Source organism: Dendropsophus ebraccatus, chromosome 8 (genome assembly GCF_027789765.1).
Source record: "Dendropsophus ebraccatus isolate aDenEbr1 chromosome 8, aDenEbr1.pat, whole genome shotgun sequence".
NCBI classification, from domain to species: domain Eukaryota; kingdom Metazoa; phylum Chordata; class Amphibia; order Anura; family Hylidae; genus Dendropsophus; species Dendropsophus ebraccatus.
Genome location: NC_091461.1, coordinates 58,715,589 through 58,835,786, shown reverse-complemented (window position 1 = coordinate 58,835,786; position 120,198 = coordinate 58,715,589). Strand labels below are relative to the sequence as shown.

At 43.1% G+C, this 120,198-nt stretch overlaps 6 protein-coding genes across 12 annotated transcripts; 3 read left to right on the top strand and 3 right to left on the bottom strand.

Annotated features, from left to right (window-relative positions):
- The first annotated feature begins 11,158 nt into the window (after positions 1-11,158).
- NUDT13 (nudix hydrolase 13) lies at positions 11,159-43,481 on the top strand. 3 transcript variants are annotated; one of them, XM_069980516.1, is made up of 9 exons: positions 11,159-11,247; positions 20,855-20,945; positions 27,617-27,756; positions 32,562-32,669; positions 32,836-32,942; positions 35,739-35,864; positions 35,951-36,062; positions 39,438-39,586; positions 39,861-43,480. In XM_069980516.1, the coding sequence occupies exons 2-9, from the start codon at positions 20,875-20,877 to the stop codon at positions 40,056-40,058; spliced, it is 1,011 nt and encodes a 336-aa protein (XP_069836617.1). In that variant the 5' UTR covers positions 11,159-11,247; positions 20,855-20,874; the 3' UTR covers positions 40,059-43,480. The 3 variants fall into 3 exon arrangements, with proteins under 3 accessions (XP_069836617.1, XP_069836619.1, XP_069836618.1); XM_069980517.1 differs by lacking the exon at positions 11,159-11,247 and adding an exon at positions 12,524-12,776; XM_069980518.1 differs by lacking the exon at positions 32,562-32,669 and having other exon boundaries at positions 39,861-43,481.
- Positions 43,482-46,799: 3,318 nt separating this feature from the next.
- ECD (ecdysoneless cell cycle regulator) lies at positions 46,800-66,339 on the bottom strand. 2 transcript variants are annotated; one of them, XM_069980512.1, is made up of 14 exons: positions 66,112-66,339; positions 64,348-64,566; positions 63,824-63,941; positions 62,483-62,570; positions 62,180-62,355; positions 61,867-62,059; positions 61,616-61,744; positions 60,007-60,132; positions 57,664-57,749; positions 55,262-55,368; positions 53,943-54,117; positions 50,961-51,028; positions 48,027-48,241; positions 46,800-47,911 (listed from the first exon to the last, which is right to left on the bottom strand). In XM_069980512.1, exons 2-14 carry the CDS (start codon positions 64,550-64,552, stop codon positions 47,675-47,677), a joined length of 1,923 nt encoding a protein of 640 aa, XP_069836613.1. In that variant the 5' UTR covers positions 64,553-64,566; positions 66,112-66,339; the 3' UTR covers positions 46,800-47,674. The 2 variants fall into 2 exon arrangements, with proteins under 2 accessions (XP_069836613.1, XP_069836612.1); XM_069980511.1 differs by having other exon boundaries at positions 46,800-47,914; positions 66,112-66,337.
- On the top strand, positions 66,218-87,268 carry FAM149B1 (family with sequence similarity 149 member B1). Of its 4 annotated transcripts, none has more exons than XM_069980513.1 (15): positions 66,218-66,323; positions 66,967-67,052; positions 67,298-67,408; positions 68,451-68,574; positions 69,764-69,906; positions 70,537-70,653; positions 70,954-71,118; positions 72,363-72,550; positions 73,673-73,806; positions 75,019-75,131; positions 80,323-80,541; positions 81,163-81,283; positions 84,560-84,641; positions 85,846-85,965; positions 86,518-87,268. In XM_069980513.1, the coding sequence occupies exons 2-15, from the start codon at positions 67,006-67,008 to the stop codon at positions 86,589-86,591; spliced, it is 1,758 nt and encodes a 585-aa protein (XP_069836614.1). In that variant the 5' UTR covers positions 66,218-66,323; positions 66,967-67,005; the 3' UTR covers positions 86,592-87,268. The 4 variants fall into 4 exon arrangements, 3 of the variants coding, with proteins under 3 accessions (XP_069836614.1, XP_069836616.1, XP_069836615.1); XM_069980514.1 differs by lacking the exon at positions 66,218-66,323 and adding an exon at positions 66,340-66,464; XR_011364256.1 differs by lacking the exons at positions 85,846-85,965; positions 86,518-87,268 and adding an exon at positions 81,752-81,823.
- Positions 87,269-90,373: 3,105 nt separating this feature from the next.
- DNAJC9 (DnaJ heat shock protein family (Hsp40) member C9) lies at positions 90,374-96,457 on the bottom strand. The gene is made up of 5 exons (XM_069980510.1): positions 96,177-96,457; positions 94,460-94,600; positions 92,305-92,559; positions 91,549-91,635; positions 90,374-91,456 (listed from the first exon to the last, which is right to left on the bottom strand). The coding sequence occupies exons 1-5, from the start codon at positions 96,357-96,359 to the stop codon at positions 91,334-91,336; spliced, it is 789 nt and encodes a 262-aa protein (XP_069836611.1). The 5' UTR covers positions 96,360-96,457; the 3' UTR covers positions 90,374-91,333.
- Positions 96,458-96,480: 23 nt separating this feature from the next.
- Positions 96,481-99,385, top strand: AP5Z1 (adaptor related protein complex 5 subunit zeta 1). Its single transcript, XM_069980509.1, has one exon. It carries the CDS (start codon positions 96,568-96,570, stop codon positions 98,968-98,970), a length of 2,403 nt encoding a protein of 800 aa, XP_069836610.1. The 5' UTR covers positions 96,481-96,567; the 3' UTR covers positions 98,971-99,385.
- Positions 99,386-109,098: 9,713 nt separating this feature from the next.
- On the bottom strand, positions 109,099-112,522 carry LOC138798612 (beta-microseminoprotein-like). The gene is made up of 4 exons (XM_069979146.1): positions 112,434-112,522; positions 111,601-111,709; positions 110,424-110,529; positions 109,099-109,436 (listed from the first exon to the last, which is right to left on the bottom strand). Exons 1-4 carry the CDS (start codon positions 112,452-112,454, stop codon positions 109,310-109,312), a joined length of 363 nt encoding a protein of 120 aa, XP_069835247.1. The 5' UTR covers positions 112,455-112,522; the 3' UTR covers positions 109,099-109,309.
- Positions 112,523-120,198: the final 7,676 nt, after the last annotated feature.

The following is a 120,198-nucleotide window of genomic DNA, read 5'->3' as shown; positions in this document are numbered from 1 at the left end:
TTTCATCAGTGTTAGTAAGCTGTAGTGCAGGGTGGGTTGCTGGGGCTTGTAGTGTACACCCAACCCATCACCAATTGCCTGACCCCCTACACTGGACCTCCTATGGATAGCCCTGGCACACCAGTATTCCTCAGCTGTGGCAAACTACAACTCCCATCATCAGCCTTCACCTGCATGGGCATGATGAGAGGTGGAGTTCTGCCACAGCTGGACAGCCACAAGTTGGGGAACATCTTTATTTCTTAGAGAAGCTGATGACCTCAGAGGTGGTGCTCTCAGGCCCAAACATGCCATGTCTGGGGGATCTACAGGTTTTGTCTTCTCAGTGTGCAGCTTCCTCAGGGCACAGCTTGGGAGACAACAGACCACTCCTTCATCTGCAGCCGGTGAGAATAAAGGCCCTGTTACATGGTGAGCAGAACTATAATCGGCATGGGTAATAGGCCCAGCAGTCAGGCAACAAACAAGAGAAGGCTTGTTCTTCAACTGATCGCTTGGTTCACACGGGTTGGAGTGTCACTGCAGTAATGAAGGACAGGAAATAAATTATTTATCACTTAAAATAAATGATTACAGCAATTAAACCATGAAAATGATTGTGCAAACACAGCCTTAAAGGGTTGTTCACCAAACTGGTGCCAGAAAGTGTCAGAGATTTGTTATTTACTTTTATTAAGAAATCTCAAGTCTTCCAGTATTTATGAGCTGCTGTGTGTCCTGCAGAAAGCAGTGTATTCTCTCCAGTCTGACATAATACTCTCTGCTGCCACCTCTGTCCATGTCAGGAACTGTCCAGCAAAGTAGCAAATACCCATTACCCATACTCTTGCTCTCCAGACTGCAGAGAATACACCCCTTCCTGCGGGACATACAGCAGCTGATAAGTACTGGAAGACTTGAGATTTTTAATAGAAGTAAATTAAAAATCTCTGGCACCAGTTGATTGGAAATAATAAAAGTTTTGGTAAACAACACCTTTAACCTGCAAAAAAATCCATTTAGCGTGTAATAATTGACAAAAGATAGAGGTACAGGGCTGCCCTAGTAATCTAGTGATCATTCATGCAGCCCTGTTTACCTGCCCTGTAACAGATTGGTGCTTGTATTGGGCAGGGGTCAGGCTGTGTAATACAGCTCTAAAGGGCTTCACCGATCACACAAAGTCCAGCTCCAGACCAGCTGCCTCCTCCAAACCCGAATTATGCCCAGGTGAGAGATAGACGCAGCAGCATCAGCACCACTGTGCACAGGGCCAAAGGGGCAAACTACAGAACGGGCAGGAAAAACCAGAATAGCTGCAGGATGTTTGAACTGTGGGAGATTTACCATGTGAAGGGGAGGGCATGTTATTTTTCATTTATTATTACTACTTTTTATTTCTTTTTTCTTTAAAAAAAAATTGCACCTAGGTCAATTAACCTTCACACTAACCCTTTACAGCTGTAAATGGAGGAATGGTATGGAACCCACAAAGGAAAACTATAATGGAAAGATTTGTACCTCTTCTGTGTTTTGGTCTAATTTCTGATACTGGCTTATATATTCTTATGCAAAATACTAACCCAAATACTGCCGCATGGAAGTTCTGGCCCAGTTACTGCAGCTCAGCTCCCAGCTCCACAGCTAAGCTGCAGTAACCTGGTGCCACCACTACACAATGAGTGGAGCCACCTGCGTCCACCACACTCATATATATATATATATATATATATATATATATATATATATGTCTGGCTCATTGCTCTGCTAAACAACTGAACAGCAAGGGTGCCAGGTAGTCAAAAATAGGCCATCAATGAAAAATCTTCAGAAACACCCTTAGGGTACAAACACACAGGTTACTAATACACGGAACGATAATCGGCCGAATTGGCCCGATTCTGCCGATTATCACTCCGTGTAATAAATGCAACGACCAGCCGATGACAACGATCATCGGCTGATTGTTGATATAGGTTAGACCCTATTTTCGTCGGGCGCCGACCGCGCACCGCTGCGTGTAATAGCGGTGCGTGGCCGGCGACTAACGATATACATTACCCATCCACGTTCCTGGGCTGCTCCTGCCGTCCGCTTCTCCCGGGGTCCCATGCGCGCTCTAGCTTCACAGAGGCCTGTCAGCTGATAGGCCGCTCAGCCAATCACAGGCCGCGCGGCAGGAGCAGCCCTGGAACGTGGATGGGTAGTGTATGCCAGTTTAGCAAGGGCTGCAAGAACATCGGTAACGATGTCCTTGCAGCTCTTGTTAAGCGATTATCGGGCTGTGTAATAGGGCCAGTAAACGAGCAACGATCTAGCAGATCGCTGCTCGTTTACAGGTATTATCGGGCCCTGCTCGGCCCGTGTAATACCACCCACACAGCGTATACGCAGCAGATTGCAGCAGATTTGATGGTGCAGATTTGATGCTGTGTCCAGTTATTTAGATCTAATCTGCTGCGCATCTGCTGCGTATTTGCTGCATATCGCAGCAGTAAATACGCAGCGTATACGCCGTGTGTGTTTGTACCCTAAGGGTCCATTTACACAGAAAGAGATCATAAAGGAAAGCCTGACATTTTTCCTCTTTTCAAATCCATTCCTGGCTTTGGCTTCAAATCTTTGGCAGATAATCTGTCAGATAATCTTTCTGTGTAAATGGACTCTAAGGGCCCTTGTACACTAAGTAAAAGAGCCTGAATTTACGAGTGAAGTCTGTTCTTCAATGGGACTTTCCTGTTCTCATGAGCGAAGAGGCACAAGAGAAATCCCACTGAAGAAATAGGACAGGCAGAATTACAGGTGGAATCCACTAATAAATTCAGCTCTTTTACGCAGTGTGCAAGGGCCCTAAGGGCCCTTTTACACAGAAAGATTATCTAACAGATTATCTGCCAAAGATTTGAAGCCAAAACCAGGAATGGATTTGAAAAGAGGAGAAATCTCAGGCTTTCCTTTATTACCCGATCTCTGTTTATAGTCCATTCCTGGCTTTGGCTTCAAATCTTTGGCAGATAATCTGTCAGATAATCTTTCCGTGTAAAAGGGCCCTAAGGCTATGTTCACACCCTGTATTTTTACTCAGTATTTTGCAACCACAACCTGGAGTGAATTGAAAACACAAAAAGGCTATGTTCCCATACTGTTGAAATTAAGTGCATGGCCGCCATTTAATGGCAAAATACTTTTGTTTTAAAATAACTGCAATTATTATTATAATAAATGTTGCCTATAAATGCCATATAAATGCAAATAGCAGCCTCTATTTCATAACAATGGTCATTGTTGAGCAAACCAAGTGGCGTTCTTTTTTAAATAGTTGTTATGAAATACGGACGTTGTTTTTACATATTGTGAACATAGCCTCAAGGTCCATTCACATGTACAGGATCTGCAGCAGATTTGATGGCACAGATATCAATGTAACTAAATGACTGAAAACAGCATCAAATCTGCTGTGAATCCTGTACTGTGAATTGACCCTTTGAGTGGCGCTGCTGTTACTAGCAACCAGATTAAGGGGCCATTCACGTATTCTATGCATAGTCCATATATACAGATGATGCTCTACAGAACAGAATTTGGAGTTCCAAAATGCTTTAAATATTTATGCAGAAATCCAAGTAAAGACTCCTTAAGGAATTTGATTATAATTCACTTCAGCAGTTGCTAGGAGGCATAAATTGTAATAAATTTGGTGGTGGTGGTGGTGGTGGGGGACTTCCCCCTCTGCACTCAGCTCCCCCCATTTGGCTAATGCTGGGCAAAAAGTCACAACTTTTTTTGGAAGTCAGACACAGAGGGTAATGAGGGTATATGCATAGGTTATACTCTACTGCAGAGGACACCCACAGATTTGGCTAGATGCTGTGTGTTTACTTAAAGGGTTAGTCTCATCTCAACTAACATAGTTAATTGTTTTGCAAATACAATCATTTAGCAAACTTGTCTCCTTCTCCTGATACGCTGCTCTTTCCCTCCTATTGTTTACAGCTTGTTGTCTAGGTTACAGACCACCACTCTGCTCTAAAAGCAGTGGTCTGGCTGATATATACAGTGATGCCTTGGATTACGAGCATAATTCGTTCCGGGACCGTGCTTGTAACCCAAATGCACTCCTAAACCAAAGAAAATTTTTCCCATAAGAAATCATAGAAATGCAGACAATTTGTTCCACACCCCAAAAATAATGATTTTTTATTCTGAATAACATGTAAAACAGATGAAACAAACATTTAGAAACAGCAGAATATGTGATATTATAAGTTAGGGTCCTATTCCACAGGCCGAGGAGGGCCCGATCAACGATGTAAACGAGCGGCGATCTGCTAGATCGCCGCTAGTTTACTGGGCCTATTCCACGGCCCGATGATCGTTGAGTGAGGGCTGCAAGGATATCATTACCGATGTCCTTGCAGCCCTTGCAGTATCATACATTACCTGTCCAGGCTTCTCCGCGCTCTCTTCATCCCAGGGTCCCGCGCGCTCTATCTTCTATTTTCTGGCGGTCCCGGCCTGTGATTGGCTGAGCGCTCCGTCAACTGACCGGCCATTCAGAAGATAGAGAGCGCGGGACCCTGGGATGAAGACAGCACGGAGAAGCCTGGACAGGTAATGTATGATGATGCTGCTGCTGTCAAATCGTCGGTCGCCCACCGCGCACCGCTATTCAACCGCAGCGATGCGCAGTGGGGGAACGATGATTTTAGGTCTGGCCTAAATGAACGATCAGCCGATGACACGATCATCGGCTGATCGTTCTCTCTATTTCACCGAACGATAATCGGCCGAATCGGGCCAAATGGGGCCGATCCGGCCGATTATCGTTACTGTGGAATAGGGCCCTTACTGTACAGTACAGCAATCAGCATGTGCAGTATAATGTATAGTAAGTGCATAAACCTGAAAAAGCAGCAGCAGTTTGTAGATAAAGGATTAAACTGTAGATTCCCATAATGCAGTAGTGTTAGGCTATAATAGAGAAGCAGGGCTGCTGTCAGAAGTCTGTGTGGTCACATGGCCACAATGGAGAAGGTGGTGTGTTCAGCATGGACCAATCAGGAAGTGAGAATCACAGAGCTGTGCAAGAGGACAGTGACAGAAACTTTTCTGTAAGTGCAGGCACAATATAGCAGGAATGGAGAGGATAGGAAACACAAGGGCTGACAGAGACTGCAGGGAGGAATGAGCAGGCCATATGCGGGCAAGGTATAGCAGTACTCTCTGTCCGGGGAGAGGGGGTTACAGCTATGAAGAGATTACCTCCACAGTCCTGTCCCCTAATGCAAGCCCCAGCCGGAAGTGGATCTGCCATGATTTTGAAGGTAAGGGAGACTTTCTGGTCAGAGTACAGTGCTGTAGACCCCGATATGCAGACCATGGCCCTCCCTAACTTTTCCTCCCACCCAGTACAGGGAGCTCTTAAACCAAAGCAATGCTCTTAAACCAAGTTACAATTATAAAAAATATGTGAGCTCTTCTTGCAAAATGCTCTCAATCCAAGTTACTCTTAAACCAAGGTACCACTGTATATAAATATGTACACTATGGGGGAGATTCATCAAACTGTTATAAAGTAGAATTGGCCCAGTTGCCCCTAGCAACCAATTAGATTCCACCTTTCATTTTCCAAGGAATCTGTGAGGAATGAAAAGTGGAAGCTAATTGGTTGCTAGGGGCAACTAAAACAATTATACTTTACAACAGTTTGATAACTCTACCCCTATATATCTGTATATACCCCAGTCAGACCACTGCTTTTAGAGCAGAGTGGTTGTCTGTATATAATTTACACTATACCTTTTAAACGATACCTTCTGTTGCCCTATCCGTTGTGATGTTTTTCTTTTATTTAGCAAAATAAAATATTTAAATGGGTAGCTTGATGTACTGGGGGTGCTCCTCCGTGCATAGGTCTGTGGCCTGTTCATTAGAGATGAGCAAAGCTAATGCTGCGTTTACACGTAAGGATTATCGTGCGAATTTGCGCGATAATGATCGAATTCGAATGATAATCGTACGTGTAAACACAGCGAACGATCAAACGACGAACGAGAAATCGTTCGTTTTGATCTCTCAACATGTCATCAAATCGTCGTTCGCAAAAAATTTTGCGCCGCCGCCACTCCGATCGCCCCCGCCGGCCTGCGGGCATACGTTACCTGCTCCGCACAGCAGGTCTTCGACATCCCCGGCTCCGCTCTTTAGTGCACTGATTGGCTGAAGAGGGGAGCCGGGAATTTCAACCGCTCCTCTTCAGCACTGATTGGCTGAAGAGGTGGCGTTTGAAATTCCCGGCTCCCCTCTTCAGCCAATCAATGCAAGACAGCACTGATTGGCTGAAGAGGAGCCGTTTGAAATTCCCGGCTTCCCTCTTCAGCCAATTAGTGCACTGAAGAGTGGAGCTGGGGATGTCTGAAGACCTGCTACGCGGAGCAGGTAACGTATGCCGGCGGGGGCGATCGGAGCGGCGGCGGCGGGGGGTGTGGCGATCGGAGCGGCGGGGGGCGATCGGAGCGGCGGCGGGGGGGGGGGGGGGGGGCGGGCGACCGGAGCAGCGGTGGGGGTGGCGATCGACTCGGCGCAGGGGGCTGCGGATGACCGGGGGGCCGGGCTGCGAGCGGGGGGCCGGGCTGCGGGTGGGCCGGGCTGCGGGCGCTCGATCGCAAAACGATTTTTACGTACGATATATTGTACCGTCTAAACGCTGATCGTTATAAAAATAAAATCGTTACTCCGACATCGTTAATCGTACGATCGGGCCAATTATCGTCTCTTGTAAACGCACCATAAGCGTGTGGCATTTGATAACCAGTGGCTGAAGAAGTTGGATGCAGCCCTAGAGGGTCCTTAAAAACATGTCGCTCCTCCCCGGGTGCTGAAAAGATGGATCCAATAATGGGAACCTTCTCCCAGTTACCCAGGACTGGGTCTATCTTTTCCCATCACCTCGGGGGGGATCGGCACGGAGCGGAGCAGATTCAGAGCCTGCAGCCTGATAAGCAGAACGCAGATAGGAACGAAGCGATTCGCTTTGTTCCTACTGTAAATGTGCTCCTCTATAGTAGTAATGCCTCCTCTCCCTAGCCATGCACCGCACGCACACTGTTACTACACAAGCACGTGCAGTGTTGGACTGTAGTGCCTTGGGCCCACCAGGGGAAATCATTCTTGGGGCACACTCTTAAGCCACCATACTTATCTATGGTAACATTAATAAGGGTCTATTTACATGGCGTATAGGGCAGTGTAGGGCTGTAAACGATTGCTAATCAGCAGGGCAGGAATATACAGAGATGTGTAGCCAACAGCAATGATTTTTACAGCCACACAAAAGATCAAATCAGCCAACTATCAAGCATTTGGTTGCTTGTCAGCTGATCTGTGGCACTTTTAAATGGGCTGAGCATCGGTTGAATAGGCTTCCCAGGAGAGCTTGCTACCGAAAATTGGCCTGTGTAATCGAGCTATAAGACGGTTTTCTTTGAATGATAACACTGTACACTTAGATACAAAAGTCATACAGCTACCAATAACCCCAGTATATAAAGAGTAAATATCCCCACACATATTACCGCTATACTGTTACTGACCAAATCCTTTATACAATGACCAATATTACCAGTATACAAGGGGGAAATATTACCACCACACCACAACCATCACCACCATATTGTAACTGAACAAAAGTATACTAAATCCAAAAAACACAATACCAGATTACAAGCAACTAATAGTACCACCACATACTAACACAGCCGCTGCTACTGAATAAAATCCACTGTACAAAGATCAATATCACCTCATACAGTCATATAGAGGCTGACCCAGCTCTACACAGGTTCTGTACACCACATACATTACAGTGCAGTTATATCAAGTGACTCACAGGGGACGTCTTCTCTGATCAGAGTTGTTTCCTTTTCATTTTCTTCTTCATCTGCCCTGGGCCATTATGAAAACTTCTCCAAGCCAGGAATCTACAGAATCTACAGAATCTACAGAATCTACCAGACAAATATATTAGACTCCTCACTACTAAAGATCCTCATCTCTTTACAAACTGCACATCTATATTGTCCCCATTAAGCCCTCTTTATTTTATATATATATATATATATATATATATATATATATATATATAAAACCCGTGAAGGTCCTAGCAGAACTTTAGTAGTAAATGTGTTGTTTTGTTGACGTTTCACAAATGTTGTTGAACTATTTACATACAGAATTGATGCTTATAAGTGGGGAAACTGGCATTTTTTTTCTCTATCACCAGCCCTTATATAGCCCCCCTGTGCGCTCCCCCAGTAGTATATAGCCGTCTCCGTTTTGTGCCCCATTTGTATAGAGACCCCCTGTGTGCTCCCCCCGTTTGTATAGGGACCCCCTGTGTGCTCCCCCTATTTGTATAGAGAACCCGTGTGCTGCCCCCATTTGTATAGAAACCCCCGGTGTGCTCCACACGTTTATAAAGACCCTTGCGGTGTCCTTCCAAGTAGTATATAGCCCCCCTGTGCCCCCCCCCCCATATAGCATATAACATAAAAAAAAACACTTAGACTCACCTGGGTCCGCTGTCTCCTCTTCTCTTCACTCTTATGGCCACACTACAGTGGTCACAAGAGGCCGCTCTCCTCTTGTCCTGGCATCGGCGCAGTAACGTCACTCGAGCGCCGACACCAGAGACAGAGAGCTGCCTCTTGTGACCGCTGCGGCCACAAGAGTGACTGACAGGGAGGGAGCCAATGGCTCAATCTCTGTCAGTGCTGTTGCTGCACAATAACTATGAGCGCTTGTTACAAGCACTCATAGTTACTGTGTAAAGGGGAGCAGCGCAGCTCAGTATACAGGTATACTGAGCTGCAGCCGGGGTCCGGACAGCTGTCCTCCGCGGTCTGCCAGTTGAGGACCCCTGCCTTATAGTATATGCCCCCCTCTGTGTAGACACCTTATGCTGTAGATGGTCTCTTGTTCAGTCCTCCATATAGATGGACCCATGTGCATTTCCTATAGTAGAGAGCACCCCCCCCCCCCCCTGTGTAATCCCTTTATAGTATATGACAACCTCTGTGCATCCCCTATACCAGGGATAGGGAACCTTGGCTATCCAGCTGTTGCAAAACAACACCTCCCATCGTGCCCGAACAGCCAAAGCTAAAGCTGTAGTTTTGCAACAGCTGGAGAGCAAAGGTTTCCTATCCCTGCCCTATAGTATATGGCCTCCTCTGTGTAGTCCACTATATTAGATGCCCCCTCTATGCATGCCCTATTGTATATGCCCCCCCTGTGTAGTTCCCCTTATAGATGGCCCCTTTGTTGTTTCCCTTATAGATGCCCCCTAGTCCCCTTCATAGATGGCCCCTCTGTGTAGTTCCCCTTTTAGTTGGCCCCCATTGTTGTCCCCCTCTGCGTAGTGCCCCTTATAGATGGCTCCTCCTCTGTGTATACCCTCTGTATAGTGCCCCTATAGATGCCCCCCTTATAAATGGCTCCCCTGTGTTGCCCCCCTTATAAATGGCCCCCTTGTGTTATCCATCCCCATATAGATACCCCCCTATGTTGTCCTTCCACTTATAAATGGCTCCCTTGTGTTATCCATCCCCCCATATAGATAGCCCCCTTATGTTGCCCATCCCCCATATAGACACCCCCTATGTTGCCCATCCCCACCCCCCATATAGATAGCCCCCTTATGTTGTCCATCCCTCTTATAAATGGCCCCTTTGTTATCCATCCCCCATATAGATAGCCCCCTTATGTTGCACATCCCCCATATAGATAGCCCCCTTACGTTGTCCATCCCCCATATAGATAGCCCCCAGTGTTGTCATTCCCCCATATAGATAGCCCCCAGTGTTGTCCATCCCCCATATAGGTAGACCCTTATGTTGTCAATCCCCCATATAGCCCCCAGTGCTGTCCACCCCCCATATAGCCCCCTTATGCTGTCCATCCCCCATATAGCCCCCTTATGTTGTCCATCCACCTTATAACCCCCTTATGTAGTCTATCCCCCATATATATAGCCCCAGTGTTGTCCATCCCCCATATAGGTAGCCCCCTTATGTTGTCCATCCCCCATATAGCCCCCAGTGCTGTCCATCCCCCGTATAGCCCCCAGTGCTGTCCATCCCCCATATAGCCCCCTTATGTTGTCCATCCCCCTTATGTAGTCCATCCCCCATATATATAGCCCCCAGTGCTGTCCATCCCCCATAAAGCCCCCTTATGTTGTCCCCCTCTGATAAAAAAACAAAACACAACATGCCTAACAACACGCTCCCCCGTGGCGGGTCTCTTCTCTCTTCCCTGACAGATTTTCAGCAAAACGCTGCTTGTGGTCACAAGAGTGATTGATAGGGCGGGAAGCCTATGGCTTCTTGCGCTGTCAATCAGAACACTACTACATTTAACTGGAATTGATTGTTGCGAAAGCTTCTAGTTAAAAAGCCCGGCGACCGAGTGGGCCCCCGGGAGCACAAGGCCCTAGCTGGGCTTGCTGAGTGGAGACCACATTGCTGCAGTCTCCAGCCCTGTGTCCCCTAACTTGGGGACGGGGCCCACTCCAGCTCGGGGCCCACTGAGGCTTTCCCCGGTGGGCCAGTCCGAGCCTGAGCACGAGATCTTGGGTCGGGGAAGGGAGATGTCACTACATTCTGCTTACATGTATTACATATTGGATATTATGGATCACACTACATAAAATGGAGGTCAGGACAAGTGCCTGATAACCCCCTTATACACTCAGGCTCAGCGGGAAGCATCTACAATGGGGACTGTGCTGGACAGCATGTAACCCTATGGAGCCTTAGCAAATCCCACAGGTGGACTTCACAGACTGCGTCCTGCCTTGTGGCAGCTGTGTCTGACAGCAGCCTCCATATAACAGCCAGTGTCTGCTGACGGTGTGGGGAGACTGCAGTAATATAAAGGGGGTGAGCGGCATTATAATAAAGCTCTACTACAGACATACACGGCTGTCAGTATACACAGCTGCAGTGCTGGGTGTCAGGGCGCCGCTGGTTTCTAGTCACTTATTACACAGGAACTATATTTCCCATAATTCCCCTTCGATAAAACTGCTGACGCTGTACTCTGGCCGGGAGGGAGCGAGTACCGAATAGGTTTGTGGGAAATGTAGTTTACATCAATAACTTCCCGCTTTGTTTCATGTTCATGGTGAGCGCACCGTGACTACATCTCCCATAGTTCCCGCCTGTCCGAGCGTCGCTTGGTGCTGAACATTGATCTTCAAAAGTGAAAGTAAGTGACGGGTCCCGGAGCTTCGGAATCGTCCGTGATTCCTCTTGTTCTGATGTAATAGTTCTATCGAGGTTTTGTGTTACTCCAGCTTCATTCTTATTAAGCCCAGCAGTACTGTAGATATACAGACAGCAGGCTGAGAGGGAGCTGTAATGTTGCTCTATATGTCATTTTAGAGGCTGAAAGTTGTTCATACTCTCCAAATTTATTTTAATGCTGCATAAAAGGTGAAATTACTGCAGCAACTAGCACCCTATACTTCCCCCATACAGTTATGGTGTATGCCTGTCAGACAAGGTTCTGGACGTATTCCACACAGCACTGCGGAGGGACCTATTCACTTCATTGGTGGGATTGTGTTTGGTTTGTCTTCTTAATGTATACGCTAGTCTTGTGGGACCGAGAAGCGCAGTCTGCTATGAAATTACTGTGTACGGATGGAAAATGGGCCAAACATAGTCACTAGATGGTTACATGAGACCATTAAGCACAATGGGCCCTCCCTTATAGTCTCCAATAAGCATCATTGGGTGCTGTTGTCCGACAGAAGGCTGTTCTGCTGTGCCAGTTGATTGTTGAAGTCTGTTACAGAAAAGATGGGTGGTTTACAGGCCCAGTGTACCATAAGACCTGTAAAGGCAAGGCTGTTAGATGGCCATTTATTCTTAGGGCCCTATTCCATGGGACGATTATCGCTCGCATAATCGTTAACGATAAACGATCTCAAACGACCGCTATTGTGAATGACCTGAAATCGTTCACCCATTTACATGGAATGATGATCGTTACTTATGATCGTTCTTGCGGTCGTCTTGTCGTTGCTATTGCGTTCGTCGCTACTGCGAGCAACTGAACAACGTCTTATTCCATGCGAAAGATTTGCGAACGAGCAACGATAATAGGTTCAGGTCCAGGATAATTAATCGTTCGTCGTTTAATTGTTAACTGCTATTCAACCGAACGATTATCGCTTCGCTCCGAACAATTTAACGATTATCCAAATGATAATCGTCCTGTGGAATAGGGCCCTTATTCTGAACCAAGTGTACAGCAGCTACAGCATGGACTAATGTAGGGATTAGTGTCATATCTTGACTGGATTATTTACAGACAGCAAGGGGGAGATTTATCAAACATGGTGTGAAGTGACTCAGTTGCCCCTAGCAACCAATCAGATTCCTCCTTTCATTTTCCAAAGAGTCTGTGAGTAATGAAAAGTGGAATCTGATTGGTTGCTAGGGGCAACTGAGCCAGTTTCACTTTACACCATGTTTGTGAAATCTCCCCCCAAATGTCCACAGATATAACAATATTTAAAGGGTTGGGTACTGACCTGGATATATCTTATAAAGTTTCTGCATAAGAAGTGTTATCACATTGTGATATCCATTCTGTTATATCAGCTGGAGAATGAATAAGAGTAACAGGGATAGGCAGGACTGTATGGGAGACAGGGGATGGGCCTGCTCCTGGGGAACCGAATGATCCAGCCAATAACTGCTGTACTGGGTTTCAGCCCATGACCAAAGGTGAGCAAATCTATGGAAACCGTGGCTAAATCCAGGTCTAAGAGATTGGCTCTTGATTTGTTTAGTCTGACCAAATTGGTTTCCCCTTTTAAAAGTGTTTGGGTTGCTCAGGAAAATGGAAACAGCCTTACAAGACCAGAGACTGTCATACTGCACAACCAGAGAACTTTAAAAGCAGATGTGATTTGGCCAGACTAAAATAGTGGGCAACCAGTGCATTGGATTTTGGTTTGTCTGAAGTTACTGTATATTTACCATAGCTATGTACTGTACAGAGCCCTGCAGGGCCAGTGCTGCTCTGTCTTTCTGCCTGCCTTGATCTTCATATATTAAGGGTATGTTCACACTGAGTAAATAGGCGAAATTTCATGGCAGAACTCTCTGCTGCGGAATTCTGCCTGCCTCAGTGTGTCATAGCATCTCTATGGGAGAGCGCGCGCTCCTCCACTCTCCGCTCAAAGAAGTGACATGTCACTTCTTTGAGTGGAGAGCCGCGGCAGCAGAGGAGTGCGCGCTCTCCCATAGAGATGCTATGACACACTGAGGCAGGCAGAATTCCGTCTATTTTACTTGAAACTTAAAGAGAACCAATCACCTAAAATTAACTGTCCCTATAATAAAAGATTCTCTCTCCCTAAATCTATTCCTGAAGATACAGACTGCCTGTGCAGTCTATATCTTATGCTTTTACCTAATCCTGTAAAGCGGAGCAGTAAGGATGGGGGCGGCCATCTTGATGACATCACAGTGGTGCGTTTCAGCGCTGGAACGCAAGGGACGTAATCAAGATGGCGCCCGGCTTTACTGCACCGCTACAGAGGACTGGGTAAAGTATAAGATACAGACTGCAAAGGCAGTCTGTATCTTCATGTAGTTTATTTCTGAAGATACAGACTGCCTGTGCAGTCTGTATCTTATACTTTACCCACTCCTCTGTAGCGGTGCAGCTAAGCCGGACGCCATCTTGATTACGTCCCTTGTGTTCCAGCGCTGGAACGCACCAGTGACGTCATCAAGATGGCCGCCCCCGCCCTTACTGCTCCGCTATACAGGATTAGGTAAACGCATAAGATGCAGACTGCATAGGCAGTCTGTACCTTTAGGGACATACTAATAGGCCTAGTTAGAATAGACATACACAGTGATCTCGCGCTGTATAGTGCGGGATCACTGTGTATTTACAGAGCGGCGGCAAAGGCTCATGGGAGCCCTTCCCGCCGCTCGGCATGCCGGGAGCTTCCTGTCTCGCGCCGGCTCTTTTGAAAAGAGCCGGCGCGAGACAGGAAAAGAGAATGTGTATATTGTAAAATCACGGGCATAAAAGTAAATAATTCCAATTACAAATATTAATAAAATATTAATTTACACCTAATTAGCAAAAAAAAAAATGTTAAATTTCGGCCATGATTGGTTCTCTTTAAAACTGTGACTTGAAACATTAGAAACAAAAAGCATATAGTGTTTTATATTTGACAATTCATTCCCATCTAACATGAGTCTTACCAGGAAAAAAAAAACATACGTTGCCCAATGGTGTTCATTGTTTTTTTTTTTTTGTTTGTTTTTTTTTTGTAACAAAAACTTTGTGTGACCAATTTTAGTGTTTATACAAATTAGCAGTATGCACAGGGATAGCCTTGTCATACTGTTATTCAGTTTATGTAGTTCAGTGGGCTGAAGCTGTATGTTAATGGTGGTCTCTTGTGACATTGCTATGTGACTATATATAAATAACAGTGAGCGCCTGTTGTTTGTGCAGGTGGTCAGCGGCTGTAAAAGTGCAGATCCTGTTTGTGGATCCCGTCAGGAAGACCCACATCTGTGTTATGTTCTGGCCACACAATGTTTGCCCATACATTAGACATTGTTAAACAGAAGGATTCAAATACATGCCAAAAGGAGAGCCCTGTGAAACTGCTATGCCTTCCAATACACTACTGTATGGAACACGTTATCTATATATGCATATACTTACTTATTCTTACAGTATCAGCTATAGAGCCTTCAGGGGATAAGGTAAAGTCCTGATCTCATCCTCCAGTGCTAAAAATGAAGGCTGTGCTGTCATCTGCCACCATGATCATAGCTTGTGAACGATGATCTAAGGCTGGGTTCATACTGCGTTTTTGAAATCTGTTTTATGCAAGAAATAGATGAAATAACGAATGAAAAGAGGATGCATTTGTGTGCCTATGTTTTGATAAATTTTTCCATTGACTACCATTAAAAAAAAAAAAATCTGAAACAGATCAAAACACATCCATTTTTTTTTAACATATGCAAAAACATGGTTGACATATTTAACGTACGCAAATATGCAATAATCCGTCACATAAATCTGTCTGTGTGAATGCACCAAAAGGCCTGAATCTGATAGTTATCAGCTACTATGGGTGCCTTTACACAGAGTGATTTATCTGACAGATTATTTAAGCCAGAGCCAGCGTTGGATCTGAAAAAAGGAGAAATCTCAGTCTTTCCTTTATGTACTGTTCTCTGTTTATAGTCTGTTCCTGGCTTTGGCTTCAAAAATCTGTCACATAAATCTGCCTGTGTAAACGTACCCTTATGGTACTTTTACACGGAGCGATAATTCGCCCGATCGCACGATTAACGATTTTGAATGAACAATGTTTTTTTTAGAACGATCAGCGTTTAGACAGAACGATACATCGTACGGAAAAATCGTTTTGCGATCGCTTAAGCCTATCTCACACATAGGTGAAATCGTTGAAAGACTGTTTACACTGAACGATCTGCGAATTTTTTTCAAACGATCAACGATGATTTGAGAACATGTTGAAAGATCAAAATGAACGATTTCTCGCTCGTCGCTTGATCGTTAGCTGCGTTTACACGTACGATTATCGTTCGAATTAGATCGTTATCGTGCAAATTTGAACGATAAATCGTTCCGTGTAAAAGTACCATTAGGCAATCATGCAAAACTTCTCAGTCCCTCTCTATGAGTGCAGAAGTTGTATGGATCACTATCACGTACACAAGCAGCAGTCTTCTAAATATTTGCTTCAGAGGTTCACATTGTTCCCTGGCTAGATGTACGGCCAAAGTCTTAACATAAATTGTAATCAGATATACAACTTTCCTTTTCACAGATGTCAAAAAAACTTGTATGGGTCATCTCCTAGTACTTCTTGAGGACTTTATATTTGGGCAGGTTACCAATCCATAATTGAATTAAATGTGTCCAATATAGAAAGTATATTATGGGGATTTTATTGAGGAAGAAGAATGGGATGGTTGGGGTAGTTTTTCCTGTGACATAGTGCTGAAAGGATTGCTTGTTCCACTATGAGAACTAGATTGTATTTTTGTATGTGGAAAAACCCGCCGTTGTGCCTAGATTGGTAAAAAGGATTATGCTGGTGTTAGCTTGTTAGAGACGGATTGTCCCGGTATTAGGCATTTCCAGATGAGAACATCTGCTTTCCATTTGCAAAATGAAAAATGTAGACCATTCCTACATGGCTGGCAAGCAGACCATTGAAAATCGCAGATGAACAATTCATATTAGTGAGTTTCAAGTGTGGATAAAGACAAGTAGAATCACGAGAGATACAGTGGGATTGGGGAAGCTATGCCTTTACTGTCTATTCTGAAAAGTTACATCATATACTGTGGCGTGACAGCAGCCAATGGGGTTACATAGGCATAACATAGTCTTTTTGTGACAATTTTTTGTCTATTTAATTGCGGAATATGGAGCAAGGAGCATGCTTTTGTGCACCACAAATAGAGGGTAATGCTATGAAGCACATCAAATGCAAATAGAAGGTACTGCTGTGAAGCACACACTATGGGGGAGATTTATCAAACTGGTGTAAAGAAGAATTGTCTTAGTTGCCCCTGGCAACCAATGAGATTCCACCTTTCATTTTTCAAAGAATCTGTGAGGAATGAAAAGTGGAATCTGATTGGTTGCTAGGGGCAACTAAGACAATTCTACTTTACACCAGTTGTATAAATCTCCCCCATAGATTTTGTTTTGTCTGTTCAACCCCATGGTCTCACTGCAGACATGCTGCTGTATAGATTGGAATACCAGATGTACATCAGTGATGGAGTTCTAAAATGTAATGTGGACCTTAGTTATTACTCAGTAGCCACTTGTTAGTTATTTTTGTTATTTAATTAGCTGCCAGAATTCATTTCTAAATTGGGAAAACCCTTTTAAATCAAAGTGCCTCAGCACCATTACAGAGGTGTTACCATTTTAAATTGTTATAATCTATGTCAAACTCAAATACACAGTGGGCCTAAATAAAAAAAATTGGACAAAGTCGCGGGCCAACCTTGATCATTATTGAAGCGCGAATTCCACAGTGCTGGCACTGTCAGAGCAGCGCGCTTTGTTCCTGGCACTGTCAGTGGTGTGCGTCTCCCAGCCCCGTGCACTATGATAAATGACATGACATGATAAATTGCTATGACAAGATTAAACCCCAACCCATATGATAGCCAATTGCCCAAAAATTGCCCCACATATTAGCCAGCCCTTTTAATAGTGCCCAAATAGTAGCCAGCCCCCCCAAGTGTTCCGTATAGTAGCCAGCCCTCCACAATAGTATCATATAGTAGCCAGCCCTCCCAATAGTCTCATATAGTAGCCAGTCCTCCCCCGTAGTCTCTTATATAGTAGCCAGCCCTCCCTCATAGTCTCATATAGTAGCCAGCCCTCCCTAAATAGTCTCATATAGTAGCCAGTCCTCCCCCGTAGTCTCTTATATAGTAGCCAGCCCTCTCCCATAGTCTCATATAGTAGCCAGCCCTCCCTCATAGTCTCATATAGTAGCCAGCCCTCCCCAATACTATGTTATATAGAAGCCAGCCCTCCCCATAGTCTCTTATATAGTAGCCAGCCCTCCCCCATAGTCCTTTATATAGTAGCCAGCCGTCCCCAATAGTCTCATGTAGTGGCCAGTCCTCCCCCATAGTCTCTCATATAGTAGCCAGCCTTCTCCTATAGTCTCTTATATAGTAGTCATAGTGGACCAGATGTAATTAAAACTGAATTGCCTGGCGGGGCAAAAATAGTGGCACCACGGGCCAGTTTGACATGACTGTTATAATCTATCATTAGGATATTCCATAGCGTTATGATTGTTGACTTCTATTATGAGACTAGAGAACATGCAGTACGTTTCATTTTCTTTCCCTACACAGTACCGCTCGAGACTACCAGCTGTGTAGAGAAATGCGGAATAGCCATATACAATGGGGTTATGTTTTAGCTTCCTGAACAGCAGGTGGCCAGGAGTGCCAATGTGCCGCTACATTTTATGGAGAAGCAGCAACATTGAAGCTGGTTTCACTTGGTTATATTGTGGATACAATTTGATGTCTGTATTATGACTGTAAGCTGCAGCCTCAGCATGGTAAGCAAAAATGTCTCCAGCTCCAGCTTTATTCAAACCATTAAAAATGATACATCGATGTGTCCAAATAGCATAGCTCCCTAATCATGGCATATGTCATGTCTAGTCACCGAAACTCGACTCGACTTGGTCTATCGTGCTTCAGTGAATGGTGCTGTGGACTTTATCTATTGATGAGCTTCAACAACACACCAATAGTCCGTACTCAGTATCCAGCTATGTATCCACACAGTTAGGACGCCACTACGTCCCTCAAAGGATCCAACGTATACACAATGGGGGAGATTTATCAAACATGGTGTAAAGTGAAACTGGCTCAGTTGCCCCTAGCAACCAATCAGATTCCACCTTTCATTCCTCACAGACACTTTGGAAAATGAAAGGTGGAATCTGATGGATGCTGGAAGTTGCTAGGGGCAACTGAGCCAGTATCACTTTACACCATGTTTGATAAATCTCCCCCTATGTGTGTGGTAAACCGTGGTTACTCACCACTTGCACTGTATTTATTATTTGTATCTTCTTATACTTCAGTTCCTCTAATACTCACTATAGTGAACTTGAATACAAAAGTTTCTTTATTCTTTGTAGCACCGGCACTATAAACCGCTCACAGCTGATGTACAATCCACACTCTCAGGATGCCCAGACATGCCACAGCTCCCGCGTACGTTTCGGAGGATAGATCCTCCTTCATCATGTGCCTATTGGTGAGCTGACATACCTCTTTACATGTTAAGCCTCACCATGGGTCTGATGACCTAAACGGACACCTTTTGACACCCAAAATACTGTGTATGAATCAAGCCACAGGGGCTCATATTGAGTATGTTTTGTAAACAACCACAGGAAGCGGAAAACAGCTGAAGCCAGCAAGTTACACAATTTTCAAAACTTACATTGACTGTAATAGAAGTCCTCAAGCCGAAGATAGGCGTGGATTCTAGAGCTGAGACTTACATCTAGGGGACATTTAAGGCACATCCTTTGTCATTTTAAAGACATTTTCATACAGTAATCAATGGTTAAAAAAAGAGAAAATAGAGAAAATCCATGACTGTTGCTATTTACTTAAGAGTGGGTATCCTGTTAAGATCACTTCAAGAGCACAATAAGTAATCCTTAAAAATGTGAAAAGGAACCCACAGGCAACAGCAAATGACCTACTGAAGACTATAAGCCTTCAGTAGAGAAAAGGCGGCGCTTTTGCAATTTAAAGGGGTTATCCAGCGCTACCTAAACATGGCAATTTTCCCCCTACTGTTGTCTCCAGTTTGGGTGGGGTTTTGAAACTCGGTTCCATTAAAGTAAATGGAGCTTAATTGCAAACTGCACCTGAACTGAAGACAACAGTAGGGGGGAAAGTGGCCATGTTTTTGTAGCGCTGGATAACCCCTTTAAAATAACATCCATTTTTGCCTCGATTTAACTGACTGCAAAGGCAATGCATTGAAGTAAAGTGAAAGACAGACGTCCAATGCACACAGTGTATTGAATAACAGACGTTATCACCACGGATGTCAAAATAATGATCATGACAATTATTTTTGGACATCTTTTGCAAACAGCGGACGTTTTTTCTATCAGTTGTTCACACACAGTTTTTCTTTTGTCACCATTTTCCTCCATTTTTACTATTAAATTCAATGGACTTTTCAATTAAAGACACACCCAAAGGCCAATTAGTTACCCAAACTAGAATAATGTCCCATCAGCCGTCATTGCACTAAGGGAAGGCCAGACAGCTAAATGACATCCCTTACTTTAGACTCAAAATGACGTCCGTCATTTTAAACGGAGCTGAGAAAACGTTGTGTGAACATAGCCAAACACTGAACAAGAATGAGGTGTTCATGGACGGACAACATAAAGAAAACTGTTGCTGTCCAAATAAAATGGACTCAATGGAGTGGACTCCTTAGCATGGAAACATCTCACTCCATTCAAAAGTTAGACTAAATCTTTTCCCATAAAGATATATATCTGCTCATTTCTTTCTTCTCTCTAACGTGATGTTAATAGATTAGGTAGGATTTTCATGGTAATGAGTTCCCTTTAAAAAGTCCAAAGTCCTGATCGTAATGGGGTTTGTTTTTTTATTTAGAATTGATTTATTTATAGTTTTCTTTTTTTATATTTATATATATATTTATTTTATATTTAAAGTGGGTTAAAAAAGAAAACAGAAAAACTGTACTTACCTGCCTGATCCTCCACTTCTGACATTCCTATGTTTACCCTGTCCCTGCTGTTCACCACTTCTTGGTCCCATCACAACATAAGGACATGTCTCAGAAAAACTGGTCACCAGTGCAGCCAGTGAATAGCCAACCTGGAATTTTGCTCTACAGGTTTTACACATCTTACTATGACTACAGAATGCTGCTTATTTAGTATTACATGCACCACTGCCATGTCACAGCAACGTAAGGCAGATTTGCTCTGCAGTTGTCAGAGAACGTTGCATGACAACAAATAGGTGCAATCATGGTATCCACTAGCAAATATTAGAAATAGATACCATATAACTAAAAAACAAATATAACGCTTCCATATATACAAATTTGGGAATTAGGTGATTTATTTGACCATAATAAATAGAAATAATATGTATATATCAGCTTAAAAAATACTCTTGGATCTTAATTCTATTGTAATCTCAATTTTTCTTTTGTTGTTTAGGTGTCTTCGTGCTGTAGAAGATGCTTAGTGCTGTTGTTAGGCATTCAGCCCGCTCTGTAAGGCTATGCTCTTCCTATGTTAAACAGGCACGGTACGTCAGCTTGGATTGTGATTACACCTATTTTGTTATGATTTCCTCTTTTCGAAGGCTTGGCTTTCCAGTTTATACGTAACTATAGCTTATGTAAAATAAAAAGTTCTGTAACTAAGACACTATTTAATTTTTTTTTTACCCTTTTCAAGACCTCTGTTTGTAAATGGAAATGTTGTGCTAACATGTAGGCCCCCTTTACAAAATTTTTGCCATTTTACGATCAGAAAACACTGATCAGGAAGCAGAAGCTATCAGTGTTTCCTGACCATAAAAACAAAGTTGAAAAAAAACAACACAAACTTACATGCTACAAGGTTGCAGTGGTGCTCCTGGCCGACTTCTCCCTCTGCAGCCCAGTGATCGGCAGCAGTGTGTTTGAAATGTCACCAGAAGAAGCGGGAGAATCCATCATCAGCTGAAGTAAACAGAGGCACAGGATGGAACCTAATGCTGGACTCGAGAAGGTGAATATAATGTTTTTTTTTCTTATTATTCTACAGCCCTTGCAGGCTATTGTTTTTTTTTTTTTTTTTTTTTGGAAATCAGAGAACCCCTGTAAATGGTCACCAATAAGATCACTTAGGTATCACATTTTATACTATTCATAGCAGTCTATTGAAAGGGGAGGAGGGAGGAGTTGCTGAGTAAGGTGGAGAATCTGCTTAAAGCGCAAGTAATTATTTCAAGTGTTTTACAACTTACGCTGCTTAGTACTGTTTAAGGTCGGGTTCACACTATGTAAGACCCCGACCGTTCTGTGACCCGGTCGTGTCACAGAACGGCTGGTACTGGCCGGATGATCTTCAATTCTGTTGAAGTTGGATGCAAGCGCATCAGTGTGTGCCCGCATGCCGGAGCCGCACTCTCTATTGTGTGCACTGTCACGGTTGTACAGCCGCTATTCAATGAACTGACTTGTCAGTTTTCGCTGCAGCCTCTAGGGGTCCTGGCCGAAGTGTATACTATGGGGGACATTTATCAAACTAATTGCGCCTGTTTTTAGTCTAATATATCTAGTTCGCGCTCAAAATAAATCTAATATGAATTTATGAAGCTTGTTTAGACAAGACTATCCAAATCAGATGCAACCTTTTGAATTAGATTTTATGTTGTTAATTAGATCGAAAGTGCGCCAGAATTCTTTTTTAGCTAAATTTATTAACTGCGCAATTTTTAAAAAAGTCGCATATATTGGCGCATCGCTACGTCTGCTCCGAACCAGGTGAATTTATTAGACTAATTAATAGACCATTATTTTTAAGACACATTTACTATGCCATTATACAATTTACATAAATTTGACTAAGTACATTAGATTGGAAATTATGCCAAAACATCTTTGACAAAATCGTGTTTTTAGATTTCTTAGTAAATATCCCCATAAGTGTGTATATGCTGCGTCCGGGATCCCATTGACTGCAGTACAATTTAAGTTTTGTATTAATCACAGCCGTGTTGCAAGCACGGAAACAACAGCCGTGAATAATATAAAACTAACGTTGTGTGAACATAGCCTAATAATGTCTTTAATGCTGCTGATGCCTCAGTCTGCTGTAGGGATATAGGGGAGCAGGAGCTGCTCTTTTGTGTGTGTAGTGTATATCATAGGAGACATTATAGCAGTTAGTCTCTACCTGCAGGTTCAAAGATACCTGAAAAATTGACATTGAACCTGCAAAAGGGTGAAAAATGGTGAAAAATGAGATTTATATAATGGCCAGAAATAGTCCTATTCCTTATGTACATTCACATCACAGTTATCTGAAGATGTTCCAGTAGTAACAAGTACACTTCAGTATTTAGATGTGAAATAAGCAGAATTGATTTTCAATAAGGTTATGTACACTGGATGACTATGCTTTATGTTTGTCAGGGCACATGTAGTTTTAGGTCTTCTTTAATCTGACCCCTTAAGCAAACACACAGTCACCATTTAATAGTCTCAGGAATTTCAGCAGAGATTTTTCTCCAGTCAAGACAGCGTGATGCCATGTAACAGAGTAGAAATCTTAGAAATCTGGGCATAGGCAGCTATTTTTGACAATTCTTTTCCTTTCTTGGGTATTTTAGGACATAATTACAGAGTGTAAGGGAGTGGCAGAAAATTATAATATGTAAATGACAACCTCACTTCCGTTACTATGGTCAGCCGAGCTTTGGCCTGGAAAATACTTTTCCAAGTCACAGACTAAAACTGACATATTATATATCAAATAATAGTATGATTTGCTAGGCTTTTTGCAGAGCATGTAGGTGGATGTGAAATGGAGTGGTATGTTTATCAGTACCTCTATGTGAACATACACTTATCAGAAAGCCCACAGTGACTACCAGTAGCAGGATATTATTGAGAAAAACTACTTAAAGCCTCGGTGCAGTATTGCAGCATGTGCAGGATTTGAGCATAGTTTATCATGTAGGGCGTAACCTTGCTAGATGCTTTCAAGTGGAAAGAACAGTGGAAAATAAATTCAGGAGGCGTTTGGTTGAGTGCATGGCTTTTGGCAGGAGATGTAGGAGACTTATTTTTATGCCTGATGTAATAGGTTTATAGTATGTGAAGATGAATATTTCAGAATGTGCAAAGGAGCAAGCACCAGGGATCACCCCAGAGTTTTACGCTGGGAGACAGCAGATACTAGAAGAATAGCAGGTGTTTTTGACAGCTGAATAAATAGCTTATGAAACACCAGTATTAGAGAACTCTTAGACAGGCTGAGGGGTACATGATACTGAGCACTGATCTTGTTGATCATTTAAAGAACTTTCACACAGCTTGATTCAAACAGACCGAGCTATTTCATAATTGTTGGCTGCACGTCCCCCATTTACACGGGGCAACATATAATAATGATTTTAATGCCAGAACAAGTGATCTGATCAGCAGAAGAACACACATTTTTATGTTTGTTGGCTTATGACTGGCCAGTTATGTAGAATGAGATTACCTACAAATGATCAGTCCAGCAAATTCTCCCCCTACGTGTGAAGAGTCTGGCTATCATCCCTTTTGCTGATTTTACAGCTTAGATTGCCATTCCATTGCCATGCCAACTTTTATATTACCCCTCCACCAGCCACTCGCTGGGCAGTCTATAGGCATGTTATACAACATGCACAGCAATGCCACTTAGACATAGATAATATTCAGTCAAATAATCTTAAAGGGGTTATCCAGCGCTACAAAAACATGGCCACTTTTCCCCCCTCTCTTGTCTCCAGTTCAGGTGTGGTTTGCAAATAAGCTCCATTTACTTCAATGGAACTGAGTTTGAAACCTCACCCAAACTGGAGACAAGAGAGGGGGAAAAATGGTCATGTTTTTGTAGCTCTGGATAAACTGCATGCGCAAACCCCCCGGGCTGCATGCGCAAACACCCCGGGCCAGCGCCGATCCTCCCAGAGGTCCCTCAAGATGTAGGTATAACGTCTTATACTTACGTGCTAAGGGACCTCCGGGAGGATCGACGCTGGCCCAGGGGGTTTTCGCATGCGGCCCTGGGGGGTTGCGCATGCCGTTTTTTTCAGCGCTACAAAAACATGCCAACTTTTCCCCCTCTCTTGTCTCCAGATTGGGTGGGGTTTTAAACTCAGTTCCATTGAAGTAAATGGAGCTTAATTGCAAACCACACCTGAACTGGAGACAAGAGAGGGGGAAAAGTGGCCATGTTTTTGTAGCGCTGGATAACCCCTTTAAATAAAGAAACAGGGAAAAGCTCTATAGAAAAATGTCAGAGGGACCTTTACAAGAAGAACGGGAAGCAGCATGCCATACTTACTAGGATAATACTAAGAAGGAAGTTGAAGTAAAATGCTTCAGTTAGAATATATTGGCTACGATTTACAAGTGCATCATTGTAGTGAAAGTAAAGCTAAGACAATTTATTGACATGTTGTGGCCCATAAGGGTATGTTCACACTGAGTAAATGTGGCAGAATTCGGCGGCGGATCTCTCCACTGCGGAAACCTGCCTGCTTCAGTGTCCCATAGTTTGTCTATGGGAGGGCTTGCGCGCCTTCGCTTCAGCCGCTCTGCTTGCAAAGAATTGATATCCGTTGCTGAATTCTGCCACATTTACTCAGTGTGAACATACCCTAACTGTTTGCCAGTATTATTACAATATCCATTATTTGTGTTAACTTTCTCTTTAGTTAAAATGATGACATTACTAACTGACCAGCGAGTAACTCCGAATTATATCCCAAAGCGTTACTGAATATGTTGCACAATGGACAAGATACTGTTTTGGAGTAAAATGCACCAAACGGGTTGCAGATACATCAATAAAGAAGGCTGTAGTACATGCAATAAAGTCAAGTGTTCCCATCTGAAGTGTCTTATTAAAGGATTTCCAAACATAATCTGCTATACATTTATAAAATTGTCTTGTTTTTGTTGCCATGCCATCTCCTGAATATTGTGACAGATGTTTGTAACAATTTACAGCGCAGATTTGACCATTTTGTAATTGGTTTTACTAAAACGAGTTATGACTTTTCTTTTAAAAAAATAATCCTTTAAAGATTTACCTTAGCTGAACCTGTAAGAACAGTGTGGGAATAAATGTGTAATATAGTGGAGCTAAGACGCTAAGGCCTCATTCGCACATCAGTATATTTTTGTGGACCATATTTTGAGTCTGCAATTTTCTGTCAGCAGTCTGCACAAATTAGTCTGTACTGCATCAATAGCATCATCCGTATTTTTTGTGGATCCATAAAAGTGGAAAGTACTGGAATGGTCAAAATTATGACACTAGCTACAATTACATATCCGTATTTTTTGCAAAGGTAGTGTCCAAAATGTTTGCAAAAAATACAGATCCCATAGACTACTATTGTCGTGTCTGTGCCACAATTACGGTCTGCACTAGAACAGGTCATATTTTTACAGAAAATTTGCACATGTGTGAATAGGCACATAGAAACCATTTGGATATAAATTTGTCTGTAATTGCAGATGTGCAATTACATACAAATTTTACTGGCATGTGGCTGAGGCCTAAGGCTACTTTTACATAGGATGGAGAATGCCCCAGTCCTCCTGCATGCAGTTCCGCAGAAGCATGTAGATGTTAGTGTAAATTTGCCCCTGTGGTAGAAGGTGCTAAAATCTAAATGTGAAAAAAGTCTGTGTTTTTCAGATTCTCAATTGCAACAATGGTTTCCTATTGACATACATTATAAAGATATATCATGAAAAGTAAAGATCCACTTTGGCCTTTGTCTGGCCAAATAGTTGGAAAAATAGTTTGTAATGTTATGTAAAAACTGTTACATAATATATTTGCTATAGTTCACCTTGTTAACCGCACCGCATGCCTTACTTCAGATACCCAGCAGAAGTGTCATGTAATTAATTCCGAGTGTATCTTGGAAAACACACATGGAAATCTAGAATGCCGATCGGCTCGTTCGAGTTTTAAAACTGCAATAAAACTTGCTGTCAAAAGAGTTAAAATACACTCTGAAAATTGCTGTCCTACATTTCACTGTGTATTGTTTTTCTTGGAAAAATACACAGTATGGATCCAGCCTAAGGTGTGTTATTCTAGTCCTTATACCTATTATATTGTGAATGTAGAGTGTGGGTTTAAAGTTCCTGCAGTTTAGCAGGAAGACGTTGGGTGCCTGACTGTAGAGATAGCTGGGGTCCCCAAGACGATTGAAGCAATATATAACCATTTCTGTGTTTTGTAGTCTACCAAACACCTAATATGAGCTATGTAGTGTCAATGCTGGTAATAGAATAAAGGCAGCTCTGCTATACCTGGATCAGATCACTCTGTTAGTGACTAGTATCACTAGAGGAGATTGAATGTGCCCTAGAGGTCTTTAGTGGCCTCCTAAGATGTATTATGTAAAAAGAAAATGTATATACAAATATAAGTATAAAGAAATGCAGCCATATATGTTAAAAACAAGACATTAAAAAAGGGACATTAAACTCCACATGCACAAAGAATACAAAAATTGAATATATGTGAAAGCAAAGCACAGCAAGGAAGGTGTCTTACAGTGATGGAAGAGTTACAATGTTCAAAAACTAAATCAGCAGGGGATGTAATATAAAGCAAGTTTGCAATTTACATTTATTATTTTGTTTTGTTATTATTGCTATAAAACAAAGCTATACTTACCAGAAATCTTACTTACCAGAAATCCAGGTCCAAATTCAGCCAGTACAGATAGTCACAGCTCAATGTGTCCATCAGTCACATGGCTTCCTTGTCTTTGTGAGTGCAGATGACATGGGGAACAGTAGATTTTCTGTGTTTAGTCTTTTTGGGGAAAAAAGGAAGTCCTGTGGTTTACATGATTACTAAAAAAAAAAATTATGAATGGAAATTGCAAACTTATTGCCTTATATCTACTGCTGATTTACATTTTGAAAGTTATAACGACAGTGACACTTTAACAGATATAACTTACTAAACAGTTTCATGAAATGTCAGAAGATGTATAAAAGAGTAGTTGAGGCTTGGAACAACTTCCTATCAATTGGTAAGTCCAAGTGACTGTCAGCATACGTGGGATAAACATTTATACATCCATCCTTAGATTAACATAACAAGTAAAGTCTATGAGAGCAGACTAGCTGGAGCAGGACTTTTTTCTAGGTTTCTACGAGTGATACTTTACATTAATGTCATTATATCCCTTTACAGTTTTCTGTTTGAACTGAAAGAAAATGATGAAACTTGCCGCCAAGCTCTGAGATCCGGATCTTTCTACCTATTCCACAATTTTTCACCGCTTGTTCGAAAGTCTGGCAGCAGCTTCTATGCCCCAGCAGTCACCGGTCCAGGTAAAGGAGAATTGTGAAAACTCGAAATTGCAGACAATCATAACCCATGCATATTACAACTTTATACAAGCTTAAAGGGGTGCTCCAGGCAAATTACATAATTTAACACTACACTTACAAAGGAAAGTTATATAACATTGCCATTTACACTCATTAGGACAACTGTAATGTTACCCTTTTTTCAAAGAATCAAAGTCCCACAAGAAGTTCTGTAGTTCAGGAAGAAGGAAACACATCACGTCTCAGTGCTGTTCCACAGGTGCCATATTGAGACGTGATGTATTTCCTCTCTGTCACAGGGAAACCCGCCCCTCAACACATCCTCTGCCCGCCCCACTCCTCCTCTGCCCGCCCCACTCCTCCTCTGCCCGCCCAGTTTTACAATATATACTATATTATCTGTCGGACTCCCTCCTCTGCAAGATCTCAGTCATCCTGGAGATCGGCAGCTGCTTGCAGCATCAGATGTCACAGATCTAATAGGAGGCATTTGGCACCCTTTCAATGCCAGATGCCTGCTAGGAGATCACTGGTGTCTGATGCTACAGGATTCTCCTCCAGAATAACTGAGAAGCAGAGGAGACCTCGGACACCAGATTCAGCTATATCTCATAGTCCAGCAGCTGACAGCAAGCAGCAACATCTTTCTGGAGCTGAAAGGTTTGTTTCAATGCTCCCTGGAAGATCCTGGCCGAGTTCAAGCTCCTGAAAGATGTTGCTGCTTGCTGTCAGCTGCTGGACTATGAGTTATAGCTGAATCTGGTGTCCGAGGTCTCCTCTGCTTCATAAGCACAACCACCATCATCAAAAGTCAGCATGGCATGATGGTGGGGGTTGTATGTGTGTAAGCTGGAGTTGCACAGCCTTCAGAACTACTACCACCATCATTGTCTCTTGGACAAGATGCTGGTAGTAATTTTTCAAGCTGTGCAACTCCAGGTTGCACAACCACAACCCTCAGCATCATGCCATATTTAAAGTAGACAATGGTGGCTGCAGTTTTCATTCACTGGACACCCAAATAAGGGGGCTGGGTTGTCAGTATTTACCATTACTGCTTGTGTAGGGGACTAAGCTGTGCAGTGGGAGGGGAATAGATGGAGGGAGGCAGGGAATAGAGGAGCTAGGGATGGAGGGCGGGGTTGTTTGTGGATGGAAGGAGGAGGTGGGAGGTTTAGAGACGCAGGCCAGGGGAACAAGGCATTGTGGGGACTGTAGGAATATGCAGCACACAGACACTGGTCCAAACAGGAAGCTGGAGATGTAATCAGCAGCAACAGAGAACAGTGCAGGGGCAGCTAGAGCAGCCAGAGTGGGAAGAAATGTGACAGAGAGGAAGCCAGTAACCATCCCCCAGTGTGTGAGGAGTTTAGATTTTACAGGGGGTGCCTGGAGTACTCCTTTAACAAAGATAACACAAACATTTTTAGCTAAAGATCAAACTGAGTTCTTTAAAGAGGTACTCCGGAGACTGTTTAAATATAATAGAACTTCTTTTTTTTCTTGCTAATAGATAGCTTTAATAAAGTTGTATTACTTTGTAATATGACTTTATTTTAAAAATTGTTTAGTCTTTTATTTCTATGAGTTTTTTTCAGTGACTGGCAGCAGTAAGGGGGCTCATGTACTGTATATTCTCATATAGAGTACAAAGAGGTAAGAGGTAGAGAGAGCAGTGTTTGCTGTCACCGCTTCCTCTACTTCTAGCACATGGAGCAGGGATAGCAATCACCGCTCACTGTGCAGAGGCTGCCAGACCCTGGAATCGTGTCGGGCAGCCTCTTACCCCTGTGTATAATATATAAGACTATTCAGTACATGGGGGCAGCACCCTGCTCTTTTTTCTGTGTGGCACTCCTAGAACACAGCAGGAGATTGGGAACTGCAGTTCCCCACACAAATCCCGGTGGCAGCAGAGAGGCCTTGCTGCCCCTTATTGCTGCCAGGCACCGGAAATACATATAGAAATAAAAAAAGATACTTTTATTTTTAAATAACCTTATATGACGAAGTATATAACTTTATTAAAGCTATTTATATAAAAAACTTTTTGGGCGGAGTACCACTTAAACACAACTGATTCCCCGAACAAATGTACTGTAGTGGTTGTATTTGCCCTTTAAAGGGGATCATAGGGGATATTATTGCTGGCACTTCCATCAGTCAGCTGTGATTTCCCTGCAGTGCTACAAAGTAATAGATAGTTCTCAGTGAAATCAATGATCTGTTCATGTATTTGCTAAGTATAGCTGGGAGAAGCATGTGGCTGAGTGCTTCGCTTCCTGACTCACCACTGAATCAGCCCCCATAGACTTACAGTGGAGCCTGTCTGCTGCCACATGTCAGATTGAAATGCACAGTTGTGCACTCATCACAATTAAAATCTCTTCTCAAATTCAATCTCTTATATAAAGGATAAAGGTTCTTACCAATGTAAAAGAATTCTCAGAGACAAAATTCCTCATAGACAATAATGTCTAATAGCTGTCACACAGAATATTGTAATACGCTCACACTTAATGTTTTATCTACACGTGTACAATTCTAAAAAGAACAACAGCCATGTGTATATTTTCTGATTATTGTCAAGAGAAAGAATACAAAGAACACTATGTGGGTAAGGCAGTGCGCCACCTCCAGGATAGAAATACTTAGAATAAATTAAAGGGGAACTCCAGGTAGAGGTAAAAAAAAAGAAAGCATAACGCATTACTTACCTGTCTATCCTAGTTTTGAAACTACCAAAAATCCATTTGTTTGGGGGGGGGGGGGGGGGGGGGGAGGGGGTTTGCTCTGTTTTGTGTTTCTGTTCCTCCTGGTTTGGCATTTCCCAGAATGCAATGCTTTTCCTCAGCTGACCATCACAGCCCCCACCCATTACAATCAGTAAAATTAGTGCAGCAGCTGCTTCTGACCGGACAGAGATGGTGAATCAGTCAGGGGATTGGGTTATCCAGGCAAGCCTCCTGTGATATCACGCCCTTCCCCCTGTCTGCATCATCAGCAAACACACACAATGTGAGACAGAGGCATGGAAGATTTGTCTCCTAGAGAGGGATATCAGGAGCAGAAGACAATGTGAATTGGCACAGGGGCCATTTTTTTCAATTCCCGGATTTCTATCAGCTACCAATGTGGCAGAACCGTACAGATACAGGAATACATTTTATAGACGCATCTATATAATTTTTAATGTACTCTTAATAGAAAACAAGTTTTTCTTATCCAGAGTTCCCCTTTAACCAGTGACCATACATTTACAATCCATCCAATTGTGTATGCTTCCGAGAGAGGACTTCAAACTGAATATACCATCCAAGAAATGGCTGAAAATCTCTTTCCGGAGAAAATGTCTAAGCCTAAGGGCATTCTCTGCCAGCAATTCATGAGTTGTCAGTGAATTCTGTAGGCAGTAGTAGTAGTAGGCAGTGGTTCAGTAACTAAGTAATGCAACACTGGGTGACAACTACATCTGATTATATTGCCTATGATTATGTTACTTCGTACCTGCAATTTCCTGGGCAGCCATAATAAGGACCAGAAATGTGATAAGAAGCCATGCAATGGCACTAAGGATGAAAAAGAAGCCAGGCATGGGAGTGGTGATAAGATGGGGAGCCAGGCATGGGAGTGGTGATAAGATGGGGAGCCAGGCATGGGAGTGGTGATAAGATGGGAAGCCAGGCATAGGAGTGGTGATAAGATGGGGAGCCAGGCATGGGACTGGTGATAAGATGGGGAGCCAGGCATGGGACTGGTGATAAGATGGGGAGCCAGGCATGGGACTGGTGATAAGATGGGGAACCAGGCATGGGGCTTGGGATGTGATAGAGAGCCAGGCATGGGGCTTGGGATGTAATGGGGAGCCAGGCATGGGACTGGTGATAAGATGGGGAACCAGGCATGGGGCTTGGGATGTAATGGGGAGCCAGGCATGGGACTGGTGATAAGATGGGGAACCAGGCATGGGGCTTGGGATGTAATGGGGAGCCAGGCATGGGACTGGTGATAAGATGGGGAGCCAGGGATTACAGAGGATTTGCAACGCAACAGGAATGATACAGGAGCTATGATGGAGACCAGGAATGAGACAGGGAGTCGTGATGGTACCAGAAAAAAAATGGGGGGGGGGGGGGGCAAGCATTGAACGTGAAATGAGGTGGAAGCCATATATAGGACTAGGAATGAGACAGGAAGCTAGGATGCAGGCCAGGAATGAGATGAGAGCCATGACCGTGACCAGCAATGAGATGAGATAAAAGACCTACTTTTTTTGGCTCATTCATCTGTGTTCTGCACATTTCCTGAATCCTTTAGACATTTAGGCTGGGTTCACACTATGTATATTTCAGTCAGTATTGTGGTCCTCATATTGCAACCAAAACCAGAAGTGGATTAAAAACAAAGAAAGGCTCTGTTCACACAATGTTGAAATTGAGTGGATGGCCGCCATATAACAGTAAATAACGGCCATTATTCCAATATAACAGCCGTTGTTTTAAAATAACAGCAAATGTTTGCCATTAAATGGCGGCCATCCACTCAATTTCAACATTGTGTGAACAGATCCTTTCTGTGTTTTTAATCCACTCCTGGTTTTGGTTGCAATATGAGGACCATAATACTGACTGAAATATACGTAGTGTGAACCCAGCCATAACCTGTATTCCATATACATTTTTACTTTTAAATGAGCACCCCCATAAACAACTGTTTTTGCAGATTTGGGTGGTTGGATGAAAGAGGTGTCTCTATGATTTAGTATTTATACCATGTTTTAGTAATGTTATTCTGCTTGGTCCTAGATTTACTGCAAGTCCTTAGTAGTTATGGAAAAGACAAGATAAACTTGGAAGACTCGGTTCTGGTTAGTTGCACTGATTCCTCCATTGCCCAGTTTGCTGTGGATCTTGGTGAGTGACTTCTACCTATAAAAATTAAAGGGAATCTATCAGGTCTTTATTATGCTAAGAGCTGCAGTGGGGAAGTAGTGGGTGTGCATACTGAGGCTCAGCACTGCATCTATAATGCAAGCTTAGAAAGTAACATGATCATTTTAACCCATCATTTTTTTTCTAGGGTCTTTTGAAAAATCCGCCTTGGAAGAAGAATTTTCTGGGAAATTCACAGATCTGAGGAAAGCATTTGTGCAAATAAATGGAGAAGATGGATGTCTGTTATCTAAGGTATTACCATTGGGAAACCATTGACTTGTGTGGGTTATAATGATACATCACACATAAACATTATGTTACCTAGCCTATATTTATTAGAGGGAAAAGAAGAGTTGAATAGTTGCACTTAAGGCTGTATTTTGGTGTTTGCTATTTGACTCCCTTGTCTCAGTGTACATTCTCAACCATGTACACTCCTGATAGGGCTGGTCCTTTCTTTTGGACACACTTCTGTATGCACTGACCACTTCTAAAACAGATGAAAAATGTCCATAAAAATATTAGAGCTCTGAAACTATGGAACAGGTATAGACTTTTTGATGCTACTTTTGTTCTTTATTAGTGATGAGCAAGTACTAAAATGCTCGGGTGCTCATTGAAGTCAATGGAAAACTCGAGCATTTCTGCAGGGGACCCAAGTTCGGTAGAGGGAAGGTCGTGTGAAAACCTGTCAACCTCAGAAAATGCTGGAAACACAACGGAAATGGACAGGAAACAGCAGGGGCAGCATGTATGGATGCCTCTGAGGCTGCCTAATGGCACCATTATGCCAAATTCTGGACAACAGCTGTAGGATACAATCTGTTGGTGGCTGCACCTATATACACTCTGTGACCCCCCTTTACACTGAACAAGCAGTAGTGAACTTATATATGCCTTGTGTAAGAAATACAGAAATCAGAAAATATAGTAGAGGGCCCAATAAAATAGTACTGAGCACTTCTTAGGGGTCTGTATGCAACACCTAATGTCCCCTTTCTGCCAGCAGTCGATCACTACAGTGTGCTGCTGAAATCGTGGTAGCTGCACTGCAAGTTCCAGACAGCAGTCTGTAGTAATACAAATTAATAACGATTTGAAGCTCTTACAAAGGCTGTTTGGTTGTATTGCTAGTATTCCCTGCCTACTGGAACGCTAATTCCCTCCCTAACGCTCTCCCTGACCAGCAGCAGCTCTGTACCTAATCTCTTCCAGCATGCATGTGAGCCGAGCCTCGGCGGCCGAGATTTTTATATGGCAGGGTCATCTGATTTGGCCAACCAATCGCTGCTATCGACATGTATGGGTCCCACGGGATCGCAGGACGTACCAAAGAGTCTCCTGCATGTTTATTGGCTGAGAAAAAGAATTGGATGATGAGATTTTCTCGAGTATCGCAAGATGCTCATCCGAGTAACATTGAGTACCAAGCTCGGACAAGCATGTTCGCTCATCACTATTTTTTATATATGATAAAAGATTTATATTGTCTTAAATATGATCCTTTATTTGAAGTCCTCTTTAATACAGTGGTGCCTTAGAATACGAGCATAATTCGTTCCGGGGCCATGCTTGTAATCCAAATCCACTCTTAAACCAAAGCAAGTTTTCCCATAAGAAATTACTAAAATGCAGACAATTGGTTCCACACCCTCGCCCTCCCGCCTAGTGCAGGGAGCTCTTAAACCAAAACAATGCTCTTAAACCAAGTCACAATTTTGAAAAACTGTGAGCTCTTAAACCAAAACGCTCTTAAACCAAGTTACTCTTAAACCAAGGTACCACTGTACATATTATTTGTCATCCACATCGGTCGTGTGTATAATATCAAGTTAAAACCGCATGAGGCTATGTATAGTACATTCCCCTTTTATAGGGTAGTAGGTTAGCGGACACATCTCAGTTACATACCTGTATGATAAATAACTTTACAAGCCCCAACGAGGGGGACAGTTACATGCCCCCAGGAAAACTATGGTAGTGTCTTGAATGTGTCATTCTTTCCTTAGGTGGAGAGACTTGCTGGGACAGATCTAAAGAACTGCCTAGAGCAGATATCTTGGGAGAAGTTGCACATTGGGTGTATTTTTCTCTTGCCCAGACTTGTATGAGTACTCTGCTGCCTTCTCATACATAATGGCCATGATCAGGTCTGACAGGGATCCTCTACATTAGTGTAAAGAATACTGCCCCCGGCTGTACATTTTTAAAAAAGTGCAGTGCAAAATGTTTCTAAGTCTTTGCATCATCCACATCTGGTGGGAGTGAGTGAGTCAAATACAACCTAACAGCCTTGGATTACTTGTGAAACTTCTGTGCTCTGAAAGGGTCTCACAGTATAGATATATTCATTATACAAATTATTGTCTTATCATTGGCCAAATAATATAAAGCTGTGAGCTATCTGAATACCTTCATATAAACCTGTCAGTTTTTATGTTTTACACTGAGAACCGTAGATGTTTGCTTGTATATTTATAAAGGAATGTAAGCTTCTCATCATGTTATGTACATATGGGTCGGGATTTTAGTGGATTTCACGTTATATTGCCGCAACAAAACACAGCAAATCAATTTACAGATTGCTGAGAAACCTGTGTGTATGTGACAGCATGCTGCAGATTTTCAGAGCCACCACCAACTCAATGTGTTATGTGCCCACGATCGGGTTTAGGATTGACGTCTGTTGGGTATATAAGAATGGGGGAAAACATGAGTAAATGACAAGGAGCACCATAATATAGGATGGGTAGGTGTCTCTGCTTTCCCCACACAGTTAAACCAGTTTTATCCTGGTGACTCCAGATCAGTACAGGAGACCTCTGCTAAACTGCACAGAAAAGATCAAGAAGGGTAGATCCATATCAATTCTTTTTTTTTAGCAGATATACAAGAGAACAAACCCTTAGGCAAACAGTCACTAGATAATATGATACTAGATAATCATGCAAATTAGTATTAGCACAGCATCAGTATCTTCTACAGATCATGATATAAAGACATGTTTAATATATTTCCTAAGATTTACCTACTGTATGTCTATTATAGGCACAGTCCCTTTTACGTTGGCATGACTGTCACCAATACTGCAGCAAATCAGGAAAGCCAACATGGAAGAATGTGTCGGGAAGTAAGCGTGTGTGCCAGTCTAATGGGATCATCTACTACCCGCAGGTGTTTTAAAGGAACTATAATCAACTATAATAGTATAACTATAATTGTAAGTCTAATCATACATTTTATATGTTTTAATACACTAGACGTCACCAGTGGTTATCACACTTGTGTCTAGCGGAAATCGCTGCTTGCTCGCTCATCAGGAGAGCTTTCCAGCTGGGATGTATACCGCACTTGCAGGTTTCTGTGAAATTGGTAAGCATTTACTGTATATCCACAGTACACACAGCTACAGTATAGATAGGTATTCAGCTGATTGACCCAACACTTGCTGAAGTGTACTAAAGGCAAACATAAGATTGTTTGCACCACACAGTGTTCTGTTGCCTTGTTACATAAGCCTCTAAGTATCTATACATGGTATTTAACAACCATACATTATACTATAAGTTTTATTGTGCATGTTTTTAAAGGGAATGTTTTTTTTTTTGTCAAACGTATTCAAAACGTTAAGAGTATACCCATCATATGCACAAGATATTCTATAAGGGATCCCTAAATGCAGGTCTCACCTCTGGTACCTGGATCTATCTTGTGATGTCCCAAATGGGAATAATTCTTTAGGCCATGTTCACACTACGTTAGAGACTGGTCGTTCCGTGACCCGGCCGGGTCACGGAACAGCCGGTCTCTGGCCGGATCATCTCGGCCAGTACTATTGGCCGGGTGATCTTTCCGGCTGCAGAGCTCTGATGCGGGCGCATCAGTGTGCGCCCGCATCAGAGCTTCCCATAGCCCAGTGGCCGTAGCCGCTTGCTTCACTGTGTGAACTGAGAGGTCTTTCTGCGGCTGGAATTCAGTGAATTCCGCCCACAGAAAACTGACTGGTCAATTATTTCCGGCGCCGCACGGGATCCCGGCCGGAGCGTATACAATGTGTGTACGCTCCGGTTGGGATCCCGTTAAAAATAAAACTATGTCCCACCCCGCAAAACTACGGCCGTAGTTCTGCGGCGAGAACTACTGCCATAGTTTTACATAGTGTGAACATAGCCTTAATCCTGAAATCTTGCAGGTTTTTTTTTTTGGCCACTTAACTCTTAAAATTGATTACTTCCTGTTCTTTAGAGAAACCTTTTCCGCATTCTCCCCTTTATTATTACAGATAGATAGAATTAAAAAGAGAGGTGACACCTATAGATAACAGGGGATCTACCACCACAATTGCAAATGGTTACAGGGCCCCCTCCCTGCGCACATACCTCTGCCCAGGGAACAGAGCAAGGCTAGAAACTATTCTTATAAAATTCAATGAGTCAACTATTGTTTCCTATGGTCCATGTGGCCGTTGTGGAGCTCTAAATCCTGATGATATGGGTATAGAACTTCCGAAACAGAAGATCAAAGAAATGATCAGTTTTTCTATGCCCGATTATTAAAGCCAGAAGGTGGCTTTCACCAATCAGTCCTACTAAAGTGGGATTGCAAAAGATTTCTGATAGATATGAGAAATACGATTTGGTGGTATTTAGTGAGGCCTTAACAGTGGGTGGGAGCGTGTATTTATGAAAAAGTATTTGGATATGTTTGTGTTCTTAAATATTGCAATTGTAGGTTTTTATTTGAAAATAATTAAAAATAAAGATAAAGACGAAGCTATGAGACGACATCTGGCATACTGTGTCTAGTTCAGGAGACCTCACCTACAAAAAGAATTGATATACGCGTATACTCACCAGCAATGATCGGTGTCCCACGGCACGGCTTTGTTCTGGTGCTGCGGCACTGTTTTAATCCTGTGTGCGTTTAAGTAATCTCTCTTCTGTCTCCATTTCGATTGAAGGCCGGAAGTCACGCTCTCTAATGCATTCTCTATGGGACAGCGTGACTTCCGGCCTTCAATCAACATGGAGACAGTAGAGCGGTGACTTGAAAGTGCGCAGGATTTAAACGGCACCACAGCATCGGAACAAAGCCACACCATGGGACACTGATCATCGTTGGTGAGTAGCCAGAGCGCAACCGGGAGCAAATAAATTTTTTTCCAGAACGCTTCTTTAAAGCCAGAAAAAAGAGACTAAACACAAGAAAAAGGAGACATAATCTGAGGGTAGTTGAGTAGTAGATGACTGGAAAAAATAACTACATTACAACTACAGTAACTACATCTACAGATACTATAGCTCTCCAAAGATGAAATAAAAATATAAAGGCAAACTAGGTGCACCAGGTGGGCATTTTCTGCTGACAGGCCTAATAATTTACAAAAAAATTAATAAAAAAAAAAAAGTTTACAATTGGAAACATAAAACATATTGGAAAAAAAACAACATGTTCCTGTATCTGGCTCTAATTGGTAAGACATAATTTAATGTTTAAAGTAAAGGTTCACCTTTAGCCTTGTGACTATGTAAACCTTTACCTTCAGTTTACAAGAATCTATCATATGCAAACATTATTTGTTGTAGGGGTGAGGGTAGCCACCTAGTAAAAGCTAATGGGTATAGGCTGATGGGAGATGTGAGGGCTAAGAGTTAGATATGACAGAGGACAATGTTAAAGGAGCACTGTACACAGAGATTCAGTGTATTCACCTGTTTTATTGGGGTAATTTGAAGTTTCCATCTGACAACCTGAATATATTTATGTGTTTAAAATATACATGTATTTTCACTTAAAATCAGGTAACTTTCCAAGGTTTGTGCCAGACACAGTGATGGATCATCCAAATCTATTAGTCGGTCAAGGTTGACACAGCAGCTACCTTCTTGCATTAACAGCACCATAGAGATGTGCAGCCAATAAAAATGAATGTTAATGGCAGCATGAAAGATACAATTGTTTGTGCCTTATAAGGGGGCTGCAAGCAAGCACAGGTCCACAGGTCCTGTCTGATTTTCTGTAGAACCTGTGTCATCAAGGATACAGTAGTGGTAGGATACATATGGGTTCTTTAGCTGGTTCCATGGAAAGGGCAGTGTGTTTGCCTTTAATGCACTTGAGCTCTGAAGTCCAAATTGTGTTGATAAACCCAGTTCTGGTGTCTTTATACAGAGCTTTATAGATTTTGTATCTCTGGGTGAGGGTTGTAATAGTTTTTAATCACTATTACTTTTGAAATAAGTCAGAAGTGAAAGTACTAAGATACTTCTTGTCATAATAGAGTGCTGAGCCTGAGTTGCATGTGACAACATGTGGCTGGGGTTTTCTCAAAGCCATGTGGCAGGGCAACTACTTTCCAATCACATGTGCCAAATCTACTGATTCTTCAGAACTTTTATAAGATGGTTTACTAGTTTAAACCATCTTGCTTCTGGGAATGTACTTCTCATAAGTAGTGTTGACACTACTTTTGTGTGGGTTACATATTGAGTTAGTGTGAAGTAATGGGGATCTCTTTTGGAAAGGTATTTTTAAGGAAAAAAAAAATAAATATTTTTCTATAATATTTAATACTCAAGGGTCTATGCTCTGATGCTTTTAGGTACTATTTTGGACAAATAGGCAACACAGGTTTCTTACATTTGCTTGTAATATTGATTTATGCAGATTATATTCAAAGTGTAGTACTTATTTCATGAGGTCTACTTCTGGTAAATAGAATTTTCACTGTTTCTTGGCTTTGTTCAGGGGAGAAGCTGGAGGAGGCCATTCGGAGAGAAGTAGCTGAAGAAGTTGGTTTGGTGGTGGATACAATCAGCTATTCTGGGTCCCAGCATTGGCCGTTTCCTACCAGCTCTCTAATGCTGGCATGTCAGGCCACAGTTAAGGATGACAGGGTAAGAATTATCCGCCTTATTCTATATGAACATATGCCACTGAGTGGATTACTTGTTATATAACTAGAGCATTATTTTGCATCTATTTCCACTGCACTGTTATTAGTAAAGATCCGAGAACGTTAGTTTAGAAAATCTTTTTTTATTGTAAGTTTGCATAAAAATCCAACTCCAAAATATTTATTTTTTTACAAAGGCAGTGGCTTGTGCTAGATTGCTCTAGAACCTGTCAGATATGGAGGACTCAATGTGCGGACCAATTTCTATCTTACAGCTAGAGATCAACAGATCAGAGATAGAAGATGCCCGATGGTTCACCTTAGAAGAAGTGATTGAAGCACTACAAGTGAAGATATTGCCTCCTAAATTACCAGATGGTACATTCCCAGTCTGGGTGCCTCCAAAGATTGCAATAGCTCATCAGCTCATACAGGAATGGGTACAAGAACAGAAAGCTCTACATGGGAGTTAACATTCAGGACAATCAAACACCATTTAGAATTAACCAAAGTGTCAGATTTTCTGTGCAGGCATTTACTACCTCTCTTGCCATTATACCATTGTCAGTATATGCAGGAATTAGATACACTCACTGAACATTAACTAGACTGGGGAGTCCCTTATTCCAGGATTAAATAGGCTTAATGATTTTCATAATTTATTTGGTTATTGAAAGTATTTTAAGTAGGCACTGTTAAAATAAAACTTCTGACCGATCGATTACTAGACCGAGCCAGGAGAAGTGCATGCTAAGCTCATTCTCTCCTAGCTCTGTGCCACATGACTGAATCCCAGTCTATGGCAATAGTATAGTCCTGGTTTCCAGGTACAGAGGACAGGGAGAGAAGTGATCAGCCGCATGCTTTCCTCCTGCTTCTAGCAATTAGGGTGCACACACACTACAGAATCCGAGTGGAAGACCTGCTGTGGATTCCATCGCTCGTTCCCACTCGCGGTGGCACACATCTTTTCCTTTGCCATAAAAACATCATTCTATGGCCGGGCGGATTCCCCTGTCTGACAAAAGAATTGACATGTCAATTCTTTCGGCGGACGGCAGAATCCGCCTGTGCCTAGAATGGAGTCTATGACACAGGCTGAGATGTGCGCTGCTGCGAGCAGGAGCCAGCGACGGAATCCGAAGCGGGTTTTCCGTGCATATTCCGTAGGGGCATGCACCCTTAGTCTGAAACCTAGCCTTAGGGTCCTATTCCACGGGCCGAGCAGGGCCCGATCAACAATGTAAACGAGCGCTGATCTGTTAGATCGGCGCTTGTTTACTGGGCCTATTCCAAGGCCCCGATGATCGTTAGCGAGGGCTGCAGGGACATTGTTACCGTTGTCCTTGCAGCCCTTGTTTCATACATTACCTGTCCGGGCTGCAGGTCTTCTTCTTCCTCCCGGTCCTGTGCCACAGCAGCTTCGGAGTGGAGCTGTTTGAACTGACAGACCGCTGAGCCAATCACTGGCCGCGGCGGTTCCAGTCAGTAATTGGCACTATTCCAGCGTAGCGATGCGCTGGTGGCGAACAATGATTTTAGGTCTAAACCTAAATGAACGATCAGCCGATGACACGATCATCGGCTGATCGTTCTCTCTATTCCACGGAGCGATAATCGGCCGAATAGGACGATTATCGCTCCGTGGAATAGGCCCCTTAGTGTGTGGTGTCTGGCTTTCTACAGGATGTGAATAACACCTGTACACGTGCCACAAACATATTCTATACATTCTAATCTAGAGGCCAGTATAGAAAAAGAGCAATTTTTATTACTTCAGTTGAACTATTTTATTTTTTTTTTTTTGTAATATATCATTTTCCAGAAGACATTTTGGGGGGAATGAGTAATAAACTGTCTGATCTGACATTAGCAACCAATCACAGTTGAACTTTAATTTCTTAAAGGGATTGTCTGAGCAGAGCATTTTTTTATATATAATATTAAAGTGTACCTGTCATCATAAAAAACTTTTGACGTGTTATAGAGACATGTCAAAAGATTTCATCGGTCTGAATGTTCAGGCCAGTACTAATCGAGAGAACAAGCAGGGCGAGGACAATGCTGCCTCGCAGTCCCCTCCCCGGTCTGTGTCAATGAAAAGAGTTAGGCTTCATAGACTTAAGCCGCATTCACACGTTTTGTGTGCCTTACATAAGAAGCACGATTCATCATGTGACACAGAGGCGGGAGAGGACCAAGCTTAGCATGAACACTCAGACCCCGACAAATGTCATGTCAAAAGTTTTTGTATGATAAAAAGTACACTTTAAAATTGCTTTGCCTGGACAACCCTGTTAACAAGCTCTGATAAAATAAAAGCTGAGCTTCTTCATATTTCTTTAGACCAGGGCTTCTTAAACAGTTCACTACATACCTCTACAAACAAATACCACTGTACAGTAGAACATGCCTCTACAAACAAATACCACTGTACTGTACAACATACCTCTACAGCTGTGCCAAACAAATACCACTGTATAGTAAAACATATCTCCCAAAAAGTGTCAAACACAACAGTGCAACACAAAATACCTCATTTGTAGCACTAAACACCATAGTACAGCACAAATACCTCCCCAGCATAGCAATACACAACAGTGCAGCACAAAATACCTTTCCAGTGGTGCTAGACCCAACAATGTGGCATCAAATACTTCTCCAGTAGGACCTAACACTATAAAGCAGCACAGAAAACCCCTCCAGCAGCACTAAGTACCACAGTGCACCTGTGGAACACCTTTCCAGTATTGCCAGATACTTCATTGCAATGCAAAATACCTCTCCTGCAGCTGCAAGCAGCAATGACTGGTATGGTCCTCATTCCCACCTCTGCCCCATTGGCAGCAATATTGTCCTGATGCTCACACTTGTCCCACTGGCGGTAGTACTGTCCTCTTCTATCCCTCCCCAGTATTGTCCAATAATACCTCTTCAAATAATACCTACTTCCCCTTTTCTCCCATTGCCAGCAGCATTCTCCAAAGCACCCACTCCAGACTGGCAGGCACACAGGAGATTCTGGAGGTAGGAGGGAGAGTGTCAGGAACAGCACTGGTAATGCAGGTCTGACATTTGCAGTGCACTTTATGCTTTTGTGTCCCTACCTTGTCCTGATGTACAGTACAGGCAGGGACCCTATGGGCCCTATTCCACTGGACGATTATCGTTCAGATTATCGTTAAATCGTTCGAATCTAAACGATAATCGTTCGGTTGAAATGCAGTAACGATTAACGACCGAACGAGAAATCGTTGATCGCTTTATAAGACCTGGACCTATTTTTATCGTTGCTCGTTTGCAAAACGTTCGCAAATCGTTCGCATTGAATAAGACATCGTTCGGTCGTTCGCAATAGATACGAACGCAATAGCGAAGAAATACGGAAGAAGAAACGATCGCAATTACGATCATAAGTAACGATTATCGTTCCATGGAAATGAGTGAACGTTTTCAGGTCTTTCGCAATAGCGGTCGTTTGAGATCGTTAATCGTTAACGATTATGCTAACGATAATCGTCCGGTGGAATAGGGCCCTATGTCTCACCAATAGTGAGCCACAATGCCTATAGATTGGAAAGCGAGCAGTATTTCTTTACAAACACTTCTGGCACAAACGCTTAGCTCTGTGGACTAATAAAACAGACATTTTGTATACTGTATTTGTATTTTAGAGAAACCTGTACATGATGTAAACATTTACCATTTCTATTGTTGAAACTTGCATTTTAAACTGAAAGAGGTGCTAATTAGAGATGAGTGAATTTATAGTACTTAGCTAGACTCGGCCATTGGCTTGTCAGCCAGCTGCCTTTGAGTTCTGTGCTGCTCCTCTCCGGGTGCCTGAAAAAGCTGGATCAGGTCCTGGGATCCAGGCACACAGAGAGGAGCAGCACGGAGCTCAAAGTCAGCAGGCTGATACGTCGATGGCCGAGCCTAGCAAGGTGCTTTGTTAGTACTGCTAACTGCTACCCGATTAATGGTGGCTCAGAAACATTCTATTATTAAAGCTTCATGGTCTAAGATGGTGGAATTTTTTTTTTTTTTATAAAAGGATTAGGCATTTTATGTATTAATCTTATAATACAAGAATCTTATAATACTATACTATAATTCTGTGCTGCTATATTAACACTTAGGACTGACTGACTTGCAGTATGTTAAATAAAATACATTTTTTTAAAAATACATTGGGACAGTGCTGAAACACCTACAAATTGCAAGGTATGTCCCAATACTTCTGTTCAAATAGGGTATGTTCTCATAATACATATCTACTCTGGATTTTCTGCAGCTCATCTGCAACATATAAATCCTTTTTTTTTTTTTTTTTAGTGCAGGAGAGTGATTCGCACCATGTGAACAAACACTTGGGGTAGAATTTATCATTCCCTGCACAAGTGCGGAGTGACAAGATTGTACAAAAATTTTTTGCAAGCTCAGTTTTGCACCCAAAAATTTGTGAAATTTTGCCACTCTGCGCTGGTGCAGGGAATAATAAATTACTCACCTTGGTGTATAAATACCAGGTTAAATCCTCTTCATATTAGAAGAACATGACCCATAATAGAATCCGCAAAACAAAGTCTGTTTTACTGTTAAATTACTATTTCACAAATGTACAAATATTTTTGTCAGACCCTACTTTTTTCACTTGGTCAGTGCTTGTTTGATAAAAAAAAATTCTACACTACACCTGTACCTAGAAGAGGGCACCCTAGAAGGTGCTGATGTTTCCTGTAAACATTCTTCATTCCAATACATGATGGTCTGGAGTTTGAAACCTTCTTTAATTGTAGTAGATAAAGATGGACCCAGCGCTTGGTGTTTTTTTTTTTTTGTTTTTTTTCTTTAAAGCGTAACTGTCATTTCAAGGCCATTTTTCTGAAAACATTAAATAACAGAACAAGCGATTTTAAGAAACTCTGTAATAGGTTTTATGTACTAAAAGAGTTTCCTTCTGTACTGAAAAAGCAATCTCCCAGCCTCCCCCCTCACATCAAATGAAGCAGGATTTCTGTCTCCATTATGTGGCTATGGAGAGGGGAGGGGCTGTTAGGAGTGACTGAGCACGGAGCAGTCCTGCAAAGCACAACACCCTGCAATCTTCTCTCAGTAAGTTCATAGATAAGCACTGACCTTTCTGACCCCAGAATCCTGCGGTTTAGGTGCCCAGACAGTCTACAGACAGCTGACCTTCATGTCACCTCTTCCTGCTCCCTCACCTCCCTCGGCCCCTCCCCCCTTCATAGGCTTACAATGGAGAGAGCAGAACCCGTCTTCACTGGCTTCTCTGTAATGAAGACGTGTTTGCCTGATGATGCACAGATAAGAAGTCAGGGGGGGAGGCTGGGAAATTGCTTCTTGAGTACAGAAGGAGGCTTTTTTGGATGATGAAACCTATTACAGAGTTTCTTAAAATCGCTTATACTACTGATTTCTGCAATAAAAAAAAACATGACAGTTACGCTTTAAAGCTCTGGAACACTTTAAGGCCATGTTCACACATGGCATGAACATCGGCCATGTACTTTAAATTATGTGCACAGCCTATTTTGTGAGGTTGCTGTTCACTGAATAGCAGCCGAACAAAATAGACATGTCAGCTTTTTTTGCGGCCGCATAGAACACCGGCCATAGTGTATACAGTGTGTGTATACACTACGACCCTTGTTCTATAGAATCTAATGTAAAACCACACTATCAATAAACAGCGGCTGTTGTTTATTGTAAATATACATGTGAATGTGGCCTAAAAGTAACCTATCAGCAGGTAACCTGCTGATATCCCCCTACAGTGCACAGGGTGCTGAGGATGACAGTAAGTTTCTTACCTTCATCCATGGTGCTGTTTCTGTGCAGTTTGAAGTTAAATTGCTATGCTAATAGAGTAGTTTGGTGCACTAGGGGCATGTTAGTCCCACCCCCAGTGCACAAAACCACCATATTAACATAGCGATTTAAATTTAAACTGCACAGAAACGGCACCTAGGATGAAGATTTGTTTCCCTTTAACACTACATATTAGTAAGGATGGTGGGAATATCTAGAGCACCCCTCCCCCCAAGCCCCATAGTAGATACAAGTGCTGCCTGTGGTTTAAATACATCTTAGATTTTCTATCTTTTTATGGTATTAGGCTGGTTTACCAGAGGCTAGAGATGTCTATATAGTACTGTAAGTGATGTTGGGCCCCAGAGCCCTGGTACACTGCCATCCTGTATATTCCCTATAGTAACACCTCATGTTATTTTGCAGTTGTAATTGGGTTTGGCATCATACAGGCATATGTATGTAGGATAATACTATATTAGCTCATCAGTAGAAATTCAGCTGATGTTTTCAGTTCAAAGCCTAAACAGCATTGCTGGCAATTTACTGTATGTGAATGAGTCAGGAAGAGAACATTGCTCTGTCAGTAGAATATTTATTACTGGCAGGAATCCACCAACTCATTCACATCTATTAGCTCCGGATTATTTGATTGTGATTCAGTCAAGTAAAATCATTCGATCATTCTAACAAACCAATGATCAGAGGTAAAGGAATTGTTAAGGCAGCTCTTGAGGTAAGCTGAGGTTGGTCTTTATAAAGCTACATTCAGCTGTAATATGTAATACACTGATATACAAGAGATGTTTAGTAAATTAGATCCCAGCTGAACAAAACATGAACTTTTCCCAGGCTCACCTAATTTGTCTTGATAGGAACCAATCCGCTTCACACCATTAAAGGGTTATGGAGACAGTGTGAAAATAACACAAGTCTGAGATTGAACAATCCTTCTTGGATCCCTGTTATTGCCATCTAGATCTCTGTATTGAAATGGGAGCTCTGCTGCAATAACCCAACCCCACCCTTACAAACAACGTGTGAAGCTTATGGCTCCTGTACATGTTTTTTTCAGTGATGTGCTGTTCCAGTCATTTGATTGGTGGGCGTTCCAGTTGTTGGCACCTCGCTGGTCAACTTGGCCAACAACCATTTTAAATAAGGCTTAGATGAGAGGTAATTTAATATTAAAATATTTAAAATATAAATTTTTGTTGATTTACTCAATTTATTTTTACACTTAACTATGGCCACCTAATAATCCAGAATAGTTGATAATCCAGCAGCCATATTGTTGGATTAAAGCCATTCTAGATAAAGGTATTTTACTGTACAAGCACTTGTTAGAATTATTTCATATACACAAGCAAAACTTTCAAAAATATCTTCAATTGTTTATTAATTTTTTACAGTTTTTTTCTTCACCTTGAAAAAAACCCAAACATTTATATTAGAAAAAATAAACATTAAAGTAAAGTTTTCTACAAAGCATGACACACATATTTTACAACTATCACAGCATGCTGCATGAGGCTAACTAGTTTCATACCCTGCTGTAATAGCACATTATTATTTTTTTATCAGTCTGGTGTGTGCTCTTCACTGTTTAAATAATGGGAACATTAAAAAGAAGCATTAAATTGAGTATTGTTCACTCTCTTCCTCCCATCTTGACCAGGGCTAGACTGTTTCAGCAGTTGCTGCTCCTAAGGCTGGGTTCACACTGCGTTTTTGCAATCTGTTTTTTTCATCCGTTTTTTTTTTTTGCAAAAAAAACTAATGCATTTTGTGTGCATCCCTTTTGATCCCTTTTTTTTTTTTTTACAATGGAAGTCAATAGAAAAACAGATCAAAACACAAATGCATCAGTTTTTTTTTAAAAAACAGATGAAAAAAAAAAACCCGGATTGTATAAATGTGCTGTATCGTACAAATAAAAAGATGCAGATGCTTGTTTCCTTTTTTGCTCAGGTTACCAGTAAATACAGCTCTATATGGAAGAAAACACATTTCTTTCGCTCCTTAATTCTGCTGACTTTGTAGACACGGAGAATAAAGAAAACCTTTCTAACTCCATTGTATTTGAAGGGTCTATGCTGCAATACAGTGCATACAAGGACATGGCGTTGTCTGAGGAACATGTTTTTGTAATTTGTGGGGATATCAGGGGTTGGATTACAGTTTATGGTATACTCTAGGGATACGCCATCACTCTTTCAGAACAGGATACTTGGTGATCTGAGTCCTTAGGTGTATGTCAGTGTGGCACACTTCTGTCTGCTGTCTCCTGGTCAGTATTGTCAGGAAGGTGCACACCCATACTTTGTAATAAATTGGAAACCGGTCCAGCCAGACCAGACTGAGAGCTAAATGACTCGAGGATGTTTGTGACCAAATTTAAGTCCACATCCACTGGGGCCAAATCTGACTCATCGGCGTTCACCTCTTCTTCAGAGCTGCTCTCATTGGCTTTAGTCTTGGGACTGACTGCCCCCTGCTTGGGACGAAAGGAAAATTAGGACTAATTTGAATTAGTGTCCTCCATACATGAAAGCAATGATCATGGCTACACATGCTACCGGACATATTCAACCTTAATGATTCCTTACCATATTTCTCTTCTTGGTAAAGCTTTTGCCAATGTGTGTGTGTGCCAGTTCCCTGTCCATAACATCCATGTAAGAGTGTAGGCTTTGCAGGGCATCTGCATTCATTGGTGTTGCCTGATGATCATCTAAATCATCCAAGTCTTCATCGCTGTTCAGTAACTCAAAGTCTTCTTCAGAATCTAGGTCATCAGAGTCAAGCTCCTCTGGATTTGGACCTGCGGAAAAGGGGAATTGAATATAATGTGTAAAAGAGTTGTCATAAGATAGATGCTTTTTACGTAACCAGAAGATGGGTGACAAATGTCAGATTGCTAGGGGTCCCACTGCTGGGACATCTACAGTGTCCTCCATTTAAATGCAAGTTAGAGATAGTTGAATGCTGTATTCTGTACTGTAGATGATAAATCTCTTAACTTAGAACAACCTATTCAATAGAAGATTTTCGATTTACTAAAATGATTCACTGTAGTGTAACAGAGGATTTATGTATAAAAAAATAAAATAAAAAAAAATAAAATAAATTATATATATATATATATATACACACACACACAGTGGTGCCTTGGATTACGAGCATAATTCTTTCCGGGACCTTGCTTGTAATCCAAATCTGCTCTTAAACCAAAGCAAATTTTCCCATAAGAAATCATAGAAGTGCAGACAATTGGTTCCACACCCCAAAAATAATGATTTATTTTTCTGAATTACATGTAAAACAGATGAAACAAAGATTAAGAAACAGCAGGATATGTGATATCATAAACTACTGTACAGTAATGGAGAGGATGGGAAACACAAGAGCTGAGAGAGACTGCAGGGAGCATGAAGGAATGAGCAGGACAGATGTGGGCACATACATGTAGCGCTCTCTGTCCGGGGAGAGAGGGGTTACAGCTATGGAGAGATTACCCCCACAGTCCTGTCCCCTGATGTAAGCCCCAGCCTGAAGTGGATCTGCTATGATTTGGAAGGTGAGGGAGACTTCCTGGGTCAGAGTACAGAGCTGTAGACCACATTATGCAGGCCATGCCCCTCCTTCACTCGCGCTCCCACCCAGAACATGGAGCTCTTAAACCAAAGCAATGCTCTTAAACAAGTCACAATTTTGAAAAACTGTGAGCTCTTAAACCAAAACGCTCTTAAACCAAGTTACTCTTAAACCAAGGTACCACTGTATATATATATATATATATATATATATATATATATATATATACACATGTCACAAACTCCTCCAAGCATGGCCCTATCACAGACAGGATTGTTGTTCTAGGTATATGGAAGGATGGCTCAGAAAAGAAGGCTTGAGTCTTCTATCTGCAGTACAGGGCAGAGCAGAAACATAGGAGTAGGTGACATAAACTTGATGTTCTAAGAGAAACAGATCGCTAATATATCCCTCCAGATATCCCTCTATAAACTGACAGCACGGATATGCATATATTTCTGCCTCCAGTTTCACCTTACCAATCAAACAAGTGGTGTATTTTTACCTTCCACGCGGCACTGTGATCTGGCGTGTTGAAGAAAAACTATCTTTATTCCAGGCTGACAGTGTCAAACTGTAGTGTCTGTGACACTGTCAGCACCCGCCCCGCACAGCCTCTGCCCGCCCCGCTCTCTGGCCAATGCTGTAGTTTCTGGCCGCTGCTTGACTTTTGAAGACACAGCTGCAGTCAGAAAGTGCGGTGGGCGCTGACATTGTCACAGACACACTAGTGTGACACAGTCAGCCCAAAATAAACACATCGGATTACAGGGCAGTGCAGAAAACAAGTACAGTGGTGCCTTGGATTACGAGCATAATTCGTTTTGGGAACATGCTTGCAATCCAAATCACTTGTATAATCAAGGCAGATTTTCCCATATAGATTCATTCAAATGCAAACGATTTGTTCCACAACTCTACAACGAATTGCAGAGAAAGGGGGATAACGGCTACTGTGCACAGTCTGGGACCCTGACTGCAAGCAGCACCTGATTGCCAGCCTCCTGCACGGCTGAGTGCCATGGACGATCAAGGGTTAAAAGACCTTTAACCCCTGAGTTGTCCGTAGCAATCAGGTGTGCCGAAGGCTGGGAGTTGAGTGCCCTGCACCCTTCCCCGCACCTGCTCCTGCCTCGTCCATCTGCCTAGCAAACAGGCTGCTCCTGCCTCTTCCATGTGCCCAGCAACCAAGTCGATCCTGCCCCCATCATCTACCACCTAGCACCTGTGCTGCACAGCCTCTTCCACCGATCAAGAGCCACTCCTGCCTGTTCCATGCGCCCACCACCCGGGCTGCTCTGGCCTCCTCCATCTACCCTGCCGCTCCTGCCTGTTCCATGTGCCCAGCACTGGGCCGCTCCTGCCTGTTCCATGCGCCCACCACCAGGGCTGCTCCTGCCTTCCCCATATACCCACCGCTCCTGCCTGTTCCATGCGCCCAGCTCCTGTGCTATTCCTGCATCCTCCATCCATCCAGCACCCAGGGCTGCTCCTGCCTCTTCCATTGTCCTCCTTGTGTAGTGAACAATACCAGCAGTATTCTAATGGTAGCACAAGGGGGAGCTTGTGTTATGAAGCATTGCTTGTATACAGAGCTACATTTTTTTTTTAATAATGTGAGCTCATCTTTTAAATTTCATGTAAACAAGGTTACTCGTAATCTGAGATACCACTGTATATACTGCTTGTGCGATCAGCAAGGGGAAATTGGCAGCATGAATATATGCACATCTCTGCGGTCAGTTTCCTTTCAAACATATAAGGCTTCTACATGAAGGATACTTACCCCTCTGATATGTGCAGCTAACAATACATATATAAACTGATTCTTACTAAGTAGAGGATTTAGTAATTGAACATGGTTACCCTTAGAAATGTTTGTGCTTTATCTGGCCAATACTATACGTACAATAATCAATATAAGAAGCCAACAACATAAAACTTACCTAGGATTTTTTCCAAAGCACTTGTGAAAGAATCTACATCAAATGTGATTGGTGCTTCTGCAGAATTCCTGTATATAAAATAAGGTGAAAGCATATACTGATATTAGTAACTACCGATCATTAACTACCGATCAAAAAAACGTACCTCCAGCCTTAATAAATGTAATTAAAAGATTTCAGAACCAGTCTGTGTTATAGTCATCTTCCAGACTAAGAGGCTGTACTGACACAGTAAAGCAGAGTTCACAGGAAATTAACCCTTCCCATCTGTGGTAGACATTTGTTGTGTACCAGCATGTGGGCCACATGTAGTAGAGCCATTTTAGGTTTATTTAGTAGGGCTCAAAAGCGTACTCTTCGTCACTTTTGAGTGCAGCAAAATAAATGTGTATGTGCAGTAAATAGCTAAAATGACCAATTGACTACACTCTGGTCATTAAACTGAATGGACTCGCTGCGACCATGCCAAGGCACATCTATATACTTTTTTGATAAGATGCCAACATATACACTGATGGACCGGGCAAACGCAGTATGAACGCAGCCCAATGAAGCTAGAGCTTTAGGTCGAATATTACCTGTCTATAGCCTGTCTTAACATGGATAACATTAGAAAAGAGAAAATATTTAAAAGCAATTTTTTTTTTATTAGTGATTAGCCTGTACATTATTGGTTGAATATTAATGGTTTAAGATAGCTCTCTGGTCCTGTGTAGTAAGACTCTCCCTGTTATATATAGCTTTGATCTATGTATCTGCTAACATTTAACCAGGCACATCAAGATATCATTTTAAAAGAATATGCAGTGACAATTTTCCATTATGCTGCATGTTCAGGCCCCCATTTGCAGTGCAGACTCATGGATTTACATTAGGAAAGTGACTACTGGATCATCCACAAGCTGTAAAGTGACATTGGCTAGTCACACTGTGGTGCAGCGGAGACTGGAAGTAGCACTGTATTGGGCAAACAGAGTGCTCACTGAGCTCTGAGAGAAGGGCAGCTGTTTACTCTTACCAGCCTTATGCTGGGAGGGTAAAATTAGGCTGTCACTGTAATGCTCAGATTGCCTCATGAAAAGTTTCGTTTTGTGATTGTGTGTCTGACGACCTAAAGTGACCTCCTTTTTGCATTATGACTTCTCTATACAGGTGTTAAGGGGAAATGTAGCAGTTTTCATACCCTATTTCATATCATACGTTATGGTGCTCGTTCCAGTAAAAAGTGATTTTTTATCACCTACCTGGGCAGGGTTTCACAGCCGCAGCGTCACTTGGCCCCGCCCACACCGCCACATAGGCCTCACCCCCGGCCATTGGAACAGGTCAGTCTAAAGTTCTAGGCCCACCCCCACCACCCGGCCTATGTGCCGATGACGTCACGGGGGCGGGACCTACAGAGTGATGTAGGCAGTACTAAGTGGTGCTTTGTCCATGTAGCACAATCCACAGATGATAAAAGATGACTTTTTACTGGAACAATCCCCATGACATATGATATAAAATAAGGTACGCAAACTGCAAAATGTACCCTTTGCACCTGTGTAGAGAAGTCATAATGCAAAGAGGGGGTGACAGCGTCACTTTAAGTAATCATTGCATGCTCACAGAATGACTCCACCTATACTGTGATTGTCTAAGCACAAATTGGTAGAATATACCATCAGTGTCTGATCAGTGGGATTGAACTGCTGTGACGCCTGGCAAATGTTACAGCAGATTACAGCTGTAACTATTTAACCCTTTGAGGACCAGGTCCAAAATGACCCAGTGGACCGCGCAAATTTTGATCTTTGCGCTTTCGTTTTTCCCTCCTCCCCTTCTAAGAGCTCTAGCACTTTCAGTTTTCTATCTACAAGGCCATGTAATGGCTTATTTGTTACAGGAATAGTTGTACTTTGTAATGGCATCTTTGTAATCGCAGGCTCAGTGACCAGAGCGCCGATCGGACCGCACGGAGGCAGGTGAGAGACCTCCGGCAGTCCGTTTTAACGATCGGGACCCCCGCAGTCACACTGCAGGGGTCCCAATTGGTAAGTAACAGGGAACTCCCCCTGTCACTAACACTTAAACGTCACGGTGCAATCACGACGTTTAAGGAGTTAATGGCACACTGCAGGGCGATCGCTGCAGCGTGTCATAAACGGTGAGGTGCCGGCTGCTGATTGCAGCTGGCCCCCACCTGCTTTGAAGCGCGCTCCGCTCCGGAGCGCGCTTCATAGCTCAGGACGTACCGGTACGTCCAGGGTCGTCTGGGCACAGACTTCCAGGACGTACCGGTACCTCCTAGGTCGTCTAGGGGTTAAAAAAAAAACATTTTCTGTTAAAGTGTCGCTGTCGTTATAACTTTCAAAATCTGACTCAAACTAAGGGCCCGATTACAACAACAGATTATCTGAAAGATTTTTTTAAGCCAAAGCCAGGAATTTATTTGAAAAGAGGAGAAATCTCAGTCTTTCTCTTATTACTTGTTCTCTCTTTATAGTCCATTCCTGGCTTTGGCTCAAAAAAATCTGTCAGATCATCTGTTGGTGTAATAGGGCCCTAAGTTTGCAATTTACATTCATTATTTTTTTTTCTAGTTATCATGGAAAACACAGCACTTCCTGTTTTCTGGAAACAGTAAGTCCTGTGTATCCCAGGCCATCTGAGCCCATACAGAGAGAGTAGCCATGTGATTGACAGACATATTGAGCCGTGACTCTGTGTACTTGCCGGAATTCCTGTGTTTAGTTTGTTTTTTTCAACCAGCACAAGACTAAAAATCTGCCTTCAGGAGACTGGACCTGGATTTCTGGTAAGTTCAGCTTTGTTGTACAGCATGATAACAACAACAAAAATAATGAATGTATAGTGTAAACTTGCTTTATATCACATCTACTGTTGATTTAAATTTTGAAAGTTATAACGACAGGTACACTTTAAGTCAAGTATCTTGCAAGAAAGAATGACTTGTAAGGAATATCTAATGAAAATACTTGCCAAGGCACCTCTGCTCCTTCATGTGAAGACACTTTTGTGATAAATGCCTTCATGCTGTCAGTCACCTCAGACAAGTTGTATTGCTCCTTGTTCTCAGCAGTATGTTCCTTTGAACCAGCAGCATTCTGCAAGATCTGCTCCAACTTTTCTGGTGATAAGTCCAGCCAGCTGTCATCTTCAAGCAAACAAGCATGTTACAATGAAAGGCAGCCATTCTTATTATAATAATCCCAAGATTCTTCATTCCTACATGCTAATCATAATGAGGAAAGTTACCCAGTTCAAACATACTGTGTCCCATCACAATGCAAAGGTTACAAAAAATGAGCTGAACCATTAAGTAGTCTGAAGAAATGCAAATGTGGAAGGTCATTAAGAGGCTATTGTGCAATAAACTTAATAAGCTTTAGCTTCGGCTGTCCAGGCATGATGGGAATTGTAGTTTTGCATCAGCTGGAGGGATGAAGTTTCCCCATCCCTGCAATAAACAGCTTAAAAAACTACAAAATAAAGTCATCTACATCCACAGAATACAGGTCTGTCAATGGGAATACAGCATCCCAGCTGAGCTGGAAGATATAATAGATGTATATAAAGAATCTGCTTCTTACAGTTCCATAAAGGGATACTCTAGAGGCTAAACATTAATTTTCAATACACTGCAATATAACTTTATGGAAAATATATATATATATTTTTGCTTTTGCACACATTTCTGTTTAGTGGCAGCAGTGAAGGGTAACAGGGGCCCTGCAGTCCCAGATCACTTGATGTGTTCTAGCATTGCTGCACAGCTCTATGCAGAGCAACATCCAGTTTCCTCCTGCATACTGTATATTATATACAGTACCCTGGGGGAGGCTGCCCCTGACACGATTGTGGTGTCCAGCAGTCTCCCCAGGTACTATATGTATGTACACGGGGAGGGGGAGAATTTGTTCAGTCTCTGAAGTACCACTTTAATAGAAAAATTCAGGTGTATTAAAGTTGAAATTATAAAAAGTGTCAGTTGAATACACTAGAGTACAGATCTGTACTCCTAGTAGCCAAAACGGCAGAAAGAAAACGTAGTTCTATATGGTGAATAGGAACTATGAAAGAATACAGCAGGCTATTTATATATCAATGCTGTGTTTTTTATTCTTCTGCATTTACGACCGATTGGATTAACAGAAACCCCCCCAGAGCGGATATGAACATAACTTAAGCGAGCTTCAATTGTCACTTGACTTTGTGTGTTAGACATTATATTCTCTATTTTCCTCAAAGATTGTAAACCATGTTGTTGATCTTTAGCCTAAGCTGAAGTGAAGATTTACCTTCATCGGGAGAGAGAAGAGCTTCTTCTTTCTTCAGCTCATCCATGTTTACCGTCAGGGTGTTTAGTAACCTCAGGACTTCTTCATCAGGACTCAGGTTTGCTGAACTGGGTAAAAAAAAAAACATAACAATTGATAATTCCAGATGAAATCCTGGTTATCGCATGTCTTCCACAACACTTTCACTTAATACAGCCAAGTTTGGAGACCATGTAGTGTAAGGAATGCAAGGGAGCTTTGAAAAATCTCTATTTTCTACACAGATGTATCATAACCCGATCATCATCTGTTATTAGGTAGCAAGTGTTCACAGCCCCCGTAATGTCACCATAGTGCTGTACATGTAATGTGCACAAGTGCCATGTAGTGATGAACGATGCACCGAAATATCGATACTACTATCGATATTTTTCGGGCAGAAAAAAGGTTCGGTACCAGGATTTCCTGGTATCGATACTTTATGTTAAACTGCCTAATAACGCAGCTTAACATAAAGTATGGTGCAGAGAACACGGCCGGCGGCTACCTGAGCGCCAGCCATGTTCTCTGTGTGCCGCCCCCTGCCCCCTGGTGTCCCCTCCTCCGCCCGCGCGCTCTCCGCTCCCGGCGGCGCCAAATTTAAATAGCCGGCACATAGCGATCGCTAGTGCCGGCTATTTTACAGGGTAGATGCCGCTGTCACACCTGACAGCGGCATTAACACCTCCTGAGCCGCTCCATATGCAGCAGGAGTCTGCTGCATATGGAGCGGCCCCCACTGCTAATGACTGCGGCCCGCGACCTCGCGGGCAGCAGTCATTTAACTATTCCCCCCCCACTCAGGACCCACTGCTGCAGCCGGGTCCCCCGTACCCACCAGTTCCCGCTGCTGCAGCCGGGTCCCCCGCGCCGCACCCCCCCCAGGACCTGCCGATGCAATGCGGTCCCTCGCACCCTCCGGTGTCCACAATCCTCCCCCCCCCCCCTTCCCTCGGGGTTGTTGTGCACGAGGAGGTTTGCTGGGAGTTGTTGTGTCAGGAGGCTGCTAATGCACTACAACTCCCAGCAGCACACCTTCTTGTGCACTACAACTCTCAGCATACCTCCTTGGTCACAAATGTATGCTGGGGGTTGTAGTGCACAAGGGGGTATGCTGCTGGGAGTTGTGGTGCATTAGCAGCCTCCTGACACAACAACTCCCAGCATACCTCTATGTCCACTACAACTCCCAGCATACCTTCTTGTGGGGAGTTGCAGTGCACATGCAGGTATGCTGGGAGTTGTAGTACACAAAGAGGTATGCTGCTGGGAGTTGTTGTGTTAGGAGGCTGCTAATGCACTACAACTCCCAGCAGCATACCTCCTTGTGCACTACAACCCCAGCATACCTCATTGTGCACTACAACCCCCAGCATACCTCTTTGTGCACAATGAGGTATGCTGGGGGTTGTAGTGCACAAGAAGTTGTGCTGCTGGAAGTTGTGTCAGGAGGTTGCTGCCGCACAACTGCAACTCCCAGCATACCTCCTTGTGCACTACAACTCCCAGGATACCTTCTTGTGCACTACAACTCCCAGCACACCTTGTTGTGGGGAGTTGCACACAAGGAGGAATTCTGGGGATTTGTAGTGCACAAGGAGGTATGCTGAGGGTTGTAGTGCACAAGGAGGTATGCTGGGAGTTGTAGTGCACAAGTAGGTATGCTGGGAGTTGCAGTTGTGCAGCAGCAGCCTCCCGACAAAACATCCCAGCATACCTCTTTGTGTACTACAACTCCCAGCATACCTCCTTGTGTACTACAACTCCCAGCATACCTTCTTATGCACCACAACTCCCAGCATACCTTCTTATGCACCACAACTCCCAGCATACCCACTTGTGCACTACAAATCACCACAAGAAGGTATGCTGGGAGTTGTAGTGCATAAGAAGGTATACTGGGAGTTGTGCACAGGGAGGTATGCTGCGGGGTAGAGAGGAATTAAAAAGTGTTTAAAAAAAGTTTAAATTAAAAAAACAATAATCATAATAAAGGTTCTAATAATCCCTGTTCCCTTTTTTTCAAAAAAAATATATTATATTTGTATTTTTACATATTTTTTTTCCAAACTTTATTTAGTATCGAATTAGTATCGAGTATCGAAATAAGAAAGCTGGTATTGGTATTGAACTCAAAATTCTGGTATCGTGACATCCCTAGTGCCATGTTCCACAGAATGAGACATAGTGATCCACTGCCTGGGTATTCCTCTATGCTGGAGCAGATGCATGGGCCAGGGACTTCAGGAGCTGTCATAGATACTGTGCTCAGCTTACTAGTTGTATGCTCTATGCGCATCTTGCCCTGTCAACTCACTCTCCCCAGTCCCAAAGATCCTATCAGTTTTTTTTCAGAAAATTATTTGTTTCTGTAGACATCTTACCTATTCGGCCTAAATACCGATTGCTGGAAGTAAATCTCTGCTTTCTTCATTAGTTCACAATATTGTGCTGATCCCTCCATTTCACCCTAAAAGGGAAGCACAGCCATTGATAATGTATGTAACTCATTTAAAGAAAGGTTTAGATTGGTCGGGTTCCAGGTGCTAAGACCCCCACCAACTGTTAAATGAATGTGCCAAACCCATTAGCCCTATGCCTGTTTGTTTCCACTCAGCATTGCTCGGCTTTCTAGAAACTCTGTGTATGAGTCTACCAACTGGGTGGGGTTTCAGCAACCAGAACCCCACCCATCTAAATTTCTAACGAGTGGGAAGTAGTTATGAGAGGGCTCACGTGCCTCTGCTCCAGCCACTCTCTGCACAAAGAATTGACATGTCTGCACTTTGAGTGCAAAGCGGAGGCGCGTGAACCCTCTCATAGACAGACTATGTCACACTGAGGCAGGTGGGATTCCGTGGTGGAGAGCTTCGCTGTGGAATTCTGCCACATTTACTCAGTGTGAACATAACCTAAGATTTGTGAGGGCATCAGCAGATGCAATTCTTATTAACATTTTCCACTGTAAGGATTAACAATAGCTTTTGGGAAGGACCTGAAAGCATTCATCATACCACACAGAACGATAGTTGTTAGTCATGATCATTACTACCATTGTTTACTCCTTCGGATCCCAGCAAAAGAACGAATGATATGTACATTAGTGAATATTTAGAGAACAATTTACAATTATTTTATGGTCAGCTTTAAAGATGCCATTAACGACACAAGGGATTTTTCGACCGTTGCCTGCCTACATGCAAAACGAATTATCATTTAAATGAAATAAAGATTTTTCACACGATTATTGTTCTGTGTAATAGGGCCCTAAGTGTTAGAAGGGATGGTTATATTTAACAACCACACAAAGCAGATTGTCTGCCATCCCACGAGGTAAAAAAGCTTCTTCCACAACCCTTAACCTGATATATAACAGAGAATGCTATCTCCAGCTTAACAGTTTTGTTTGCAGAATTCACCTGTATTTTGCTTGTTTGAAACGCCCATTTCCCAATAGAAGAATATTAACCCTTTATTTGCTCTATATCATACCTGTCTGCTCTGCATGTTCATCTCCACAGTATTAGTAAAACGGGGAATATACATTATTGGTAAGAGACATACCTTAGGGACAGACCATGTGGCTACTATGGGGTTCCTCGAGAGAGGGGAGCCCAGCCCCACATGTTTCCATTTCTACTGTTAGTGTTAGGAATCTGTGCTGGACCCCTCTCCCCAAGGAACTGCATTATCAGTACATAAAGGGATGGCGGTAATGACCTGAGGGTGATGGAAAACGAAGACAATGAAAACCCAGACCTGTCTGTTATGTGGGGCACACACAGGAGGATTTCTACCTTTTCTATAGGGCACCCTTTCTATGTACACCACAGATTAAAGCCTAAGGACATGCTATCATTATGTATTCCTAGAAAACCCTGTTATTTCTTTTGTCTCGGTAGTCTACTGCCCTCTACTGATAATTCTGTAGAAGCTCACACTACATTGTATAGGGTACAAATAATTTTTAAACTATTTGTATAAGGAAAAAAATATGTACAGGTGCTCAGGCCCTCTGTATGTGACTATCCAGCTCCTGGCTGTTCTAAAAACTATTAGTGTACTAGTGGCACCTGGAATGTATTCTAGTATTACTAGAGCTTGGTACTAGGTTCAAAAACATTGCAGTTAACACTAGGATAAGAGTCATATCACTATGCATTGATCAGCTATAACATTAACATCTACTCCTCGTAAAGCAAATTGCATTTATTATCTTGTGCCTGTCAAGAGGTTGAATACATGAGGCAACAGGTGAACAGTCAAGTCTTGTAGTGGATGTAAGGAAAATAGGAACAAATAGCAAGAGTAAGGATCAGAAACACTCTGACCAGGGCCAAGTTGTGATGGGTAGTGTTGAGTTGGCTGTTTGGCTTAGGCACAGTTCTGCAAACCCAAACGCTCGGCATTTGACTCCTGATGCCTGAAGAAGTTGGTTGCTGCCCTAGGGCTGCTCGGGACTCAACTTTCAGGTACCAGTCAAGCAGGCAGGAGAGAGGAGACATTCCAGCTTGCTGCATATCAGGAGCTTGGAAAAGCCTCTTTGACTCTTTGTGCCAGAGAATAAAAGTATTTACATCCTGGAAGTATAGACAGATATATGAAAGGTAGGTACCATGTGACTCCTAGACCTAACAGTATCTAACATTGTCAGCAGTTTGGAACCTGAATTGCAGCTGACAGATTCCCTTTAATATAGAAGAATACTGTAATGTAGCTTGTCATACCTTAAAGAAATTATTCTTTTTCAAGTTGCTTAAAAATCCAGTCCAGAGTGGGCTCTGTGAGGGAAGCCTTGTGGTCAAGGCATCGGACCCAGGACACTTGTAAACCAAGATCTCGAAACCGTGCGCCTGATAGAAAACCAAGTAATGGGTGAAGATCAAAAACACTTAAAGATCTGCAAATTCCAAGACATCTGACCTTAATAAAGATAGAACAAAAAATGTTCTCTTGCAAATAATACTCTGCAGATACAGGAACCCCACTTATTACAGATGTACACAAAAGAAAAATGTAGTCCCTGTACAAGGTATGGAGCTGTAGACTGAACAATGAATCCAAGTGCTCCAGTCTGGCTAAAACTTAAATTATATTAGATCCAATTAAAATATTAAAGTGGGACAACAAGGTGCAGCTTGACCCCACCAGCTCTAGCCAACTGTACTCTTAATCATGGTCATAATTATTTGTACAGTTCAATACCAGAAACTAGGGATGAGCAACTTTACAGCACTAGCAAAGCGGTTTGCTAGGCTCGGCCTTCAACTTCCCAGGACTGGATCCAGCTTTTCCAGGCACCCGGAGCAGAGCGGCACTGAGTTCAAAGGCAGCCGGCTGACAAGCTGATGGCCAAACCTAGCAAAAAGATTCACTAATACTGTAAATTCGCTCATCCCAACAAGAACACATTGGCTTGGGGGGGGGGGTCATGCTGCACCTTGTTGTTTTACATGGATATTTTAAGCGAATCCAAAAATATTAAAGATTTGCCGAGACTGCACTGGAGCACTTGGATTCATTGTTCTGTACATGGAGGAGAGAGCACTGTGCATCAGGTAATGAGCTGCTCACAGAGCAGTTTGGATGGCCGAGCCAACTGTTCAGCTGAATTGGAACAAATTGACAATACAAATTTAGGAACATCGCTAACAGTAATAAAAGTTACTGTCTCTCTTAACTTTCTATTTCCTAACTGTTGGGGTCTGTGGCTCCATACCTTGTACACAGCTGACAGGAGTCTTACACCTGTGTCAGCTGGATATGATCAGTTTTCAGATTCTAGATATGAACAACAATTGTCTGCAAGCAAATAATGAGGGCCAGAAAGTGCATGTTCACATTGTAAATAGCTACACTGTTCTTAAGGTTGGAGCCTCGACTAACGGAGCAAAGTGATGTCTGGACCTCACCAGACTGACCAATAGGATACTGGGGCCTCACCCTCTGTGGTGGGACACCATGCAAAAATAAAAACTATTGCTCAGTCTACCCTCCATTTGTCTCCTAAACTCTGTATAACATTAAAAGAAGTAGAAAATGAGTCAATAATGTTTCTAAACCAGATATTGTTACAGCAAGGACAGGATTGGGCAGCTTATAATCACTTTTGTGGAAACTGCCTCCCCACAACTAGGTAACGCCTCACTGGTGAGGCCCCCTCAGAGTTTGAGTAGCAATGGTTTAGAGTAACAGCAGGGTTTACATACTGATGCCCCTTACAGCTATAACTAAGACGCAACACAATGCCCTGGTAAACAGCTACATGAATTAGATCGGTGTGAGGTACATCTAATTTTCTCTGCTCGCTATTAAAAGCAAATAAAGACTGTTTACCAGCTTCATTCCCAGCTCATGGGCTTTGTACTTGGGATGTGAGAGAGCAGGAAGCGTGTATCCGCTGCGTTTGTCAGGATGGAACCTCTGTTGGCTGAGCTGTGCGTACAGACACTTTGTAAAAGTCACCTGTAAATGAGAGATTGAGTTATCTATAAAAGGTACTTACAATTCTTCTGCAGTATATGTAAAGCATCATAGGTGATCACGTATGAACTGTGCATTATACAGAATAAATTAAGCCTTCTTACCGATGTGAACACACGCCTTTCAGGTTTGAAATGATAAAATGTGCGACATGATTTGAGATCAATAGGGTCTCGGAGGTAAAATGCTTGGACTGCTGCTGATACCAACTGCGGACGCTCCTTCAATATAGTGGCGATCTCAGCAGGGAGGAAACAATGGGCGCGATGGAAGGAGTCCTTAATTTGTTCAGGGTACCTGAAAAATATTTAGAGGTCGGTTACTGAAAATAAATCAATAACATTGTTATTCTATTTATGTATCTTTATTAGTTATTGTAGAACTAACTGAACCTGGATGAGTAAGTTAGTGCTATACCCTTTTATTCTCCGCTGGATAGCTTTAGTAATAGACTCTGTTGCTGTGAAGGCATCTGGGTGGGCAGACAGTAACATCAGGGCTTGTGATATGTTTATATTGGAAGCTGGATCCGGCAGATCTCCCTCATCCTGCTGCAGTGGTATAATGCACAGCTTCCCATGGTAAAAAAAGACCTGGTGAGACAGCATCACAGCCACTTAGTATCCATTTTATGATAAAGTGGAACCTATAGGGCTCAAGTGTGTAAAAACGGCTTAAAACGGTGTAAAAAAAGGGGTTGACTATAATAAATGCACTCACCCGATTAGAGCTGTTCTCTGGCTTTAGCCACTTGGGCAGGAAATCAGCGGCTTCTATCAGCAGGAACTCTCCATCATTGTCCTCAACACTGCAGAGTAAACAAGGAAACAACTTGAGTAATAACTCCATACGTGAAGAGACATTTCAACAGTTTTAGCAGCAGTCACCAATTAGAAAAATCTTTATAATGATCTTATACAAATGATTCATACAGTTATGATATCCAAGGTCAATTTATACAACAACCACCAAGGAGGAAGGACAGGCAGAAACCCATTGTTTCCACCAGTTTTTAGCAATCCTCCACCTAAAGCTGCACACACAGGTGGATCTGCACTGTAAACACTGGATAAGTTCCTGCCTCCTCTGGTAACATATCTTAGCAGTTATTGTGACCAAATGGAACAGCAGACAACTACACGCATTTCAGTCTACAATACAAGGAGCTAATGCAGACATAGTGCAGTCAGTAGTGATATGCAGACGATTCTCTATAGAGCAATGTATACAGTATCAACACCAGGGGAAGGGATAATATGTTATATTTGTCAGGCTGCATTTCTCATGTCTGAAATAGCATTTCTCCCTCTAAAATGCCACAGTCAGGATTCATCCAAATTTATGGAATTTATATGGACAATAATGCTTTGAGTTTTTCCAGGTGTCAAATTTATCCCCTTGTTCCAACATGTTCGGCTATGTCAGATCCAGCATATGTGGAACCAGTATGATGTGGAGACATGACAATGCTGTCACTGCCAGATAGTGTACTGGAAAGTCTCCAGAGAACTGCCACTGCAGGAGGTTACCCCTGTCTTCAGTTAGTGAACATCCTCTTTAAAGAGTATATATAATTTTTTTCCTAAATAAATCCAAAACTCTGTACTGCTTACAGGTCGGATCTCCATTTTTTCCCGTCTTAGAGCTCCTAACTCATGCTTCCCTCTCAGAGCCGTGGGGTCAAGTGACAGACTTTGTGTGTATGTGCAGCCATGACTAGCAGGAGCTGACTGCATACAGATATTTACGGTTCTTATTTTACTTAAACGGCTGTTTTATGAGGGGGAAAAAAGGCCTAGAAAATGGACATATTTTCTACTGTTAAGTTCGATTGTACTCAATAGTAAAACAAACTATTTGTGCAGAAATGCATTAATTTACAGCTATAAAATAAAGTGTCCCTATCATTACAAAACTTTAAAAAAGACCAAATGTGTAATTTCAGTTAAAGAAAAAAAAAATGGTAAAACTGTGTGCAAGTGTATACTGGCTGTATTTTCAGCATTGTAAAATGCATCATGCATGCAGTAGGAGTGCAGTACTATCATATAGACATTGTACCTGGCAGCTAGTTCTGGACAGTCCTTTGTGATCTGTTGAATTAGGTAAACTATAAACCACTCATCTTCTATGTTATCACTAAAACGAGTTATTCCTCCAATATGGGCCGGAACATCACCTAGTCAAAAGGAAATATAGCAATAATATAGTTATTCAGAGACAAGCACAGTAACAAATTCACCAAAGACAATCGACATCTGATTCAGAGAGCATAAAGCCAGCAAAAGCATTTCAGATAACTCCACCTTTCAGGATGGATTCACACAATATGAAACAGATGCATAATGGAAATCTGCTGTCACTAGTGGAAATCCCTCTGAACATTTGTAGTCTATGGAGAAAACTTGGATAGATTGTATTATAAATACTGGGGCTATAACTTTACCCCATCCTTTCTGAATCTTCCTATATAAATTAAATGTGAAAGAATTAAAACAATAAAGCATATAAAAGTCACATCCTGAGCCACATTAACATAAAACTGAAAGCTGGAGCGCTTCATTAACCTATAAGTATCTAGTTACCTTTTCTGGATTTATACTTGAGATTAAAAGCTTGGTTTTGCCAAATGTAATCGGCCAGTAATGGAGCGAGCTTAGCAAGTATCTCTTCTATATACTGATGCAAAACCTGTTTGAGCTTGGCAGGGTCATGTGGCTCATTGGGTACCAGATAAAGATGATATTCCACAAAATCTTCCACAACCATCATTTTCTTCTGCTTCTCCATGGTGTACACGGTGTCTAAGATGACAAGAAAGAGAGGCCTAAAATAAAGTTTTACACAAGTTTTACCGCTGCGTGTATGTAATTTCGGCCCCTTAACCCATTCAGCTCCCGCCCTGCTCTCGCTGTATACATTACCTCTCCTCGCTGCACGGGTCCCGGCGTACTGCTCTCCCGCCCAGCCAATCAGTGGCTGCGGCAGGGCAACACACTGATTGGCCGGGCGGGAGGCACCCTAAAGGGGTTATCCAGCACTACAGAAACATGGCCACTTTTGCACCACTCTGTCTCCAGTTCAGGTGTGGTTAGCAATTAAGCTCCATTTACTTCCATAGAACTGAGTTTCAAACCTCATCCAATCTAGAGACAAGAGTGGTGCAAAAGTGACCATGTTTTTGTAGCGCTGGATAACCCCTTTAACTCACTGAAATTATTAACATTTTGGAGATGATAATTTGAATACTCAAAACTTCTCTTACTCCATGTCTGTAAGTGTGACTTCTTGTTAGCTGGGAACCTGAATAGCAGCTCACAGAATCCCTTTAAAGGGGTTGTCCATCGAAAATCTTTTTATTTCAAATCAACTGTTTTCAGAAAGTTATATAGATTTGTAATTTAATTCTATTTAAAAATCTCAAGTCTTGCAGTACTTATCAGCTGCTGTATGTCCTGCAGGAAATGTTTTTTTTTTCCCAAGTCTGACACAGTGCTCTCTGCGGACATGAACTATCCAGAGTAGGAAAGGGTTACTATAGGACTTTGCTACTGCTCTGGACAGTTCCTGTCACAAAAGGAGGTGGCTGCAGAGAGCACTGTGTCAGACTGGAAATAATCCACCACTTCCTGCAGCACATACAGCAGCTGATATGTACAGGAAGACTTGAGATTTTTCAATAGAAGTAAATTACAAATCTGTATAGCTTTCTGACACCAGTTGATTTGAACAAGAAAAGATTGTCGCCAGAGAGCCCCTTTAAGTCCTAGTGCATACTGAGTATTTGGGGGCAGAAATCAACCAGATTATGAGTCAGATTACACCTCAAAATGAAGGTGAATTCCATTTGGAATAAGCCTATCATTAAATTTAATGTAAATTTTTGTAAATCAGATTAATTCAACTCTTGACACTGATGTGATCTCCGCCTGATGAGTTGATACATCTATTCACTAGTACACATCCATAGAAGTCAATGGGTCATTTTAATTCTGCGTCCTTTCCATTCCATCTTGGCATACAGCATGGATTTCCGCTGAATTACAAGGAAGGAATTTCCCTCCTCAGTGTGCACCTAGCTTCCCCTGTACCTGCCCCAGGAGGGATGCCTGGATTAACCCTTTCACCAATGTAGAACCTAAATATATCAGTACACTCTGCAAAGCAGTGTGACAGCACTTTTTATATCTGCCTATAAAGACTTGTGATGTCTCACGAGTTCCTGTGTCCTTCTATTGCTGCCAGGGCAGATACTTCGCACCTAAAAGCCGCCACTACGCGCCCATCGCCCCGCAGGTAAGTGAGCAATGAGAAAAAGATCAGTGCACCAGCAAAGTATGGCGCGTTACCTCAGTGTGAACAGTCCTCAGTTTCTTCAGGTACAAAATTAACAGTCCTCTCTAACTTCCAGTGGATCCAGGATGAAGTCTATGGCACCGTCATCACTCAGCGCCTCCAGCGGGGACATGTGACAGGAGGCTGTCGCAGAGGCAGTGACGTAAGCGGGAGTCATGACGACTACAGAGCGTCCTTACGGCGGCCTGAGCGCTGCAAACCGCAGGTGCGAAATTAGGGGTTAAAGGCGATCGCGGCGGGGTGGTGGTCTGTGTGACAGGGCAAAGGGCCATGAAGCTGAAAGAAGGAGAAATTGTATGGGACGTCTGTGGAACCACAAGTCACATAGCCTGTAGCTGACCCTCATGTATGAGCATTGTATACTGTATAATGTAATCTATAGGTTGGATACATCAGTGCTAGGGTGGCATTATTATGAGCCTTGATGTGGATGCTATGATATGGCTTACACTATTAGAACGTGTTCACACTACTACACATGCGGATTTTCATTGAACTCCTGTGTCAGGGAGTCTGCACATCTATATATAGGAACTGGGAACCACCGACAGACACATCACATTAGTCCCAGAGTTATCCCGCCTATTGTTACCATTATCCAAAGATGTGTCTGAGACAGCAGGGTGACAGGATATGGCTGCTGTCATAGCACCCCCTGGGGTTGTCACCCAGCTTTATAGATATCTGACAAAGGTATGCAGTGACATGGCAGTGGGGAAAGTATCAGGACACAGCTATACAGAACTGCTATTCACCTGGGAAAGCTGGGTGCCGCATCCTAATCCGGGTGTTTACATACGGAAACGATGATATTGCCAACATCCTAATGTGAACACTTCTCTGAACAGGAGACATCAAGAGGAAATGTCCCAGTGACGCGTACTAGGATGATTTCCAGATACAAACGGAAGCCAGTAGCACAGACGTTACAAATGTAAGTGCTGAGTCCATATACATTGAAGGTGTTAAACTCCGACCCTCCAGCTGTTACATAACTGCAATTCCCATCATGCCCGAACAGCCAAAGATAAAGCTTGTAGGGAATTGTAGTTTTGCAACAGCTGGAGGGTTGGAGTTTGACATCCCTGACCTATATATAAATCAGTCTGATGTATATGTGTATACGCCTCTACATAGTCATCACATCATCATCATTATTATTATCTTCTCCTTTTCTAGTAACCAGACCCTTTCTAAAGCTGCAGAAAACCATCCCCATCCAGACAAAGGAGAAGGACTTCCTGGCTCTCTTGTCAGTGACCGATATGATGTGGATTCTGAGTGTGAAAGGTATCTGTTAATGGGACATGGGGATCCAGCATGTTACAAGGCGGCATTTAATAGCCTGCGGCCCCACAATTTTGCTAGTAAATCATGCAGAAATTAACACACCACATGCGGGTATGGAATTGTCTGCGTGTGGCTGCCACAATGTCTGGTTTTATCTTTACTTCTGATATCCTATGGGGAGGTATAGTGCTGTGTTGTAAAGCCGCCATGGTTTCCTAATCCTGGACAAGCATTTGAATATATGGATTTATAGTGCAAGCTGTAGTAACGATGTAAGAAAAGTTTTCCTGTACACTTCAGGCCCTATAATAATGATTGCCATGTGATTTAAAGGAAACCTGAGGTCCTGGGGCCTCTCAAACCAATCCTGGAAGCTGACAGGTCTCATTGTTAACCACCATGGTCTGGGAAGGAGGTAATGCGGCAAGTATGGCCGCAATCACTTTTTGTGACTGAACAATGGACGTCTGAGATTTTCAGCTCTCTGTAACATCACATGTTGGGAGTGTTGAGACACGGTTCTCCTGTCAGGCACCAAGACCTAAGAGGTTCCCTTTAAATGGCACATTCTGAGTACTGTTGCAGATCATATGCCTTTGGCTGCTATTACGTCATGTGACTAAGCACAAATCACCTCAAGATGGCTTCAGAACATACACCTACTATGTAATTTTTGCAATTTTTGTTGCAGGAAGCGCCTACAGTACTAGTTAGTATCTACTGCACAAAATGCCTTTCTGCTCATTCCCTTAGCTGTATCATAATTTGAGGGGGGGGGGGGGGGGGGGGGGGGGGGGGGGGGGGGTAGCATAACATTCAGAAACAAGTTCTGCAGCATTTGTGTGATTCTGTCATGTCATAGACCTTTCCAGCACCTTAATGAATAAATGTAATAAGGAATACAGGCTATTATCAGGTCCACCCCAATACTAGTGCCCACTGACTGTTTAAAGGCGTTTACCAGGTAATCTCCGATAGTAATTACTTAAGTAAATGTGTATGTTAATGCAATAATAAAAATCTGTTGAATTCATATTTTCAGCAAATCAGATGTCTCTGAAAATTCAGGATTTCCAAGGAATGACACAGAGGTTTCGTGGTCGGAGTTTCAGAGTTACGCTGGCCTGTCGACAGACAACAGCTCAGTTTTGTCATGGGGCTTTGATGTAAGAAATAAAATCTGTGTGTACACAGTTTTCACACTGTCTGACATCACATTACACTTAAGAGTCCAGTCTTCACGGTCATATGGGTGCACGTACCCCACCCATGCCATAAGCCATTTTTGATGACTAGGCTAAAGCTGTGTTTGTACATTGCAGTTTCATTGCAGTACTGAATAATTCTATTACGATGCTGCTGTACTGTGAGAGTACTGCAATTAAACGTGTATGAACGCAGCCTTACATTGCCTAGGGAAGATGTTGACAAACCATAGAGTGCACTTTAACCCAAATTGTACTGTAAATATAATGATTGGATTGCTGTACATTAGCATTTAAGTTTGGATCATGGCCATACTAACTGCTGAATCTGCTATGACTATGGCTGGATTGAGAAGTTCCAGTAATTTGCTTTCCAACCTAGAGATATAATTTAAAGGTTTTGTCTTTAGAAAACTCCTTTTTACATGTCTTATTGGGGCATGTGAATATACTAGAAAGATGTACCACCTTCAAGATCTATCAGCCGAAGTGGAGAACCACTGGCAGAAATAATCCATAATATCAGTCAGGGAATTTTGGGGAACATGATACATTTAGGTGCAATTAACTGACCATTTTATAATCATAATAAAGTTGTCATCCTAATGAACGTCTGAGCAGTCGCATAAATGCCTCCAGCCTTCTAATGTGTTACAGGGGTTGGCCACTTTATAGTAAAATAGTACAGTGTACAGTATTAGTAAGTGTACTCACTGTATATACTGACAGCAGCTCCCCGTGTACTTCATAGAGCTAAAATCAGACTCCCCTCCTCAAGGCTGTGCTGTCCTGCACTGTGGTGTTTCTGTCCATAAAATGGCTGACATGGAGGAGCATGTGACCATGCCCTGCCCCCCCAGTGTCCACCACTGAGTCTGTTTATACCTATGGAGCACAAAGGGGACAGGGCATGGTCTGCTCCTCCATGTCAGCCATTTTGTGGACTGAAACAAAACAGAGCAGCGCAGCCCAGCCTGGAGGAGAAGAGTCTGATTTTAGCTCTATGAGCTACACAGGGAGCTGCTGTCACTAAGTGCAGTGAGTAAGTTATTTATACTGTACACTGAACTATTTTACTATAAAGTGGCCGCACAGTGGTGAAGTGATGATGCCGCACTGTTATAGGCTCTGATCTTATGGTCTCTTGCAGGAGTTTGACCAGGCCGCCACAAGACAAGTGCAGAAGATTTTCAAGCAGATTGATGAGCTGCTATATGAGCAGAAAGCCAGTACACTGGTGGAAGGTCTGCAAGAAGAGTGCCATCAATGGACATCGTCCTTCCCACATCTGCGGTATTCCATTACTGAGAGATGAACTACATTGTTTCTAACCATATCTTCTAGGACATTAAATTTGTGTGAGAAAAATGGAGTGAACCCCCTGCTGTGTTCCTTACATGATATCTGTGTATGATGTATCCAATGGAGATCAGGTAGCATACTTCCTAGCATATTTGCCAGTTCATCTGCATTGGAATTTGGAGCTGAGTGCCAAATTAAAGATATAGTAAAAAACCATCAGCACAGAATTTGGAACCTATTTAGTAGCTTGACCATCAGAATTCTGACGTGGATGTGCAGTTTGAACTCCCATCCGCTTGGCATAGTATTGGCGTGGAGTAATGCAGACCACGTTCGGTGATACAGTTGCAAGACAACCATATGGCACAGAGTAAGTTCCATACATGGGCCTATATGTAAATAATAGGCTTCCTGCACAGATATTGTTGAGTGTCATACACTTGCATTTGCAACCTGATAGCCCAATGGGGACTGTGTCTCTGCAAAACAGGCCAGAGTTCAAATATACTGGGACTCTATAAGGATTCCCCTTAAAAAGTATCCAACCCATTTGGATTAATGACTGAATACTGATTAGAAACATTTAGGTGAATATCTGTTGTTTCTCTGTCTGAATTTCAGAGTACAAGGCAAGCAGGTAGTGGCACCTGCAGATGACGGATATAGCTGGTACACCAGTCACTGTGAAACTGCTGCCTCTATACCCTTCAGTGCTCCCCATGCAAAAGAGTCCAGTGAGTAAGTATGAATAGCTTGCAAAAAGTAATATATGATTATCATGTATAGCAGTGTATGGAAACCGGGTTGCTGTTTGTTCTAGTTCTTATGAGCACTTTTCCACCTGATGTTATAAACTGCATTAACAGATTTAATTAATTTTAAAGATGTTTACTGGGTAAATTTAGGTGAAATAGACCCCTCTATATAGCCTTATAAATTACAAATAAAGAAGCACACCCCACCTAATGACTGCATAATTACATAGTAAGATTGTTCCAGTTGCTCCTCTAGGTTTCTTATATATAATTTGTGTTCCAGATTGGGTATTTTTGGTACAAGATTTCCTCTCTCCATTCCTGGTGACACCTCTACCCCGGTGTCTTTTTCTCTCCATACTGAAGAGGATGAGGATGAAGATGATGGAGAGGTTATCATGTCAGATGGTACAATGGAGGAATATTTGGCTTTTGACAGCCGAGATAAGTGAGTAATTGTCAGAGTAAGATAATGCTGGTGAGAAGAAGTGCAATGCACTGCAATTATTATTGTCTTATAATGTAAGTAGCCTGCTATAATGGAAGAGGGTGGCATAAACTAAAGGCCACATTATATGACCGGTTTGGTAAATAAGCTAGCATTGATCTGCTAGTTTAGCGCTCGCTTACAGAGCCTATTACATGACTCGACTATTGTGCGGCAAGGGCTGCACGGGCATCATTAATGATGTCCGTGCCGCCCTTACTTTATATAGTAAATAATAAACATATATACTTACCTGCCCAAACCATGATCAAGAGGGGACAGCGCCACAGGCAGTGATTGGCTGATTGGCTTGTTTCTTCAGAGGGGTGTAGAAGCTTCAGAGGCGGCTTCGGTGAGCTGGGAAGAGGCAGGACACCCGGGAGCGTGGGCAGGTAAGTATATATGTTTTTTATTTACTATATACTTTCATTGGCTACAAACCATGCTCCTCGGCGGATGATGATTTTTCAACATGTTGAAAGAAAACTATGATTGGCATCTTGGGTGATTGTTGTCTGTATTACACTGAGTGATATCTGCCCAAATCATCCTGATTGGGCAGATAATCGCCCCATGTAATAGGGCCTTAAATGTTTCCAGTTTTAACTACTTTAGCTATAGTGAAACATTCTCAGCTTTCTAATGTACTTTGTATTTCAGTTCAAATATTTGATTTAAAACATTCTTGTTCACAGACATTAACCCTGTACAGATCTAATATTTCCACAAGTGGCAGATGTATTCCTTTAAGACAATCCTATGTTACTACAGACTGAAACAGTTCACCTACAATGACATTTTAGAAAACGCAGGAAAGAGTTAAAATTATCTGCTGCTGATGTATTTAGCTTACTATGGTGGCTAGAAGAGTCATCTTGGCCTCTATGCTGGTGGTTTAGTCATCTTTCATGAGTTACAAAAGCTAAGTAAAGGCTGATAGATATATACCCCATAGATAGACATGTACCCCATATAATCGGAACAATGGTTCGGCTGACAGCTGCCTTAAAGTGAATTTGTTTTTCTGCATCGTCTTAGACTATGCAACTTTCTCATATTTGGGATAGTTATGTGCAGGAGTATTCAAATTTTTTTTTTTTGTAAAAACGTAGAGGTTTTCTTTAAGAAGTAAAATGCTTATTTATTTACAGTGACCTTTCCAAAAGAAACTTTATATTTTTGGAGGTTGTAATTTTGTTTTTTAGGGATGATGAATTATTTGAGTGGAACAGAGCGATGTCCCTGGACAGCCTGAAGATGGGCTACCCCCCAGTTTCTCCACAGTACTGTAAGAAAGAGGCAGTGCTGGCTTGCCTGTTTGATGATGTGTGGAAGGAAACAGTGGCATGTCTGGAGGAGCTCATTTGCAGACACTGGGAGGAAGCCATCACTGGTAAGTCAGACAGCTGCAAGCGGGAATGGAAATGTCTTAAATTGGAGGGAATATTATTCATTACAGAAAAAAAGGTAAAACAATTGTGAGACGTGAAAATGGGGTGGGAACCTGGCTCTTGTGTACCAATCCAAGTAGGCACAGAGGGCTCAGGAGTCTTATGACTATGGTAATAAAGTACACTAAAAAAAGGTTGAAAAAGCCTTATTTGTGAATGCAGATGGACGACAGCTGTTTGTTAGATTATGTATTGTAGAAACCTATTGAATACTATTAATATATCGTATCTTAGTATTGCACCGTAATATTTTTAAATTCAGTGGACTTCCTACCCACCTAGTAAGGCTGCTCTTAGGGTCCATTTACACAGAAAGATTATCTGACAGATTATCTGCCAAAGATTTGAAGCCAAAGCCAGGAATGGATTTGGAAAAACTGAGAAATCTCAGGCTTTCCTTTATGACCGGATCTTTGTTTATAGACTGTTCCTGGCTTTGCCTTCAAATCTTTGGCAGATAATCTGTCAGATAATCTTTCTGTGTAAATGGACCTTTATGCTACGTTTACACGAAGCGATAATTTGCTCAATAGAACAATTAACGATTTTGAAGCAACGATTTTTTTTTTTATAACGATCAGCGTTTAGATGGAACGATATATCGTACAGGAAAATCAGTGAACGACCGTCGAATTTTTTGCGAACAACGATTTAAGAACATGTTAAAAGATCAAAATGAACGATTTATCGATCGTTTGCCGGTTTTATATGTACGATTATCATTCCAATTTGATCGTTATCGCGAAAATTCGCCCGATAATCGTTCCGTGTAAACGTAGCATTACACTGTGCAACTGCTTTTTTTGCAACAGCTTTGAAGCCAAAACCAGGTGTGGATCATAATGAATTTGATCAAATTAAGAATAGTGGCTGCTACACACACACACACAAACATATATATATATATATGTCACTCCTAATATATCCAAATCATAAGTGACTATAAGTCACATCTGTTCTTTATATCATCAAATTTTATAACTAGTTTTTACTTCAAGGCTGCTGCAACAGAACTGCACAGTATAAGAGCAGCCTAACTCTAATTGTCTTAATTATTTTTTCAGATGACGACAGACAGGACATAGCCATTAAAACTACAAGAATAGAAACTCTTAACCCCTATGCGCCACTGCAGCGCCATCCATTGGTTCTACCTCCTGTCTCACATTCTAAAATTCCCCCCATCTCCCCAAATCTGGTAAGGTTCTTACTTTTTAAGCCTTAAGACGGACATACACAAGAAATACTGGTCTTTGGATATCCATGAGCCGCATGTTTATTTCAGCGGGGAGATGGAGAGAGAGCTCTTACACACACCTCCTAGGGACAGAAAGGATCTGGCATGTATAATCGGTCATGATGTGACCATACACATTAGATTGTCATTTCATCCCACCCAAATCATCCAGTTTTCCAGACTGCTATCCAATGAGTATGGCCTCCTTTATTCAGTCATAGGGTACCTTCACAAATACCGTATTGCAGAGGATTTCACGCTTTAGCAGGACAGCTCTCTGATTGGCTAAGGGGACGTCAGAGAGACGAAAGCCAGAGAAGCCCAGCAGTTGGGGGGTTAAGTGGGCAGGGGCTACATAGGGAATGACACTATAGAGTATCGCAGTGAATTTTGCATCCTTAATAAATCTCCTCCATAAAATGAAATTCAAAAGCACTGACTTTTGGGCCTAATATGGTTATAACGAATGCAGATTCATTTTAAACTAGCACTGTCATAGTCCACTACAAGATCACATGTGTATCTTTCTAAGGGTCCATTTACACAGAAAGATTATCTGACAGATTATCTGCCAAAGATTTGAAGCCAAAGCCAGGAATGGATTTGAAAAGAGGAAAAATCTCACACTTTCCTTTATGACCTGATCTCTGGTTATAGTCTGTTTCTAGCTTGGGCTTCAAATCTTTGGCAGATAATCTTTCTGTGTAAATGGACCTTAATGCTGCATTAACACTGAACTATTATCGTTCAAATTTTCGCAGTAACGATCGCATTTTAGCAATAATCGTACAGTGTAAACACAGCAAACAATCAAGCGACGAGCGAGAAATTGTTCATTTTGATCTTTCAACATATTCTCAAATCGTCGTTTGTCGTTCGTAGATCACTTTGTGTAAACAGTCTTTCAAAGATTCACCCTATGTGAAAGATGGGCTTAAGCGATCTTAAAAACGATCGCAATAACGATTTTTCTTATGAATTTTCTAACGATTTTTCTTATGAATTTTCTAACGATTTTTCTTATCAATTTTCTAATTTTTCTAATGATTTAATTGTCTAAACGCTGATCTTTATAAAAACCAAACCATTGCTTCGTTAAACGATTGATTGGGCAAATTATCGCTCCGTTTAAGCGCAGCATAAGACTAAACCATTACTGGGATCTGTTTGCAGGCTAACCGTTCTCAGGTGGGAAGTCTTATGAATCAACGGAACCTCAGTGATTTAATGTTGATTCATGGAATACCATTACAGCAAAGGAATTTACATCTGATGGAAAAAGTTTTGTGAGTATGACATTTTAATGTGGATTTATTGGACGAAAGAGCCCAATGTCAAGGTATTAGTGATTAGCCAATAAATGAGCACACGGCAAGTGGTCCTTAAAAGTGTTGGTTGGCTCCACATATCTGTGTAACTAAAGAGGTGTGTGTTAAAGGGGTAGTGCGGTGTAAAACTTTTTTTTCCCATTCTGACCCTTTGCCAAAGTTATACATACCCCCCATATGCTTCCTGTACCAGAATGTTTGTTTTCCCTGACTTTGAGCCCCCTCTCCAGCTGCACAGGAAGTCCTGTAGTTCTGAAAATCTCTCTGACTGTCGTCACATAGATTTCCCTGTCCTCCATCTTGTGCCAAATGTCAGAGAAGGTGGAATGTGACTGGGCGGTGCTGGCAGTGAGACAGTCTCTTCTTATTAGTCCCCTTCAGGGTTAATTTAAATATGTGGGCGTATGAATTCTTATTGGTGTAGTAGTAGTGAGCAGCAGCCAGATTCTAACCCAGGTAGAATAGCTGACTGCTAATGTCTGTAATGTGATCTCCCTGTATGTACATACAAGCTCTGCTGGATTACAGCGTCCTCCTGGTGTAGCAGAGATGAGTTTCACTATAGTGCTGCCATGGTCCTGGAGGTAATTTTGCTCCAGGAGCATGGCAGCACCGTAGTAAAACTCAGCTCTGCAACATCATCAGGGAGATGCTGTAATCCAGAGCTTATATGTGCATTCAGGGACATCACTCTGCCGCTGCCGAACTTCCCCTGGATGCCGCCACCCCCCCCCCCCTCCAGAGCCCCCCCCCGCTGGCTGGGACATCTGCTGACAGCCCTTCTGGAGCCGGGACATCGTCCTCTCCGGCTGACGAGAAGCCAGGCAATGTATGTTCACTACAGCGCTGCAATGTTCCTGTAGTGAAGCTCAGCTCTGCTACATTGCCTGGCTTCTCGGCGGCCGGAGAGGACAGGATGATGTCCCGGCTCCAGAGGGGCTGTCAGTAGAGTGATGGATGTCCCAGCCAGCGGGGGCTCTGGAGGGGGGGTGGCGGCAGGGCCGGGACAAGGAGTTTTGGTGCCCTAGGCAGAGAAGCCAAATAGCGCCCCCCCCCCCCCCCCCCAAAAAAAAAATTATTTTTTTTTTGTTAAAATACCATTTCGATACTTAAAGGTTAAAAAAAGCGCAAAAGTGCCTAAAATACAGCGCACTACAACTCTCAACATACCTTCTTGTGCAGTACAACATCCAGCATACCTAATTGTCTACAAGAAAGTATGCTGAGAGTTGTAGTTGTGCAGCAGCAACCTCCCGACACAACTCCCAGCATACCTTCTTGTGCACAAGGAGGTATACTGGGAGATGTAAGGCACAAGAAGGTATGCTGGGAGTTGTAGTGCACAAATAGGAATGCTGGGAGTTGTAGTTGTGGTGGAAGGCTTTTGCTGCAAAACTATAACTCCCAGCATACCTTCTTATGCACAAGAAGGTAGGCTGGGAAGTGTAAGGCACAAGAAGGTAGGCTGGGAGGGAACTGGCCGGTGCGAGGGCCGCAAGGTGCATCGGCGGCTCCCGGGGGTGAAAGGATGGGGGGCAGGACTGGCAGGGTGCATGGGCGGCTCCCGGGGGACCGGCTGCATCAGCAAGGGGATGGTTAGATTACTGCCGTCCATAATATCACAGGCTGCAGTCTTTAGCAGTGGGGGGCGGCCCCATATGTAGCAGACCCCTGCTGCATATGGAGCGGCTCGGGGGTGGGTTAATTGCCGCTGTCAGGTGTGACAGCGGCATCTACAGGTGTGACAGCGGCATCTACACTGTAAAATAGCCGGCACAAGCAATCGCTGTGTGCCGGCTATTTAAATTTGGCGCAGCTGGGAGCGGACAGTGTGCAGGGCCAAGGAGGTGACACTAGGGGGCTGGGGCAGGACAGAGAACATGACTGAAGCTCAGCTAGCCACCAGCCGTGTTCTCTGTGCTATACTTTATGTTAAGCTGCACTATTAGGAAGGAAGGAAATCCTGTTACCGAACCGGTTTCTTGCCCGGAATATCAATAGTAGTATCGATATTTCGGTGCATCGTGCATCACTATAGCCTCCACAGTGTAACTTCCTGACTGCCCCCACATAGGCCCTATTACACCAACAGATTATCTGACAGATTTTTTTAAGCCAAAGCCAGGAATGGATGTGAAAAGAGGCGAGATCTCAGTCTTTCCTTTAATACCTGTTCCCTGTTTTTAGTCCATTCCTGGCTTTGGCTAAAAAAAAAAATCAGTCAGATAATCTGTTGGTATAATAGGGCCCTTAGTGTGTAGTCTTCAACCCCTCCCCCACATAGTATAGCCCCCACAGTGTATAGCCTGGGGCTATACACTCTGGGGGCTATACTATGTGGGGTGGGGTGTGGAGACTGTACACTATGCGGGGGCAGCCAGAAGGCTATACTGTATGTGGGGGCCATTACGCCGGGACTGCTGCTAGTGTTGTTAACACAAAAACTATTTATATGCATTGTTTAAAAAAAAAAAAAAAATCAATATATCGGAACCAAATATTACCTCCATACTGTTATTGAAGAAAACACTATGTATAGGCCAATATTACTGCCACAGAGTGACCACCGCATAATGACATTATATACAGGCCAATATTAGCACCACACCATGACCGCCACATAATGACTCTATATATACACTATATACAGACCAATATTACCGCCATAGACTGACCACCATATAATGACTCTATTTATACACTATATACAGACCAATATTATCGCAATAGATTGATCACCGCATAATGATACTATATACAGACCAATATTTCTGCCATAGAGTGACCACTGCATAATGACACTATACACATTATATACAGACCAATATTTCTGCCATAGAGTGACCGCCGCATAATGACTCTATATACACTGTATATAGACCAATATTACTGCCATACAGTGACCACCTAAGGACTCAATACTACCCAATAGTGACATAATCATACACTATACATAGGAGCTGCAGCCAATCAGCGGCCTCAGTGGTCACCGGAAGAAATTACATAGGACTGATGAGGCCAGAGAATAGCTGCAGCTCCTATATACAGTCTATTCAGCTCAACACTTCTGCTGGACAGTGGAGTCTCAGCAGTGCTAATACACATACTATATATATATATATATATATATATATATATATATATATACACACACACACACGCACACACACGCAACACATCCATGAAAACACATACAAATCCAAACCATCCAGTCCACACACTACACACATGACATGTAACACACTACATTCATCCATTAAACACATAGCATTCATACACACACTACATGTACAGTATACTTACTCCATCTAGCAGCATGCTGGGAGTAGTAGTCCTGGTCCATGGCAGCAGCAGGCTGGGATCCTCACTGCAGCCCTCTCCTCCATCGTCCCGACTGCCACACCAGTCTCACCAGGAAGACAGGGAAATCACCTGATGCAGGAGGGATGGGATCCAGCACACTCCTGAGCCCGGCATCCTGCAGCCTGTGTGTGACCCCTAATAGCAGCAATAGGCTGTAGCCAGGGATCACTGCCAGGTGCTGCAGGACGCTGTCTGTGTGCTCCTGCCTGTGACACAGGATGGGGGCCCTGGGCAATTGCCCTGTTTGCTCCCCCCCCCCCCAACGCCGGCCCTGGGTGGTGACAGCTTACCCCCCCTCTATCATAGTAGCCCCCACATCCTGATCATGAGGCAGCTAAGCTTACCTCACTGCTCAGCTGCACTCCTCACCTACTTGACTCTGGAGAAATCATGTGACAGTACTGAGAAGCTCATTGATCCGGAATAGGAGTCAGGAGGAGGAGCGGATATGACTGCGGCCGCGGGACTAGAGCCTGGTCCGCCCAGCGACATGTGAGGTGAGGGGGCTGGTTTGGATGTTGTGGCTGCAGAGGGCGTTGCTAGCAGCCGGAGTTCGGCCCTCCCGTCGGCATATGAGATCCACAGGGGGTTGCTGTTGGAAGCGCAGGGCTGGAGCCTGCAGTAGCTTCAGAGCTGATGCTGCTGCAGGTAAGGGGGACATGAGGGCGCTGGTGGTATGTGAGCGCGCGGGGGCAGCCACCAGGAGGCAGAATACAGTAGCCTGTAGTAAAAAAAAAAAAAAATCAGACTGCAATTGCGCAGATGGCGCCCTAGGCCATCGCCTACCCTGGCCTACCCTTTGTCCCGGCCCTGGGTGGCGGCATCCAGGGGAAGTTCGGCAGTGGCAGGGGGCAGAGTGATGTCCCTGAATGCACATATAAGTTCTGGATTACAGCATCTCCCTGATGATGTTGCAGAGCTGAGTTTTACTACGGTGCTGCCATGCTCCTGGAGCAAAATTACCTCCAGGACCATGGCAGCACTATAGTGAAACTCAGCTCGGCTACACCAGGAGGACGCTGTAATCCAGCAGAGCTTGTATGTACATACAGGGAGATCACATTACAGACATTAGCAGTCAGCTATTCTACCTGGGTTAGAATCTGGCTGCTGCTCACTACTACTACACCAATAAGAATTCATACGCCCACATATTTAAATTAGCCCTGAAGGGGACCAATAAGAAGAGACTGTCTCACTGCCAGCACCGCCCAGTCACATTCCACCTTCTCTGACGTTTGGCACAAAATGGAGGACAGGGAAATCTATGTGACGACAGTCGGAGAGATTTTCAGAACTATAGGACTTCCTGTGCAGCTGGAGAGGGGGCTCAAAGTCAGGGAAAACAAACATTCTGGTACAGGAAGCATATGGGGGGTATGTATAACTTTGGCAAAGTGTCAGAATGGGAAAAAAAAGTCTTACACCGCACTACCCCTTTAAGGGCCACACAAAAGATCCAGCAGTCGTTTTTGTGGTCCTGCCCACAAAACAACTGAGCTGTGTTAGATCTTAAACTATAATGTCAGGCTTGTATCAGGCACTGGTCTGCCCCCTGAATGGTCCCAATGTACTTGGTTTTCGTCCGACAAAGATTTTTTCAAATTAGTTCAGTAGGATGTATAATAAGAGTCACAAAGAGCATAGAGGCTCGGCTTAGTGTCTTCTGTAGTATATTTGTTTAAAGCCTGTATTTTAAGATGCCGTCGCTGGATGTTATACTTGTCAGATGATTCAGCTACATAAACTTGATGTTGCTTAAACCTAACATCTCCTTGTCCTTTAGAGATTCAGATGATAAATCACCTATGAGACCAACATCTGCTGCTCTGATCTCTGGGAAACCAAGGCCAGGCCGCTCACTGGAGCACAGCTCCTCTTCACTGTCTCACAATGTTCCATCTGCTAGAAGACGGAATCCCCCTCGTACACTGCACCCCATCAATAACAATCCCTCTAGGTCAGGGACACCAAAGATGGAAGAGGTGATCAGAGGAACACGACTGTAAGTTTGGATTATACACAGTTTGCCAAGTTACAGAATGCAATACAGAATGTCATACTTCTCCCAGTTTCCCAGGACTGGATCCAGCTTTTCCCAGAACTCGAGGAGGAGCGTCTCAGAGCGGCAGTCAGTTAAATGGCATAGGCTGATGTAGAGATTATAATGAAGCACTTCACTTTGTTATTACTGTAAATTCGCTCATCTCTAGTTAGTGGGAACCTGAAGCACAGGCAGCATGAAAACACTAATAGACTCCATCTGTACACGCTGGCAGGAATGGTGCTGTCACTGGGGCAGCTTCTCCTCATTGCACTGTATCTGTCTCCCCTTGATTGCTAGATCTTCCTCTGTTTTCGTATAGGGAAAGTACAAGGCATTAGGGGAGGTAACTGTGTAAGGATTTATACATCTCAAATTCAACTAAACCATAAATCTATGCAGTAAGCTTTCCCTAGTGGCAGCAAAAAAAACATAATTATTTCCAGGAGCCTCTCTTCTCCAAGTGCACCTCTAGTGCGGCCAAGTTATTGAGGTGTATGTAACGCTGCTGGTGAGGTTTTCTGCTGTTTCTAATGTACTTGTTAATTAAAACAAGATTTTTGTGTCTTTTGGTGGGAACAGCCAGACTGCAAATGACCAGCTGCCCTGCTCCCCTGTTCCCTTTAACCGAAATAATCTCCTGCCACCGATTGGTACTTCAGATACCGAATACAACAACTTGCCTGGATCACAGAGACAAACGGTAAATGCTGAATCTGTGGTCCTTTTGAATGTTGCAGTTTAGAAAAAAAAACAAAAAAATAGTGCCACACTTGTCTTTAGGTAGTGTGCGGTATTACAGCTTGGCTCTATTCATCAGGTGCAATACCGCACACAAACTGAGGACAAGAATAGTGCTGTTTCTGGAAGAAAGTAACCAAGTGTTCATACACTTTTACTATTCTCTCCAGATTTCACCGTACACATGAACTCCCAGGGGAACATTTGTGTGTTCTCAATGATGGGTAAGCTGCTGCCAGATAGCCCTGGTGACTTATTATTATGAGAACAAAAGTGTTAGGCAGTTGAAATAAATGTTACATTAGAAGAGATACAGTAAAAACACTGGTTACGACTGCCGACCATTATTCTGTTACCCGTCTCATTACTATTATTGTTAAGATTCACTGTCTGTGTTCTGTAAAGTCCCTGAACTATTTTACTTCTGCAGATGGTTTGAGTTATTTTGTGACACAGTGGCAAAGTATAGCAGCAAGTCCTCTTAGATATGCTGCACAGTCATGTGAGTACAATACTGTGTGATACTGTCATGTGCAGCATTTTCTGGTTTCATTTAAAACATATGTACACTTTTCACTGTTCTATTGCTTCAGTTCATCTGAAATAAAATAATCATTCAAGCAGGCTTGATTCAGAATGCCATTCTGTGTATATTCTGTGTGTATTGCTGTTATGGAGACCTATGTGTCTCCATGGCTACAGACTACAAACAGATCTTGTGTGCAGTCTGACGCTGTATTGCAGGGCTGTGGAGTCGGGCTGTGGACTCCGGCTTTAAAAAAATCTTTAAAAAATTTAGAATTGAGTTTTGAGATGAATTTTAGAAGTTTTGTTCATCAATATATATTTTTATGATCAACATTCTAATAGGACACTGGCCCTATTAGATAAGGGTGGTCGGGGAAAAGTTGTCAGTCACTATTTGGCAGTTTGTTTCTGAGCTGGAAGAGTCCATTGTGTGTGTGGGGGGGATCTGTGCTGTTCTCTTCCTGGATGCTGGATGACTGTATATGAGCAGCAGTGTAATATGAAGATATCCTGTGTAATATAGAGGAGGAGGAGAGGACATAAGTAGTGTAGCAGTAACCTCTGTCCTCAGTGTGGTGTTTTCTCTCTGGGAGAAGACTTTGTGTTTTTTTCAGCGTTCTATGGCTGCAGCTGTGTGTGTGTGTGTGTGTGTGTGTGTGTGTGTGTGTGGTGTGCGCTATGGCTGTAGCAGGCTGTGTGTGTTTGCTATGGCTGCAGCAGGATGTGTGTGTGTGTGTGTATATATATATATATATATATATATATATATATGCTATGGCTGCAGGAGGCTGTGTGTGTATTCTCTGGCTGCAGGAGACTGTGTGTGTGTGTGTGTGTGCTATGGCATGCCCCACAGTGACCCCTCTATATCACTATGGCGGACCCCTCTATACCACTATATGTGACCCCCTCTATATCACTATGGCTGACCTATATGTCACAGGTATATGGCATTGTTAGCAGTGTATCTTTGTGTATGGTGAATATTTAGTTAGAAACATAGAAGATGTCAGCATAACAGACCTCCTGCTCCATCTAGTCTAGTTCTGAGTAGTTCAGGACATGAAGGCTGGAGACTGGCTGCATCCACTGCACACACACAGGAGAATTTGCTTTATTTACAGTACAGTGTTCCCTTATTCCCTCAAAAGTCGCCCCAGGATCATGTAGGACATTAGGGAGAAGCTGCTGAGCCAGTGTGATAATAACTCCCCAGGTATCTGATTGGCCATTTATGAAGGAGCAGGAGCAGGAGTCGGTCCTGATAAAATTCAGGAGTTGGAGTCTGAGCTGCGGCTTACCGACTCCACAGCTCTGTGCTGTAGTCATGTTATCCCCTCTGTTCCATTTTCTTACTAATCTACCGACAGAAGAGGGGGCACTTAGAAGGATTGCAGCAGTAAACTAAACAATTTGCTTGTAGTTATCGTTAAAGTAGATAGGTCTGTATCTTAGCAGAATACACAATAAGGCTATGTTCACACAGCGTAAAAGTACGCCCGTTGTTGCCATCAGCGAAAACGTCCGTACTTTGTACGGTGTGGAACACTGCCTATTTTTCTATGGGATCCCGGCCGAAGCAAATACACATCGTATACGCTCCGGCCGGGATACCATGCGGGACGCAAAGAACTGACATGTCAGTTCACACAATGAAGCAAGCGGCTCCGGCCGCTTCCTTCATTGTGTGCTATTAGAGTTCTGATGCGCCCGCATCAGAACACTGCGGCTGGAAAGATCATCTGGCCGGTTCTGCAGTACTGCATGCTGGGATGATCTTTTCAGAGACCGGCCGTTCCGTGACCAAGCCGGGTCACAGAACGGTCGGTCTCATACACTGTGTGAACATAGCCTAAAGTAGCATAAAGCTGTTTTATTTTACTTTAGGTGCATTGGAGCAATAAAATAATTTAAAAGTGTATGTAAACTTTAAACTCACTCCATCTGTGTATTTGTGTGTATTGTTCATAGATGTTTTACATATTTTGCACTCTGAAAATGATATTGCTTGGTGTCTTATATAAACACTGCTGATACAACTATTGTCATCAGCTCAGTATAGGACATTAAAGACGAGTATTTTCGCATTATTGGAAAACCCTTATCTTTATTCAGTGGCCAACAATACAGTCCACTAAAGCTGGCCATACACATGCTACAACATATTAGCTCTGCAATTGTAACTGCTGTAAACTTATATCTGATTCCCCTTTCCTCTGACGTATGCCATTAACTATTTTTGAGCCCTCCAATTGAGTTAAAAAATGCATTGAAAGCAATGGGAGATGGTTTTCAAGTGAAAACATCAGGGGCTTTGAGCTGAAAAACATCTATTTTTTTTTTCCTCCAAAAGCCATTGTCCACGTGAACATGCCCTAAGAAATATTCCAATACTCTGTAGTTGCAAATCCTTTGGATGAATTACATTTTATATAAGGTTATCTTCTGTTCTGATGGAAAGCTAAGTGTATCTTTCTTCAACTTTTTATAGTTCATGGCTGCAGAATATTTAAAGTCAGATTTGATGGTGTTATAACACATGGATGGTCATACCTTTTACATTTTGGAGTCCATTATTACAAACATGTCTGCATGCATGTCCTTTCTAAACATGTGCATGTCGTGCCTATGGTGTTCTGCCACTGCTGTGTTTCCATCCATTTAAACATACCCATGGCAACATGCATTGACTTGCTATTTATTTCCATAGCCAGACGACATCATGGGAAGGTCCTTTGTTATTTCTGAACACTCACATCCACTTCGGTACAGAAGAGGTTCTGAAGGAATAGGTAATGTAAAAAGATTCTCATGGAGTGACAGTAAGATGCCTGCTTCTTCACAATTGACCCCAGTGTTATATACTGAATTGGTTAAAGGAGAAGTCTAGCGAAATTTTTTTATTAAACTATTGTATTGCCCCCTAAAAGTTATACAAATCACCAATATACACTTATTATGGGAAATGTACATAAAGTGCTTTTTTTCCCTGCACTTACTACTGCATCAAGGTTTCACTTCCTGGATAACATGGTGATGTCACTTCCTGGATAACATGGTGATATCACAACCCATCTCCCAGAGCTGTGCGGGCTGTGGCTGCTGGAGAAGATGATGGCAGAGGGACACTGAGGGACACAGGGCACTGGAGGGACACTAAGCACCCATCTGCCATCATCCTCTCCAGCAGCCATAGCCCGCACAGCTCAGGGAGTCAGGTCGTGAAATCACTATTTTATCCAGGATGTGAAACCCTGATGCAGTAGCAAGTGCAGGGAAAAAAGCACTTTATGTGCATTTCCCGTAATAAGTGAATTTTCGTGATTTGAATAACTTTTGGTGGGCAATACGATACAAATTTTTGCCGGACTTCTCCTTTAACTTGAAGGCATTGTCGTAGTCCTCTGTGGCCCCCCTCTGATTGCCACACCAAAGTGTAAGTATTGCTAGGAGGGTGAGTGTCACTTTGTCTCCCATTGGGTGAGATCAGATAAGACACTAACTACATGTTCTTATGCCAGAAAACCATTATGTACATGCCCTGCAACGTGGGTTTGAATGCAGAATCTGGACACCTAGACAGGAATTATATAGTTATGCTCACCACAACAGCAACTAGCTGATCATCTTGGGTTCAGCAACTAACCCCCCTCCAACAAATCCATTCAAATCAATAAACAGCTTTTGTTCCCCAGAGCCGTTCTCCGCTGTAGCTTAGGGTACGTTCCCGCTGAAGAATACGTGCAGAGACTTCAAGTGGATTCCACTGCATGGCCTCCGCTTGAAGTTCCACCCGCTCCCTAGACTCATTGATATATGCTGGCAAATTTCACACTACGCCCAAAGAATTAACATGCTTTAGCTTTGGCTATCAAGACATGATGGGAATTGTAGTTTTATAACAGCTGAAATGCCTGAGTTTGCCTCCTGCATTATAGAGGGTATTAGATAACTATAATATAATAATGTGATTGTGATTCTTTTTTTTATCTACAGATGCCATTAGTATTGGAGTAACTGGCATTGGTTTAGGTATTGCCAGTCCTTCAGCCAGTTCTTTACAATGGGGCCAATCCATAAATGAGAAGAAAGAGGACAGGGATGATCAATACTCAGGTCAGTACTATGACTCTGCACTACCATTGCTCTGTGAACACTGACAAAGGAACTGCACTGTAAATGCTTGTAGCCTTATTAAAAGTCTTACAGGATCCTCTCTCCCATTGTACCATGTACTTTATATGTTTATATGTTACGTTCTGCATGTTAACCCTTACTATTTGTACAGTGCTTTAAAAAAAAGAGAAGGAGGAAAGTAACGTGCATGTCATTGGTTCTAGAGATTAGGGTCCATTTACACAGAAAGATTATCTGACAGCTTATCTGCCAAAAATTTGAAGCCAAAGCCAGAAACAGACTATAAACAGAGATCCGGTCATAAAGGAAAGCCTGTTCTCCTTCTTTCAAATCCATTCCTGGCTTTGGCTTCATCTTTGGCAGATAATCTTTCTGTGTAAATGGACCCTAACATATCTCTAAGACATGTCAGAAGTTACTTGTAAAAACAGTAATACTTTTGCTTTTCTAATAATTCAAGCACATGACAAGGATCCCTTGGGGAGCCACCAATGTCATTTATATATGTTTTTTTTTCTTCTTTGTTTTAAGGAATCCCACTGCAATCAGTAATGAAGTCTAATAGCCGTGGCGGACCCCTTACCAGAAGCAGACATGGACTTTAGGCTCAGGATGTGTAAGCTTTTTACTACAAAAGATGCCAAATTTCTTCAGCACTGTCAGCCACTAGTACTAGTTTGTTGGTTCCTTGTTATGACCAGATTCCTCGGCTGACAATAGGCTTCAGGAATGGATGTGTACTCACATCAATCTATACAGTACTGGAAGGAGGAACACATTAAGTTCTTTCCAGCACAGCTAAGTACCAAAGACATTTCCTAAACATGTGCTTATATAAAGGGTGATTCCCAGAACCTGTCCACATCCTTTATGCTATATGGTTACATATGTCAGTAAATGCCACTGATGTATACTTCTGATGTGCCTGTGGCTATTGGAATCTGAACTGTACTGAGAATTGAAGCTGACTGTACTATTAACATGTGCACATCATACAGTAGTACTTTACCGTTTTTATACTCCAGCGCTGCACCCATAGACCTTGCTGTATGGACACACTAGTGTACAATGTCCTCAGAGCAGTCATCAGAACCTGGGATGTTACTATGCCCATGAAAAGTATGTGGGATCTGACACACTGCCAAATAACTTGGCAAATTTACATAGGATTTCTTCATTGAAGGTTTTTGTAGCATCAGTTGTGTAAATATGTATTTTTACAGATTTAATAAATACTTTATAATTCATTGTAATATACAGGATACATAGTAATTTGGTTGTTTTGATTTATAAACAGACACCTTCTTTTGGCCCTATTTACACCAGTGTCATATAGGTTGTTTTTTTTCTGGAAAGGCAAGACTGAACCAGCAAAACATTCAGGTTATGTATTATCTACTTTTCTGTTGGGGCATATTCACACATCAAAATCAGCATGGAATTCACTGTGCTTGTTTTGTGCTGATCTGATGTGGACTTTCAGTGTGGTTTTTATTACAGCAAATATGTCACCCTTGACCACCTACCGAGCTGGTGGCATTGCTGCATAGAATCAGTGAAAGCCTTCAGAACATAACTTGCCTTTGTGTTTATTTTCATAAAAATGCCTTTATTTGGGTCACGAAAAGTCATAGAGGTGGGGCCTGTCATTCCTTGGGCTCTAGCACCACTGTGCTATATTCCCATACTTTTGCACAATCAGTGACGCACTAGGGATTCAGTACATTAAGAAGGAATGATAGAATCCACCTTTTTGACACTATTCACATGAAGGCATTTATAAAAACACAGACAACAAAAGGTATGTTCAGCACAGGGAAGATGGACAAATTCTGTAACCCTTCTAGCTGAATTTTCTGCTACCAACCTGGCTGTAGTATAGGATAGATTACTAAAATAAGCATCAAAACAAGAGTCCATGGAGTCTCGGTTAGGAGTCTCAGAACACGGTATAGCCAGATATCTCTAGCCTGCTACTCCACACTGACGAGGGGCAAATACCCCGAAACGGCTGTCTGTGGATGGAGGCCTGCCTTGGCAAGCCCTTGTCATGATCGCAATACTCGTACCTTGAGTTAGACATTGACAATAAGGGGCCACCCTGGTATTTCCCTGTTTGTATTCCAATACTCGCAACCGACTGGGACTTAAGGGGCTATTTATCAGGGTGATGTGGTGCTCTCCCTATCATGTAGGCACCCCGTGGCAACAGGCTAGAGATATCTGGCTATACCGTGTTCTGAGACTCATAACAGAGACTCCACGGACTCTTGTTTTGCATATTTAAATTTTTGGGGGCATCAGTGGAGACTCTTGATTGAGTACTTCATTGGAGTTTTTTTTTTACTATTCTCCTTGAGTTCAGTGATTACTGTGTTTTGTTGGTTAAAATAAGCATCAGAAATAGGTTTAAGAGGACCTCCTGTTAAGGCTTTAAAAACTACATTCAAATCTCAAGGAGGAACTGGGTTAGAAATTCTGGGAGTTTGGATGTAGCTCTAAAGCATCTGGGATGCCTGGCCAAAGGCTGACTGTAAAGAGCCCCTAAGTCTGACACCTGCACCTTAAGTGTTGCTAGCTTAAGTCCCCTTTCCAACCCCTGTTGTATGAAGTCTAGTAACTGAGCTAAGTCTGGTTTGACAAAATCAATATTAGTTTGTCCCACAAAAGTAAAAAATGCCCACCAGATCCTAAAGTAGACTTTAGACATGATGGGCTTTCTACTTTTCTGTAGGTCTGAGATGACAGGATTTTAGAGCCCCTTCCCTTTTAATACTATCCTCTCAAGAACCAGGCCATCAGGTGCAACTCTCTGACTTGAGGATGCAAGATCGGACCCTAAAGGAAAAGATCTGGCTGTTCTGGGAGGATTCATGGGTCAGTGAAATGACATGGCTGTTAGGCAGGTGAACCATTCTTTCTGCGGCGAGTAGGACTTAGACCACAACTGGTGGTCTTTTGGGCATCCCCCCCAGCTAACCAACATGGGGAGAGCCCCAGTGTCAAACAAAAATTTTTTCCAAAAAAACCAAAATGCTATGAACGACTTGTCATGCTCCAGGCTTCCCAAGGTATGGGAAATCACTAAGGGTGGAGAGAAGAGCCTGCCCTTTTTTTTCCAGATTTCCTGTCCACAGCGGCTGAGTTTCTCTCTGTGATGGTGCTGCCATGTCGAAGGGGAAAAACCAATATGCATATACACCATCATGTAGGAACAGCGTTTCAGATTTCCCTATTGATGCTGAGCTAACATCTGGCTGCTGCATTTTTGAGCCCCCAAAAATTCCAATTTCAGCATTTACCGTATTTATTACATTTTTTAAGCACCTGGTAGCTGCACACTTACAGTAAGAGCCTTTTCCACTGTAGAAGGCCCCATATAATAACAAAATCTTATTGGTATTTTTGCACCAGATTTGTTAAACCCCCTAAACTATCTGTTCTGTTGGACATGGAAATGATGCAAAGTTTTGAGTAAAAGTCTGAAGCATTCCGTTAAATTATTTTATTGAAAACTCTGTACAAACCAAAAGGAAGCTTTAAAGGGGTTATCCAGGATTAGATTTTTTTTTCCCCTTGCAAAAACAGCACCACCCCTGTACCCAGGTTGTGTAGTATTACAACTGGACTCCATTCACTTCAGTGTAACCGTTGCAAAACCACACCCAATATGATGACAGAAATGCTATTTTTGGAAGAAAGTGGCCATGTTTTTCTAATCTTGGATAACCCCTTTAGGCAAAACACTGCAAAAAAACTTAGGGAACTTTAAAACAAATGTAGTTTACCATAGAAGAAAACATAACAGAAGCAAACTAAGCATACTAAGTAACATTAGTCTATATGCATTACTTTCTTGTCACTGCCAAACAGTAACTCCCTCGATCACCTAAAGCAAATGAGTCCCCATGAAGTTTATTCTGAACTGCCCTGCACTGTACCATAAATTTTAATAAAAGCCTTCATATAAACTTGAAAGTAGTCTCTTTATTTTCACAACAAAATGTTATATTCTTCATGCAAGTGTCAAAGAGGTGTGGCTTAGGGCCGCAACACCTCTGTTATCAGGTGCTGTGCAGGCATTCAGGCATTATGAGCTATTGAAGATGCAGCATCAACGTTCACACACTGCCAGAAGAACAGATCTGTCTTGGCACTGTCCGAGACCTTGGCTGAAATAAATATGAATGCTTTTATTGAAATCTATGGTACAATGCCGGCATTTCAGAAGCAAAATTGTTGGTGACTTTTTTTTTTTTATTTAAATAAATAATGTGTGTATCCTACTTCAGAAGGATAATGTATAACTTTGTAGACAAAGTGTACTGCAGCCATACTAAGGAAGATTTTATTTTTTTATGTTTTTTTTTTTTTTTTTTTGGGGGGGGGGGGGGGGGGGGGACTTTCACTACTTGGTGGTTAATGAAGGGCTGTGGGTATAAGTAATGTTTAACACTAGCCTTAGTAGTCACGCCAACAAAGTGTCTAGTCTGAGATTTCACACTGTAGTAATAAAGGCAGGAAAATTCTGCCAAGTAAATGATGGCACTACAAGTGTTACATAGATGCAAATACTAAACTAAAACTAAAAATCGGTTAAAGAGAAAAAATAAATGTTTAAGTGCAGTTTAAAGTGACACTGTCGCCCCATTTTTGCATTATGACTTCTCTACACAGGTGTAAAAGGTAAATTTAGCAGTTTTCATACCTTATTTTATATCATACGTCATGGTGCTTGTTCCAGTAAAAAGCGATCTTTATCATCTGCGGATTGCGCTACCTGGGTGGGGCTTCGCGGGCGCAGTGCCGCATAGCCACGCCCACATTGTCACCATAGCCCCTCCGTGAAGTCATCAGCGCATAGGCTACTAGACCTTTAGGCCGGCCCTTCCAATGGCTGCTGAGGGGTTGGGCCTATGCACCAATGTCGTCACAGAGGGGGCAGGGCTACGGTTGCGATGTGGCGCTGTGCCCGCGAAGCCCAGCCCTGGTAGCACAATCCGTAGTTGATAAAAGATGACTTAACTGGAACAAGCACCATGACGTATGATATAAAATAAGGTATAAAAACTGCAAAATATACCCTTTACAACTGTGTAGAGAAGTCAAAGCAAAAAGGGGCTGACAGTGTCACTTTAACAAAGTGCTATTATGAAACTGTGTGGCCTCATAACTGACCAGACTACTGGGAATAGTAGAATCTACATCTGCAAAAAAATGATTAACTGTATATATTTGCTGACCGTAGAAAGTGAGAACACCAGATCTACACAGAGCACACATTTCCATTAAATATTCATAATTGGAACATTGGGAATGGTTTGTCTTGATGCTTTCAATCACCCGTTCACTTTTTTCCTCTTTTTGACGTGGCTGACTTTTTTCCTCCCTTTTTGGTATTGTTGCAGTACTTTGCCTCCAGTTGTGCCATGAAGCTATCAACTTCCTTCTCTCTATCCTTCTGTCTTTTCTGAAAGGTGAAATGTAATCAGTTAAAAAAAAAAAAAAAAAGTTAACAGTAAAACATGTATGTGAGTAACCTGTGGATAAGTATTTTCTTACTTGAATCAAAGCTTTTAAGTCATCCTCCCCATCACCAAGTCCAATTTCCTTCTTCATTGCCTCAGCTTCTGCGGCTTCTGCATGAGCCTAAAATAAAGATAAACAGGGTTTATTTCCATGTGACATTTTAATCCATCTTGGGCAAAAGCTGAACAGATTTTTTTTTTATTTTATGGAGAGTGTTGGTGACATCTCACAATAATAATCTCATAAATAATGAATGTGAAACAACTGTGATGCTAGAAGCCCATCATACAGCATAACCTGACAAGAATACAGCGGTACTTATTGACTGGTGTTAAAGAGGTATTCCTAGCTCATCTTGTTATCCAGGATAGAGGACAATGAATAACAAGCTGATCGCTGGGGTCAGACTGCCAGGACCCCCACCGGAGATAGGGACACAATTGTCCCCACAATAAATGGAGCGTTCACCTTGCATTGCACGGCCAACACTTCATTCATTCACAGTTTATGGGGCTGCTTAACGTTAGAAACAGTCAGCAGCCCCACAGATGAATGGAACCCAGGCCGAGGCAGCCGAACATGTGCAGTGAGGTCTCCACTCATCACGAGGATACATCACTGATAAAAGTTGGATTTGAATACACTTGCTAACCCATATTTGGCCATCCAATAGATATCTGTGGACAAGAGGGTGACAGAAAGTTACTTCTGCGGTAAGTCCAGTACAACACATCTGAAAGCCTAAAGATGCATGATGAATAACGTAACCACGTGTCATTTGGTCCTCACCCTTTTCTTGCGCTGCTCACGTTTCTTCTTGGATTCTTTCACAAAGGCATCATAAGCCGGAACCTCTTTCTTTTTAATAGCTTTCTCAAGAACATCCCTGAACCTTGGTTCATCATCAATTACAGCTAGTATAACAGAATCCATGATATCATCCATGTCTCCTTCAAAGTCCATATAGGCTTGTATTATATCTGCTCTTTCCTCCTCTGATCCTTTATACTTCTCTTCATATGCTTTTATATCTTCTACAGTTATCTAAAGAAAAAGAAATAAGGTGGACATTATGAAAGTACAGCAACTCTCTTCAATAAAGAGCTGTTTGTCCAGTAGGGACCCAGCAATTAAATGTATAAATCAGACACGGTAAAGGACTGTTCATTCGTTTTCTTTTACATTTTACTTTTCCTTCACGATTTAAAATTCCAACAAAAAATATAACAAAACTTATTCAGTGTACATAAACTCACACCACCCCGAGTGTGGACACTTTCAAGGGAGTCCCGTCTTCACGCCTTGCATCGGCGCTGCTGGTCTTCTAGTGTCTCTTGGGCTAAGACCTCCGTTGTGAAGGAGAGGCCTGAAGCTGGCGTAGTCACGCACCCAGCAATTACCCATGGATGAATAAGTTGTAGAATATTCTGGCTATATACCAGGGCGGGGCAATATTGGCCAAAATCAATATTGCGGTTTATCGCACATGTAGCTGCGGTAACGATAATTATGACATGCCCCTTTGTAAGCCACATCCCATTTTTGCAAGCCACGCCTACTTGCCTGTGTGCCAAACTGGGGATATTTTGTTTAAAAAAAGTAACTCACTGAGCAGCAACACAAGGCTGTGGATTTACTCTATAATAATTATTATTTTTCATTATTAAGGGTCAGCAGAGTTATACAGCTACGTACACCCAGGAGGAAGGGGGATGGGTCCCTATATATACACTATGTACACCCAGGAGGAAAGGGGACGGGTCCCTATATATACACTATGTACACACAGAACGAAGGGGGACTGTCCCCCTTCCTCCTGTGTGCATATAGTGTATAAATAGAGACTTGTCCCCTCCTGTGCGACAGCTCTGCTATGCCAGGCACAGCCAGAGTTACATGTGGTGTCCAGGAACTAAGACAGCTCTGCTATGCCAGGAAACCGCTTCCTCCTTTAGCCTAACCAAGAAAGTGGCTCCTCCATGCAGTAACCTGCCGCTACACAGACACTAATCGCTATCTGGCCCGGGACCTCCTGGAGACCGGTGTCGACTAGGAGTTACGGGGGAGGGCTGTGTGGACGGCAGCACAGTAGTAGGTTAGCAGACGTCTGCTCTGTGCTTCCCAGGCAGAGAGATCCAGGCAGGACATTCCGAGGCTGCACTCGCTTGCGGGACTCCCTAGGCTCACTGTCTGCATGCGGGGGGGGGGGGGGGGGGGGGGCTGGGAGAGAGATAATCCGGGTCCCCGAACTGTAGTCCCGGAGCTCAGTTATCCCCTCCTGTCTCAGGCCTGGGGTAAGACTCCGCTCACCCGATCAGCTGCAGCCACGTCTGCATCCCTGCACATACAAAATCAGTGAAATACCGCAGATACTGTCCTGACAAAGTTGAGGGCGGTTAACCGACGCCAGAGACGGTATTGGTATTTTCACGATATACCGCCCAGCCCTACTATATACCATAAGTCACTATGTTAAAGGGGTGCTCCAGCGTGGGGGCACTTTTTGGGGGGGACCGGGGAGGAGGTGGCTGAAATAAAAGACATCCACTCACCTCCCCGATTCCAGCGGCGGGTCACTCATTGCGGCGCTCTGGTACCCGGTTCCCGGCCGCTTCCTGGTGTCTGACGCCGCCCGAGATGCTACATCTTAGGGCCGCTCAGCCACTCAGTGAAGGAGGCGGGATCCGAGCAGATTTCAAACGGATCCCGCCTCCTTCACTGAGTGGCTGAGCGGCCCTGAGACGTAGGGTCTTGGGCGGCATCAGACAGCAGGAAGCGGCCGGGGACCGGAGCGCCGCAATAAAGTGACCCGCCACTGAAACCGGGGAGGTGAGTGGACGTCTTATTTCAGCCACCTCCTCCCCGGTGCCCCCCAAAAAGTGCCCCCACGCTGGAGCACCCCTTTAAAGATCAACAAAGTAACTGTCACCTTCAGCAACTATACCTTCTTAAACAGCAGGCGCCAGTACTCTTCCCAGTTCCGGTCCTGGGAGATTGTGTCAGACTCCTCATCCACAATTCCCTGCTCATCATACAAAGCTTTTTGCTCCTTGTCACTGAGAACTGAATAGACTTTTCCAAGTACCTGCATTAAAAGAATAAGATTAGGTCAGGGGAAAAAGCCCACCCCCTCCCAGATATGAGCTGACCCCATATACAATCATCAGGGCCCTTTAAAAGAAATATTCCAAAACCAGCGTGGCCCCACAAGCTCATGTCTGTATGTTATATGATTATTCCACTCATGTCAATAGCTAAGTGAGTTATGAGGTCACATATTACAGTCCTAGGAGTAAGATCAGCTGGTACCACCTTTTATTGATTCTTGTCGGCCGGTCAATTACCATGCAGGGTGGCACTTAATGGGGGTACATGGCAGGGGCACTCAATGTTTCTCCACTGAGGGTACCAGCAAATAACCCAAGTAAAAGGAGTCCACATGGAACCAACTTAAAGAGGTTTTCTGATTTAAAAAAAAAAAAAAAAAAAAAAACACTAAATTTCATACAACCCATTAGGGAATTTTGAGTGAGAGGAAAGCTGTCATCACTTTCAAGCTGACTGAACCTCAAGTAATCAGGGTGGTCCCCAGCACCTTCTCTGTGCCTCACAGGCCTTGACCAATTTCTTCCTGTACTCAAACAGGAAGAGATGATGAACATACCCACATTTCCTGAGGGTTACATGCGATTGGGTTTCAGCAGTGGGACATTTTGTGAATAATATTTTAAAGGGACCAGTCACAAGCAGGGATTTGCAACAGCTGGAGGGCTGACGGTTCCATCCCGGCATTAGACAGAATATCGCTTTCAAAGTGAATATAGTATACGGCCACCTATTCTTGTGATTAAAAAAAGCAAAGTGAGAAAATCGACAAAAAGGATTGTCCAAACCTGAATCTAACAAAATGGTTGTTGATTCACTAAAGTGACTACCACCAGGCCCAGGCTGAAGCATTGGTGGGCCGACCCACCCTTAGTGGGAGGAAACCCCCGCCCCTCTATTATAGGGTTCCATTGATTCAAATGGAGTCATGTCATGGAGGGGCTGGGGTTTCCTCCCACTAAGGGTGGGTCGGCCCGCCTTCAATGCTTCAGCCTGGGCCTGGGGGTACAGTCACTTTAAGCCATGCTTTCAAGGTGTTCCCATTCCCAAGAGAAGTCTGGAATCAGGACTGTATCCTACGTCTCCTGGGAATCAGAAGGACTATTATAAGACCAAATTAATTGTTAGCCGATTTATTAGATTCAAGTTTGGCTAATCCTATTATAAGTCTGCTCAACTTCAATTGGATCACTGATCACATTACTAATACATATAGGGGTGCTGCATATAAACATTGGCTGGGATCAAGAAGGTGTAGTGGGAGGGAGATCAAGTTGGCTGAATTCCCAGCTACAGTGTACACAGCAACAGGAAGGCCATTGGACTTGTCAGTTTGCAACAGAAATAGAAGGAAAGCCTGAAGAGTGGTCACATTGGTAAATATTACTGTATGACAGAATGTGTCCATTTCTTAGAGAAAGTTTCATCGTCAGAACAACGATTTGGAGGCACCAACTACTTGTTCACACCAGTAACACGTGACCCCCTGCCCTCTTTACGGGGGATTATATATGGCAAGCTGTGCTGCACAGCGCATGCGCACTCCCCTGACTCACCTGGAACTTTACCGTGGCTTCCTCCTTCTCCTGCTCGGTGACCCGGTCGGGGTGCACTTTGAGGGAGGTTTTGTGATAGCCCCGGCGGATCTCCGCTTCTCCCGCCGTCCTCCTCACCCCCAGCACGGTGTAGAGGTCGGAGGTGTTGAAGTGCTGCTCGCAGCTCTCCAGCAGGCCGGGCATGGTGACGGTGATCACTGCACACAGCAGCCGGATGACAGACAAGCGGCAGCCCCGCAATAACAACACTCACCACGTGACAGATTTGGCGCGTCTAGAGACTCTCGGCGCTTATTGGCTTTTCACTGTCGACGTCACTTCCGGTCAAACGGCACAACTTTATGGAGACGAACAAGGGAGCAGTGGAACGCTGCGCCCGGAGGTTTGAGGAATGTTCAGCTCAGCAGCGGACAGTCTGCTCCGGCAGGCCCGGGAGCTCGGTGATGGGGAGCTGGAGAAGTTCTGCTCTCGTACCCGGAGTCAGCTGCTAAACGCGGACGGCGAGAGCTTAGACAGCCTACGGAGACTGCACCTTATCCTCTCTGCCAGTAAGGGGCGCCGCCGTTTGGATCCTGCCCTGGTGGGGCAACTACAAGAAGCTGTGTGCAGCCCGCAGGCCTCAGCTCAGGTGCAGACCCTGTGTGCTGCCATATTGTGCCAGCTGTGTCCCTCCCCACTGGTGACTGTTTCATGGGGCCCCACCCAGCAGCCATGGGGCCCCTTGTTTTCCATCCTCCTGGCCCAGGCCTCGGCCAGTGACTCGGTGGAGCTGGGGCCACGAATTTGCCGAGCTCTGGAGATGAGAGTCCCTGAGGGCCACAGCCTGAGATCGCTGCTTCCTGCACTGCTGAGGGTGGTTGGTGCCAATGCTGAGAACCTACAGGAAGAACACGTCAACATAGTCAACAAGAAGCTGACCGACTGGCTGCGCTACGCCACCATACCTCAGGTGGGCTCCCCTGCCCCCGCTGGCTTCTTCTCCAGCCCCCGAGTCAAGCAGCCCAGCCTAATCTCTGAGGTGGACGGCACCATCGCCACAGACTTCTTCACTGTGCTCAACCACAGCCCCAACTACACAGAGGACCAATGGATGAATATCCAGGGCTTCTCCACCCTGCGCCAGTGGCTCCTCCATTACGGGACGTATGGTAATGCTGGCTCTGAAGACAAGTCTGAGATGGAGGGTTCTGTGGTCTCCATGGTCTCTGCTTCTTCAACATCAAGTCGCCTCCTACCGCCCAGAGAACGCCTGAGGGAGAAGGGCTTTGAATATTGTCTGAGACTTATTGAGCAATGCAACCGCAAGCCCCAGAAGAAGTGGGATATGGAGCTGCAGAAGGCATGCCTGGTGGAGGCGGTTTCTCTGATAGACGTTCTGTGTAAGCAGGATGGTGCCTTCCTATACCGCACCTTGCCTCTCATGAAAATTCTTTACACTCGCGTTTGTGCTGACCCATCTCTATCCTCTGTGCTCCTACCAGTTGCTCAGTTCTATCTCAACCACAGTGAAGCAGCTGCAGTGGAATCTGAGGCCGTGTACAGGCATCTCTTCACCAAGGTGCCTTCTGACATGTTTCACCAGCCTTTGTTTGCATTTCAGTTTATCAAGTTCTGCAGGACCAATGGTTCTTTACTGGCAGAGAATGTGGAGGCCTTCAGAGGCAGCTTTCCCAGTATCATGAAGCTTCTGGCCTGGAACGCCCCATCACTTATCACAGAATTTGTGGCTCTTCTTCCTATGCTTATCAGTCCTGATTCTGCTATTGAGATGCTTCATGCGTTATTGGATCTACCATGTCTTACAGCAGCAATGGAGGTCCAGCTTCTTGTGTCCTCAGCAGAGAAGCACAGCTTGGACCCTTCTGTGTTGCCTTCATGTTCTACAGAGGCCTATCGTCATCCCTTTTACAGCCCGCTGTTCCAGTATCTGTTACGCAGTGAGGCTTGGAATGGGCCTCCTCCAGAAGGATTAGCTAAACTTCATCAGATCCTTGCAGACAGGAATAATTCTCCCCGTGTCCATCAGTGTTCTCAGATTGTTCCGTGCCTCCTTCAGCTTTATGTCCGTGTCATCTCAACATTAGCCGATGGTCCTCTTGTGAACAAAGTTGTCCTAACGTTCCTGGAGCGCAGTGGCCTCTTGTATGAATCCCCTTCATACCAGACTTCTGTCCAGGGCGTTCTCAGTGCTCAGCTTCCTTACTTGTGTCGGCTATACCCCTCTGTCATTGTAGAACTCTCCCGCGAGTTGTTAGATTTTATAAGTACGGTTGGTAACATCCAGAGCAAGGAACCATTATTTGCACATGTGGTTTGGGCTATGGGAGAATATTTGTCGGTGACCTATGACAAAAGATGCACTGTAGAACAAATCAATAGGTACTTTGAGGTTTTAGAAGCATTACTGTTTGAGATCACACAGCTCCGTGGATCCTCCAGTGCTCCCATCTCCTCTCCTCGTGTTATAACAACTCTTATGACTACACTTGCCAAACTGGCATCCCGCAGCCAGGATCTCATTCCAAGGGTTTCTCTATACTTATCCAAGATGAGGTCATGTGTGCAGAGTTCAGCCATGATCTCTACATATGGGGAGGAAGACAGCGAAGAGATTCTTATACGAGCCACAGAACTTCTAAACTTGTTGAAAGTGCCCAGTGTGGCACAGTTTGTTCTTACTCCTCCTTCTGAAGTTTCCAAGCCAAGTTTCCACCGTGATCCATCTTCTTCCTTGCCGCTTGCCATTCGTACCTCAAGTTATTTGTTGCTGACAGAGAAGACATTGCCTGGATAAGCATTTGGAACAGTAATGGCTATCGTGTATCAAATTAAAGGGGTTGTCCTGTGTAACATTTTTCAGTGTGGGCTGAAAAAAAAGTACTTGGCTGCCCCAATCCCCTGCCACATTTATTCTGACTGTCCTTATTTCTATTAACCACTGCTTCTTGGTGTTGTTTTTACGTGGCCCACTCAGCCAGTCATTGGCCACCACAATAAAGATTGAGCAGGAATTTCCTGCATGTCCAGATGAAAGCAGGAAGTGTTGCCAAGTAAGGACAGATTCATTGGGAGATTGAGTCAAGTAAAACTTTTAAATCTGTGACACTGGACAACCTCATTATCGTATAATGTGAACCTTCAGTCTCCCTTGCAAGTATGCTTCCAATAAGGTTATATTTTCAACAATAAATTTATTTTTGGAGCTCTGAGTATTAATAATGTTGTATTATGTTGTAAAGCATGTTGTGTTTTCATTGATCTTATTTAGATTTAAAGTGACTGTACCACCAGGCCCAGGCTGAAGCACTGGAGGTGGGCCGACCCATTCCCAGTGGGAAGAAACCCCAGCCCCTCCATTACGTGACTCCATTAGATACAATGAAACCCTATCATGGAGGGGTTGGGGTTTCCTCCCACTAAGGGTGGGTCGGCCCGCCTCCAGTGCTTCAGCCTGGGCCTGGTGGTACAGCCACTTTAAGAAGTTTATTGGGGTAAAGAATAATCCGTATCCCTTTTCAACACTTGTCATCACTAAACTTGGGCCCTGCTATTAGTATATTTTTGGAGTTTGTGTTGAGGATTGTGACATCATTTGGTCTGTGTTTAGAACATATACTATAACCTTAAGGGCTGATTGTCCTCACTGGAGACCTAGCGCTTTATAACAGGTGTTTTTCAAAATTGATATTTTATTAATTGCGTTAAATGAAAGTATTTTGCATTTCTTTTGGGTCAAATAAAAAAGGGATTATTTAAAATGGCATCCAGAATAGCTGGATTCCAACATTCATGTCTAATACAATTGTAATAGTGGAACGTGCACATAATTTGAATAGTTATAGGGGGACATTTATTAAGTCCAGCGTTTTTTACGCCGGACTTAAAAATGTCCCCGCATCTCCGGCGCTGCGGGGATTTATGTAGAGGCGGACTGCCTCTACATAAATCCCGTGCGCACAGCGAAAAAACCTACGCCAGAGGGGCGTGATTCAAAGACCTGCGCTCCACCAATGTCATCTATGGCTTGCGTTCCACGCCGTTGTCTTCCGCACGCCGCGCACACGCAGTACGTCAGCATCTTCTCCCGCCGTACTGCGCATGCCCGGCATGTGAAAGACGCAACCCGCCGCCATTGTGGAACGCAAGCCGGAGATGACGTTGGCGGAGCGCAGGTCTTTAAATCACGCCCCTCTGGGCGTGATTACAGTGCTGGAAGCCGCCCAGGACCCGGATAACTACGCCCAGGATCATGACTAGTTCAGCCCACATGACTACTTGGGGTTGATTACGGCGCGGAACTTCCCAAATGTAAGATTGCGGGGTAATAAAGAAGGGGACTGAGGGTACAGGGGGATGTTTGGGAAGCGTGCTGGGTGATGTACCAGCATGTTTCATTATTAATGGGGGCAATTTCGGTGTGATTGGTTCCCTTTAAGTGGCTTAATCGAGGCTAGGACATAATCTGAACGACAGCTTCACGTTAACCCCTTAAGGACAGAGCTTGAAATGGCCTTAATGACAGAGACAAATTTTATGAATATGACCAGTGTCACTTTATTCATTAATAACTTCGGGATGCTTTTACCTATCCGGCTGATTCTGAGATTGTTTTCTCGTGACATATTGTACTTTACATTTCTGGTAAATTGGAGTCGATACTCATAATGAATCTTTATGAAAAAAAACCAAATAATGTGAAAAAATGTGAAAAACTGCATTTTTCCAACTTTGAAACTTTTTTGCGTATACAGAAATTGGCTATACCACATAAATTATATATTAAATAGCATTAGCAACATGTCTACCCTATGTTGGCGGCATTTATTAAACGATCTTTCATTTTTTTTAGACGATAGGAAGCTTAAAACATTAGCAGCAAATTTCCAAATTTTCAGTAAAATTTCAAAATCAGATATTTTTAGGGACCTGTTCAGGTTTAAAGTGTATTTGAGGGGCCTGTATGTTAGAAAGCCCCACAAAGCACCCCATTTCAGAAACTGCACCCCCCACACTCTGCAAAAGCATATCCAGAAAGTGTTTTAACCCTTTAGGGGAGTCACAGAAATAAAAGCTAAGTGTGTAAGAAATTTGAAAATTTTAATTTTCTGTGCAGAGATTTTATTGTAATCCAATATTTTTCATAATTATAAACCTATTACCAGAGAAATGCACCCCAATAATTATTGCCCCGTTTCTGCAGTTTATAGAAATACCCCATATGTGGACCTATTGCGCTATTTGACGCAACCACAAGCCTCAGATACAAAGGAGCGCCTAGTGAATTTCAAAGCCTCCGTTATATTTGGTCATTTCTGACTGTACCACTTCAGGTTGGCAGAGGCTCTTGGGTGCCAAAACCTAAAAAACACCCCTAAAGGGACACCATTTAGAAAACTACACCCCTCAAGGAATGTAACAAGGGGTGCGGTGAGCATTTGGACCCCACAGGTGCTTCACAGATTTTCCGAACAATATGGTGTGAAAAAAGAAAAATTTATTTTTTACACTAAAATGTTGTTCTAGCCTTCAATTTTTCATTTTCTTAAAGGGATAAGAGGGAAAAAAAAGACACAAAATGTGTAGCGCAGTTTCTCCCGAGTACAGAAATACCCCACATGTGGCGATAAAGTGCCAAGGGGGCGCAGGACGAGCCTCCAAAGGGAAGGAGCGCCAATTGGCTTTTGGAAGCTGAATTTCACTGGAAAGGATTTCAAGGGCCATGTCGCATTTACAGACCCCTCGTGCTGCCAAGACACTGGAAACCCCCTACAAGTGACCCCATTCTGGAAACTACACCCCTCAGGGAATCTAACAAGGGGTGCAGTGAGCATATGGACCCCACTGGTGACGGGCACAAATGTGGAACAATGTGACGTAAAAGTAAAAAATGTAATTTTTTCACTTTCATGGCACAAATGTGCCCGTCATCAAGGGGTCCATATCCTCACTGCACCCCTTGTTAGATTCCTTGAGGGGTGCAGTTTCCAGAATGGGGTCACTTGTGGGGGGTTTCCAGTGTTTTGGCAGCACGAGGGCTCTGTAAATGCGACATGGCGTTCATCATCCATTCTAGCCAAATCCAACCTCCAAAATCCAAATGGCGCTCCTTCCCTTCGGAGGCTTGCCCTGCGCCCACATGGCGCTTTATGTCCACATGTGGGGCATTTACGGACTCGGGGGAAATTGCTCTACACATATTGTGTGTTTTTTTCTCTTTTAACCCCTTGTGAAAATGATAAATTCAAGGCTAAACCAACATTATGTAATATGTAAAAAATGTAATATTTCATTTTCACGCCACATTGTTCCACATTTGTGCCCGTCACCAGTGGGGTTCATATGCTCACTACACCCCTTGTTACATTCCTTGAGGGGTGTAGTTTCCATAATGGGGTCACTTGTGGGGGGTTTCAACTGTCTTGGCAACACAGAGGCCTTTTAAATGCAACATGGCCCCTCGAAATCCATTCCATTCAAATCCAGCCTTCAAAAACAAAATGGCGCTCCTTCCCTTCGGAGGCTTACCCTGCACCCGCATGGCGCTTTATGTCCACATGTGGGGTATTTCCGTACTCAGGGGAAATTGCTCTACACATTTATTGTTTTTTTATCTTTTAGCCCCTTGTGAAAATGAAAAAATCATGACAAGATTAATGATTTAGAGTAAAAACTTTACAAAAATTACACTAAATGTTGGTCTAGCCTTGATTTTTTCCATTTCCACAAGGGGTTAAAAAAGAAAATGAACACAAAACGTGTAGGGTAGTTTCCCCTGAGTACGAAAATACCCCATATGTGGGCATAATGTGCCATATGGGCACAGGGCAAGCCACCAAAGGGACAGAGCGCCATTTAGAGGCTGGAATGGAGGATGGAGGCCATGTCGCAATTACAAAGCTCCTGTGCTGCCAGGTTAGTAGAAACCCCCGACAAGTGACCCCATTCTGGAAACTACACCCCATAAGGAATCTAACAAGGGGTGCAGTGAGGATATGGACCCCACTGGTGACAGTCACTTACGTAGAACATATGCCGAGAAAATAAAAAATGCCATTTTTTTCATTTTCACGTCCCAAATGTGGCAGTCACCAGGGGGCCATATCCCCGCTGCCCCCCTTGTTAGATTCCTTATGGGGTATAGTTTCCAGAATGGGGTCACTTGTGGGGGGTTTCTACTGTCCTGGCCGCACAGAGGCTTTGTAATTGCATCATGGCATCCTCTAATGGGAATGGCGGCCATACCTACTTAGCTGGAGAAAAGGGACAATTCTAATTTATTTGGGGGTATTAGGCCAATTATTAGTTTATAAAGTTGGAAATGACAGGTGTCCATCAAATTCAATCTGTGTTGATCCAGAGGAAGGCAAAAACCCCTCGTGAGGCAGACGACAGTAGCCTCATCACAGGGGAAAAATTCCTTCCCGACTCCATAATAGCGATCAGAATAATCCCTGGACTAATGTGACCCCTGAAATAGGAATAAGGGACAGAATTTAGATAATGTAGAACCCCAATGACGTGTGGTACGCCTTGAAGCGATCCAGTATGCAGAGGCCGGGGGGATCAGGACAGGCGTCACACTGGAAAATGGTGTCCTTCCTGATCCCCCTGTTACACCACACTCTGCGCTTCTTCTGGGGTCTCCTGTTCTCCAGTGTGGGGGACGTCACCTGGAAAATATTGTCCTGGTGCGATACGGGGTCCTTCATATCCAGAAGCGCTGGGTCCGCTCCATGGCTGCTAAATATTAGGGCTCTATTACTACTTCTGATATGTTCGGATCGTGCCGCAAGCTACAGGGCAGCGAGGGACCGGAAGAGGGGGCGCTGGTATAAAAGTTATCCCCATACAGGTGGTGACCTTTATCCAGCAGTGGGAAGATCAGTTCCCGGACGATCTTCCCACTTGTTCCGAGGATGGGGGGGGGGCATCTGGGGGCTGAATTCGGGTGTCCCTTTCTACATACATTTTAAGGGTACGTGCACACTGCGGAATCGCGACAGATAACCCTTCGTGCATTCCGCAGTTGGCACCCGCCGGCGGAGTGATGCAGGCGCACGTCTCCACACGTGTCATAGACTCCATTCTATGCACGGGCGGATTCCGCTCTCCGTCCAACGTATTCATTCTTTGGATGGACGACGGAATCCGCCTGTGCATAGAATGGAGTCTATGACACGGGTAGAGACGCGCGCCCGCATCAGTCCGCCGGCGGGTGCCAGCTGCGGAATGCACGAAGGGTTATTCTTCGCCATTCCGCAGTGTGCACGTACCTTAAATCTGTAAGTGTACCCTGAGGTACTCTCACAGAGTTTGGAGAATTTCACGCCATACCGTGATCTCTTATTGGGACGGTACTGGCAGAAAAGACGTGTCTGGGGGGCAGCGTACGCTATGCTACCCCCAGATACGTCGATGGATGATGAGGATGAATGGAGGAAAGAAGGATCCCCCCATTCATCCTCACTGGCTGTTTCGGTGTCGGAGGCAATAATAACGTATCCCTCTGACGCCGAAAACACCCTGGGGGCCATCTTTATACGGGGATTGGTATATGGGGTTTGTAGTGGTGTAGTGTCAAACTTTATTCAATGTAGTGTGGTGTAATGTAGTGTTTTTTACGTGTTTTTTTTACAGTAAGTATTAAAAAAAAAACCTACGCCAACAAAGGAGTTACTGATAAATGCCACACTTATGTGCGGCACTTATCAGCAGACCGTGGCAGTAGGATATAGAAAAAAACCACCCTACGCCAAAAAGGAGGAGTTGCTGATTAGCAGCGCACTTTCGTGCGATGCTGATCAACACTCAGCGGCGATAGGGTGCGGAAAATAGAAAAAAAAAAATTTGGAAAAAAAAAAAAAACTTTTTCTACATTCTGAACATCCCTATAGTGGCTGATACGTGTATTACACATATCAGCCGCTAGAGGGCAGCAGAGCGCAAAATCCGGAAAATGACGAGGCTGGAGCCGAAAATAGCCGAAAGAAGACGACGGGGACCGCCGGAAAGACCCGAAGACGCGCCGGAAAGATGGAGGACGCCGCGAACCCGGAAGACGCCGATCAGGACTCTGGGACAGGTGAGTAATGTACAAATACCTGCTCTGGACCCCTCCGCTACCTAGCTGAGGGGTCCAGGGCAGGTATTTATTATTTTGTGGTACTCTGATCGCCGTGCCACCGGCCCGATCGCCGTGATGTCGTTAAGGGGTTAATGAAGGAACTTATTTATAGCCTTTGGAACTCTGTAATTGTCTATTAAATAGTTACACATCTGACAATGTAGCAATGTTTTTGCAAATGACTCAAGCAAAAATTGCCGACTTCTGTACCCCAGAAAACTGGTATCCATAAAGTCCCCTAAGTTGTCTGGTGAGATTGTAGTATATTTGCAATGAGCAGTCAGGAGGTGTGATGCTCCTCATACATTAACCTCATAGTGGGTTGCCGGACTCTTGCCTTAAGGCTGCATTTACAAATCTGCAAATTTTGCAGACAAGTTTAGTTCCCATTTTTTTCTATGTGCCTATTCGCACATTTGCAATTTTTTTGCAGATCCACAAAAAACAAAGGACATGTACTAGTGCAGACCACAATTGCTGCACAAAACACAAATAGAAGTCAATGGGATATACATTTTTTGTGGATGTTACAGACATTAATGCAAAAATATACTGCCTTGTAAATGAAGCGGATGAACATTTTACATAAAAGTATATTGTCAGTGGACCATATTCCATTTAGAAGGTGCGACCAATAATGCGTAATTTATCAAAAAATTTTACATGGGTTCTGGTTAGAGATGAGCGAATTTACTATAGGTTTGCGTTCTAGCAAGCCTGAAAGCTCTGCATTTGAATCCCATTGCCTTAGAAGCTCTAGCGTTCTAGTTTGTATGAACCTAAACATACTGTAAGTTTGCTCATCTGTAGTTCTAGTTGATAACTTTCACTAGTGTCTTGCTATGTGCTGGTCTGTACTAGAGGTATTTTTTGGACTGTACTATTCTAAGAGGTTCCTATGTTTTGGGAACATACTGTGGTCATATAATGTGAGCAGTCTAATGTGTATAATGCACAATACACAGGGGTTGTACCTTTTTTTGGTTTATGTTAAATTCTTTCTTTACTTTCTGTGAGCTATAACTTTTATTTTTTCATTCACAAAGCTGTATGGAGGCTTCCTTTGGCAGTAACAGTTCTACTTTTTGTAACCATAAAGAAGGATCTGCAACACTAATCGAATCTTGTGAGATATATTTATTGTAGGTTAGCAGATGCACAGGCCAATGTCCGTTTCACAGTTCACAGCTTTCTCAAGGCCATGAAAAAGCTGTGAATTCTGAAATGGACAATGACCTGTGCGTCTGATGACCTGCAGTAAATAAATATCACAAGACTCGGTAAGTGCTGTGGAACCTTCTTTATGGTTATTTGAAGCAGCCACTTTTGCACCACCAGTTGAGTTGAATCCCATCCAGAAGGACTATGAATGTATCTGATTCTCCGACTCTCTTTGAACTTTGCGTTACCTGAGTGTGTTCTACTTTTTGTAGTGATTTAAACAAAGTTTGCTGTCTAACATAAAGATTGTATTAAAGGGGTTATACAGGAACAGAAAAGCATAGATAATTGCTTCTAAAAACACCACTACACCTTTCCTTTACAACTCTTACAATTTGTTTCCATTCACTTTTATGGAACTGAGCTTCAACACCACGCCCAACCTGAGGACAGGAATCATTTCTGTTTCTCTCTTAACCCCTTAGCGACCCATGACGTATCTGATACATCATGGTGCCGCGCGGGGTCCTGCTCTGAACGGCGCTGATCCCGGCTGACATGTGCAGCCGGGCAGTGCCTCTATTAGCCAGCGCGGGTCCCGTTGCCGCGCCGGCTAATTAAGCCTCTAAGTGCAGCTGTCAAACCTGACAGCTGCACTTAGAGGCTTTCCTCCGTGCATCCCTGGTGTCTAGTGGGACGGATCTTCCCCCCCCCCCCCCCCGCGATGCGATCGCGGAGGGGAGATCCGTTCTTTTGCCCGTGTCGGGCCTCAGCGTCGGAATGACGCTGATCCCGGCTCGGCAATAGATTGCTATGGCCTGCAGCAGGCCATAGCAATCTATGACCGATCTAATGGATCTTTGCTGTGTATATACACAGCTTTGATCTCTATGAGAGATCAGTGCTGTTTATATACAAGTCCCCCAGGGGGACTTCTAGTTAAAGTAAAAATAAAAGTAAAAATGTTTTTTTATTAATAAAAAATGCCCTCCCCTATTAAAAGTCCAAATCACCCCCCTTTTCCCATTTTATAAATAAACAAACATATTTAGTATCGCCGCGCGCGTAATCGCTCGAACTATTAATTAATCACATTCCTGATCTCGCACGGTAAACAGCGTGTAACGCCTGGAGTAGTGGATCCACTGGACCGTCACCAGCGATGGCACTAACCTCACCAGGGAGCGGAGTCTAAGGGGCCGCTGGTTTTCACCAGAGCCCTCCGCAAGGCGGGATGGACTTGCTGCGGCAGGCGACCCCCAGGTCGCTACCCCTGGCTTGGTTGCTGGTGACGGCAGGCGAGGCGTGGCAGGAGCAGTAGGCAGGAGATCGCGCAGGCAGAGGACAGAAGGCGTGCTCGCAGGTGGCGAACAGGACTCAGGAACAATGGGAAGGCAGCGGGCAAGGATAGGGACAAGGACTAAGGACAGGAACCAGGGACAAGGACTAAGGTCAGGAACAACGGAGCTGGGCCAAACGCTATGGGAAGCATGTAGAGGCTCCAACACAAGGGACAGGGCATGCTAGGATTTATAGGGGAGTGATTGGTGCAACTAACCAATTAAGGGCGGACTGGCCCTTTAAATCTGAGACAGGCGGCGCGCGCGCGCCCTAGGAGGCGGGGACGCGCGCGCCGGCCGGCACGGACCGAGACAGGAACGGAGGAGAGGTGAGGCGCCCCAGGGGCCGAACTAGCAGCAGTGCCGGGTCCCTACACAAGGATCCCGGCGGCTGCATGGGACAGGAGGCGGTCGCGGCGGCGACCCGGAACGCGGGAAGCCGCCGCGGCCGTGACACAGCGTAAGCACAAAAAAATTCCAAAGTGCAAAATTGAGCATTTTTGGTCGCATCAAATCCAGAAAAAAATTAATAAAAAGTGATCAAAAAGTTGTATATGCGCAATCAAGGTACCGATAGAAAGAACGCATCATGGCGCAAAAAATTACACCTGACACAGCCCCATAGACCAAAGGATAAAGGCGCTGTAAGCATGGGAATAGAGAGATTTTAAGGAACATATATCTGTTAACAATGGTTTGAATTTTTTACAAGCCATCAGATAATACAAAAGTTATACATGTTATATATCGTTGTAATCGTAACAACTTGAGGAACATGCATAACCAGTCAGTTTTACCATAGGGCGAACGGCATAAATGCAAAACTCCCCGAAATCAAAACAAATTCCTTTTTTTTTTTTCAATTTGACAGTGCAAATGATTTTTTTCCGGTTTCGAAGCATATGTTATGGAAAAATAATGCCGGTCATTGCAAAGTAAAATTGGTTTCGCAAAAAATAAGCGCTCATATAAGTCTCTAGGTGAAAAAATGCAAGCGCTATGGACTTTTAAACAAAGTGGAAAAAGCAAAAGTGCAAAAATGAAAATTGGCTTTGACCTTAAGAGGTTAAAGAGCACTGGACAGAGAATATTGTGGGGATATTTATCAAACATGGTGTAAAGTGAAACTGGCCCAGTTGCCCCTAGCAACCAATCAGATTCTACCTTTCATTTTCCAAAGAGTCTGTGAGGAATGAGAGGTGAAATTTGACTGGTTGCCGGGGGCAACTGAGCCAGTTTCACTTTACACCATGTTTGATAAATCTCCACCTTTATGTTTAAATATGCTAATGTAGAGTTTTTACAAACTAACATTTATTATAAAAGGTGCATAAGATGCCTAACAAACAACAATAATAAAGGTGCAATACACATGTACAGTACAAATGATGGTAAATACAGCGGAGTCATATAAATTGACTACAGTGGCTAAATGACAAGTTTCAGTTGAAAATTTCACTTGCTGTTTCTTTCGTTTCCCTTTTACATAGACTTGTGACATAGCTGAATCACATGTAACCCAAGTTCTTACAGGGCTGAGCAGAGTTATCTTTTCTCTTGATAGTGTACGTGCAGGATGTTTCATCCAGAATGGCTTCACAAGCCTCCTTCTCCTCCAGAATTGGCTTCAGTGTCCTGGAGAGAAGTATATAGTTAAAAACGAAATGTACCCCTTTATTTTTTCCCTACACGCTTGTTTTTTGTTTTTTTTTAGAAAGTGAAATATAAAATTATTGTAAGTAAACATTGAATGTCATATAACTGTAGCAGCTACATGCGTCTTATAAATGGCTGCATAAAAGTATATAACTGACTAGTTCTAGACATTTCTGCACCAAAGATGTGGCTTATTCTGACAAATGCAACTTTTTAAAAAAGCCTTGGCTATAGTGCAGCACATTACAGAATTTTAAAGTAAATAACCAATGTCAATGATTTTTCAGGGCATATTCCTCATAAAATCTGAAGGCAATCTTCAACTACAGTGGTACCTTGATTTAAGAGTAACTTGGTTTAAGAGCGTTTTGGTTTAAGAGCTCACAGTTTTTCAAAATTGTGACTTGGTTTAAGAGCATTGCTTTGGTTTAAGAGCTCCATGTTCTGGGTGGGAGCGCGAGTGGAGGAGGGGCATGGCCTGCATAGTGTGGTCTACAGCTCTGTACTCTGACCCAGGGAGTCTCCCTCACCTTCCAAATCATAGCAGATCCACTTCAGGCTGGGGCTTACATCCGGGGACAGGACTGTGGGGGTAATCTCTCCATAGCTGTAACCCCTCTCTCCCCGGACAGAGAGCGCTGCTATACTGTGCCCACACATATGTCCTGCTCATTCCTTCATGCTTCCTGCAGTCTCTCTCAGCTCTTGTTTCCCATCCTCTCCATTACTGTACAGTAGTTTATGATATCACATATTCTGCTGTTTCCTAATCTTTGTTTCATCTGTTTTACATGTAATTCAGAAAAATAAATCATTATTTTTGGGGTGTGGAACCAATTGTCTGCACTTCTATGATTTCTTATGGGAAAATTTGCTTTGGTTTAAGAGCAGATTTGGATTACAAGCACGGTCCTGTAACGAATTATGCTCGTAATCCAAGGCACCACTGTACTTATAAAGAATTACCTGCTGCAGCAGCTGATAAGGCCATCCGAATCACAAGTACAGTCCATGCATCCTTCTTTAGACCATTTGGAATTTAAATCTCTTTTGATGTCCCCATCCATGCATCCTATGGTGATAAAGCAAGAAGACTGAGTGAAATATTTCACCAGCTATGTTCTAAAAGAAAAATTAGATTCCCCTTGATTTTTTTTTTAAACAACAGGTCAGCAGGTGCCAGCTATAACCTCAGTGCATAAAAAGTAGCACATGCCCAATTACAAGTCCCCCAAAAAATTAGAACAAACCTTGTCCAACCCACTTAGCCAAAAGGCCCTGCAAGGATCAGGAATTAATGGACAGCCTTAGCCAAAATTTTGGAAGAACCCGTGTTGCTCTTGGCTTTCATTGTCCAGAACTAGTCAGTGTTTTATATAATGCTGTCCTGCTGGAGAACATAATAAATATGTAATGCCCCATCGCTTGCACTGACAGGCAGAGAAAATAAACTTACCTCTGCCTGTTGGATCGGCGATCTGTCGTTCTCAGACAATGTACAGATCGCCGATAATACTGATTTATGCTATAGCATATATCAGTAGACGTAATCTAATGATTGCATATTTAACTGCTAAAGTGTTAAAAATTATTTTTAAAAACCCTTTATAAAATAAACCCCCAATAAAAGTTTAAATTACTTCCTTGCTCTTTATAAAAATATGTCAAAAAAACAACAACATTGTAGCAGGCAAAATTGTCCAATTTAATAAAATATCACAATATTTCTCCTGCATGGTGAATGGCGTAAATGAAAAGGAAAAAAATCCCAGAATTGCTGATTTTTTTAATATTATATATCAGAAAAAAATAAAAAGTGGTCAAAAATTTTCTTTTACACCAGTATCATAACAATAAAAGCTGGAGATGGTGGTGCAAAAACTGGCCCCCCAAAATGCCCCTAACCAGCCCTGTAGGTGGAAAAATAAAAGCAAGGAGACGACATTTGCTTCATTGTGACCTGGAAATCCGTGCATCAATGAATTTGGTCATGAAGGGGTTAAAGATGCCCCCCCTCAGACAAGGGACCAGGGCGACAAGAAGGTGAGGAACCCAAATTGATTCAGAGGTGGAGATGTTTAGACATTTGGGCTAGTTATTAACAATTTCCCTTTATCTTAGTATGAATTATATTAATACTTACCATCAGGTTTTTTACCGAAACTTGAAAGTCTAGGTTCTTTGTCAATACAAACTCCATTGCATAAGGACACCAGGACACTGTAAGCCAGTAGAGAAGTCACCAAACTGCCCTGAAAAATATAAGAGTGCAATACTGTAAAGCTTGATTGCATATTGCATACATTGTATTCACACAGCCCACATGGAAGGAATTGATATCCCCATTTATTGTACATCCATATGCATGTATTCTAAGGCTATGTTCCTACACAGTATTTGCGACCATAACAGGAGTGAATTGAAAACACAGAAAGGCTGCGTTCACACTTGAAATTGAGTGGTTGTATTTCAGAACAACGGCTGCTGTTTTAATAAAACTGCAATTATTTGCCATTAAATGACGGCCATCCACTCAATTTCAACAGTGTGGAAATACAGCATTTCTCTGTTTTCAATCCACTCCTGGTTTTGGTTGCAAATTACTGAGCAAAAAAACTCTGTGTTGCAAAAGTGTTTTCATGGTTGTCTCAGGCATATACTTCTATATAGTCTTTAAAGGCATCATAATCTCTTTTCTTCTATACACAACCTGTTTTTGCCATCCTACTTATAAAGTGAGGTTTTGCAGATTATATTTATGTAAGGGTGTTATGCTATGGTTCTCTACCATGATTTCAAATATAAAATGTTTAGTTAGAAAATTTAAGAAACAAAATTGGAAGTTTGTCTGTAATGGATTATTTTGAAGGTAAGTGTCACCTCTAATCTGGCCCATCTACATTGGCATGCACTTTCTATATGTAGCATTATCACATTAATTTACCTAAAAAAGAATTAGGAAAAGAAAGAACTTACCACTGCAGATTTCCAATACATGATTGTACAATGAAACAAGGCTACACGAGGGGAAGAAGCTTCTGACTTGATGTTAGCAAGCCGTATGAGTAAGGTTGATGTTTATACTGTTAGTAAAGGTGTGGCTCTGAGATGCAGAGTACAGGACACGCCTGTGATTCTTAGAGGAAGATGATAATTTGTGTATTACTCATGAAAAAAGCTATTCTTGTCATGTTTACTTAAAAGTATTTTATATGTTGCATATATGTTCATAACTTCATAGGATAGGTCATCAACGTTTGATCAGCAGAATAAGGAATAGGCTGAGCTACCATAATAGTATTGCATGCTTGAGCCACTGTTCCTGAATAAGCTTTTTAAGTGCCTTCATTCTGCTCTTCAGTGCTTAAAATTCCACAAAATACACTTTTAGCAAGTCAAAGAAAAAAAGTTTTGTGGGAGCAGTACCATTCTTTTTATCTGAACATACTCTGAGAGCACTTGAACTTCGAAACAACGTCCAAAATTCATTTTAACCCATTTCGCTGCAGTCCTCCGAGGCCTTGGAAATCCTTACCGGTGTTTTTTTAATGAAGCCTGTTAGTAGTGTTTGTAGGTCCCTGAGGAAGGGGATGGATATGTGTTGGGACCGTGTCACAGACAGCGCATCATACACAGGACCAAACCAGTTCCAGGAGGGCTGTCAGACACACTTGCCTTAGCAACATTGAAAAAGACCTTGGGTGGGTCGAAATATTTACAAAATTAACCGGATAGGTGCTTGTGTATTTAATATTTATCCGTAAATAAAAGTCGCTGCATTTCTAAGTGTGCTACGGACTTTCTGTTCTCTGAGTATCGGGCTGATGCCCTTCTGAAAACAAATAATAATATTTATTTGTATAGTGCCAACAGATTCTGCAGCACTTAATTACCCTCCATTACAACTGCTGTGAACTCCTATATATTAAACATTAGTTTATATGAAGGCATGAGGAGGTATCTATATATTGGTACACTATCCAATAATCTAGAATTATTTTTATTTATACATGGGCACATGTGGCCCCCTATGACCAGTCTCTGAGGTGCTGCTAATTTAAAAGAGATATTAAAGCTGGAAAACCCCTCTAATCTTTTCACTGAAGTTTGGACAACATCATTTTTTATCTGATGCACATTTACACATTATATAAATGTGCTGTAAGCTTATTGTGTAAGTGTGAGTCATGTGACATAATAATATTTACAAACGATTTGTCGTAATATTTATTCTGTTCATTTATCCCAGAGAGAACAATACGGCTCCCTGCTTCTGCTTGAGCAACTGGTCTTAAGGAACAGTAAATGGTTGTGAAGAAACCCGTAATTGTTTGAAGATAAAATAAAGCAATTATCCAGTAGGAACCACCAGTCCATTCAATGCAAATTAGAAATGGATATTATGGGATCACGATGGAAAGAGTAATAACACAGACAATAGTGAATGGTTTTGTGGTTGCTTGCCAGACATTAGAATTATGTAGGCCAACATTCCATCCACAACAACTTATGCTGGTCTCAGCGGAGTAGCAGTGCAATGGTGTAAAGGTATATTTCAATCTCATTAAGGCCACGAACACCCACACACAGTCTTTTTTTTTTTTTTTTTTACATTGCACTGACTTTTTTTTTTTGAAGGTCATCATTTTGTGCCCAAATATCCTTTTGGCTGTCCAAAAAACGGTGCAAAAAATATGTTGTCAGCGTCCGGTATGGCAAAAGGCAGTCAGACAAGACATGGACAGTGATCCCTAAGCTGACCAGGCCCACTGTTCCTGCCTACTTGCCACAAGACAGTTCTTGGCGACTGCAGGCAACCATGATAACAGTCCCTATACTCAATAGGGTGAAACACAGAACAGCGACGAACAAACAGACACATTAAATCCAAGGTCAACAATTTGGGTCAGTAATGGCGGGCAGCAGAAGTACAAAGTCGAAAGACAAGTTGAGTAAACGAGAACAAGCAATAAGTCAGGGCAAACGGCAGACAGGATAGAGAGGGAACAGGCAAGGATCAGAGATACACACAGCAGATTTCAGAGAGTACGCTTAGCCTAGATTGCTCTAATAGCCAGCGACTAGCTGTTGGCCATGTTGACTATTTATGAGGACCAAGAGCCAAGTTCAGATCCCCATTGGACCTGCGCTGAGATCCACAAAGACCCTGACTAATAGAGACAATTGCCAGTCAAGGGAAACACCACACTGCTCAGCTGCAGGAATCAAGCTAGCAGAGAGCAGAGTAACTCTTGCACTGCCAGGAGGCTGAGAAGCAAAGCAGGTGCAGCTGAACAAATAAAAACAGAACCTTGTTCAGACCAGGTGTAATGGCTTCTGCGTTGCAAAACCTGAACTGAGGAGCGCAAAGGCACATTCCTGACATATGTTATGTGGCCTTGGCCTAAGGATGCTTTTACACGGCAGATTTACTGCCCATAACAAGTGACAGTTGATGATATAGAAAGTGCTGAGGATTTATTGTTGAATATTTGAATATTTAGAATGAGCTACAATAAACAATGACATAATGGGTGTAAGGACATTAATTGATCATAGTGGAGATTTAAACTCTGCATTACATCACATATCGCATGTCCATTAAAGGATTAGTATATTTTTTCATACCTATTTGATTCCTCTTGGCTTACAAGGAACAAACACACCTATTTGGAGTCTATTCTCATAGCAACATGACTCATTGTCCTTTGCAACATTCAGAACAACTAATTAGGTTTGGGATTGTCAACCACGCCTAACTTTTATCTATGGATACCTTATGTTTTGTGCTTAGAAGGTGCCGGAGGGTTATTATATAAATGTGATATAAAACTGGAATCATGAACAATTGGAAAGATATCACATGTATTCCTGAGTAACCACACGGCCTATAAATTTGTTCCCATTTTTGTCACGTCTATTAGTAAGCCATTAGCACATGTTCCACGTTGCTGCCCTGAAACTGGAACCAACAAAGAATTTGAAAGCTACTAGGCAATATAGTGGAGTCAAAAGCACCAAATCTCAGCCTAAAGTATTATTGGTATTGTGACAGCATTTTGACATTATTTCCATAGGTGTAAGCTGTTTATAGGAGCCTGCAACTACTGCATCATAGACCGAGAACAGAGCGCCATAAAGAGACTTTGAAGTAAGCTAGGTTTAAAAGATGAATACATTAAGTACAACCCTACAATGTGGTCCGTTACCCAGGGTCAGGGATCTTAATTCCACATCAGTTAATTCCACTTGATGTAAGCGAGCGCCGATCTGCTAGATTGGGAATGCATAAGAAGCCCATATACACCATAATAGTAGTGCAGCAAGAACTGCACGGACATCGATAACAATGCCCGTTCAGCCCTTGTAAAAAAAACAAAGTTATACATACTTCTCCTCGCTCCCTGACGTCCTGCTAGCTTTTACCCACGCTCTGCAGTATCTGAAGTGATAGGCCGCTCAGCCAATCAAAGGGATAGTGCCGTGGCCAGAGATTGGCTGAGCGGCCTGATACATCACACACTGCGGGGAGCGGGCCGAAGCTTGTAGGACATCAGGGAGCCCGGAGAGGTATGTATAAGTTTTTTGTTTTTTTTTCACTCTGATCAGCCATCTGCCGTGCATCACTATTATACGTAGTGATGCGTGGTTGGCGACTTATGATTTTAGGTCAGGACCAAAAGATACGATCAGACAATGATCGTTGTCATGGGCTAATCGTAGTCTTTATTACGCGGAACGATGATCTGCCGAAACGGCCTGATTTGACGGATTTTCACTCCGTGTAATAAAGCCCTTAAACTGCATTTATTAACTACTGGTCACCACCTTATGTCATAGGGTCCAAGTAGTGGAGCTATCAGATTTAATAATTTGCATTAAAATCTTAATATTACAATCTAAAATACCAATCTGGCCATCAGTGATGTCTTGATCCTGTGATGGCTCCATACTATCAGGGACTACCAAATCCCTCCACTTGTGAGTCTTAATGTGACCCTTCTTGGCTAGTGTTGCCCGTCATAAAAAGGGCGGCCCCACACTGGAACCTGTCCCTATTCTCCTATTATTTCCTGATCCTCCTATGAGTTTCGGCCACTGTGAGAGACAAAACAGTACAGAGGAAAAAAATTCCTGGTAATGAGTGCCAGTAAACATGTACCAGGTATCATAGTGAAGGGTTTCTCACCAGGATAACCAGTCAAATCTCAATTAGGTTGCTCTATATACAGGAATGAATTCATAAGTCAATGCCTGAAATAAAGAGATGTGAACCAACAAATAATGACCAAGTCCTTATAGAGCTGTATGCTCCAAGGTAGATACAACATCAAATCCTTACAGAGCACTATACCATAGCACTACATGCTCCTGGGTAGAAAATGCAAAGTCCTTGCAGAGCAGTGTACACTGACATCAGCTGCTAATATACGATCCTTGCAGAGCGTTACATGCTCTGGGATAGATGAGTGCAAGGTCCTTACAGAGCAGTGTGCAGTGGCATAAACTGCTCCTAGGTAGAAATCAATGTAGTATCCTTGCAGAGCATTGTGCTATGGCAACACAAGCCCTGGGGTAGCTGTAATTGGGACCTGGAAACTTATGCATGCTGTCATTGAGGCTTTAAGCAATTCTGCAGATATTATACAGTTTATACAGCATTTATGAGGGCAGACATACATATTTAGGAGATCAGTATGCCGAATGAGTACACAGATGGATCTGTGATACCAAGACTATATTCTAACTACAGCATATAAAAGGATAATGTAAATACCAAAAGACAGTCTCCTGGTCTTTATTTAGCTTTTAAAGGTCATTCCACAAGGTGACTTATCATCTAAGAATAAGGACAAGGACTATTATCTGAACAATTATTTTTTTCGAGCCAAAGCCAGGAATGGACTATAAACAGAGAACAAGTAATAAAGAAAAGACTGAGATTTCTCCTCTTTTCAAATCCATTCCTGGCTTTCGTTTAAAAAAAAAATATGTCAGATAATCTGTTGTTGTAACAGGGCCCTAAGGATAAAACAGGAAGTCTCAAACAGGAAGTGCAAATTACTTCTATGTAGGTATAGGGTGGAGACTCTGCATGTTGTAGTGATGACTCCTTGGTCCTTATCACGTCTCTCTAAGTGTGACTGACAGTGAAGGAGCCTTCTGCATCACAGTCCACCACCATAGCCAGGGCCGGTTTTAGGCCATCTGTGGCCCTGGGCAAAATGTAAAAGTGGGGCCCCAAGTTCTCAGATATTGTACCACGATATATTCATAGTTAAATCATAAAGACACACGGCAGGTGATATGGCAGTATACAGGCACAGCTGGTGATATTATGGCAGTATACAGGCACAGCTGGTAATATTATGGCAGTATATGGGCACAGCTAGTCATATTATGGCAGTATATGGGCACAGCTGGTGATATAGCAGTATATGGGCACAGGTGGTGATACGGCAGTATATGGGCACAGCTGGGGATATGGCAGTATATGGGCACAGCTGGTGATATTATGGCAGTATAAGGGCACAGCTGGTGATATGGCAGTATACGGCACAGCTAGAGATATTATGGCAGTATACGAGCACAGCTAGTGATATTATGAAAGTATACGGGCACAGCTGGTGATACGGCAGTATATGGGCAGAGCTGGTAAGATTATGGCAACATACGGGCACAGCTGGTGATAATATGGCAGTATATAAGCACAGCTAGGGATATTATGGCAGTATACGGGCACAGCTGGTGATATTATGGCAGCATATGGGCACAGCTGGTAGGATTATAGTAGTATACCGGCACAGCTGGTAAGATTATGGCAGTATACAGGCACAGCTGGTAAGATTTTGGCAGTATACGGGCACAGATGGTGATATTATGGCAGAGCTAGTGATACTATGGCAGTATACGGGCTCAGCTAGTGATATTATGGCAGTATACAGGTACAGCTGGTCATATGGTCATATGGGGGTTGAAATAGAATATGGACAGTTTAAGTGGCTGTGGGCCCTCCCAGACCACCAATATTACACTATAATCTACCAGTGTATACATGCACACACACACACACACACAAATAGGAATATGCAAATTACACACATGTTCATATACATATATACTAGATTCACTTATAGAGAGAATAAAATATACCTTTTATTTAGTATGCTATAAAAAAAAGTGTATAGCTACACCAAAAAGAACAAAAGTCTGAAAAATAATATATCACCAAACAATACTAGGAGTAAAAAAAAGACATGAAAAATCTCTCACTGCTCATTTAGTAGCATTACGGGGTGAATGCGGTTGATCCGTCACCTTCGTCCCAGGTTATCTTTTGAAAGTGGTTCCACTTGATCCAACATGGGACCCTCCAGAATATGATCAGGTATCTGCACTGGTAAGGGATTATAGCTTTGCAACAGGGCAGTTGATCCCAGAAGTTACCCTGATACACCAATTAATGTCCCTGTCCCTCCAGACAGAGCCCCTCACCCTTAAAAGGGCGACTCGGCCACGCAAGTGGTAAGTTAGGGATCAGCTGCCCCAATTGCAAAGCTATAATCTGTTACCTGTGCTGCTGTGCAGGATTATACACACATCTATAGAACTACCAGAAAAATAAACACACACAAAGGTACATTCACCCACAGATACACAAATACACACACACAAACACACTACAGAGATACAAAGACATGCAGATTACATACAGTGTATACATCTATAGCACTAACAATCACACAAACATGACAGGGATGCACAAACACACACATATAGCCATAATACACAAATATGGAGACACTTTTTATGCAGGACAGGAAGCTTCAGGGGGATCCACATGTGAAGTCTGTTGAGAGCTGTACAGGTCTATACACAACTACAGGAGAAGGCAGACCACAATACAGCAGGGTCAGGAGAGAGGAGGGGCCCTGCTGCTTCTCTATGCATCTTCCTGCCTGTCACCTGGGTGCACAGGCAAGAAGATAGCTATGCCCAACCTGGGAGCTGCTGATCTGAGGCTGGTCCAGGGAGAGAGCAGGGGGAGGGGAGGGCTCCATGATTTTAGTTTAACAAGAAAAAAAATTATTCCTGCTACCTAAAATCCTGGGCCCCTCCCCTCCCCCGGCACTATTCGTGGACCGGCCTCACTCTGCAGCAGCTCCCAGGCTTGGCACAGGCAAACACTGTGGACAGGTCTTCTTACCAACACAAGTGCAGTGTGAGAGGCATCACTGGTCCCCATTATAGGCCGAGCCCCTGACAACAGTACTGCCAATATTGCCCAGATGGCGGCCCTGACTCCCTAGGTCAGCTGCAGAGTGCCCGGCCCAGAGAGTGTAAAGCGGTGCATCTTGCAACACTAATTACTGTAAAGGAGCGGGGATTCCCCTCATTATGAGGGGAATTCTTGATCTAAATGGGTGTTCCGCACAGCTGAGACAGAGAGGCAGGAGTGGGCGGCTGTTTGAACGTGCCGCATTTCCCTGCTGTGGGGAACAGATGCTCCAGCCTGCCCCAGCTCCCTGGACCCTTTTCCAGGCTGCCAGCTCCTATGCTTCAGCGTAGGCGGCCTGGAGATGGGTGCCGGCAGCTGGGACAGACTGGAGGAGCTGTTCTGTGCAGTGGGGAGTGGGCAAGTTGAAACGGCCACCCGCTCCTGCCTCTCTATCTCTGCTGCGGGGAACACCCATTTAGAATGGGGATTCCCCTCATAAGGAAGGGAATCCCCGCTCCTGTA

Bases quoted from the DNA above. Each gene is read 5' to 3' on its own strand.
- AP5Z1 (XM_069980509.1), top strand. From the start codon at position 96,568: ATGTTCAGCTCAGCAGCGGACAGTCTGCTCCGGCAGGCCCGGGAGCTC.
- LOC138798612 (XM_069979146.1), bottom strand. From the start codon at position 112,454: ATGTATTGGAAATCTGCAGTG. The intron at 111,710-112,433 runs GTAAGTTCTTTC...TATATTTTTCAG, and splicing joins TGTATTGGAAATCTGCAGTG to GGCAGTTTGGTGACTTCTCT. The intron at 110,530-111,600 runs GTAAGTATTAAT...TTATCACCATAG, and splicing joins TTTCGGTAAAAAACCTGATG to GATGCATGGATGGGGACATC.
- ECD (XM_069980511.1), bottom strand. From the start codon at position 64,552: ATGGAGAAGCAGAAGAAAATGATGGTTGTGGAAGATTTTGTGGAATAT. The intron at 62,060-62,179 runs GTATAGCACTAA...AATATTTTTCAG, and splicing joins ATCCAGCGGAGAATAAAAGG to GTACCCTGAACAAATTAAGG. The intron at 54,118-55,261 runs GTAAATCTTCAC...GTTTGCTTGAAG, and splicing joins TCTTCTCTCTCCCGATGAAG to ATGACAGCTGGCTGGACTTA.
- DNAJC9 (XM_069980510.1), bottom strand. From the start codon at position 96,359: ATGCCCGGCCTGCTGGAGAGCTGCGAGCAGCACTTCAACACCTCCGAC. The intron at 94,601-96,176 runs GTGAGTCAGGGG...CTTTTAATGCAG, and splicing joins AAGCCACGGTAAAGTTCCAG to GTACTTGGAAAAGTCTATTC. The intron at 92,560-94,459 runs GTATAGTTGCTG...CTTTTTCTTTAG, and splicing joins GGCGCCTGCTGTTTAAGAAG to ATAACTGTAGAAGATATAAA.
- FAM149B1 (XM_069980513.1), top strand. From the start codon at position 67,006: ATGATTTCCAGATACAAACGGAAGCCAGTAGCACAGACGTTACAAAT. The intron at 71,119-72,362 runs GTGAGTAATTGT...TTTGTTTTTTAG, and splicing joins GCTTTTGACAGCCGAGATAA to GGATGATGAATTATTTGAGT. The intron at 72,551-73,672 runs GTAAGTCAGACA...TTATTTTTTCAG, and splicing joins CTGGGAGGAAGCCATCACTG to ATGACGACAGACAGGACATA.
- NUDT13 (XM_069980516.1), top strand. From the start codon at position 20,875: ATGCTTAGTGCTGTTGTTAGGCATTCAGCCCGCTCTGTAAGGCTATGC. The intron at 27,757-32,561 runs GTAAAGGAGAAT...GCTTGGTCCTAG, and splicing joins CCCAGCAGTCACCGGTCCAG to ATTTACTGCAAGTCCTTAGT. The intron at 35,865-35,950 runs GTGTTTTAAAGG...TTAATACACTAG, and splicing joins GGATCATCTACTACCCGCAG to ACGTCACCAGTGGTTATCAC.